This window comes from Lithobates pipiens, unplaced genomic scaffold (assembly GCF_037356315.1).
Source record: "Lithobates pipiens isolate NorthernLeopardFrog02 unplaced genomic scaffold, aLitPip1_a1.2 Scaffold_10, whole genome shotgun sequence".
Taxonomy (NCBI): domain Eukaryota; kingdom Metazoa; phylum Chordata; class Amphibia; order Anura; family Ranidae; genus Lithobates; species Lithobates pipiens.
Genome location: NW_027507686.1, coordinates 107230404 through 107340059, shown reverse-complemented (window position 1 = coordinate 107340059; position 109656 = coordinate 107230404). Strand labels below are relative to the sequence as shown.

General features: G+C 46.4%; 25 pseudogenes; 12 read left to right on the top strand and 13 right to left on the bottom strand.

The window, feature by feature from the left end:
- Nucleotides 1–5451: 5451 nt before the first annotated feature.
- On the bottom strand, nt 5452–5570 carry LOC143943761 (5S ribosomal RNA; annotated as a pseudogene).
- A 1867-nt stretch (nt 5571–7437) lies between these two features.
- On the bottom strand, nt 7438–7556 carry LOC143942549 (5S ribosomal RNA; annotated as a pseudogene).
- Nucleotides 7557–7915: 359 nt separating this feature from the next.
- LOC143955203 (5S ribosomal RNA) lies at nt 7916–8034 on the bottom strand (annotated as a pseudogene).
- A 478-nt stretch (nt 8035–8512) lies between these two features.
- On the bottom strand, nt 8513–8631 carry LOC143955549 (5S ribosomal RNA; annotated as a pseudogene).
- Nucleotides 8632–13709: 5078 nt separating this feature from the next.
- LOC143952610 (5S ribosomal RNA) lies at nt 13710–13829 on the bottom strand (annotated as a pseudogene).
- A 317-nt stretch (nt 13830–14146) lies between these two features.
- On the bottom strand, nt 14147–14265 carry LOC143947801 (5S ribosomal RNA; annotated as a pseudogene).
- Nucleotides 14266–15831: 1566 nt separating this feature from the next.
- Nucleotides 15832–15950, bottom strand: LOC143953880 (5S ribosomal RNA; annotated as a pseudogene).
- A 382-nt stretch (nt 15951–16332) lies between these two features.
- LOC143956970 (5S ribosomal RNA) lies at nt 16333–16451 on the bottom strand (annotated as a pseudogene).
- A 687-nt stretch (nt 16452–17138) lies between these two features.
- Nucleotides 17139–17257, bottom strand: LOC143954056 (5S ribosomal RNA; annotated as a pseudogene).
- A 160-nt stretch (nt 17258–17417) lies between these two features.
- On the bottom strand, nt 17418–17536 carry LOC143946299 (5S ribosomal RNA; annotated as a pseudogene).
- A 100-nt stretch (nt 17537–17636) lies between these two features.
- LOC143946122 (5S ribosomal RNA) lies at nt 17637–17755 on the bottom strand (annotated as a pseudogene).
- Nucleotides 17756–18233: 478 nt separating this feature from the next.
- LOC143955545 (5S ribosomal RNA) lies at nt 18234–18352 on the bottom strand (annotated as a pseudogene).
- Nucleotides 18353–23396: 5044 nt separating this feature from the next.
- On the bottom strand, nt 23397–23515 carry LOC143944985 (5S ribosomal RNA; annotated as a pseudogene).
- A 7663-nt stretch (nt 23516–31178) lies between these two features.
- On the top strand, nt 31179–31297 carry LOC143946000 (5S ribosomal RNA; annotated as a pseudogene).
- A 379-nt stretch (nt 31298–31676) lies between these two features.
- On the top strand, nt 31677–31795 carry LOC143954816 (5S ribosomal RNA; annotated as a pseudogene).
- Nucleotides 31796–32488: 693 nt separating this feature from the next.
- Nucleotides 32489–32607, top strand: LOC143957500 (5S ribosomal RNA; annotated as a pseudogene).
- A 952-nt stretch (nt 32608–33559) lies between these two features.
- Nucleotides 33560–33678, top strand: LOC143945823 (5S ribosomal RNA; annotated as a pseudogene).
- Nucleotides 33679–34218: 540 nt separating this feature from the next.
- LOC143957218 (5S ribosomal RNA) lies at nt 34219–34337 on the top strand (annotated as a pseudogene).
- A 98-nt stretch (nt 34338–34435) lies between these two features.
- LOC143952024 (5S ribosomal RNA) lies at nt 34436–34554 on the top strand (annotated as a pseudogene).
- A 745-nt stretch (nt 34555–35299) lies between these two features.
- On the top strand, nt 35300–35419 carry LOC143952201 (5S ribosomal RNA; annotated as a pseudogene).
- Nucleotides 35420–51127: 15708 nt separating this feature from the next.
- Nucleotides 51128–51246, top strand: LOC143951560 (5S ribosomal RNA; annotated as a pseudogene).
- A 7874-nt stretch (nt 51247–59120) lies between these two features.
- On the top strand, nt 59121–59239 carry LOC143951273 (5S ribosomal RNA; annotated as a pseudogene).
- A 723-nt stretch (nt 59240–59962) lies between these two features.
- On the top strand, nt 59963–60081 carry LOC143943161 (5S ribosomal RNA; annotated as a pseudogene).
- A 103-nt stretch (nt 60082–60184) lies between these two features.
- Nucleotides 60185–60303, top strand: LOC143943159 (5S ribosomal RNA; annotated as a pseudogene).
- Nucleotides 60304–88946: 28643 nt separating this feature from the next.
- Nucleotides 88947–89065, top strand: LOC143947790 (5S ribosomal RNA; annotated as a pseudogene).
- Nucleotides 89066–109656: the final 20591 nt, after the last annotated feature.

Genomic DNA, 109656 nt, shown 5'->3' with positions numbered 1-109656 from the left:
TGCAATAAAACTATCATACATCAAAATAAACCATGTACTCTTTTGCTCTATTTTGCATATTTGTAATTCTCCACATCAACTGTCACATTGATATAACCACTGACGACAAACCATCCTGACTTATTTTGCGTTATTTATTATTAGAAATACTATCTCAAAATCCGGTTATTCACTTCGATTAGGTCTACCGCTAATTGTACGGTAATGCAAAATGATCACAAAAACATCAATTTGCTACCAGACATGCTGCACATACTAAGAACTATGTAAATATCGCTCGCTAACGATGTAAACAATTTTATTGCTTTTCTGACATTAACCGAGTATCTCTGACATTAACTGAGTATCTCTCTGCACTAGGATTGTAATAATAATAATAATAGGATTGTGTAATGCAAAGATCACCTAGTCTAATATAAGTTTTCTTAATGGTACCGGCATATCCTTTAAATTTAGACTAACGCAACTATTTTCGGCCATTCTCAAGCTAAGCTTTCAATCTCTTACCGTTGAACAGCGATACTTCCTCCCTGCAACATTAAGCCATATAAATGTCCTATTGATCGCCTATATTATACAACTCTCTGAAAAGTATCTATGTAGAGAATAAAACTAGTCTTACATCTTAATAAAACAGTTTTATTGCTCAACCAGTATCAGCTGTCATGACACAAACAAATAAACGTTTCCACTGTTTGACTCTATTTTCTCTACTACTTCTTTTTCTCCACCTTAACTGTCACAGTTAAAACACAGTGACAAAACATTTCTTTTTACCGCAGCAAAATGTGAGAAAAGCCGTGTAAGCTTTCTTTCTGCCATATGCTTCAGAAAATTAATGTATAGCTTTTAAATCCATATTAATTCCACATCCTAACGATTTAAACTTTTTTTCAAGCTAAGTCAATTTAATCTTAAATAATTTATACTATGTTCTACTGTACTCTTAAATTATGTACTGTTTTTCTGTATTTTAGCCGTGTTATGTTGCAACCATCTAATCTCATTTGTATTCCGACATTCTGCCTTAATGAGGATATTACTTTGCAACTATCCCTTGATCCCTTTTGTGTATTCACTTTATCTCGACCTATATATACTGCCTTAATATTTTCCTAATTTGTTTTGCTATACTTATTATTATTATTATATTATAGAGATTACTTTCTCGAAATCAGTGTAAACCTAACCATAGTTACAATGTCTACACCTAATTTTAAGCAAAATTCACACAAAACCATCTTTTTAAAATCTTTCACACTGCACATTAATGCAACCATCTCTCGCTACCTTTATGCAATGGGATTCTCTTTCTGACTCCAACTATTTTGTGTATTACTTCTTCTCCACATTAACTGTCATAATGATAACCATTTGTAACACATAACACTGGCAACACATTTTTTAACAGCAGCAAAATGTGAGAAAAGCAGTGGGACGGTTTACTTGATGTAGTAGTGGTTGCAGTAGCAAAGGATAGCAATAAAGTTTGTTTACATTTAATAACACATAATCACTATTAATGTTCAGGTTACTGATACATTATGCCGATAATCAGTAGAAACGGAAAACAGTCAGTGTAAGCCGTCTTCGTGCGTATCAAAATTAATGGAACGATTTACACTTTGGCATTTTCAAGCTACGTCAATTTATTCTTAAATAATGTAGCTGCTTAGCTCACACTTTGCTGTATGTAGCCGCGTTAACTGTATTAATGGTTACATGTAAGTAACCAATGGGGATTGACATTTCATGTCTATCTCACATCTCTAATGCAATTTGACTCTTTGCCATGTCATACATTGCCAGTTATTATACTTAAACGTGTCGTAAGGATCCTGAAAAACAATAGAAACCTAGTCACGTCATTGCTGAAATCTCATGATTACTTTGCAACGCTCTATTGAACAATGTAAAGGTAAGATAGATATTTTGTGTATTTCCACTTAAACTCGACCTGTATCTCAATATTACCCTTTCTAATTTTGCTAAATTAGATTATAGAGTTTGCTATGTCTAAATCCAGGTTACCTACTCACCTTTATTACGTATACTGCTGATTTTAGGATAATACAAAACCATCTTATTGTTTCTTTACACGCTGCACATATTAAGAGTAATACAATGCTACTGATGTGAACAGTTTAATTGCTCTTCTCACATTTAGCTAGTATCTCTCTGCTATAGGAAACTGAATTTGTACTACAACGATCACTCATCTAATACCAGTCCACTCGGTGCTACTGGGATACTGGGATAACTTTTACATTTAGAGTAATGAAATGATTTCTCAGTAATTTTGAAGCTACTGCAACTAACGCTTCCGATCTCTTTTCAACTGCAATACTTAATCTCTGCAATATTAAGTAATATTTAGCTGCTTAGCTCACACTTTGCCGTGTTAACTGTATTAATGGTTACCTGTAAGTAACCAATGGGGAATGACATTTCATCTCTAATTCACATTCACATTTATAATGCAGTTTGTCTTTTTGCCATGTCATCCTCTGCCAGTTATTATCCTTTCTTATCCTTATGCTATATTTGGGGTATATTCACTACATGATTAAAGACACGTAATGAACCCGATTGATAAAAACCTACACACGTCGTTGCTGTTATTTCGCGTATTTCCACGTAAATCCGACCTGTCTCAATAGTAATTTGAGTTATTTTGCTATATTTATTATTAGAATAAACAGATTAATATCTCTAAATCCTGGTAAACCAACTCACACAAAACCATATTATTTCTACCTTACACGCAGCACATATTAAGATATTAACATTTAGCCGGTATCTCTCTGCAATAGTAAGCGAAATGTGCAGATCATTCATCTAATATCAGTCTTCTCAGTGCTACCAGAACAAAATAAAGCATGTACTGCCAAACCAATAACGGCCAATTACTTAAAGTCTATCAATCAATAACTTAACAAAATAAACTCAGCACTCTTTTGCTCTATTTTGTATATTATATATATAATATAATATATAATATTATATATTATATATTTCCGTCTGTATACACTAGCAAGTCTGTGTAACTCAGCCTCTCTCTCTGTATACCCTAGCCTCCATATCTGCATACCCAGGAAGTTTTTCTGTATAATCTAGCCTTACTGTCTACTCTTGGTTGTCTTTTGTATACACTAGCATCTCTTTATACATTATCTCTCTGTATACCCAAGCCTCTGTATACACTAGTCCGCCTGTATCCACTAGCAAGTCTGCATACACTAGCCTCTCTTTGTAACCCAGCCTCTCTCTCTGTATACCCTAGCCTCCATCTCTGCATACCCAGGACGTTCTTCTCTATAATCTAGCCTATTTGTATACACTAGTCTGTTTTTGTACACATTAGCCTCTTCTGTAGCCCTCACCTACACCCTCTCTAGGAACCCCTCACCTAGGTCTCTATTTTGGCACCTTAATGAGAGCCTCCTCCAGATACCGGAAGTTTTAGCAGATGTGACCAGGGAATTGGAGTTTTATTTCCAAGAAAACTAAACCCAGGACTGCGACCCGGGGATAATTTGGGAGGCTCACAAGTCAGTATTCCACAGGGTACTTATCAGACACGGGGCGCGCATCAAACGAACACGGAAGGAACAGCTTGCTAATCTGTTTCGTGAACTTGCCTCTGTGGAAGCGAAACATAAACATGACCCCTCACGGACCTTAGAGATTGAATTGGGGACACTCCGTACCCAGATTTGTGACCTAGTCCATTATAAAGCGAAAGCGACACTCCAGTTTTGTCGTAAACTGAGGTAGGAGTCAGGGGACAAATGCGGAAAAATCTTAGCCAGGTCGGTAAAGGAGTTGAAATCTGCCTCTTACATACCACAGTTGATAGATGATAATGGCCAGAGGGCCTCTACCCCAACCCAAATAGCCGAAGTCTTTGAAAAATTTTACTCTGATCTCTACAACCTGCCTGATTCAGGGTCTGGACAGGACAATATAGACAGATATGTAACCGTTTCTGGTCTACCAACCCTCTCATCGGAATCACAGTAGTACTTGGAGGACCCGATTACAGTGGAAGAAGTCCAGACGGCCGTGGGACCTCCGAAGGTGGGTAAGCCTCCGGGCCCTGACGGATATTCCGCACAATACTATAAGACCTTCCTCCCTATTCTTGGCCTGCGCTTGGTGAATTTATTTAATACTCTGAGCTCGAATGGGGATTTTCCTGAGGATACCCTTAGAGCCCACATCTCGTTGATACCTAAGGAGGGCAAAGACCCGGGCCTATGTGGGAGCTACAGACCCATTTCCCTCATAAATTCGGTCCTAAAACTATTCTCTAAAATCCTCGCCACGTGATTGGCACAGCACTTGCAGTCCCTTATACAGATTGACCAGTTAGGTTTTATTCCCACCAGGGAAGATAGGGACAACACTATTAAGGCGCTTACCCATGTCCATAAAGTAAAGTCATCTGAGACCCCTTGTCTTTTCGTGAGTACTGATGCCGAGAAGGCTTTTGATCGGGTCAGAGGGACATTCATGTTCTCGGTCCTTCACCATATAGGTCTGAGTGAACGGATGCTGGCATGGATAAGTAAGATATACTCACGCCCTTCAGCTCCAGTCAAAGCGAATGGGGTGCTCTCATCTCCCCTTGACATCGGGAATGGGACCAGACAGGGTTGCCCCCTGTCGCCCTTATTATTCGCACTGTCATTGGAACCCCCTCTCTCCACAATTCGAGAAAACTCAGACATAACGGGACTCCAAATGGGTACTCTTGAGTGCAAGATATCTGCCTACGCGGATGACATGCTGACGAATCCCAGAGTTTCCTTGCCAAATCTCCTTCGGGAATTAAAGATATACGGGATACCTCTTGAAATCAGAGGCCAAGGGGGTTGCAGTCCCCCCGCAAATGTTACTAGACTTGCAGTCCAATTTTCATTTTAAATGGACCCATACAGCCCTTAAGTACTTAGGTACTTACATTCCACCGGACATCGCGCGTACGTTTATGTTGAACTTCCCCCCACCACTTGTCAGTAAGATCCGCAGTTTGCTTCACAGGTGGCATTCTGGCCTCCATTCCTGGTTCAGGAGATGCAATCTCATTAAAATGAACATACTCCCTAAATTTACCTATCTTTTCCAAGCTCTCCCGATCCAGATTCCAGTCACATTTTTTAAGCAAGCTCAATCCCTGCTCACTCAATTTAACTGGGCCCACAAAAATCCCAGACATAAAGAGAAGAATACGGCACCTGGTATTCCAACGCCATCTCCTATCCAGGTACTAACTAGGCCCAACCCTTCTTAGCCTCAGAGATGAGAAGAGATAGGGCTCTTTCAGGGTGTTGCTGCTTTAAGCGATCTCTTTGGGCACTCTCAACCCTCTTGACAAATGCCAAGATGGTCACCTTGGGAAACAAGCGAAAAACAAACAAATGAATCAACGCCAACAACATAAAAAGAAGCCTACAATAACTGGTATTCCCAGGTGGTCTCCCATCCAGGTACTAACAAGGCCTGACTCTTCTTAGCCTCCAAGATCAGACGAGATTGGGTGCTTTCAGAGTGATGTGGCCATAGGCAATCTCTTCAGGCACTCTCAACCCTCTTGACAAACACCAAGATGGTCACCTTGGGAAACAAGCGAAATAAAAACAGGTCAACGCCAACAACATAAAAAGAAGCCTATGCCACCTGGTATTCCCAGGCGGTCTCCCATCCAGGTACTAACAAGGCCCGACTCTTCTTAGCCTCCAACATCAAACGAGATCGTGTGCTTTCAGGGTGATGTGCCCGTAGGCAATCTCTTCAGGCACTTTCAACCCTCTTGACAAACGCCAAGATGGTCACCTTGGGAAACAAGCAAAAAAAAATAAGTCAATGCCAACAACTTAAAAAAAAAGCCTATGGCATCGAGAAATCCCACGCGGTCTCCCATCCAGGTACTAACCAGGTCCCAACCCTGCTTAGCCTCTGAGATCAAATGAGATTGGGCTCTTTCAGGGTGATGCGGCCATAGTAGATTTTTTCAGGTACGTTCAACCCTCTTGACAAACGCCAAGATGGTCACCTTGGGAAACAAACAAAAAAAAACAAGTCAACGCCAACAACATAAAAAGAAGCCTACAGCACCTAGTATTCCCAGGTGGTCTCCCATCCAGGTATTAACCTGAGATCAGAGGAGATTGGGTGCTTTCAGGGTGATGTGCCCATAGGCAATCTCTTTGGGCACTCTCATCCCTCTTGAAAAATGCCAAGATAGTCACCCTGGGAAATAAGCGAAAAAAAAACAGGTCAACGCCAACAACATAAAAAGAAGAATACGGCACCTGGTATTCCAAGGCCGTCTCCCATTCAAGTACTAACAAGGCCCAACCCTTCTTAGCCTCCGAGATCAGAAGAGATAGGGTGCTTTCAAGGTGATGCGGCTGTAAGCGATCTCTTTAGGCACTTTCAACCCTCTTGACAAATGCCAAGATGATCACTTTGGGAAAAAAGCGAAAAAAACATGTCAACACCAACAACATAAAAAGAAGCGTGCGGCATCTGGAAAACCCAGACGGTCTCCCATCTAGGTACAAACCAGGCCCAACCCTGCTTAGCCTCTGAGACCAGACGAGATTGGGCGCTTTCAGGGTGTTGTGCCCGTGTAAGCAATTTCTTTGTGCACTCTCAACCCTCTTGACAAATGCCAAGATGGTCACCTTGGTAAACAAACAAAACAAAAACAAGTCAACGCCAACAACATAAAAAGAAGCCTATGGCACCTAGTATTCCCAGGTGGTCTCCAATCCAGGTACTAGCAAGGCCCAACCCTGTTTAGCCTCTGAGATCGGAGGAGATTGGGCGCTTTCACGGTTATGTGCCCATAGGCAATCTCTTTGGGCACTCTCAACCCTCTTGACAAATGCCAAGATAGTCACCTTGAGATACAAGCGAAAAAAAACAGGTCAATGTCAACAACATAAAAAGAAGAATACGGCACCTGGTATTCCAACGCCATCTCCCACTCTCTCTCGCCTTAAGAGTCTCTTAACTTATAACCTTCCTTATCATATATTTGTTGTGCATTTTTAATGTATCTTTTCGTGACCACTCTACTTTACTGTTCGGGTTTTGATGCCCATTGTGTATGCAAAGTATTTGTTACATTATCGCAAAATGATCTGTAATCCTGCACTTCAACAAGTGATCTGCACTGTGTAACTGTTATGATGCATGTTAATAAAATGTGTTACTAGAAAAAGAAGAATACGGCATCTGGTATTCCAACGCCATCTCCCATCCAGGTACTAACTAGGCCCAACCCTTCTTAGCCTCAGAGATGAGAAGAGATAGGGCTGTTTCGGGGTGATGCTGCTGTAAGCGATCTCTTTGGGCACTCTCAACCCTCTTGACAAATGGGAAACAAGGGAAAAAAAACAGGTCAACGCCGACAACATAATGAGAAGCCTACGGCATCTGGTATTCCCAGGCTGTCTCCGATCCAGGTACTAACCAGGCCCATCGCTGCTTAGCCTCCGAGATCAGATGAGATTGGGCTCTTTCAGGGTGATTTGGCCGTAGGCACTCTCTTTGGGCACTCTGAAGCCTCTTGACAAAGGCCAAGATGGTCACCTTGGGAAAGAAGCTAAAAAAAAAGCCAATAACATAAAAAGAAGCCTACGGCATCCGGTATTCCCAATCAAGACACTAACCAGGCCAGATCCTTCTATGTCACCTGGTCTTCCCAGGCAGTCTCCCATCCAGGTACTAACCAGGCCTGACACTGCTTAGCCTCTGAAATCAGACAAGATTGGGTGCTTTCAGGGTGATGTGGCCGTAAGCGTTCTCTTCAAGACACGCCCAACCCTCTTGACAAATGCCAAGATGGTCACCTTGAGAAACAAGCAAAAAAAACCAGGTCAAAGCCAACAACATAAAAAGAAGCCTATGGCACCTGGTATTCCCAGGCGGTCTCCCATCCAGGTACTAACCAGGCCCGACACTGTTTAGCCTCCAAGATCAGACGAGATTGGGCGCTTTCAGGGTGATGGGGCCATAGGTGAACTCTTCGGGCACTCTCAACCCTCTTGACAAACGCCAAGATGGTCACCTTGGGAAACAAGTGAAAAAAAACAGGTCAACGCCAACAACATAGACCCTGGCGGTCTCCCATCTGACTCTGACCCTGCTTAGCCTCTGAGATTGGGCGCTTTCAGGGTGATGTGGCCTTAGGCGAACGCTTCGGGACATACTCAAAACTCTTGACAGATACTAAAATGGTCACCTTGGGAAACAAGCGGAAAAAAAAACAGGTCAAAGCCAACAATATAAAAAGATTACTACGGCACCTGTAATTAGGTACTATCCAGGCAGGACCCTGCTTAGCCTCTGAGATCAGATGAGATTGGGCGCTTTAAGAGTGATGTGGCCGTAGGAGATTTCTTTGGGCTCTCTCAGCCCTCTTGACAAATGCCAAGATGGTCACCCTGGGAAACAAGCGGAAAAAAAACCCCATGTCAACGCCAACAACATAAAAAGAAGCCTACGGCACCTGGTATTCCCAGTCGGTCTCCCATCCAGTTACTAATCAGGCCCGACAATGCTTAGCCTCCGAGATCAGACAAGATCGGGCACTTTCAGGGTGATTTGGCCGTAGGCACTTTCTTTGGGCACTCTCAACCCTCTTGACAAATGCCAAGATGGTCATCTTGGGAAACAAGCGGAAAAAAAAACAGGTCAACGCCAACAACATAAAAAATAGGATTTTTATATACAGCTTACCTGTAAAATCCTTTTCTTGAGAGTACATCACGGGACACAGGAGCTTCATTACATAGTGGGTTATATAGGCACCTCTGGTGATTGGACACTGGTTAACCCCCAATTAAGGAGAATTCCTCCCCTATATAACCCCTCTCATATGGGAGGCACCTCAGTTTTGTAGCAAAGCAATAGGAAACCACGTAAAAAACCCAATAGGGGCGGGGGAACCCTGTGTCCCGTGATGTACTCTCAAGAAAAGGATTTTACAGGTAAGCTGTATATAAAAATCCTATTTTCTTGATCATACATCACGGGACACAGGAGCTTCATTACATAGTGGGATGTCCCAAAGCAATGCTCAGATTGAGGGGAGGGAAACACAGATCATAATATATAGACCGCCAAGGACCAGAGGACCTAAACTGCAGCCTGCAGTACACTGCGCCCAAAGGCGATATCCTCTTGCCCTCTGACATCCACCTGATAGAATCTGGTGAATGTGTGGACTGATGACCAAGTTGCAGCCTTACAGATCTGAACCAGGGAGGCCTGGTGATGCACTGCCCAACAAACACTTACAGCCCTAGTTGAGTGCGCTTTCACTTGAAAAAGAGGGATCTTCCCTTTAACACTATAGGCCTGAGAAATAATCTGTCTAATCCACCTTGAGAGAGTGGATTTTGATGCCGCCTCACCCTTCCTAGGGCCTTCCGGCAAAATAAATAAGCAATGAAGATAGATACTGATTGCCCTTACCACATCCAAAGTGTGCAAAGATTCTTCTTCTGCGGACTGTGGGTCCGGAAAAAAGGATGGTAGGATTACATCTTGATTCAAATGGAATCCTGAAACCACCTTAGGCAGAAAGGACCTGTTGGGACGCATTACCACCCGGTCCTTATGAATAATTAGATATGGCTCTTTGCTGGAGAGAGCTGCTAGTTCTTCTAGCCGTGGATATGGCTACCAAGAAAACCAATTTTTTTAGTCAAAAGAACTAACGAAGCCTGATGCAAAGGTTCAAAAGGTTGCCCCTGCAAAGCTGAGAGAACCAAATTCAGAACCCATGGGCATACCGGAGGTTTGACTGGCGGCCTTATGCACATAGCCCCCTGGATGAAAGCCTGCACCAGGGAATGCGATGCAAGTGGCTTCTGAAAAAACACTGACAAGGCCGAAATCTGCACCTTGATAGTGCTTACGGCCAAATTAATTTCTAGGCCTGACTGGAGGAAGGCCAAGATCCTGCCCTTGACATACTTTCTAGGATGCTATTCGCTGAGTTCACACCAGGAAACATATGCCCTCCAGATTTTGTAGTAAATAAGCCTGGAGGCCGCTTTCTGGCATTGACCAGAGTAGAAAGGACTGGCCCTGAAAGTCCGCGGTCTCTCAGAATGTGGGTCTCAGCAGCCAAACCGTCAAATTCAGACTGTGTAAAGCAGGATGGTAAATTGGACCCTGTGAGAGCAGATCTGGCCGGAGAGGGAGGATCCACGGCCTGCCTACTGCCAACTTCATGAAAATCTGCCTCTTACATACCACAGTTGATAGATGAGAATGGCCAGAGGGCCTCTACCCCAACCCAAATAGCCAGTCGGCCGTGGGACCTCCGAAGGTGGGTAAGCCTCCGGGCCCTGACTGATATACCGCACAATACTATAAGACCTTCCTCCCTATTCTTGGCCCGCGCTTGGTGAATTTATTTAATACTCTGAGCTCGAATGGGGATTTTCCTGAGGATACCCTTAGAGCTCACATCTCGTTGATACCTAAGAAGGGCAAAGACCCGGGTCTATGTGCGAGCTACAGACCCATTTCCCTCCTAAATTCGGTCCTAAAACTATTCTCTAAAATCCTCGCCACGTGATTGGCACAGCACTTGCAGTCCCTTATACAGATTGACCAGTTAGGTTTTATTCCCACCAGGGAAGATAGGGACAACACCATTAAGGCGCTTACCCTGGTCCATAATGTAAAGTCATCTGGGAACCCATGTCTTTTCGTGAGTACTGATGCCGAGAAGGCTTTTGATCGAGTCAAATGGACATTCATGTTCTCAGTCCTTCACCATATAGGTCTGAGTGAACGGATGCTGGCATGGATAAGTAAGATATACTCACGCCCTTCAGCTCAAGTCAAAGCGAATGGGGTGCTCTCATCTCCAGTTGACATCGGTAATGGGACCAGACAGGTTTGCCCCCTGTCACCCCTACTATTCGCACTATCATTGGAACCCTTTCTCTCCACAATTCGACAAAACTCAGACATAACGGGACTCCAAATGGGTACTATTGAGTGCAAGATATCTGCCTACGCGGATGACATGCTGTTCTCGCTGACGAATCCCAGAGTTTCCTTGCCAAATCTCCTTCGGGAATTCCAGATATACGGGATACTTCTTGAAATCAGAGGCCATGGGGGTTGCAGTCCCCCCGCAAACATTACTAGACTTGCAGTCCAATTTTCATTTTAAATGGACCCATACAGCCTTTAAGTACTTATGCTGCGTACACACGACTGGACTTTTCGAGGGACTAGGTCCGACAGACTTTCGACGGAGTTCTGACGGAGTTCTGACAGAGTTCTGACAGACTTTCCGAATGTACGGACTTGGCCACACACAATCACACCAAAGTCCGATGGACTCGAACGTGATGACGTACAACTGGACTAGAATAAGGAAGTTCATAGCCAGTAGCCAATAGCTGCCCTCGCGTCGGTTTTTGGCCATCGGACTAGCATACACACGAGCGGGTTTCTCAGTAGGAACTGGGTCCGGCTGAGTTCTGTCGTAAAAATTTTAAACATGTTCCATTTCTAACGTCTGTCAGACTTTTGCAAATCAAAAGTCCGCTGCAGCCCACACACGATCGAATGGTCTGCTGGAATCATTCCGTCTGACTTTTGATGTTGAAAAGTCCGGTCGTGTGTACACGGCATTAGGTACTTATATTCCACCAGACATCGCGTGTACGTTTATGTTGAACTTCCCCCCACCCCTTGTCAGTAAGAACCGCAGTTTGCTTCACGGGTGGCATTCTGGCCTCCATTCCTGGTTCAGGAGGTGCAATCTCATTAAAATGAACATACTCCCTAAATTTACCTATCTTTTCCAAGCTCTTCCGATACAGATTCCAGTCCCATTTTTTAAGCAAGCTCAATCCCTGTTCACTCAATTTAACTGGGCCCACAAAAATCCCAGACTTAAGCGGTCACAGCTGACATTGTCTAAACAACAGGGAGGGTTGGTTCTCCCTGACTTGCAACGCTACTACCTGGCTTCCCATCTGGGGCGTGTATTGGACTGGCATCGAAACAAACTTTCTAAGCTCTGGGTGCAAATAGAACAATCTCACTCCCGAATTCCGCTAAGAAGCGCCATGTGGTGCTATAAGGATTTACCCACAGAATTGACGTCACATCCCACTATAGGGGCTTCGTTGAAAGTCAGTCACCTGATCGCTACCCAAAACACACTCACGTCTTTGGCTTCCCCCCTATTCCCTATACGTGGCCATCCGAACTTTGAACCGGGGACCCACTTAGAAATTCCAACCTAGACCATGCGTCTAAATTCGTCATTGATGGAAAATGGCCTTCTTTCTCAACCCTAAGAGATCCGACAGGGCTTTTCCAACTGCCTTTTTGGAGAGCGGCGCAACAACATAATTTTCTCAATTCCATCCCCAATCCTCAAACTTTCGCCCGCCCTCAAACGGAGTTTGAGACTCTGTGCAGGAATGAAGGCCCTTTGGCCCACATTCTCTCTCAAACAGCTCACCCACACTTAACCTGTCTGTCCAACTGGGAAAAGGACCTTAATTGCTCGTTTTCCCCAGCACAGAGACAACGCATTATCACTTTGGCTCTTAAAACCTCGCTGTGCACGAAGATACAGGAGACGAATTTTAAACTTCTCACCAGGTGGTATTTGACACCATCAAAGCTGCATAAATGTTTCCCCTCTTCCTCGAACATATGCTGGAGGTGTGGAGAAGAAGAGGGCACGTTGCTCCACATTTTTTGGTCCTGCCCCAGCTTGGTGGAGTTCTGGACAGAGATCCGATGCATAACACAAAAATTCAACGACTTCTCCATCCCGAAAGAGGCTGCATTCTTTCTCTTGCACCATTCACAGATTCCCATTAAGAAGTACAAAAAATCAATTTTACGTCATGTGATAAATGCGGCGAAATCCTGCATCCCTCTTAGGAAAATAGAGGACATTAAAAAAATGGAGGACTTGATCCTCACATCACAAGGTAAACAAGAATTTTTTAAACAAACCTGGGACATCTGGAATACCTTTATATTCTCGCTGGAAGGATGTCGCCTGCTATCTCCTTAGTGCTCTGAGCTTTCCTTGACTGGCCCCTTGGGCAGTGGTTGCCATCGTGTCTTGTCCCCTTTTCTCCTTTCCTGATCTTTCACCCCTTCTCTTTTATGCCTTCCTCCCCTATCTCTCACCCCCTCTTTTGGAAAAAGTGGAAAATTTGGAATGACGGCCCCACACCCCCCTCTGGATGGATTATGCCGGAGGGACCTGGGGTTTGTGTGACCCGGGATCTTGGTACAGTACTTTATCCGTGCCTTGAATCATTATGATTGATGGAAGGCAGACTCACAGTTGCAAATATACCAGTATCAAGTATTGTTCAGCTGCTTTTTGCTCTGTATTTCTCTGTTGCATTATGTACTCGGGGGACCCTCTTCCCCTGTTTGGAGAAAAAATTATATTTGAAAAAAACAAAGAAGCCTACGACACCTGATATTCCCAGGCGGTCTCCCATCCAGTTACTAATCAGGCCCGACAATGCTTAGCCTCCAAGATCAGACAAGATGGAACAGATTCAGGGTGATGTGGCCATAGCCAATATCTTCAGGCACGCTCAACTCTCTTGACAAACGCCAAGAAGGTTACCTTGGGAACAAGCGGAAAAAAATAGGTCAACGGCAACAACATAAAAAGAAGACTACGGCATCTGGAAATCCCAGGCGGTCTCCCATCCAGGTACTAAACTGGTCCCAACCCTGCTTAGCCTCTGAGATCAGATGAGATTGGGCTCTTTCAGGGTGATGTGGCCGTAGGAGATTTCTTCAGGCACTCTCAACCCTCTTGACTAACGCCAAGATGGTCACCTTGGGAAACAAACAAAAAAAACAAGTCAACGCCAACAACATAAGAAGAAGTCTACAGCACGTAGTATTCCCAGGTGGCCTCCCATCCGGGTATTAACAAGGCCCGACCCTGTTTAGTCTCTGAGATCAGACGAGATCTGGTGCTTTCAGGGTTATGTGGCCATAGGTGAGCTCTTCAGGCACTCTCAACCCTCTTGACAAACACCAAGATGGTCAACTTGGTAAACACACAAAACAAAAACAAGTCAACGCCAACAACATAAAAAGAAGCCTACGGCACCTAGTATTCCCAGGTGGTCTCCAATCCAGGTACTAGCAAGGCCCGACCCTGTTTAGCCTCTGAGATCAGAGGAGATCGGGCGCTTTCAGGGTTATGTGCCCATAGGCAATCTCTTTGGGCACTCTCAACCCTCTTGACAAATGCTAAGATAGTCACCTTGAGATACAAGCGAAAAAAAACAGGTCAATGTCAACGACATAAAAAGAAGAATACGGCACATGGTATTCCAACGCCATCTCCTATCCAGGTACTAACTAGGCCCAACCCTTCTTAGCCTCAGAGATGAGAAGAGATAGGGCTCTTTCAGGGTGTTGCTGCTGTAAGCGATCTCTTTGGGCACTCTCAACCCTCTTGACAAATGCCAAGATGGTCACCTTGGGAAACAAGCGAAAAAAAACAAACGAATCAACGTCAACAACATAAAAAGAAGCCTAAAATAACTGGTATTCCCAGGAGATTGGGTGCTTTCAGAGAGATGTGGCCATAGGCAATCTCTTCAGGCACTCACAACCCTCTTGACAAACACCAAGATGGTCACCTTGGGAAATAAGCAAAAAAAAAAACAGGTCAACGCCAACAACATAAAAAGAAGCTTACGACACCTGGTATTCCCAGGCGGTCTCCCATCCAGGTACTAACAAGGCCTGACTCTTCTTAGCCTCCAACATCAAACGAGATCGTGTGCTTTCAGGGTGGTGTGCCCGTAGGCAATCTCTTCAGGCACTTTCAACCCTCTTGACAAACGCCAAGATGGTCACCTTGGGAAACAAGCAAAAAAAAATAAGTCAATGCCAACAACTTGAAAAAAAAAGCCTATGGCATTGAGAAATCCCAGGCAGTCTCCCATCCAGGTACTAACCAGGTCCCAACCCTGCTTAGCCTCTGAGATCAAATGAGATTGGGCTCTTTCAGGGTGATGCGGCCATAGCAGATTTTTTCAGGCACACTCAACCCTCTTGACAAATGCCAAGATGGTCACCTTGGGAAACATACACAAAAAACAAGTCAACGCCAACAACATAAAAAGAAGCCTACAGCACCTAGTATTCCCAGGCGGTCTCCCATCCAGGTATTAACAAGGCGCAACCCTTTCTAGCCTCTGAGATCAGAGGAGATTGGGCGCTATCAGGGTGATGTGCCCATAGGCAATCTCTTTGGGCACTCTCATCCCTCTTGAAAAATGCCAAGATAGTCACACTGGGAAACAAGCGAAAAAAAACAGGTCAACGCCAACAACATAAAAATAAGAATACGGCACCTGGTATTCCAAGGGCGTCCAAGGGCGTCTCCCATTCAAGTACTAACTAGGCCCAACCCTTCTCAGCCTCCGAGATCAGAAGAGATAGGGTGCTTTCAGGGTGATGCGGCTGTAAGCGATCTCTTTAGGCACTCTCAACCCTCTTGACAAATGCCAAGATGATCACTTTGGGAAACAAGCGAAAAAAACAGGTCAACATCAACAACATAAAAAGAAGCCTGCGGCATGTGGAAAACCCAGGCGGTCTCCCATCCAGGTACAAACCAGGCTCAACCCTGCTTAGCCTCTGAGACCAGACGAGATTGGGCGCTTTTAGGGTGTTGTGCCTGTAGGCAATTTCTTTGTGCACTCTCAACCCTGGTCACCTTGGGAAACAAGGGAAAAAAAACAGGTCAACGCCGACAACATAATGAGAAGCCTACGGCACCTGGTATTCCCAGGCTGTCTCCCATCCAGGTACTAACCAGGCCCATCGCTGCTTAGCCTCCGAGATCAGATGAGATTGGGCTCTTTCAGGGTGATTTGGCCGTAGGCACTCTCTTTGGGCACTCTGAAGCCTCTTGACAAAGGCCAAGATGGTCACCTTGGGAAACAAGCTAAAAAAAACAGGTCAAAGCCAACAACATAAAAAGAAGCCTACGGCATTCAGTATTCCCAGGCGATCTCCCAATCAAGACACTAACCAGGCCAGATCCTTCTATGGCACCTGGTCTTCCCAGGCAGTCTCCCATCCAGGTACTAACCATGCCTAATGCTGCTTAGCCTCTGAAATCAGACGAGATCGAGTGCTTTCAGGGTTATGTGGCCGTAAGCATTCTCTTCAAGACACGCTCAACCCTCTTGACAAACGCCAAGATGGTCACCTTGGGAAATAAGTGAAAAAAAACAACAGGTCAAATTCAACAACATAAAAAGAAGCCTATGGCACCTGTTATTCCCAGACGTTCTCCCATCCTGGTACTAACCAGGCCCAACACTGCTTAGCCTCCGAGATCAGACAAGATCGGGTGCTTTCAGGGTGATGGGGCCGTAGGTGATCTCTTTGGGCACTCTCAACCCTCTTGTTAAACACCAAGATGGTCACCTTGGGAAACAAGTGAAAATAAACAGGTCAACGCCAACAACATAAAAAGAAGCCTACGGCACCTGGTATTCAAAGATGGTCTCCCATACAGGTATTAACCAGGCCGTACACTGCTAGGCCTCCGAGATCAGATGAGATTGTGCGCTTTTAGGGTGATGTGGCCATAGGTGTTCTATTCAGACACTCTCAACCCTCTTGACAAATGCCAAGATGGTCATCTTGGGAAACCAGTGAAAAAAAACAGGTCAACGCCAACAACATAGACCCTGGCGGTCTCCCATCTGACCCTGCTGAGCCTCTGAGATCGGGCGCTTTCAGGGTGATGTGGCCTTAGGCAAACGCTTCAGGACATACTCAAAACTCTTGACAGATGCTAAAATGGTCACCTTGGGAAACAAGCGGAAAAAAAACAGGTCTATGTCAACAACATAAAAATAAGACTACGGCACCTGGTATTCCAACACCATCTCCCATCCAGGTACTAACTAGGCCCAACCCTTCTTAGCCTCAGAGATGAGAAGAGATAGGGCTCTTTCAGGGTGATGCTGCTGTAAGCCATCTCTTTGGGCACTCTCAACCCTCTTGACAAATGGGAAACAAGGGAAAAAAAACAGGTCAAAGCCGACAACATAATGAGAAGCCTACGGCACCTGGTATTCCCAGGCTGTCTCCGATCCAGGTACTAACCAGGCCCATCGCTGCTTAGCCTCCGAGATCAGATGAGATTGGGCTCTTTCAGGGTGATTTGGCCGTAGGCACTCTCTTTGGGCACTCTGAAGCCTCTTGACAAAGGCCAAGATGGTCACCTTGGGAAACAAGCTAAAAAAAACAGGTCAAAGCCAACAACATAAAAAGAAGCCTACGGCATCCGGTATTCCCAGGCGATCTCCCAATCAAGACACCAACCGGGCCAGATCCTTCTATGGCACCTGGTCTTCCCAGGCAGTCTCCCATCCAGGTACTAACCAGGCCTGACACTGCTTAGCCTCTGAAATCAGATGAGATCGGGTGCTTTCAGGGTGATGTGGCCGTAAGCGTTCTCTTTAAGACACGCCCAACCCTCTTGACAAATGCCAAGATGGTCACCTTGAGAAACAAGCAAAAAAAAACAGGTCAAAGCCAACAACATAAAAAGAAGCCTATGGCACCTGGTATTCCCAGGCGGTCTCCCATCCAGGTACTAACCAGGCCCGACACTGTTTAGCCTCCAAGATCAGACGAGATTGGGCGCTTTCAGGGTGATGGGGCCGTAGGTGATCTCTTCGGGCACTCTCAACCCTCTTGACAAATGCCAAGATGGTCACCTTGGGAAACAAGTGAAAAAAAACAGGTCAACGCCAACAACATAGACCCTGGCGGTCTCCCATCTGACTCTGACCCTGCTTAGCCTCTGAGATTGGGCGCTTTCAGGGTGATGTGGCCTTAGGCGAACGCTTCGGGACATACTCAAAACTCTTGACAGATACTAAAATGGTCACCTTGGGAAACAAGCGAAAAAAAACCCAGGTCAAAGCCAACAATATAAAAAGATTACTACGGCACCTGTAGTTAGGTACTATCCAGGCAGGACCCTGCTTAGCCTCTGAGATCAGATGAGATTGGGCGCTTTAAGAGTGATGTGGCCGTAGGAGATTTCTTTGGGCTCTCTCAGCCCTCTTGACAAATGCCAAGATGGTCACCCTGGGAAACAAGCGGAAAAAAAACCCCATGTCAACGCCAACAACATAAAAAGAAGCCTACGGCACCTGGTATTCCCAGTCGGTCTCCCATCCAGTTACTAATCAGGCCCGACAATGCTTAGCCTCCGAGATCAGACAAGATCGGGCACTTTCAGGGTGATTTGGCCGTAGGCACTTTCTTTGGGCACTCTCAACCCTCTTGACAAATGCCAAGATGGTCATCTTGGGAAACAAGCGGAAAAAAAAACAGGTCAACGCCAACAACATAAAAAATAGGATTTTTATATACAGCTTACCTGTAAAATCCTTTTCTTGAGAGTACATCACGGGACACAGGAGCTTCATTACATAGTGGGTTATATAGGCACCTCTGGTGATTGGACACTGGTTAACCCCAATTAAGGAGAATTCCTCCCCTATATAACCCCTCCCATATGGGAGGCACCTCAGTTTTGTAGCAAAGCAATAGGAAACCACGTAAAACCCAATAGGGGCGGGAGCCCTGTGTCCCGGGATTTTACAGGTAAGCTGTATATAAAAATCCTATTTTCTTGATCATACATCACGGGACACAGGAGCTTCATTACATAGTGGGATGTCCCAAAGCAATGCTCAGATTGAGGGGAGGGAAACACAGATCATAATATATAGCCCGCCAAGGACCAGAGGACCTAAACTGCAGCCTGCAGTACACTGCGCCCAAAGGCGATATCCTCTTGCCCTCTGACATCCACCTGATAGAATCTGGTGAATGTGTGGACTGATGACCAAGTTGCAGCCTTACAGATCTGAACCAGGGAGGCCTGGTGATGCACTGCCCAAGAAACACTTACAGCCCTAGTTGAGTGCGCTTTCACTTGAAAAGGAGGGATCTTCCCTTTAACACTATAGGCCTGAGAAATAATCTGTCTAATCCACCTTGAGAGAGTGGATTTTGATGCCGCCTCACCCTTCCTAGAGCCTTCCGGCAAAATAAATAAGCAATGAAGATAGATACTGATTGCCCTTACCACATCCAAAGTGTGCAAAGATTCTTCTTCTGCGGACTGTGGGTCCGGAAAAAAGGATGGTAGGATTACATCTTGATTCAAATGGAATCCTGAAACCACCTTAGGCAGAAAGGACCTGTTGGGACGCATTACCACCCGGTCCTTATGAATAATTAGATATGGCTCTTTGCTGGAGAGAGCTGCTAGTTCTTCTAGCCGTGGATATGGCTACCAAGAAAACCAATTTTTTTAGTCAAAAGAACTAACGAAGCCTGATGCAAAGGTTCAAAAGGTTGCCCCTGCAAAGCTGAGAGAACCAAATTCAGAACCCATGGGCATACCGGAGGTTTGACTGGCGGCCTTATCCGCATAGCCCCCTGGATGAAAGCCTGCACCAGGGAATGCGATGCAAGTGGCTTCTGAAAAAACACTGACAAGGCCGAAATCTGCACCTTGATAGTGCTTACGGCCAAATTAATTTCTAGGCCTGACTGGAGGAAGGCCAAGATCCTGCCCTTGACATACTTTCTAGGATGCTATTCCCTGAGTTCACACCAGGAAACATATGCCCTCCAGATTTTGTAGTAAATAAGCCTGGAGGCCGGCTTTCTGACATTGACCAGAGTAGAAAGGACTGGCCCCGAAAGCCCGCGGTCTCTCAGAATGTGGGTCTCAGCAGCCAAACCGTCAAATTCAGACTGTGTAAAGCAGGATGGTAAATTGGACCCTGTGAGAGCAGATCTGGCCGGAGAGGGAGGATCCACGGCCTGCCTACTGCCAACTTCATGATCTCTGCGTACCAAGGGGGCCAAGCCGGGGCTACCAAAAGAACCAACTTTGTCTCCCTCTTGACTCTTCCCAGGAACCGCAACAGAAGCGGGCACTGGGGGAAGGCATAAATCAAATTGTTCTTATCCCAGGGAACTGTCAGAGCATCCGACCCCTGAGCGAGTGTATCTCTTGTCCTTGACACAAATTTGTCCAGTTTTCTGTTGAACCTGGACGCAAACAGATCTACGTCTGGAGTAGCCCACCTGCGACATATGTTCCAAAACACGGTTGGGTGCAGAGCCCATTCTTCTGGGCACAACTGCTGGTGGCTCAGAAAATCCGCCTGCCAGTTTTCCACTCCTGGAATGAAGACTGCAGAAAGGCATGGTACATGCCTTTCTGCCCAGACAAGTATGCGATTCACCTCTTTTTGCGCAACCAGACTCCTGGTACCGCCCTGTTGATTGATATAGGCCACTGCTGTGGCATTGTCGGACTGAAGCTGACATTTTCTGTTGAACCTGGACGCAAACAGATCTACGTCTGGAGTAGCCCACCTGCGACATATGTTCCAAAACACGGTTGGGTGCAGAGCCCATTCTTCTGGGCACAACTGCTGGTGGCTCAGAAAATCCGCCTGCCAGTTTTCCACTCCTGGAATGAAGACTGCAGAAAGGCATGGTACATGCCTTTCTGCCCAGACAAGTATGCGATTCACCTCTTTTTGCGCAACCAGACTCCTGGTACCGCCCTGTTGATTGATATAGGCCACTGCTGTGGCATTGTCGGACTGAAGCTGAACAGGGAGACCCCGTAGTCTGAAAGACCAGTTTATGAGAGCCATATAAACTGCCCGGATCTCCAAGACATTTATGGGCAATAGCTTCTCGATCGCAGACCATTATCCCTGCGAGCACGTCTCCTCCAACACTGCTCCCCAGCCTGTCAGGCTGGCATCTGTCGTAATAATCTTCCATGGAAGAGGAAGAAAAGTTTTGCTTTTCAGCAAATTCTCGGTTTGTAACCACCAGGCGAGACTCTTGCGTGTCCCTGGGGATAGACGCATAGGAAGATCCAAGGACTGGGGCTTCCTGTTCCAAGCCGCAAGGATGCATTTTTGCAGAGGCCTTGAGTGGAACTGGGCGAATGGAACGGCCTCGAAGGAGGCGACCATTTTCCCTAACAGTGTCATGCACAACCGAATGGGGGAAGATCTTCTGCCCAGAATTAGGCGCACCAGATCCCCAATGGCCAAGACTTTTGGCCTTGGTAGAAACACCTTGCCCTGAGCGGTGTCGATAACCATACCCAGGTATTCCAATCTGGTAGCAGGCTGTAGGGACGACTTTTCTAGGTTTATAATCGAACCTAGGCGTTCCAGGTGTTCTAGCGTTCTGGTAACACTGTGGTTCAGGAGCGCTACTGTTTTCTCTATGAGAAGCAAATCATCTAGATAAGCCATGACGGCTATACCCTGAGCTCTTAGGTTTGGCAAGAGAGGGTCCAGAATCTTTGTGAAGACTCAAGGGGCTGTCGCGAGCCCGAAAGGCAAGGCCACAAATTGAAAATGGAACCTTAGATACTTTTGGTGTGCGGGAAAAATTGGCACATGGAGATATGCATCCTTGATGTCTATTGATGCCATAAACTCTCCCTCTTGCAGGGAGGAGACCACAGTGCGAATTGACTGCATTCGGAAGGACCGGATGCGTAAAAACCAGTTCAGATCCTTCAGATCCAGGATAGGTCTAACACTTCCATTTGGCTTTGGAACAGTGAAGAGATGAGAGTAAAACCCTGAACCCTGTTCTTTTGGGTCCACTTCTACTATCACCCCCTTTGATAGTAAGTGATCTAAGGCCAGAAATAGCGGTCTTTGCTTTACTGGGTCCCTGGGGATCCTTGACCTTAGAAAGCGAGAAGGTGGAATCTCCTGAAACTCCAGGACAGGTCAGGTTTCTATTCAAGCAAGAAACAGCCGTATCGACAGATGGGACCCCCCATTTCTTGGTGAAACTTTCCTCCAGAGGATAAAGCATAGAAAACCTTTCAGGAGGAGCAAACTGTTTATGGGGATGTTCCCAATCCTCATACAACAATTTATCCATTAAGGGATGAATTGGAAAGGAAAAGGCAGTCTGTGGGATTTTCCTGACTCCCAGGGAAGAAACAGAGGATGTAGCGATCTCAGCAGCAGGCATTCTGAATGTGGTACGCACCAATTCAGTAAAATTACTGCACCTGTTTTCTGAGCGCCTGGGAGGAGGGGACTCTCTCCTCTTCCTCTGATTCATCCAACTGCTCAAGATCCCTGTCCCAAGATAGGGACCTCTCCTCATTGTCAGAAGTGTCATCTGAAAGAGGAATCTCAGCAGCCCTTTTCCTGCTATCTTTCAGGGAAGCTGAAATAAAATGATTCTCCCTTCAAAACCCTCCAATGTAGCCCTAAGGGAGTCCTTAGTGACGTATATCGGGGCTGAAATATTAGGAGAGGCTGCAAAACCTGACAGGGGCACTGACTCATCCTGTGAGGCTGGCTACAGTCTTGCAGCGGGGGGATGGTAACCTACAGGCATTTTTAGAACCCCCTAGACCTAGGCGGTGACTTACCAGTGCCCTTGTTACCTCCCCCTGAGACCCTCTTATGAGGAGGCATAGTCCTAAGCTACAAAGCAGAGGTACTAGTACAAAGGGTGGGTGGGATTACCTTCATTGTGGCAGAGATTGCAGTGGAGACGTGAGTCATCTGGGAGAACCAGGCTTCACTGAGCGTGTGTATCTGAAAGGCATGTAAGTATGCATCAGGCTGCTCTTACTCCCTCTAGTGGTGGAAAACAGGTAAGACATACAACTACTCAATGAAGAAATCCATAACATAATTTATATAGGATTAACTTCCTTTACCTGTCCTCGCCGCAGGAATTGCTGAAAACAGACAGATTCCAGCCTTCACCCATCACGGCGGGCAGAGTTTTGCCAACCTTCAGGTTTTTTTTGGGGTTCCTTCTCAGAAGAACCTCCTACCTGGACCTTGTAAAAGACTCTGCCAGAAACTCTCGTGCCACTATGTAAATAGTACACCAAGTCTGGTTTTCCCAGAGCCCAGTCTTCCAATAGGAGAGGACTTACAGGCAAAACCTCGTTTCTTAGGATGACAAGGTCCGGGTACCATATCATCTTGGGAGTCAAAATATCGGCCCGAGATATGGATCCGGTTTGTTGTAGCCCTTAGGCCCTCGCAGGGACCTGCACAGAGCTATCTTCATAGCACATGTTTTACGTGACCAATCACCATAGACACTGGTGAAAAAACTGAGGTGCCTCCCATATGGGAGGGGTTATATAGGGGAGGAATTCTCCTTAATTGGGGGTTAACCAATGTCCAATCACCAGAGGTGCCTATATAACCCACTATGTAATGAAGCTCCGGTGTCCCGTGATGTATGATCAAGAAATAAGCATACGGCACCTGGTATTCCCAGTCGGTCTTCCATCCAGTTACTAATCAGGCCCGACAATGCTTAGCCTCCGAGATCAGACAAGATCGGGCACTTTCAATGTGATGGGGCCATAGGCGATCTCTTCGGGCACTCTCAACCATCTTGACAAACGCCAACATGGTCATCTTGGGAAACAAGCGGAAAAAAAACAAGTCATTGCCAACATTGGAGGCTAAGCATGGTTGGGCAATCAGTTTCCTTGCCTGAGATTGGCTTCTCCGAACTGCCATCTGGCTGCTTCCCGGGTTTCCAACTGCTTCAACTAATCCCAAGAGACAATACTTCGCCTCCATCCTGGTGGAGGTTCCAAACACCCTATCAATGGTTCCTGTGACCTCCGTCAAGTAGCGGATCAACTTCGGGCATCTCCAAAACATGTGCATCATGTCTCCCCCCATGTTCCCGCACCGGGGGCAACTTGCGTCCGGCCATTCGGCCAAATTGAAAAAGTTTACGAGGAGCATAAGAAGTTCTATATAATAAGAACAGCTGTGACATCCTCTGAGAGGAGAGCCACAATTGACCACAGGCAGGATTCCTGTGGCCAATTATAGCTCAGGGGGGTTTAGTACACACCCCACACTATATAAGGCCGCTAGCGCGGCGGCCTTGTATAGTGTGTTGCGGCGGTCAGGGAAAGAGGACGATAGGCAGGGACAGTGTCTTTACTGCTTGGGAACCTAGCACTGTTACAGTGGGTGTTATGTGCCTCCTGCATAGTACACACCTGAAGCTACCCTTTATTACTGGTGTTCAATTTCTGCAATACAGGCATCTGCAGTGCAGAAGTTAGAGTGGGTGTTGTGTGCCTCCTGCACAGTATACACCTGAAGATACCCCTTATTGCTGGTGTTCTGTTTCTGTAATACAGGAACCTAGCACTGTTACAGTGGGTGTTGTGTGCCTCCCACGCTTGTCCTTATTTTCGGCAGCTGGACGTGTTGAGCCACATCATGCCGAACACTTGGTCGGATGTGGAAGACCAAGCCCTCCTAATGCTCCTCATCCTCTCTAACCCAGGCTCAGGGTACTAGCCTGTGTTCTGTATACACTAGGCTTTCTTCTGTATACCCTATCCTCTCTTTATACTGTAGCCTGTCGTTTATGTACACTAGACTCTTTGTTTACCTCATAAATGGCAGTGTATATAGAAGGAAGGCTAGTTTAAACAGAGAGGCTAAGGTATACAGAAGGTAGGCTAGTTTATATAGAAAACCGGTTGGGAATACAAAGTATGTATTCTATTTAGATGGCAGGCTATTGTATACAGAGAGGCTAGATAATAAAGAAGACAGGCTAGTGTATACAGGACACATGCTAATGTATACAGAAAACAGGCTTGGTTATAGAGAGAGACTGAGACTTTTATATTCAGAAGAAAAGCTAGTGTATATAGAGAGGCAGGCTGGGGTATACAGAGAGGCTAGTGAATACAGATAGGGTGATGTATACAGAAATGTTAGTGTATACAGAGAGGCTAGAGTATACAGTTATTCTGGGGTATACAGAGAGGCTAGTTTAAAGAGAGGCTAGTGTATACAGAATACAGACTCATGTATGCAGATAGGCTTGAGTATACAGAGATGCTAGAGTAAACAGTGAGGCTGGGGTACACAGAGAGGCTAGTTTAAAGAGAGGCTAGTATATACAAAGATGTTAGTGTATATAGAGAGGTTTGTGTATAGAGAGAGTCGAGTGTATACAGAAAGGACAGTGCATATAGAGAAACTAGTGTATACAGAAGACAGGCTTGGGTATACATCAAAGCTGACAGTGTATACAGAAGACTGGGTAGTGTATACAGAGAGTCTAGTGGATACAAAAGACAGGCTGGTGTATTCTAGCTAGTTTTTACAGTCTAGTGTATACAGAAGACAGGCTGTGGTATACAGAGGGTTTAGTGTACTCAGAGAGTCTAGTGTAAACAGTCGGCAAGTGTATACATAATACTGGCTAGTTCACGCAGTGTTTACAGAGATGCAAGGGTGTACAGAGAAGCTAGTATATATAGAAGACTACAGCATACAGAAGAAAGGCTAGTGAATACAGGATACAGACTCGTGTATGCAAATAGACTTGAGTATACAGAGATGCTCGAGTAAACAGTGAGGCTGGGGTACACAGAGAGGCTAGTTTAAAGAGAGGCTAGTATATACAAAGATGTTAGTGTGTATAGAGAGGTTAGTGTATAGAGAGAGTCGAGTGTATACAGAAAGGACAGTGCATATAGAGAAACTAGTGTATACAGAAGACCGGCTTGGGTATACATCAAAGCTGACAGTGTATACAGAAGACTGGGTACTGTATACAGAGAGTCTAGTGGATACAAAAGACAGGCTGGTGTATTCTAGCTAGTTTTTACAGTCTAGTGTATACAGAAGACAGGCTGTGGTATACAGAGGGTTTAGTGTACTCAGAGAGTCTAGTGTAAACAGTCGGCGAGTGTATACATAAGACTGGCTAGTTTACACAGTGTTTACAGAGATGCATGGGTGTACAGAGAAGCCAGTATATATAGAAGACTACAGCATACAGAAGAAAGGCTTGTGAATACAGAATACAGACTCATGTATGCAGATAGGCTTGAGTATACAGAGATGCTAGAGTAAACAGTGAGGCTGGGGTGCACAGAGAGGCTAGTTTAAAGAGAGGCTAGTATATATAGAGAGAATAGTGTATAGAGAGGGTCGAGTGTATACAGAAAGGACAGTGCATATAGAGAAACTAGTGTATACAGAAAACAGGCTTGGGTATACATCAAAGCTGACAGTGTATACAGAAGACTGGGTAGTGTATACAGAGAGTCTAGTGGGTACAGAAGACAGGCTGGTGTATACAGAGTTGCTAGTTTATACAGAGAGACTAATGTATACAGAAGACAGGCTAGGGCATACAGAAGACAGAAAACGGGCTAGTGTATTCAGAACATAGGCTAGTGTATATCGAAGACAGGCTATTGTATGCAGAAGACCAGCTAGTGTATACAGAGTAAATAGTGTATAACAGTGTATATAGAAGACAGGCTAGGGTATAAAGACAGAGCAATGTATACAGAAAACAGAAAACATGTTAGTGTATATAGAGAGGTTAGTGTATTTAGAGGGTAGGCTAAGTGATAACAGAAGACATTTCATCATTTCATCTAGCTCACATCTCTAATGGAGTTTGTCTCATTGCCATGTTATGCCTTTTCATTCTTATGCTAAATATAGATTATACTCATTACACGATTTTAATCATCCACATCAAGCATGCAATAAAACTATCATACATCAAAATAAACCATGTACTCTTTTGCTCTATTTTGCATATTTGTAATTCTCCACATCAACTGTCACATTGGTATAACCACTGACGACACACCATCCTGACTTATTTTGCTTTATTTATTATTAGAAATACTATCTCAAAATCCGGTTAAATCTATTCACTTCGATGAGGTCTATCGCTAATTGTACGGTAATGCAAAATGTTCACAAAACCATCCATTTGCTACCAGACATGCTGCACATACTAAGAGTAATGTAAATATCACTCGCTAACGATGTAAACAGTTTTATTGCTTTTCTGACATTAACCGAGTATCCCTGACATTACCTGAGTATCTCTCTGCACTAGGATTGTAATAATAATAATAATAATAATAATAGGATTGTGTAATGCAAAGATCAACTAGTCTAATTTAAGCTTTCTCAATGGTACCGGCATATCCTTTAAATTTAGACTAACGCAACTATTTTCGGCCATTCTCAAGCTAAGCTTTCAATCTCTTACCGTTGAACAGCCATACTTCCTCCCTGCAATATTAAGCCATTTAAATGTCCTATTGGTTGTCTATATTTTACAACTCTCTCAAAAGCATATATATCTCTGGGCTACAAGCTGGAGTTTCAGGAGATTCCACCTTCTCGCTTTCTAAGGTCAAGGATCCGCAGGGACCCAGTAAAGCAAAGACCGCTATTTCTGGCCTTAGCTCACTTACTATCAAAGGGGGTGATAGTAGAAGTGGACCCAAAAGAACAGGGTTCAGGGTTTTACTCTCATCTCTTCACTGTTCCAAAGCCAAATGGAACTGTCAGACCTATCCTGGATCTGAAGGATCTGAACTGTTTTTTACGCATCCGGTCCTTCCGAATGCAGTCAATTCGCACTGTGGTCTCCTCCCTGCAAGGGGGAGAGTTTATGGCATCAATAGACATCAAGGATGCATATCTCCATGTGCCAATTTTTCCCGCACACCAAAAGTATCTAAGGTTCGCGGTAGAGCGGCGCCATTTTCAATTTGTGGCCTTGCCTTTCGGGCTCGCGACGGCCCCTCGAGTCTTCACAAAGATTCTGGACCCTCTCTTGGCAAACCTAAGAGCTCAGGGTATAGCCATCATGGGTTATCTAGATGATTTGCTTCTCATTGAGAAAACAGTAGCGCTCCTGAACCACAGTGTTACCAGAACGCTAGAACACCTGAAACGCCTAGGTTGGATTATAAACCTAGAAAAGTCGTCCCTACAGCCTGCTACCAGGTTGGAATACCTGGGTATGGTTATCGACACCGCTCAGGGCAAGGTGTTTCTACCAAGGCCAAAAGCCTTGGCCATTGGAGATCTGGTGCGCCTAATTCTGGGCAGAAGATCTTCCCCCATTTGGATGTGCATGACACTGTTAGGGAAAATGGTCGCCTCCTTCGAGGCCCTTCCATTCGCCCAGTTCCACTCAAGGCCTCTGCAAAGATGCATCCTTGCGGCTTGGAACAGGAAGCCCCAGTCCTTGGATCTTCCTATTCGTCTATCCCCAGGGACACGCAAGAGTCTCGTCTGGTGGTTACAAACCGAGAATTAGCTGAAAAGCAAAACTTTTCTTCCTCTTCCATGGAAGATTATTACGACAGATGCCAGCCTGACAGGCTGGGGAGCAGTGTTGGAGGAGACGTGCTCACAGGGGAAATGGTCTGCGATCGAGAAGCTATTGCCCATAAATGTCTTGGAGATCCGGGCAGTTTATATGGCTCTCATAAACTGGTCTTTCAGACTACAGGGTCTCCCTGTTCGGGTTCAGTCCGACAATGCCACAGCAGTGGCCTATATCAATCACCAGGGCGGTACCGGGAGTCTGGTTGCGCAAAAAGAGGTGAATCGCATACTTGTCTGGGCAGAAAGGCATGTAGCATGCCTTTCTGCAGTCTTCATTCCAGGAGTGGAAAATTGGCAGGCGGATTTTCTGAGCCACCAGCAGTTGTGCCAGAAGAATGGGCTCTGCTTGTTTTGTTGAATTTGTGGGGTACTCCAGACGTAGATCTGTTTGCGTCCAGGTTCAACAGAAAACTGGACAAAGTTGTGTCAAGGACAAGAGATACACTCGCTCAGGGGTCGGATGCTCTGACAGTTCCCTAGGATAAGTACAATTTGATTCATGCCTTCCCCCCGTGCCCGCTTCTGTCGCGGTTCCTGGGAAGAGTCAAGAGGGAGACAAAGTTGGTTCTTTTGGTAGCCCCGGCTTGGCCCAGGCGACCGTGGTATGCAGAGATCATGAAGTTGGCAGTAGGCAGGCCGTGGATCCTCCCTCTCCGGCCAGATCTGCTCTCACAGGGTCCATTTTACCATCCTGCTTTACACAGTCTGAATTTGACGGTTTGGCTGCTGAGACCCACATTCTGAGAGACCGTGGGCTTTCGGGGCCAGTCCTTTCTACTCTGGTCAATGCCAGAAAGCCGGCCTCCAGGCTTATTTACTACAAAATCTGGAAGGCATATGTTTCCTGGTGTGAACTCAGGGAATGGCATCCTAGAAAGTATGTCATTAGCAGGATCTTGGCCTTCCTCCAGTCAGGCCTAGAAATTAATTTGGCCGTAAGCACTATCAAGGTGCAGATTTCGGCCTTGTCAGTGTTTTTTCAGAAGCCACTTGCATCGCATTCCCTGGTGCAGGCTTTCATCCAGGGGGCTATGCGGATAAGGCCGCCAGTCAAACCTCCGGTATGCCCATGGGTTCTGAATTTGGTTCTCTCAGCTTTGCAGGGGCAACCTTTGCAACCTCCGCATCAGGCTTCGTTAGTTCTTTTGACTAAAAAAATTGGTTTTCTTGGTAGCCATATCCACGACTAGAAGAGTGTCAGAACTAGCAGCTCTCTCCAGCAAAGAACCGTATCTAATTATTCATAAGGACCGGGTGGTAATGCGTCCCAACAGGTCCTTTCTGCCTAAGGTGGTTTCAGGATTCCATTTGAATCAAGATGTAATCCTACCATCCTTTTTTCTGAACCCACAGTCCGCAGAAGAAGAATCTTTGCACACTTTGGATGTGGTAAGGGCAATCAGTATCTATCTTCATTGCTTATTTATTTTGCCGGAAGGCCCTAGGAAGGGTGAGGTGGCATCAAAATCCACTCTCTCAAGGTGGATTAGACAGATTATTTCTCAGGCCTATAGTGTTAAAGGGAAGATCCCTCCTTTTCAAGTGAAAGCGCACTCAACTAGGACTGTAAGTGCTTCTTGGGCAGTGCATCACCAGGCCTCCCTGGTTCAGATCTGTAAGGCTGCAACTTGGTCATCAGTCCACACGTTCACCAGATTCTTTCAGGTGGATGTCAGAGGGCAAGAGGATATCGCCTTTGGGTGCAGTGTACTGCAGGCTGCAGTTTAGGTCCTCCGGTCCTTGGCGGTCTATATCTTATGATCTGTGTTTCCCTCCCCTCAATCTGAGCATTGCTTTGAGACATCCCACTATGTAATGAAGCTCCTGTGTCCCGTGATGTATGATCAAGAAAATAGGATTTTTATATACAGCTTACCTGTAAAATCCTTTTCTTGAGAGTACATCACGGAACACAGGGCTCCGCCCCTATTGGGTTTTACGTGGTTTCCTATTGCTTTGCTACAAAACTGAGGTGCCTCCCATATGGGAGGGGTTATATAGGGGTGGATTTCTCCTTAATTGGGGGTTAACCAGTGTCCAATCACCAGAGGTGCCTATATAACCCACTATGTAATGAAGCTCCTGTGTCCCGTGATGTACTCTCAAGAAAAGGATTTTACAGGTAAGCTGTATATATAAAAAAAAAATTTTTATGTTGTTGGCGTTGACCTGTTTTTTTTCTCGCTTGTTTCCCAAGATGACCATCTTGGCGTTTGTCAAGAGGGTTGAGAGTGCCCAAAGAAAGTGCCTACGGCCAAATCACCCTGAAATTGCCCGATCTTGTCTGATCTCAGAGGCTAAGCATTGTCGGGCCTGACTTGTAACTGGATGGGAGACCAACTGGGAATACCAGGTGCCATAGGCTTCTTTTTATGTTGTTGGCGTTGACATGGGTTTTTTTCCGCTTGTTTCCCAATCTTGGCATTTGTCAAGAGGGCTGAGAGAGCCCAAAGAAATCTCCTACGGCCACATCACCCTGAAAGCGCCCGATTTCATCTGATCTCAGAGGCTAAGCAGGGTCCTGCCTGGATAGTACCTAATTACAGGTGCCGTAGTAATCTTTTTATATTGTTGGCTTTGACCTGTTTTTTTTTCGCTTGTTACCCAAGGTGACCATTTTAGTATCTGTCAAGAGTTTTGAGTATGTCCCGAAGCGTTCGCCTAAGGCCACATCACCCTGAAAGTGCCCGATCTCAGAGGCTAAGCAGGGTCAGGGTCAGATGGGAGACCGCCAGGGTCTATGTTGTTGGCGTTGACCTGTTTTTTTTCACTTGTTTCCCAAGGTGACCATCTTGGCGTTTGTCAAGAGGGTTGAGAGTGCCCGAAGAGATCACCTACGGCCCCATCACCCTGAAAGCGCCCAATCTCGTCTGATCTTGGAGGCTAAACAGTGTCGGGCCTGGTTAGTACCTGGATGGGAGACCGCCTGGGAATACCAGGTGCCATAGGCTTCTTTTTATGTTGTTGGCTTTGACCTGTTTTTTTTTGCTTGTTTCTCAAGGTGACCATCTTGGCGTTTGTCAAGAGGGTTGGGCGTGTCTTGAAGAGAACGCTTACGGCCACATCACCCTGAAAGCACCCGATCTCGTCTGATTTCAGAGGCTAAGCAGTGTCAGGCCTGGTTAGTACCTGGATGGGAGACTGCCTGGGAAGACCAGGTTCCATAGAAGGATCTGGCCCGGTTAGTGTCTTGATTGGGAGATCGCCTGGGAATACCGGATGCCGTAGGCTTCTTTTTATGTTGTTTGCTTTGACCTGTTTTTTTTAGCTTGTTTCCCAAGGTGACCATCTTGGCCTTTGTCAAGAGGCTTCAGAGTGCCCAAAGAGAGTGCCTATGGCCAAATCACCCTGAAAGAGCCCAATCTCATCTGATCTCGGAGGCTAAGCAGCGATGGGCCGGGTTAGTACCTGGATCGGAGACAGCCTGGGAATACCAGGTGCCGTAGGCTTCTCATTATGTTGTCGGCGTTGACCTGTTTTTTTTCCCTTGTTTCCCATTTGTTAAGAGGGTTGAGAGTGCCCAAAGAGATCGCTTACAGCAGCATCACCCTGAAAGAGCCCTATCTCTTCTCATCTCTGAGGCTAAGAAGGGTTGGGCCTAGTTAGTACCTGGATGGGATATGGCGTTGGAATACCAGGTGCCGTAGTCTTATTTTTATGTTGTTGACATTGACCTGTTTTTTTTTCGCTTGTTTCCCAAGGTGACCATTTTAGCATCTGTCAAGAGTTTTGAGTATGTCCCGAAGCGTTTGCCTAAGGCCACATCACCCTGAAAGTGCCCGATCTCAGAGGCTCAACAGGGTCAGGGTCAGATGGGAGACCACCAGGGTCTATGTTGTTGGCGTTGACCTGTTTTTTTTCACTTGTTTCCCAAGATGACCATCTTGGCATTTGTCAAGAGGGGTGAGAGTGTCTGAATAGAACACCTATGGCCACATCACCCTGAAAGTGCACAATCTCACCTGTTCTCGGAGGCCTAGCAGTGTACGGCCTGGTTAATACCTGTATGGGAGACCATCTGTGAATACCAGGTGCCGTAGGCTTCTTTTTATGTTGTTGGCGTTGACCTGTTTATTTTCGCTTGTTTCCCAAGGTGACCATCTTGGTGTTTAACAAGAGGGTTGAGAGTGCCCAAAGAGATCACCTACGGCCCCATCACCCTGAAAGCACCCGATCTTGTCTGATCTCGGAGGCTAAGCAGTGTCGGGCCTGGTTAGTACCAGGATGGGAGAACGTCTGGGAATAACAGGTGCCGTAAGCTTCTCATTATGTTGTCGGCGTTGACCTGTTTTTTTCCCTTGTTTCCCAAGGTGACCAGGGTTGAGAGTGCACAAAGAAATTGCCTACGGGCACAACACCATGAAAGCGCCCAATCTCGTCTGGTCTCAGAGGCTAAGCAGTGTTGGGCCTGGTTTGTACCTGGATGGGAGACCGCCTGGGTTTTCCAGATGCCGCAGGCTTCTTTTTATGTTGTTGGTGTTGACCTGTTTTTTTCGCTTGTTTCCCAAAGTGATCATCTTGGCATTTGTCAAGAGGGTTGAGAGTGCCTAAAGAGATCGCTTACAGCCGCATCACCCTGAAAGCACCCTATCTCTTCTGATCTCGGAGGCTGAGAAGGGTTGGGCCTAGTTAGTACTTGAATGGGAGACGGCCTTGGAATACCAGGTGCCGTATTCTTATTTTTATGTTGTTGGCGTTGACCTGTTTTTTTTCGCTTGTTTCCCAGGGTGACTATCTTGGCATTTTTAAAGAGGGATGAGAGTGCCCAAAGAGATTGCCTATGGGCACATCACCCTGAAAGCGCCCAATCTCCTCTGATCTCAGAGGCTAGAAAGGGTCGCACCTTGTTAATACCTGGATGGGAGACCGCCTGGGAATACTAGGTGCTGTAGGCTTCTTTTTATGGTGTTGGCGTTGACTTGTTTTTTGTGTATGTTTCCCAAGGTGACCATCTTGGCGTTTGTCAAGAGGGTTGAGCGTGCCTGAAAAAATGTACTATGGCCGCATCACCCTGAAAGAGCCCAATCTCATTTGATCTCAGAGGCTAAGCAGGGTTGGGACCTGGTTAGTACCTGGATGGAAGACTGCCTGGGATTTCTCGATGCCATAGGCTTTTTTTTTAAGTTATTGGCATTGACTTATTTTTTTTTGCTTGTTTCCCAAGGTGACCATCTTGGCGTTTGTCAAGAGGGTTGAGAGTGCCTGAAGATATTGCCTATGGCCACATCACTCTGAAAGCACTCAATCTCGTCTGATCTTGGAGACTAAGAAGAGTGAGGCCTGGTTAGTACCTGGATGGGAGACCACCTGGGAATACCAGTTATTGTAGGCTTCTTTTTATGTTGTTGGCGTTGATTCGTTTTTTTTTTTTCGCTTGTTTCCCAAGGTGACCATCTTGGCATTTGTCAAGAGGGTTGAGAGTGCCCAAAGAGATCGCTTACAGCAGCAACACCCTGAAAGAGCCCTATCTCTTTTCATCTCTGAGGCTAAGAAGGGTTGGGCCTAGATAGTACCTGGATAGGAGATGGCGTTGGAATACCAGGTGCCGTATTCTTCTTTTTATGTTGTTGACATTGACCTGTTTTTTTTCCGCTTGTATCTCAAGGTGACTATCCTGGCATTTGTCAAGAGGGTTGAGAGTGCCGAAAGAGATTGCCTATGGGCACATAACCCTGAAAGCGCACGATCTCTTCTGATCTCAGAGGCTAAACAGGGTTGGGCCTTGCTAGCACCTGGATTGGAGACAACCTGGGAATACTAGGTGCCGTAGGCTTCTTTTTATGTTGTTGACGTTGACTTGTTTTGTTTTGTTTGTTTACCAAGGTGACCATCTTGGTGTTTGTCAAGAGGGTTGAGAGTGCCTAAAGAGCTCGCCTATGGCCACATAACCCTGAAAGCACCAGATCTCATCTGATCTCAGAGGCTAAACAGGGTCGGGCCTTGTTATTACCCGGATGGGGGACCACCTGGGAATACTAGGTGCTGTAGACTTCTTCTTATGTTGTTGGCGTTGACTTGTTTTTTTTGTTTGTTTCCCAAGGTGACCATCTTGGCGTTTGTCAAGAGGGTTGAAAGTGTCTGAAGAAATTGCCTACGGGCACATCACCCTGAAAGCACTCGATCTCGTTTGATGTTGGAGGCTAAGAAGAGTCGGGCCTTGTTAGTACCTAAATGGGAGACCGCCTGGGAATTCCAGGTGTTGTAGGCTTCTTTTTATGCTGTTGGCGTTGACCTGTTTTTATTTCGCTTGTTTCCCAAGGTGACCATCTTGGTGTTTGTCAAGAGGGTTGTGAGTGCCTGAAGAGATTGCCTATGGCCACATCTCTCTGAAAGCACCCAATCTCGTCTCATCTTGGAGGCTAAGAAGAGTCAGGCCTGGTTAGTACCTGGATGGGAGACCACCTGGAAATACTGTTATTGTAGGCTTCTTTTTATGTTGTTGGCGTTGATTCGTTTGTTTTTTTTCGCTTGTTTCCCAAGGTGACCATCTTGGCATTTGTCAAGAGGCTTGAGAGTGCCCAAAGAGATCGCTTACAGCTGCAACACCCTGAAAGAGCCCTATCTCTTCTCATCTCGGAGGCTAAGAAGGGTTGGGCCTAGTTAGTATCTGGATAGGAGATGGTGTTGGAATACCAGGTGCCGTATTCTTCTCTTTATGTTGTTGACATTTACCTGTTTTTTTTCGCTTGTATCTCAAGGTGACTATCTTGGCATGTGTCAAGAGGGTTGAGAGTGCCCAAAGAGATTGGCTATGGGCACATAACCCCGAAAGCGCCCAATCTCCTCTGATCTCAGAGGCTAAACAGGGTCGGGCCTTCCTAGTACCTGGATTGGAGACCACCTGGGAATACTAGGTGCAGTAGGCTTCTTTTTATGTTGTTGGCGTTGACTTGTTTTTGTTTTGTTTGTTTACCAAGGTGACCATCTTGGTGTTTGTCAAGAGGGTTGGGAGTGCCTATGGCCACATAACCCTGAAAGCACCAGATCTCGTCTGATCTCAGAGGCTAAACAGGGTCTGGGCCTTGTTAATAACCGGATGGGAGGCCACCTGGGAATACTAGGTGCTGTAGACTTCTTCTTATGTTGTTGGCGTTGACTTGTTTTTTTTGTTAGTTTCACAAGGTGACCATCTTGGCGTTAGTCAAGAGGGTTGAGAGTGCCCGAAGAAATGACCTATGGCCACATCACCCTGAAAGAGCCCAATCTCATCTGATCTCAGAGGCTAAGCAGGGTTGGGACCAGTTTAGTACCTGGATGGGAGACCGCCTGGGATTTCCAGATGCCGTAGTCTTCTTTTTATGTTGTTGCCGTTAACCTATTTTTTTCCGCTTGTTCCCAAGGTGACCTTCTTGGCGTTTGTCAAGAGAGTTGAGCATGCCTGAAGATATTGGCTACGGCCACATCACCCTAAATCTGTTCCATCTCATCTTATCTTGGAGGCTAAGCATTGTCGGGCCTGATTTGTAACTGGATGGGAGACCGCCTGGGAATACAAGGTGTCGTAGGCTTCTTTTTTTTTTCAAATATAATTTTTCCTCCAAACAGGGGAAGAGGGTCCCCCGAGTACATAATGCAACAGGGAATTACAGAGCAAAAAGCAGCTGAACAATACTTGATACTGGTATATTTGCAACTGTGAGTCTGCCTTCCATCAATCATAATGATTCGAGGCACGGATAAAGTACTGTACCAAGATCCAGGGTCACACAAACCCCAGGTCCCTCCGGCATAATCCATCCAGAGGGGGGTGTGGGGCCGTCATTGCCAATTTTCCACTTTTTCCAAAAGAGGGGGTGAGAGATAGGGGAGGAAGGCATAAAAGAGAAGGGGTGAAAGATCAGGAAAGGGGAAAATGGGACGAGACACGATGGCAGCCACTGCCCAAGGGGCCAGTCAAGGAAAGCTCAGAGCACTAAGGCGATAGCAGGCGACATCCTTCGAGTGAGAATATAAAGGTATTCCAGATGTCCCAGGTTTGTTTAAAAAATTCTTGTTTACCTTGTGATGTGAGGATCAAGTCCTCCATTTTTTTAATGTCCTCTATTTTCCTAAGCCAGTGAGTAATGAAAGGGGGGACATTTTTTCCAATAGAGAGGGATGCAGGATTTCACCGCATGTATCACATGCTGTAAAATTGATTTTTTGTACTTCTTAATGGGAATCTGTGAATGGTGCAAGAGAAAGAATGCAGCCTCTTCCGGGATGGAGAAGTCTGTGAATTTTTGTGTTATGCATCGGATCTCTGTCCAGAAGTCCACCAAGCTGGGGCAGGACCAAAAAATGTGGAGCAACGTGCCCTCTTCTTCTCCACACCTCCAGCATATGTTCGAGGAAGAGGGGAAACATTTAAGCAGCTTTGATGGTGTCAAATACCACCTGGTGAGAAGTTTAAAATTTGTCTCCTGTATCTTCGTGCACAGCGAGGTTTTGAGAGCCAAAGTGATAATGCGTTGTCTCTGTGCTGGGGAAAACGAGCAATTAAGGTCCTTTTCCCAGTTGGACAGACAGGTTAAGTGTGGGTGATCTGTTTGAGAGAGAATGTGGGCCAAAGGGCCTTCATTCCTGCACAGAGTCTCAAACTCCGTCTGAGGGCGGGCGAAAGTTTGAGGATTGGAGATGGAATGGAGAAAATTATGTCGTTGCGCCGCTCTCCAAAAAGGCAGTTGAAAAAGCCCTGTCGGATCTCTTAGGGTTGAGAAAGAAGGCCATTTTCCATCAATGACGAATTTAGACGCATGGTCTAGGTTGGAATTTCTAAGTGGGTCCCCGGTTCAAAGTTCGGATGGCCACGTATAGGGAATAAGGGGGAAGTCAAAGACGTGAGTGTGTTTTGGGCAGCGATCAGGTGACTGACTTTCAACGAAGCCCCTATAGTGGGATGTGACGTCAATTCTGTGGGTAAATCCTTATAGCACCACATGGTGCTTCTTAGCGGAATTCCGGAGTGAGATTGTTGTAGTTGCACCCAGAGCTTAGAAAGTTTGTTTCGATGCCAGTCCAATACACGCCCCAGATGGGAGGCCAGGTAGTAGCGTCGCAAGTCAGGGAGCACCAACCCTCCCTGTTGTTTAGACAATGTCAGCTGTGACCGCTTAAGTCTGGGATTTTTGTGGGCCCAGTTAAATTGAGTGAGCAGGGATTGAGCTTGCTTAAAAAATGGGACTGGAATCTGGATCGGGAGAGCTTGGAAAAGATAGGTGAACCAGGAATGGAGGCCAGAATGCCACCCGTGAAGCAAACTGCGGATCTTACTGACAAGGGGTGGGAGGAAGTTCAACATAAACGTACGCGCGATGTCCGGTGGAATGTAAGTACCTAAGTACTTAAGGGCTGTATGGGTCCATTTAAAATGAAAATTGGACTGCAAGTCTAGTAACGTTTGCGGGGGGACTGCAACCCCCATGGCCTCTGATTTCAAGAAGTATCCCGTATATCTGGAATTCCCGAAGGAGATTTGGCAAGGAAACTCTGGGATTCGTCAGCAAAAACAGCATGTCATACGCGTAGGCAGATATCTTGCACTCAATAGTACCCGTTATGTCTGAGTTTTGTCGAATTGTGGAGAGAAAGGGTTCCAATGACAGTGCGAATAATAGGGTTGACAGGGGGCAAACCTGTCTGGTCCCATTCCCGATGTCAAGGGGAGATGAGAGCACCCCATTCGCTTTGACTTGAGTTGAAGGGCGTATATCTTACTTATCCATGCCAGCATCCATTCACTCAGACCTATATGGCGAAGGACCGAGAACATGAATGTCCATTTGACCCGATCAAAAGCCTTCTCGGCATCAGTACTCACGAAAAGACAAGGGGTCCCAGATGACTTTACTTTATGGACCAGGGTAAGCACCTTAATGGTGTTGTCCCTATCTTCCCTGGTGGGAATAAAACCTAACTGGTCAATCTGTATAAGGGACTGCAAGTGCTGTGCCAATCACGTGGCGAGGATTTTAGAGAATAGTTTTAGGACCGAATTTAGGAGGGAAATGGGTCTGTAGCTCCCACATAGGCCTGGGTCTTTGCCCACCTTAGGTATCAACGAGATGTGGGCTCTAAGGGTATCCTCAGGAAAATCCCCATTCGAGCTCAGAGTATTAAATAAATTCACCAAGCGTGGGCCGAGAATAGGGAGAAAGGTCTTATAGTATTGTGCGGTATATCCGTCAGGGCCCGGAGGCTTACCCACCTTCGGAGGTCCCACAGCCGTCTGGACTTCTTCCAGTGTAATCGGGTCCTCCAAGTACTCCCGTGATTCCGATGAGAGGGTTGGTAGACCAGAAACGGTTACATATCTGTCTATATTGTCCTGTCCAGACCCTGAATCGAACAGGTTGTAGAGATCAGAGTAAAATTTTTCAAAGACTTCGGCTATTTGGGTTGGGGTAGAGGCCCTCTGGCTATTCTCATCTCTCAACTGTGTTATGTAAGAGGCAGATTTCAACTCCTTTACCGACCTGGCTAAGATTTTTCCGCATTTGTCCCCTGACTCCTACGTCAGTTTACGACAAAACTGGAGTGCCGCTTTCGCTTTATAATGGAGTAGGTCAGTTATCTGGGTACGGAGTGTCCCCAATTCAATCTCTAAGGTCCGTGAGGGGGCATGTTTTGTGTTTCACTTCCACAGAGGCAAGTTCACGAAACAGATTAGCAAGCTGTTCCTTCCGTGTTCGTTTGATGTGCGCCCCATGCCTGATAAGTACCCTGCGGAATACTGACTTATGAGCCTCCCAAATTATCCCCAGGTCGCAGTCCTGCGTTTAGTTTTCTTGGAAATAAAAGTCCAATTCCCTGGTCACATCTGCTAAAACTTCCGGTATCTGGAGGAGGCTCTCATTAAGGTGCCAGAATAGAGACCTAGGTGAGGGGTTCCTAGAGAGGGTGTAGGAAAGGGCTACAGGAGCGTGGTCGGACCAAGTAATATGGTCGATGGAGGAAGAGCTCACCAAGTGCAGTTGGTCATGTGGAATCAAGAAGAAGTCTATCCTTAAGTATGATTTGTGAGGGGAAGAGCAAAAAGAGTAGTCCCTTTCCCTGGAGTGTTGCAGACGCCAGACATCAACTAATTGGACATTCAGTAAACACTTAGTAATCCGCTTTCTAGAGGAAATGAGGAGCGAGGAGCAAGAGGCAGAAGTGTCAACCGATGGCGAAAGGGGACATTAAAGTCCCCACCTAATATCAACTGGCCCTCCCGAAAGTCATATAATCTGTGCAGGGTAGTTCTGAGGAACATGTCTTGGTGATCATTGGGAGCATACACAGTGGCAAATGTAAAAAGGAGCTCTCCAATGTGGCCCCTAAGAAAAAGATATCAACCCCCAGGGTCCACCAGAGAATCCTGGAGAACCCAGGGGAGCCTGCTAGAGATCAGAATGGAGAATCCCTTGGTCTTAGAGGAGTGGTTTAGTAGAGTGGTAGACCTTAGGGAAGGATCTCGACTGTAGAAAGGGAAGGCTAGTATTTTTAAAATGTGTTTCTTGTATAAAGGCCACATCAGTACAGGAAGTCTTCAGTTCTCACAGGAGGATCCACCGTTTTTCAGGGGAGTTCAGTCCCTTAACGTTTAGAGAGGTGACCTTGACTGAGTCTGCCATCGCTCCTCGGGGAGGGGGAGGTGGACGTCAGAGAAAAGCAAAGAAAGTTGAACCAAGGTAGGTATTGGGTAGGTAATGGATGTCGGGAACTAAGGGGTAGAAAGGAAGGGCAAATGAAAGGAAAGGTAAGGGGAAAAAGAGGCCGGGCAGCTCAACCCCAGGAGGAGAGAGAAATTAAGGGTTGTCTGCACTCAACAGTACAGGAAGGGTATACTAAAACAGCACAATTATGCTATAGCGCTTACCAGATGTACACTATGTTTAAAGCGCCATCCTAATTGGGTTGGTGGGTAGACAGGTCGGAGAGGGAGCCCCCGTATCCCAGTCCCCCCAGTCCTTGCAGTGGTAAATGTCACGTCTGATAACGGTATGCAAATAAAAGACAATCAGTAACATCATAGAACCAAAAAACAATAGTATAATCAAAACCGAGGTAGAGCATATAACTATCAGCACTGAGGGGTCTCCTCGGCTCGCCCTAAATGTAGGCATGCATGAGGGAGCCCGTCACAACAGAAAAGGCATCACAGAATGGGATCCACCACCCCCCGTCCCATACCCCAAAAGTACACATGCAGCCCCCGAACAAATGCATTTCTCCCTTTGGCAGATTGTCCTCTCTTTACCCCCTCTCCCCCGTCCACGCCCCAGGGGAAAAGGGGGAGGGAAGGGGGGGAAAAGGGAGGAAGGGGCGAAAGGGGGAGGGAAATGGGGGAGGGAAGGGAAGGGAAGGGGGGAAGGGGGGACAAACATACGGAAATGTCAAGTCCTTTAGCGCACTCACACCAGCAGCCACCCGGACCCCAGAAATTTCAACTCCTCCCCTCCATGGTCACCACATCAAGATGAAAGAGGAGCAGCCCTGGTCGGTGCATGGAAAATCTGGCAGGCAAGGGGTTGGGGCCACCATCCCTCCATCCAATGGGAGACTTCACCCTAGCAGCAGTCCTGGGGCCCGCCAATTAGTGTCTCTCCTGCATCGCCATCGGGGGCTGTGTAGAGCATCCAGAGGGAGGCTGGGACCGCCCAAACAGTAAGGGGTAAATCCTCCAGGGGGGTCCAGAGTCAAACTGGAGGGAAGCAGTGTCTCGTACCAATAGGCTCAATAAATAAGTCATCCAGGGTGTCCCCGAAAGCTGCAGAAGGCAATGTCGGCAAAGAGTAGGTGGGGGCCAGGGGGGGGGACGAGGGGCGCAACCAGGGGGAGGGGAAACATATGCGGTAATGTCAAGCCCTTCCAGTACAGCGCACTAGGTATCACTCAGACCCCCCAAAGTGCAACTCCCCCCTCTAAGGTCAAGATTCCAGAAGGGAAGATGAGCCGCCCTGGTCTGTACATGAAAAAACCTGCTGCCAAGGGGTTGGGGCCATCATCCCTTCCTCCAATGGGAGATGCCACCGGCATGACAGCCCCATGTCCTGTCAAGTGGTGCCCCTCCGACAATGTCGTCGGGGTATATGTGGAGCATCCAGGGGGAGGCAGGGACCACCCAAACAGTGAGGGGTAAAGCCTCCTCCAGGAGGATAGCGCTGTCTTGTACAGTTAGTTAATTAGACAAGTCATCCAGTATGTTACTGTGAGCAGCAGAAGGAAAGGTCGGTAAGGATTATGAATGGGTGGGGGCCAGGGAGTGCATAAAACTGCCACCAGATGACCGGGGCAGAGAGGGAAAGGGGATGAAAGTCAGATCTGGTAGGTGGGGGGTGAGGAGTGTCCCTCATATTACTCACGTCTGCCATCCCTTGAAGCTGAGCGCTCTGCATGCCCAGGACGTTCTTCTGTATAATCTAGCCTATCTGTATACATTAGCCTGTCTTTTGTACACATTAGCCTCTCTGTATCAACTAGTCGGTCCTCTGTATACACTAGTCCGTCTGTATACACTAGACAGGCTTGGTTACACAGATAGTGTATACAGACGTACTAGTGTATACAGAGGACCGGCTAGTATATACAGACAGGTTTGTGTATACAGATAGGCTAGATTATACAGAAGAACATCCTGGGTATGCAGAGATGGAGGCTAGGGTATACAGAGAGAGAGAGGCTAGAGTATGTTAGTGTATACAGACGGACTAGTGTATACAGAAGACTGGCTAGTTTATATAGAGAGGCTAATGTGTGCAAAAGAAAGGCTAGTGTATACAAATAGGCTAGATTATAGAGAAGAACGTCCTGGGTATGCAGAGATGGAGGCTAGGGTATACAGAGAGAGAGGCTGGGTTACACAGAGAGGCTGGTTTATGCAGACTTGCTAGTGTATACAGAGGCTTGGGTATACAGAGAGCTAATGTATAAAGAGAAGCTAGTGTATACAAAAGACATCCAAGGGTATACAGAGAGGCTTGTGAATGCAGAAGACGGGCTAGTTTGTACAGAGAGGCTAAAGTGTACAAAACACAGGCTAGTGTATATAGATAGGCTAGATTAAACAGAAGAACGTCCTGGGTATGCAGAGATGGAGGCTAAGGTATACACAGAGAGAGGCTAGAGTATGCATACTTGCTAGTGTATACAGACGGACTAGTGTATACAGAAGACCTTGCTAGTTTATACAGAGAGGCTAATGTGTACAAAAGACAGGCTAGTGTATACAAATAGGCTAGATTATAGATAAGAACGTCCTGGGTATGCAGAGATGGAGGCTAGGGTATACACAGAGAGAGGCTGGGTTACACAAAGGCTAGTGTATGCAGACTTGCTAGTGTATACAGACGGACTAGTGTAGAGAGATAATGTATAAAGAGATGCTAGTGTATACAAAAGATGCTCGTGCATAAAGAGTGCATACAGAGGAACGGCTACAGAGAGGCTAATTTGTACAAAAGACAGGCTAGTGTATACAGATAGGCTAGATTATACAGAAAAACGTCCTGGGTATGCAGATATGGAGGCTAGAGAGAGGCTGAGTTACACAGACTTGCTAGTGTATACAGACGGAATAGTGTATACAGAAGATCGGCTAGTTTATACAGAGAGGCTAATGTGTACACAAGACAGGAAGATTATATAGAAGAACGTCCTGGGTATGTAGAGATGGAGGCTAGGTTAAACAGAGGTAGAGGCTGTTTTACACAGAGAGGCTAGTGTATGCAGACTTGCTAGAGTATACAGACAGACTAGTGTATACAGAGAGGCTCTTTTATACAAAGAGACTAGGGAAAACAGAGAGGCTAGTGTACAGAGAAAAGCTGGCAGTGAGGCTGGGGTATAAAGAGAAGCTAGGTTATACAGTAGACAGGCTAGTTTATATAAACGACAAAATTGGGTAAACAGAATACAGGCTGGGGTATAATGAGAGGCAAGATTATACAGAGAGGCCTGGGTATACCGAGAGACTAGGTGTATAAAAGACAAGCTAGGGTATACATAAGACCGCCTGGGGTATACAGTGAGGCTATTATAATTGGAATGAGGCTGGGGTAATAAGATTGGCTCGGGTATACGGCGAGGTACACCCCAGAAAAGAAACAGAAAACAGAAAAGTCAAACAAGGTAATACAGATAGGCTAATGTTATTCCCCTGAGCCTAGTGTATGCAGAAGAATGGCTAGTGTATACAGAGAGGCTAGTGTGTACAGATAGGCTAGTGTATACAGAAGACAGTTTGGGGAATTCAGTGAGGCTAGTGTATGCAGAGAGGCTGGGACACCGAGACTATTGTAAAAAGAAGGCAGGCTAGTGTATATAGATTATGGGCACGGAGAGATTAATGTATACAGAAAGGCTAGCGTGTAAAGAAGACATGAATTTAATTTTTGCTACTGCAACTACTTCTGAATCATGTAAAGCGTTACAGTGCTTTTTTCATTCCTTGGTGCGGTTAAAAGTTCAGTGGTTTGTTGTCAGTGGTGATATCAATGTGACAGTTAATGTGGAGAACTACAAATATACAAAATAGAACAAAAGAGTGCTAAGTTTATTTTGTTAAGTCATTGACTGATAGTCGTTAAGTAATTGGCCGTTATTGGTTATTGCAGTTCATTGTTTTTTTTGTTCTGGTAGCACTGAGAAGATATTAGATCAGTGATATACACATCTCGTTTACTATTGCAGAGATACCGGCTAATATCTTAATATGTGCTGCGTGTAAGGTAGAAATAAGATGGTTTTGTGTGAGTAAGTCATCCAGTGTGTTCCTGTGAGCAGCGTAAGGAAAGGTCGGTAAGGATTATGAATGGGTGGGGGCCAGGGAGTCCATAAAACTGCCACCAGATGACCGGGGCAGAGAGGGAAAGGGGATGAAAGACAGATCTGGTAGGTGGGTGGGGGGGTGAGGGGTGTCCCTCATATTACTCACGTCGGCCATCCCTTGAAGCTGAGCGCTCTGCATACCCAGGACGTTCTTCTGTATAATCTAGCCTATCTGTATACATTAGCCTGTCTTTTGTACACATTAGCCTCTCTGTATCAACTAGCCGGCCCTCTGTATACTCTAGTCCGTCTGTATACACTAGAGAGGCTTGGTTACACAGACGGCTAAAAAAGGGTTTAAGAGGCTTGTGAATGCAGAATACGGGCTAGTTTATACAGAGGCTAAAGTGTACAAAACACAGGCTAGTGTATACACTAGCTCTGTATACCTTAGCCTCCATCTCTGCATACCCAGGACGTTCTTCTGTATTAATCTAGCCAGATAAATACAGAAGAACGTCCTGGGTATGCAGAGATGGAGGCTAAGGTATACAGAGAGAGAGAGGCTAGAGTACGCATACTTGCTAGTGTATACAGACGGACTAGTGTATACAGAAGACCTTTCTAGTTTATACAGAGAGGCTAATGTGTACAAAAGACAGGCTAGTGTATACAAACAGGCTAGATGATAGATAAGAACGTGCTGGGTATGCAGAGATGGAGCCTAGGGTATACAGAGAGGCTAGTGTATGCAGACTTGCTAGTGTATACAGACGGACTACTGTATACAGTAGACCAGCTAGTTTATACAGGGAGGCTAATGTTTACAGAAAACCGGCTAGTGTATACAGATAGGATAGATAATAGAGCCTAGTGTATACAGAAGAATGGCTAGTGTATACAGAGAGGCTAATGTGTACAGATAGGCTTGTGTATACAGAAGACAGTCTGGGGAATTCAGTGAGGCTATTGTAGGCTGGGACACCGAGACTATTGTAAAAAGAAGGCGATTATGGGCACGGAGAGATTAATGTATACAGAAAGGCTAGCGTGTAAAGAAGACATGAATTTATTTTTTGCTAATGCAACTACTTCTGAATCATGTAAAGCGTTACAGTGCTTTTTTCATTCCTTGGTGCTGTTAAAAGTTCAGTGGTGTGTTGTCAGTGGTGATATCAATGTGACAGTTAATGTGGAGAACTACAAATATACAAAATAGAGCAAAAGAGTGCTAAGTTTATTTTGTTAAGTCATTGACTGATAGACGTTAAGTAATTGGCCATTATGGCTTTGGCAGTTAATTGTTGTTTTTGTTCTGGTAGCACTGAGAAGATATTAGATGAGTGATATACACATCTCGTTTACTATTGCAGAGATACCGGCTAATATCTTAATATGTGCGGCGTGTAAGGTAGAAATAAGATGGTTTTGTGTGAGTTGGTTTACTAGGATTTAGAGATAGTAATGTGTTTATTCTAATAATAAATATAGCAAAATTACTCAGATTTTACTCAGACCAAGATGATCACTTTGGGAAACAAGCGAAAAAAACAGGTCAACACCAACAACATAAAAATAAGCCTGCGGCATCTGAAAAACCCAGGTGGTCTCCCATCCAGGTACAAACCAGGCCCAACCCTGCTTAGCCTCTGAGACCAAACGAGATTGGGTGCTTTCAGGGTGTTGTGCTCGTAGGCAATTTCTTTGTGCACTCTCCGCCCTCTTGACACATGCCAAGATGGTCACTAGTGTATACAGATAGGCTAGATTATACAGAAGAACGTCCTGGGTATGCAGAGATGGAGGCTAGGGTATACAGAGAGAGAGGCTAGAGTATCCATAGTGTATGCTAGTGTATACAGGCGGACTAGTGTATACAGAAAACCGGTTAGTTTATACAGAGAGGCAAATGTGTACAAAAGACAGGCTAGTGTATACAGATAAGCTAGATTATACAGATAGGCTAGATTATACAGAAGAACGTGCTGGGTATGCAGAGATGGAGGCTAAGGTATACAGAGAGAGAGGCTAGAGTACGCATACTTGCTAGTGTATACAGATGGACTAGTGTATACAGAGGACCGGCTAGTTTATACAGAGAGGCTAATGTGTACAGAAGAACGGCTAGTGTATACACATAGGCTAGATTATAGAGAAGAACGTCCTGGGTATGCAGAGATGGAGGCTAAGGTATACAGAGAGAGAAGTTGGGTTACAAAGAGAGGCTAGTGTATGCAGACTTGCTAGTGTATACCGCTGGACTAGTGTATACAGAGAGGCTTGGGTATACAGAGAGCTAATGTATAAAGAGATGCTAGTGTATACAAAAGACAACCAAGAATAGACAGTGAGGCTCGTGTATACAGAAGACCGGCTACAGAGAAGCTTATTTGTACAAAAGACAGGCTAGTGTATACAGATAGGCTAGATTATACAGAGGAAGGTCCTGGGTATGCAGAGATGGAGGCTAGGGAATCCAGAGAGAGACTGTGTTACACAGAGAGGCTAGAGTATGCAGAAGACAGGCTATTTTTTTTTTACAGATAGGCTTACACTGTACACAGAGAGATTAATGTATACAGAAAAGCTAGCGTGTAAAGAAGACAGGACTTTATTTTTTGCTAATGCAACTGCTTCTGAAACATGTAAAGTGCTTTTTTCATATTTTGGTGCTGTTAAAAAGTGGTGTGTTGTCAGTGGTGATATCAATGTGACAGTTAATGTGGAGAACTACAACTATACAAAATAGAGCAAAAGAGTGCTAAGTTTATTTTGTTAAGTCATTGACTGATAGACGTTAAGTAATTGGCCGTTATTGGTTTGGCAGTACATGGTTTATTTTGATGTAAGATAGTTTTATTCTCTACTTATAGCCGATTTTTAGACGACTTTATTATTAGCATTATTATCATTATTCGCATTATTCATATATATTATGCAGAGTAAGTATTGCAGTGAGACGATATTGCTTTTGAAAGATTTGTATTATTATACATCGCATTGTTAGCAGACCAATAGGACAATTTACATGGCTTAATATTGCAAAGCGTAATTTATCAGGAAAGAGATCCAAAGCGTTAGTTGCAGTAGCTTCATAAAACTGAGAAATCGTTGCATTACTCTAAATTTAAAAGTTGTTCCGGTAGCACTGAAAAGACGATATTAGATGAGTGATCTACACATTTCGTTTACTATTGCAGAGAGATACCGGCTAAATGTTAATATGTTAATATGTGCTGCGTGTAAGGTAGAAATTAGACGGTTTAGTGTGAGCTGGTTTACCAGGATTTAGAGATAGTAATCTGTTTATACTAATAATAAATATAGCAAAATAACTCTAAAATTAATATTGAGACAGCATATACAGGTCGGGTTTAAGTGGAAATACACGAAATAACAGCAACGATAGCGAGGTTTTTATCAAAGAGGTTCATTACGTGTCTTTAATCATGTAGTGTATACCCCACATATACATGAGGATGAGAAAGGATAAAAACTGTCAGAGGATGACATGGCAAAAAGACAAACTGCATTAGAAATGTGAATGTGAATTAGAGATGAAATGTCAATCCCCATTGGTTACTTACAGGTAACCATTAACCCAGTTAACACGGCTACGTACAGCAAAGCGTGAGCTAAGTAGCTAAATATTACTTAATATTAGAGATTAAGTATTGCAGTTGAAAAGAGATCGGAAGCGTTAGTTGCTTCAAAATGACTGAGAAATCATTTCATTACTCTAAATATAAAAGTTATCCCGGTAGCACTGAGTGGACTGATATTAGATGAGTGATTGTTGTAGTATAAATTCCGTTTCCTATAGCAGAGAGAATAGCAATTAAACTGTTCACATCGGTAGCATTGTATTACTCGTAATATGTGCAGCGTGTAAAGAAGTAATAAGATGGTATTGTATTATCCTAAAATTAGCAGAATACGTAATAAAGGTGAGTAGGTAACCTGGATTTACACATAGTAAACACTATAATCGAATTTAGCAAAATTAGAAAGGATAATATTGAGACAGTATATAAAGGGTCGAGTTTAAGTGGAAATATACCAAATATCTAGCTTACCTTTACATTGTTCAATAGAGCGTTGCAAAAGTGATACCAAGGCAGAATGTCGGTATAGCAATTAGATGAGATGATTGCTGTAATCATGAAATATCAGCAACGACGTGACTAGGTTTCTATCGTTTTTCAGGATACTTGCGTGTCTTTAAGGATGAGAAAGTATAATAACTGGAAAAGTATGACATGGCAAAGAGACAAATTGCATTAGAGGTGTGAGATAGACACGAAATGTCAATCCCTATTGTATACTAACATTAATACATTAATACAGTTAACGCGGCTACATACCGCAAAGTGTGAGCTGTCAGCTAAAGGGATTACAGTATTTAAGAGTAAATTGTTGTAGCTTGAAAATTCCAACGTGTAAATCGTTCCATAAATTTTGTTACGCACGAAGACGGCTTACACTGACTGTTTTCCGTTTCTACTGGTTATCGGCATAATGTAACAGTAACCCTGAACATTAATAGTGATAGACATTAGGATGTATGCTTGATGGGAATGTAAAATAGTTGCATGTGTTATTAAATGTAATCAAACTTTATTGCTACCCTTTGCTACTGCAACCACTCAAGTAAACCGTCCCACCTCTTTTCTCACATTTTGCTGCTGTTAAAAAATTTGTTGCCAGCGTTATGTGTTATGTGTTACAAATGGTTATTAGTGTGACAGTTTATGTGGAGAACTAATACACAAAATAGTGACTCTATAGTGACTCTATAGTGAAAGAGAATCCTACTTGCATTACTCTTAATGTGCAGTGTGTAAAAGGTTTTAAAAAGATGGTTTTGTGTGTATTATCCTTTAACCTAAAATTAGCTGTAGTGTATACAGAACTGGGTAGTGTATACAGAGAGTCTAAGTGGGTACAGAAGACAGGCTGGTGTATACAGAGGTGCTAGTTTATACAGAGAGACTATTGCTCTATTTTGCATATTTGTAATTCTCCACATAAACTGTCACATTGATATAACCACTGGCCACACACCATTCTGACTTATTTTGCTTTATTTATTATTAGAAATACTATCTCAAAATCCGGTTAAATCTATTCACTTCGATGAGGTCTAATTGTACGGTAATGCAAAATGTTCACAAAACCATCCATTTGCTACCAGACATGCTGCACATACTAGGAGTAAAGTAAATATCGCTCGCTAAACAGTTTTAGTATCTCTGACATGAACGTAGTATCTCTCTGCACTAGGATTGTAATAATAATAATAGGATTGTGTAATGCAAAGATCAACTAGTCTAGCATAAGGTTTCTCAATGGTACCGACATATCCTTCAAATTTAGACTAACGAAACTATTTTCGGCCATTCTCAAGCTAAGCTTTCAATCTCTTACCGTTGAAACAGCGATACTTCCTCCCTGCAACATTAAGCCATTTAAAGTCCTTTTGGTCGCCTATATTATACAACTCTCTGAAAAGCATATTTATAGAGAATAAAACTAGTCTTACATCTTAATAAAACAGTTTTATTGCTCCACCAGTATCAGCTGTCATGACATAAGCAAATAAACGTATTTATTTCACTGTTTGACTCTCTTTTCTATATTACTTCTTCTTCTCCACCCTAACTGTCACAGTAAAAACGCAGTGACAAAACATTCCTTTTTACCGCAGCAAAATGTGAGAAAGGCAGTGTAAGCCGTCTTTCTGCCATATGCTTCAGAAAATTAGTGTGCCGTTTTTAAATCCATATCAATGCCCCATACTAATGTAAACCATCTTACAATTTTAACATTTACTGATAGCAATTACTGATATTACATTACGATTATACCATCTGATAAATTTACGATTTACTCAACGATTTACTCAACGATTTAAACTTTCTTCTGTATGCTGTAGTCTTCTATATATACCAGCTTCTCTGTACACCCTTGCATCTCTGTAAACACTGTGTAAACTAGCCAGTCTTATGTATACACTGTATACACTAAACTCTCTGAGTACACAGTATAAAGAGAGGATAGGGCATACAGAAGAAAGCCTAGTGTATACAGAACACAGGCTAGTACCCTGAGCCTGGGTGAGAGAGGATGAGGAGCATTAGGAGGGCTTGGTCTTCCACATCCAAGTGTTCGGCATGATGTGGCTCAACACATCCAGCTGCCGAAAATAAGGACAAGCGTGGGAGGCACACAACACCCACTGTAACAGTGCTAGGTTCCTGTATTACAGAAACAGAACACCAGCAATAAGGGGTATCTTCAGGTTTATACTGTGCAGGAGGCACACAACACCCACTCTAACTTCTGCACTGCATATGCCTGTATTTCAGAAATTGAAAACCAGTAATAAACGGTAGCTTCAGGTGTGTACTGTGCAGGAGGCACATAACACCCACTGTAACAGTGCTAGGTTCCCAAGCAGTAAAGACACTGTCCCTGCCTATCGTCCTCTTTCCCTGACCGCCGCAACACACTATACAAGGCCGCCGTGCTAGCGGCCTTATATAGTGTGGGGTGTGTACTAAACCCCCCTGAGCTATAACTGGCCACAGGAATCCTGCCTGTGGTCAATTGTGGCTCTCCTCTCAGAGGATGTCACATCTGTTCTTATTATATAGAACTTATTATGCTCCTCGTACACTTTTTCAATTTGGCCGAACGGCCGGACGCAAGTTGCCCCCGGTGTTCCTACATGGGGGGAGACATGATGCACATGTTTTGGAGATGCCCGAAGTTGATCCGCTACTGGACGGAGATCAGAGGAACCATTGATCGGGTGTTTGGAACCTCCACCAGGATGGAGGTGAAGTATTGTCTCCTGGGATTAGTTGAAGGAGTTGGAAACCCGGGAAGCAGCCAGATGGCAGTTCTGAGATGCCTATTTCAGGCAAGGAAACTGATTGCCCAACCCTGCTTAGCCTCCAATGTTGGCAATGACTTGTTTTTTTTTCGCTTGTTTCCCAAGATGACCATGTTGGCATTTGTCAAGATGGTTGAGAGTGCCCAAAGAGATCGCCTACGGCCCCATCACCTTGAAAGTGCCCGATCTTGTTTGATCTCGGTGGCTAAGCATTGTCGGGCCTGATTAGTAACTGGATGGAAGACCGACTGGGAATACCAGGTGCCGTATGCTTATTTCTTGATCATACATCACGGGACACAGGAGCTTCATTACATAGTGGGTGTCACCTCTGGTGATTGGACATTGGTTAACCCCCAATTAAGGAGAATTCCTCCACTATATAACCCCTCCCATATGGGAGGCACCTCAGTTTTTTCACCAGTGTCTCTGGTGGTGGGTCATGTAAAACATGTGCTATGAAGAGAGCTCTGTGCATGTCCCTGCGGGGGCCTAATGGCTACAACAAACCGGATCCATATCTCGGGCCGATATTTTGACTCCCAAAATGATATGGTACCCGGTCCTCGTCATCCGAAGAAACAAGGTTTTGCCAGTAAGTCCTCTCCTATTGGAAGACTGGGCTCTGGGAAAACCAGACTTGGTGTACTATTTACATAGTGGCACGAAAAAACCCTGAAGGATTCTACAACTCTGCCCGCCGTGATGGGTGAAGGCTGGAATCTGTCTGTTTTCAGCAATTCCTGCGGCGAGGACAGGTAAGGGAAGTTAATCCTATATAAATTATATTATGGATTTCTTCATTGAGTAGTTGTATGTCTTACCTGGTTTCCACCACTAGAGGGAGTAAGAGCAGCCTGATGCATACTTACATGCCTTTCAGATACACACGCTCAGTGAAGCCTGGTTCTCCCAGATGATTCCCGTCTCCACTGCAATCTCGGCCACAATGAAGGTAATACAGGGGTCCCACGTAGTCTGGGGGTTCCACGCAGCTCCGATGCCAATTCCCTTCCCCCCTGGATACTGGCGGTCCTCGTGCATGCGCGCTGAGCGCGCTCCCGTGCTAATAGTGGAGGGGGAGTGTGGTTGCGAGCCGTGCACGTCGGTGTGCACGGTGCTGTACTGCGCAGGCACCAGGTGGCAGTTTTAAAAAGCCCAGAGCATCAGGGGGCTGTAAGTGAAGACACAGGAGCTGTGGGCAGTAAGCATCCCAAGGGATTGGATCCAGGCAAACCTAAGACACCTACTCAGCATCAGGTTGTGCAGTTTAAGCATATATATTTATTGTGAGACTTTAAGCACAACAGTGATTGCACTTTGTACTAGCTCTGCTTTGTAGCTTAGGACTATGTCTCCTCGTAAGAGGGTCTCAGGGGGATGTAACAAGGGCACTGGTAAGTCACCGCCTAGGTCTAGGGGGTCTAAAAATGCCTGTAGTTTACCATCCCCCCCTGCAAGACTGGAGCCAGCCTCACAGGATGAGTCAGTGCCCCTGTCAGGTTTTGCAGCCTCTCCTAATTTTTCAGCCCCGATATACGTCACTGAGCACTCCCTTAGGGCTACATTGGAGGGTTTTGAAGGGAGAATCATGAATTTTATTTCAGCTTCCCTGAAAGATAGCAGGAAAAGGGGTAGATCCCCTCCCTCTGCTGAGATTCCTCTTTCAGATGACACTTCTGACAATGAGGAGAGATCCCTATCTTGGGACAGGGATCTTGAGCAGTCGGATGAATCAGAGGAAGAGGAGAGAGTCCCCTCCTCCCAGGCGCTCAGAAAACAGGTGCAGTATTATACTGAATTGGTGCGTACCACATTCAGAATGCCTGCTGCTGAGATCGCTAAGTCCTCTGTTTCTTCCCTGGGAGTCAGGAAAATCCCACAGACTGCCTTTTCCTTTCCAATTCATCCCTTAATGGATAAATTGTTGTATGAGGATTGGGGACATCCCGATAAACTGTTTGCTCCTCCTAAAAGGTTTTCTATGCTTTATCCTCTGGAGGAAAGTTTCACCAAGAAATGGGGGGGTCCCATCTGTCGATGCGGCTGTTTCTTGCGTGAATAGAAACCTGACCTGTCCTTTGGATAATGCTCAGGTATTTAAAGATCCAACTGATAAGAAGCTGGAAACATTATTAAAAGCCTCCCTTTCCATGACTGGCGCTGTAGTGCAACCTACAGTCGCAGCTGTGGGGTTGTTTCAGTTCCTCAAGGAACAGGTTAAGCAGTTGCTTGGCCTCCTTCCCAGTAAGGAAGTGGAGAATTATGCAGAAATACCTCAAATTCTGTGTTTCATGATTGATGCGATTTTGGATTCTGTCCAACAAGCATCTCGTTTGTCTCTCCTGTTGGTACACATGCGAAGGGCCCTATGGCTAAAGAATTGGGCAGCTGAGCTATCATGCAAGAAGCTTTTGATTGGGTTCCCGTTTAAAGGGGAACGTTTGTTTGGAGAAGAATTAGACAAATTCGTCCAAAAAATGTCAGGGGGTAAATCTACTCTCCTTCCAGTCAAAAGGAGCAATCGTCCATCATTTAGGCGTTCTCTCTCTCCCGGAGGATCAACCCCCCTCTACAGGAAAGGCTCAAGGCCGGGCCCAGGGGCAGAAGAAATCCTGGGGGCGAAAGCCTGCCAAGCAGAGCCCAAAAGCTTCCTTGTGAAGGGGCATCCCCGCTCAGCCGAGTGGGGGGAAGGCTCCTGCAGTTTGCGGAAGCCTGGCGGGAAGAGATCTGCGACAAGTGGGTGGTCTCTTCGGTATCTCTGGGCTACAAGCTGGAGTTTCAGGAGATTTCACCTTCTCGCTTTTTAAGGTCAAGGATCCCCAGGGACCCAGTAAAGCAAAGACCGCTATTTCTGGCCTTAGATCACTTACTATCCCAGGGGGTGATAGTAGAAGTGGACCCAAAAGAACAGGGTTCAGGGTTTTACTCAAATCTCTTCACCGTTCCAAAGCCGAATGGAAGTTTCAGACCTATCCTGGATCTGAAGGATCTGAACCGGTTTTTACGCATCCGGTCCTTCCGAATGCAGTCAATTCGCACTGTGGTCTCCTCCCTGCAAGGGGGAGAGTTTATGGCATCAATAGACATCAAGGATGCATATCTCCATGTGCCAATTTTTCCCGCACACCAAAAGTATCTAAGGTTCGCGGTAGAGCGGCGCCATTTTCAATTTGTGGCCTTGCCGTTCGGGCTCACTACGGCCCCTCAAGTCTTCACAAAGATTCTGGACCCTCTCTTGGCAAACCTAAGAGCTCAGGGTATAGCCGTCATGGCTTATCTAGACGATTTGCTTCTCATAGAGAAAACAGTAGCGTTCCTGAACCACAGTGTTACCAGAACGCTAGAACATCTGGAACACGTAGGTTGGATTATAAACCTAGAAAAGTCGTCCCTACAGCCTGCTACCAGGTTGGAATACCAATATCGATACCGCTCAGGGCAAGGTGTTTCTACCAAGGCCAAAAGCCTTGGTCATTGGGGATCTGGTGCGCCTAATTCTGGGCAGAAGATCTTCCCCCATTCGGTTGTGCATGAGACTGTTAGGGAAAATGGTCGCCTCCTTCGAGGCCATTCCATTCGCCCAGTTCCACTGAAGGCCTCTGCAAAGATGCATCCTTGCGGCTTGGAACAGGAAGCCCCAATCCTTGGATATTCCTATGCGTCTATCCCCAGGGACACGCAAGAGTCTCGCCTGGTGGTTACAAACTGAGAATTTGCTGAAAGGCAAAACTTTTCTTCCTCTTCCATGGAAGATTATTACGACAGATGCCAGCCTGACAGGCTGGGGAGCAGTGTTGGAGGAGACGTGCTCGCAGGGCAAATGGTCTGCGATCGAGAAGCTATTGCCCATAAATGTCTTGGAGATGGTCTTTCAGACTACGGGGTTCAGTCTGACAATGCCACAGCAGTGACCTATATCAATCACCACGGTGGCACCATGAGTCTGGTTGCGCAAAAAGAGGTGAATTGCATACTTGTCTGGGCAGAAAGGCATGTTCCATACCTTTCTGCAGTCTTCATTCCAGGAGTGGAAAATTGGCAGGTGGATTTTCTGAGCCGCCAGCAGTTGTGCCCAGGAGAATGGGCTCTGCACCCCAACGTGTTTTGGAACATATGTCGCAGGTGGGGTACTCCAGACTTAGATCTGTTTGTGTCCAGGTTCAATAGAAAACTAGACAAATTCGTGTCAAGGACAAGAGATACACTCGCTCAGGGGTCGGATGCTCTGACAGTTCCCTGGGATCAGTACAATTTGATTTATGCCTTTCCTCCGTGCCCGCTTCTGACGCGGTTCCTGGGAAGAGTCAAGAGGGAGACAAAGTCGGTTCTTTTGGTAGCCCCGGCTTGGCCCAGGTGACTGTGGTACGCAGAGATCATGAAGTTGGCTGTAGGCAGGCCGTGGATCCTCCCTCTCTGGCCAGATCTGCTCTCACAGGGTCCAATTTACCATCCTGCTTTACACAGTTTGAATTTGACGGTTTGGCTGCTGAGACCCACATTCTGAGAGACTGCAGATTTCGGCCTTGTCAGTGTTTTTTCAGAAGCCACTTGCATCGCATTCCCTGGTGCAGGCTTTCATCCAGGGGGCTATGCGGATAAGGCCGCCAGTCAAACCTCCGGTATGCCCATGGGTTCTGAATTTGGTTCTCTCAGCTTTGCAGGGGCAACCTTTGCAACCTCCGCATCAGGCTTCGTTAGTTCTTTTGACTAAAAAAATTGGTTTTCTTGGTAGCCATATCCACGACTAGAAGAGTGTCAGAACTAGCAGCTCTCTCCAGCAAAGAACCGTATCTAATTATTCATAAGGACCGGGTGGTAATGTGTCCCAACAGGTCCTTTCTGCCTAAGGTGGTTTCAGGATTCCATTTGAATCAAGATGTAATCCTACCATCCATTTTTCCGGACCCACAGTCCGCAGAAGAAGAATCTTTGCACAGTTTGCATGTGGTAAGGGCAATCAGTATCTATCTTCAGGCAACTGCTCAGATAAGGAAAACTGATTGCTTATTTATTTTGCCGGAAGGCCCTAGGAAGGGCCAGGCGGCATCAAAATCCACTCTCTCAAGGTGGATTAGACAGATTCTTTCTCAGGCCTATAGTGTTAAAGGGAAGATCCCTCTTTTTCAAGTGAAAGCGCACTCAACTAGGGCTGTAAGTGCTTCTTGGGCAGTGCATCACCAGGCCTCCCTGGTTAAGATCTGTAAGGCTGCAACTTGGTCATCAGTCCACACGTTCAACAGATTCTATCAGGTGGATGTCAGAGGGCAAGAGGCTATCGCCTTTGGGCGCAGTGTACTGCAGGCTGCAGTTTAGGTCCTCCGGGCCTTGACGGTCTATATATTATGATCTGTGTTTCCCTCCCCTCAATCTGAGCAATGCTTTGGGACATCCCACTGTGTAATGAAGCTCTTGTGTCCCGTGATGTATGATCAAGAAAATAGGATTTTTATATACAGCTTACCTGTAAAATCCTTTTCTTGAGAGTACATCACGGGACACAGGGCTCCCGCCCCTCTTGGGTTTTACGTGGTTTCCTATTGCTTTGCTACAAAACTGAGGTGCCTCCCATATGGGAGGGGTTATATAGGGGAGGAATTCTCCTTAATTGGGGGTTAACCAGTGTCCAATCACCAGAGGTGCCTATATAACCCACTATGTAATGAAGCTCCTGTGTCCCGTGATGTACTCTCAAGAAAATTATTTTACATGTAAGCTGTATATAAAAATCCTGTTTTTTATGTTGTTGGCGTTGACCTGTTTTTTTTCCGCTTGTTTCCCAAGATGACCATCTTGGCGTTTGTCAAGAGGGCTGAGAGAGCCCAAAGAAATCTCCTATGGCCACATCACCCTGAAAGCGCCCGATCTCATCTGATCTCAGAGGCTAAGCAGGGTCCTGCCTGGATAGTACCTAATTACAGGTGCCGTAGGAATCTTTTTATATTGTTGGCTTTGACCTGTTTTTTTTTTTGCTTGTTTCCCAAGGTGACCATTTTAGCATCTGTCAAGAGTTTTGAGTATGTCCCGAAGCGTTCGCCTAAGGCCACATCACCCTAAAAGCGCCCGATCTCAGAGGCTAAGCAGGGTCAGGGTCTGTTTGGAGACCGCCAGGGTCTATGTTGTTGGCGTTGACCTGTTTTTGCATCAGACTTCGTTAGTTCTTTTGACTAAAAAAATTGGTTTTCTTGGTAGCCATATCCACGACTAGAAGAGTGTCAGAACTAGCAGCTCTCTCCAGCAAAGAACCGTATCTAATTATTCATAAGGACCGGGTGGTAATGCGTCCCAACAGGTCCTTTCTGCCTAAGGTGGTTTCAGGATTCCATTTGAATCAAGATGTAATCCTACCATCCTTTTTTCTGAACCCACAGTCCGCAGAAGAAGAATCTTTGCACACTTTGGATGTGGTAAGGGCAATCAGTATCTATCTTCATTGCTTATTTATTTTGCCGGAAGGCCCTAGGAAGGGTGAGGTGGCATCAAAATCCACTCTCTCAAGGTGGATTAGACAGATTATTTCTCAGGACTATAGTGTTAAAGGGAAGATCCCTCCTTTTCAAGTGAAAGCGCACTCAACTAGGGCTGTAAGTACTTCTTGGGCAGTGCATCACCAGGCCTCCCTGGCTCAGATCTGTAAGGCTGCAACTTGGTCATCAGTCCACACATTCACCAGATTCTATCAGGTGGATGTCAGAGGGCAAGAGGATATCGCCTTTGGGCGCAGTGTACTGCAGGCTGCAGTTTAGGTCCTCTGGTCCTTGGCGATCTATATATTATGATCCCCTCAATCTGAGCATTGCTTTGGGACATCCCACTATGTAATGAAGCTCCTGTGTCCCGTGATGTATGATCAAGAACTCTCAACCCTCTTGACAAACGCCAAGATAGTCATCTTGGGAAACAAGCGAGAAAAAACAGGTCAACGCCAACAACATAAAAAATAGGATTTTTATATACAGCTTACCTGTAAAATCCTTTTCTTGAGAGTACATCACGGGACACAGAGCTCCCACCCCTCTTGGATTTTACGTGGTTTCCTATTGCTTTGCTACAAAACTGAGGTGCCTCCCATATGGGAGGGGTTATATAGGGGAGGAATTCTCCTTAATTGGGGGTTAACCAGTGTCCAATCACCAGAGGTGCCTATATAACCCACTATGTAATGAAGCTCCTGTGTCCCGTGATGTACTCTCAAGAAAAGGATTTTACAGGTAAGCTGTATAAAAAAAACTATTTTTTATGTTGTTGGCGTTGACCTGTTTTTTTTCCGCTTGTTTCCCAAGATGACTATCTTGGCGTTTGTCAAGAGGGTTGAGAGTGCCCAAAGAAAGTGCCTACGGCCAAATCACCCGTAAAGTGCCCAATCTTCTCTGATCTCGGAGGCTAAGCATTGTCAGGCCTGATTAGTAACTGGATGGGAGACCGACTGGGAATACCAGGTGTCGTAGGCTTCTTTTTATGTTGTTGGCGTTGACATGGTTTTTTTTTTCCACTTGTTTCCCAAGGTGACCATCTTGGCATTTGTCAAGAGGGCTGAGAGAGCCCAAAGAAATCTCCTACGGCCACTTCACCCTGAAAGCACCCGATCTCATTTGATCTCAGAGGCTAAGCAGGGTCCAGCCTGGATAGTAACTAATTACAGGTGCCATAGGAATCTTTTTATATTGTTGGCGTTGACCTGTTTTTTTTTCGCTTGTTTCCCAAGGTGACCATTTTAGCATCTGTCAAGAGTTTTGAGTATGTCCCGAAGCTGTCGCCTAAGGCCACATCACCCTGAAAGCGCCCGATCTCAGAGTCTAAGCAGGGTTAGGGTCAGATGGGAGACCGCCAGGGTCTATGTTATTGGCTTTGACCTGTTTTTTTTTCACTTGTTTCCCAAGATGACTATCTTGGCTTTTGTCAAGAGGGTTGAGAGTGTCTGAATAGAACACCTATGGCCACATCACCCTGAAAGCGCACAATCTCATCTGATCTCGGAGGCCTAGCAGTGTACGGCCTGGTTAATACCTGTATGGGAGACCATCTGTGAATACCAGGTGCCGTAGGCTTCTTTTTATGTTGTGGGCGTTGACCTGTTTATTTTCGCTTGTTTCCCAAGGTGTCCATCTTGGTGTTTAAAAAGAGGGTTGAGAGTGCCCAAAGAGATCACCTATGGCCCCATCACCCTGAAAGCACCCGATCTCGTCTGATCTCGGAGGCTAAGCAGTGTCGGGCCTGGTTAGTACCAGGATGGGAGAACGTCTGGGAATAACAGGTGCCGTAGGCTTCTTTTTATGTTGTTGGCCTTGACCTGTTTTTTTTTTCACTTGTTTCCCAAGGTGACCATCTTGGCATTTGTGAAGAGGGTTGAGAGTGCCCGAAGAGATCACCTATGGCCCCTCTCAGAGGCTAAACAGTGTCGGGCCTGGTTAGTACCTCAATGGGTGACCACCTGGGAATAACAGGTGCCATAGGCTTCTTTTTATGTTGTTGAATTTGACCTGGTTTTTTTTTTCACTTTTTTCCCAAGGTGACTATCTTGGTGTTTGTCAAGAGGGTTGAGAGTGCCCGAAGAGATCACCTATGGCCACATAACCCTGAAAGCACCCTATCTCTTCTGATCTCGGAGGCTAAGAAGGGTTGGGCCTAGTTAGTATTTGAATGGGAGACGGCCTTGGAATACCAGGTGCCGTATTCTTCATTTTATGTTGTTGTCGTTGACCTGTTTTTTTTCCCTTGTTTCCCAGGGTGACTATCTTGGCATTTTTCAAGAGGGATGAGAGTGCCCAAAGAGATTGCCTTTGGGCACATAACCCTGAAAGCGCCCAATCTCCTCTGATCTCAGAGGCTAGAAAGGGTCGCGCCTTGTTAATACCTGGATGAGAGACTGGGAATACTAGGTGCTGTAGGTTTCTTTTTATGTTGTTGGCGTTGACTTGTTTTTTTTGTTTGTTTCCCAAGGTGACCATCTTGGTGTTTGTCAAGAGGGTTGAGAGTGCCTGAAGAGATTGCCTATGGCCACATCACTCTGAAAGCACCCAATCTCGTCTGATCTTAGAGGCTAAGAAGAGTCAGGCCTGGTTAGTACCTGGATGGGAGACCACCTGGGAATACCAGTTATTGTAGGCTTCTTTTTATGTTGTTGGCGTTGATTCGTTTTTTTCGCTTGTTTCCCAAGGTTGTTTGACCATCTTGGCATTTGTCAAGAGGGTTGAGAGTGCCTGAAGAGATTGCCTATGGCCACATCACTCTGAAAGCACCCAATCTCGTCTGATCTTAGAGGCTAAGAAGAGTCAGGCCTGGTTAGTACCTGGATGGGAGACCACCTGGGAATACCAGTTATTGTAGGCTTCTTTTTATGTTGTTGGCGTTGATTCGTTTTTTTCGCTTGTTTCCCAAGGTTGTTTGACCATCTTGGCATTTGTCAAGAGGGTTGAGAGTGCCCAAAGAGATCGCTTACAGCAGCAACACCCTGAAAGAGCCCTATCTCTTCTCATCTCTGAGGCTATGAAGGGTTGGGCCTAGTTAGTACCTGGATAGGAGATGGTGTTGGAATACCAGGTGCCGTATTCTTCTTTTTATGTTGTTGACATTGACCTGTTTTTTTTCGCTTGTATCTCAAGGTGACAATCTTGGCATTTGTCAAGAGGGTTGAGAGTGCCCAAAGAGATTGCCTATGGGCACATAACCCTGAAAGCGCCCGATCTCCTCTGATCTCAGAGGCTAAACAGGGTTGGGCCTTGCTAGTACCTGGATTGGAGACCACCTGGGAATACTAAGTGCTGTAGACTTCTTCTTATGTTGTTGGCGTTGACTTGTTTTTTTTGTTTGTTTCCCAAGGTGACCATCTTGGCATTTGTCAAGAGGGTTGAAAGTGCCTGAAGAGATTGCCTACGGGCACATCACCCTCAGAGCACCCGATCTCGTTTGATGTTGGAGGCTAAGAAGAGTCGGGCCTTGTTAGTACCTGGATGGAAGACCGCCTGGGAATACCAGGTGTCGTAGACTTCTTTTTATGTTCTTGGCGTTGACCTGTTTTTTTTTCGCTTGTTTCCCAAGGTGACCATCTTGGCGTTAGTCAAGAGGGTTGAGCATGCCTCAAGAAATCTCCTACGGCCACATCACCCTGAAAGAGCCCAATCTCATCTGATCTCAGAGGCTAAGCAGGATTGGGACCAGTTTAGTACCTGGATGAGAGACCGCCTGGGATTTCCAGATGCCGTAGTCTTATTTCTATGTTGTTGCCGTTGACCTATTTTTTTCCACTTTTTCCCAAGGTGACCATCTTGGCATTTGTCAAGAGAGTTGAGCGTGCCTGAAGATATTGGCTATGGCCACATCACCCTGAATCTGTTCCATCTCGTATGATCTTGGAGGCTAAGCAGGGGCGGGCCTGGTTAATGCCTGGATGGGAGACCGCCTGGGAATACCAGGTGTCGTAGGCTTCTTTTTTTTTTTTCAAATATAATTTTTTTTCCAAACAGGGGAAGACGGTCCCCCGAGTACATAATGCAACAGAGAAATACAGAGCAAAAAGCAGCTGAACAATACTTGATACTGGTATATTTGCAACTGTGAGTCTGCCTTCCATCAATCATAATGATTCGAGGCACGGATAAAGTACTGTACCAAGATCCAGGTTCACACAAACCCCAGTTCCCTCTGGCATAATCCATCCAGAGGGGGGTGTGGGGCCGTCATTCCCAATTTTCCACTTTTGCCAAAAGAGGGGGTGAGAGATAGCGGAGGAAGGCAGAAAAGAGAAGGGGTGAAAGATCAGAAAAGGAGAAGAGGGGACGAGACACGATGGCAGCCACTGCCCAAGGGGCCAGTCAAGGAAAGCTCAGAGCACTAAGGCCACATCCTTCCAGTGGGAATATAAAGGTATTCCAGATGTCCCAGGTTTGTTTAAAAAATTCTTGTTTACCTTGTGATGTGAGGATCAAGTCCTCCATTTTTTTAATGTCCTCTATTTTCCTAAGCCAGTGAGTAATGAAAGGGGGGGACATTTTTTCCAATAGAGAGGGATGCAGGATTTCACCGCATGTATCACATGCTGTAAAATTGATTTTTTGTACTTCTTAATGGGAATCTGTGAATGGTGCAAGAGAAAGAATGCAGCCTCTTCCGGGATGGAGAAGTCTGTGAATTTTTGTGTTATGCATCAGATCTCTGTCCAGAAGTCCACCAAGCTGGGGCAGGACCAAAAAATGTGGAGCAACGTGCCCTCTTCTTCTCCACACCTCCAGCATATGTTCGAGGAAGAGTGGAAACATTTATGCAGTTTTGATGGTGTCAAATACCACCCGGTGAGAAGTTTAAAATTTGTCTGCTGTATCTTCGTGCACAGCAAGGTTTTGAGAGCCAAAGTGATAATGCGTTGTCTCTGTGCTGGGGAAAACAAGCAATTAAGGTCCTTTTCCCAGTTGGACAGACAGGTTAAGTGTGGGTGATCTGTTTGAGAGAGAATGTGGGCCTGCATAGAGTCTCAAACTCCATCTGAGGGCGGGCGAAAGTTTGAGGATTGGGGATGGAATGGAGAAAATGATGTCGTTGCGCCGCTCTCAAAAAAGGCAGTTGGAAAAGCCCTGTCGGATCTCTTAGGGTTGAGAAAGAAGGCCATTTTCCATCAATGACGAATTTAGACGCATGGTCTAGGTTGGAATTTCTAAGTGGGTCCCCGGTTCAAAGTTCGGATGGCCACGTATAGGGAATAGGGGGAAGTCAAAGACGTGAGTGTGTTTTGGGTAGCGATCAGGTGACTGACTTTCAACGAAGCCCCTATAGTGGGATGTGACGTCAATTCTGTGGGTAAATCCTTATAGCACCACATGGCGCTTCTTTTTTTTTTTTTTTTTTTTTATCTTTTTTTAATTGAGTTTTCATAGGAATACAAATTGCCCACGCAGGGGCCAAACATTGCCCACGCAGGGGCCATCCTCCAAATGCAGCAACCGGCCACATAGGGACACATTCTCATAACATACAATCTGTTCCCGATGCAGCAACAGGCCGCAGCAGGGGAACTTAAAACAACCACAACCTTAACTAGCTATACCTCAATGTGGGGAGAGGGTATTACAGGAGGTATTCATGCTACATGGTATATAGACAGGACAGAATATCATAGTAACATTTGGGTCAACCTATCGTCCCACTATGACCTTAATGAGGAATTATGGAGTAAACACTACATCAGTTGCCGTAGTGTCATCATCCAACCAGCAGGTCCACACCTTCTCAAATTTTTGCTGGCAACCCCTGTTCGAGTAGGTGGCCTTATAGAGGGGTAAACTAGCATTCACCAGGTTTTTCCAGAATTTGATAGAAGGGGGAGACGATTGCTTCCAGGTCATGGTGATGGCCTTTCGTGCATAATACAATAACAAGGATATAAGTGGTTTCCTAGCTCTGAGGATCGACATCTGCTCCACCAGCCCCAGCAGGCAATATTTAGGGTCATAAGGGATACTAATCTTAGTGGTCTTGCCTATCACCAGGAGAACCTCCTTCCAGTAACCTTCAATCGCTGGACAAGTCCATAAAATGTGAATGAAGTCTCCCGGCTGATAGGAGCATCGCCAGCACGCCGAGGAAAGCGTTGGCGACATTTGATGCAATCTGTGGGGCGTATAATGGGCCCTGTGAACAATTTTGTATTGGACCAATTTGTCCCTGGCTGATACCAAAGGGGAGAATGGGAAGTCCCAAACCTCCCTCCAGTCGTCGTCATCTAACTCCGGTATGTCCCCCACCCATTTCCTGCGGAGGGAGGACAGCTCGGGGATGGCAGCAACCAGCAGGGACCCATAAATCTGAGACATGGGTTTCTCCAGGTCTTTTATCCGAAGGATGGATTCAAGCTCAGAGTATTCTAACACAACCGGCTGACCCAAAAATTGACATCGATATGCATGAGCTATTTGGAGATATCGGAAATGGGCCCACGCTGGCACATTAAATTGAGTGCGTAGTATATGAAAGGGAGTAAGTTCCCCGTTAGTGATGACATGTTCAAGAGTCAGTATTTTATATTTGTCCCAGGCCTGCGGGTCCGGGATGGTATTGAACTGCGGAAGGTTAGGATTCAGCCACAAGGGGGTGTGGGGAGACCAGAAGTTCGGCAGGGATGCCCTCAGCGCCTCCCCCACCTTCCACGCCCTGATAGTGGTGCACATAGAAGGGGTGAGGCAGTGAGGAGTTTTTAGCCCCCTGAATATCAACCCCCTCAGGGCCTCCAGAGACCCCACTATAGCTGCCTCCAGGACCGTTGCTGCATTGGTCAGGTCCGGCCGCAACCACCAGTGGGCGGTTACGAGCTGAGTAGCTAAGAAATATTTGTGGCAATCAGGAAGAGCCAACCCCCCATTACCCACAGGCCTGGTGAGAGTGGTGTATCGGAATCTAGGGGACTTGGGGCCCCAAATGAAGGAGAGGAAAAGTTGCTTGAGGGAGTTAAAGAAGGTTTTAGTCAGCCATTGCGGAGAGTTCCTAAAAATATACGTAAGTTTGGGGAGAATCTTCATTTTAAGTAGGTTAATGCGACCTATAAGGGAGAGGGGAAGATTGCCCCACGCCTTCAATTTGGACTTGATCCCTACCAGTACAGGTTCAAGATTGAGCCGAACAAAGTCCCTGCTCTCTCTTGAGATAATAATACCCAAATAGGTAAACCTATCCACCCACTGAAGCGTGGTAGAGGATGGAGAGGTCCTGGCCCCCTCGTCCACCGGGAAGAGTTGAGACTTATGCCAATTTACCTTCAACCCGGTGAAGACAGAGAAGGCATCCATAATCTCGAGTGCGCCCCGCAAAGAGTCACCAGGATCGTTCAAAAAAAGCACCAGATCATCTGCATAGAGAGCCACTCTCTCCTCCAGCCAGCCCACCCGAAGACCATGGACCTCAGCCGAACTCCTGAGAGCCTCAGTAATAGGTTCCATGGTCAGGGCAAACAAGGCCGGGGAGAGAGGGCATCCCTGCCTGGTGCCCCTCTGCAGGGGGAACGAAGGAGACAGGGAGCCATTCAATTTAATGCATGCCAGGGGGCCGGTGTACAGTGTGCGTATCCAGGCAATAAACCGCAGTGGGAAAACCATTCTTCTAAGCACCTCCCACAGATACACCCATTCCACCGTATCAAATGCCTTTTCCATATCGAGAGTGGCAATAGTCCTAGTGCCTTGATTATCATGTATGTTGGAAAACAGTCTACGGATATTGATATCCATGGACCTACCTGGCATAAAGCCAGTTTGATCAGAATCAATCAGAGATTTGATTACTTTATTAAGTCTAATGGCCAGTATTTTGGTCAATATTTTTAAATCACAATTGAGGAGTGCTATCGACCTGTAAGAGGCACATTGTTTGGGGTCCTTATTAGGCTTTGGAATGAGAACAATATGGGCCTCTCTCATAGAAGGGGGCAGGGAGCCCTGCTGAAGACATGCACAATACACCTGAGCCAACCTGGGGGCAAGCAGTTCTACGTGGGCTCTATAATACTCTATGGGTAGCCCATCCGGCCCCGGGGTCTTCCCTACCGGGAAGGACCCGATGGCCATCGTGACCTCCTCTGGCGTAATCTCCGAAACAAGGAGCTGTCGCTCCGCATCAGAGAGCCACCCCAATGCCAGCGTTTCTAACAGTGAGGTCATTGGTGCAGGGTCAAAGCCCGGAGGGAGTGAGGAGACATACAGAGAGGTATAAAACCTGGTGAATGCAGATAAAATATCCTCCGGAGAGGTAACCAGTGCTCCGTCCTCCGTGAGTATTTCAGGTATAACCGCTACAGGCCTGTCCTGCTGCGCCAGCATAGCCAGCAACTTGCTATTCTTATCTCCATATTCAAAGTACTTCTGTCTGCTGTCTTGTAGACCCAGCCTGGTGGTGTTGGAGACATGGAGATGCAGTTCTCGCCTGAGCGACAGAAGGTGCTCGAAATTGTGGACCGTCGCCGAGGCGGAGTACCGATCCAAAGCCTCCTCAACTCTGTTCTGCAGAGCAGATACCTTATCCCCAAGCTCCGCCCTGACTGCCGCCACGGCAGAGATATACTGTCCCCTACCGCAGGCCTTGGAAGCATCCCATGTCATCTCCAGGGAGGCTGACCCCGCATTTCGCACCCAGTAGTCCTGCAAGGAGGGAGCAACTCTATCGTGAACTGTGACATTATTGATCCAATGGGGCTGTAGCCTCCAAAGGGCTTTACTCCTTGTCTTGGTGGTCCTGATAATCAATTTAAGGGGGTGGTGATCCGATAAACCGGAGGGGAGGTAGCCAGCCTCCTGGACATTAGCCAGGAGGAGGTCATTTGCAAATGCCAGATCAATGCTGGAGGACGTTCGGAACGTGGAGATAAAACAGGAATGTGCTCTATCCTGGGGGTGAAGCCACCTCCACACCTCCTGGAGGTCTGTTGCAAGGGCCCACGTACCCAGATCAGGATTGAAAGTCGCTTGAGGGGAGGGCCTATCTAGGTCACGGGACAATGTGGCATTAAAATCACCCATAACCAGGACACACGCCGGGCAATGCGGAGCCAACCTCTCATATAAAGTATACAGAACCTGCACCTGGCTTGGAGGAGGCAGATACACATTAATAATAACATATTTCTTATTATAGATGCTCAACACCACCATAGCAAATTTCCCCTGGGGATCCAAGTGAACCTCATGGATCATACAGGGCACTCGCTTACTAATCAGTATCGACACTCCTCGAGAGTACGAGGAGTAGGTCGCATGCAGCGCCCTTTGCACCCAGGGTTTTTTCAGAGCCAGAACCTTGCTACCAGTTAGGTGTGTTTCCTGCAGCAGGACTATATGGGGTTTATGTAATTTTAGGTATTGAAATAACAGTGAACGCTTGTATTTGGAGTTGAGTCCCCTGACGTTCCAGGATATTATAGTTAGCGACTCGGTATCAGAGGAGGCCATCACGGGACGTCAGGGGAAAACAAAAACAGGATGATCCCAGACAACCAGTAGGTGTAAGCAAACCCAAATTCAGTACACATACTCTTCAGTATACGAACAGCACAGAATGTAAACTTAGCTTTAAGGCAAAAAACCCTCTCCCCACAGAACATATAAAACCCTACCCCAACATCATAAAAACCAAGGTCTATGACCAAAACATTAGGCCATCTACCCATACAAACCGATTCGGGGTTCCTTCCCATAACTTTAGAACTTTCAGATCACTGAGGCCTCCGGATGGTGGGCCACAGGTGGGTACAGTCCCTCCTAGTAGAGTCTGCACCAATTTCGGAGAGAGAAGTCCAGACTTGGAGGGAAACGGGGAGGGGAAGTAGACAGAGGGTCCGTCTCAAACAAAAAGTGGGCAATTTAGTGACCTCCAGCGGAGCTCCTTATGCAGGAGTAAACACATGCTATCTCGCGATGCAGGACAAAACAATCAAGCTGTAAGGGCAAAGCTGGACTCCGTGGGGAGAAAGGGCTGGGAATAAATGTTGCCAGAATCAGCGGCCATCCAGCCAAGCCGCCGCAGCCTCCGGGGTGTCAAAGAAGCGGGTGTTATCACCATCGGTAATTCGTAACCTGCTGGGATACAGAAGACCAAAACGAATTCCTCTCTCTCTGAGCCGGCGTCTCACATCGATAAAGGACTTGCGTCTTTGCTGCACTTCCTGAGAGAAGTCCGGAAAGAATAGTAGTTTGGTATTCTCATATTTGATTTCAGGCATGGCATGAGCCGCCGCCAGGATGCGGTCCCTGTCGCGGTAATTCAACAGCCGCAGCAGGAAGGGGCGCGGAGGCGCTCCAGGCCTCGGAGGGAGTGGTGGGACCCTGTGGGCTCTCTCCACCACAAAGGTGGGCGGTAACTCCCCCAGGTTGAACAAGGTGGACAGGAGTCCTTCAGCAAACTCAGCGGGCCTAGGGCCCTCAGCCCGTTCAGGAAGTCCAAGTATGCGGATATTATTGCGCCTGAGGCGATTTTCAGTATCTATTGCACGTTCTTGTAGCGCCTTCACCTGAATCTGCAAGGCCTTCACTTCCCTGGAGTCTGAGCGGACCGTATCCTCCACCACGGAGAGTCTATCCTCCACCTCAGCGACACGGGAGCGGAACTTATCCATGTCCTGGCAGATGAGACCAACATCTACACTCAAGAAGTCTATCTTGGCTGTCAGAGTTTCTTTACAGGATGTTATGGCCGCCAAGATCTCCGCTCCCGTGGGAGCCCCCACCCCCCCGGAATCCGCGGCCTCCCGCGCGTCGGACGCCATCACAGCCGCGGAACGCCTTGTAGATGAGGCAGCAGCCGGCAGGGGGGCACGAGGAGTCCTGGAGCCGGATTTAGAGCAGCGGGTCTTAGGGTGGCCCATCCGAGGTGCACCCCGCCGTGAGGGAGGATCTTGGAGGATGCTGTTGGTGAAGAGCCTGTTGCTAGCCAGAAGGAGCTGTAAGGTCCGAGGGTAGGAGTGAGGTGAAGCACCCGCTCAGGGTCCGGGCCCCCAGCAGGACACTAACCCAGCAGGGGGAGACACAGAGGGCAGAACGGTACCTATGCTGCTGGGCACACAGGGGAGGGGGGAGGGCAGTGCAATCACCCCCAGGGCACAGCGGGAGTCTCTGGTAGAGGAACCCTATGGCGGGGTAGCACTACACTGAAGGACCAAGGATAGGGATGAGTCCAAGAGAGCAGGGCGCCAGATGGTGCCTATAAGGGGTCCCCCTCTCCTCTCCCGGCCCCCCCTCCGACCAACCTCAGTCCAGAAACCTCCAGCGGGCGTAGATGGAGCTGATTCCCTGCCTCCCGCAGACAGCGGAGCCCCAGGCCACGGATGATGGGTGCAGAGTAGGCCGCAAGATGGCTGTGAGGGCCGATGGAGCAAACAGTCCCGCCGAGCTCTATCCGCTGAACAGGCTCCACAAATTCAAGCTGAGCTGGGTGGAGGAGACCTCCGATGGTCCCGAGAGACAAGCAGGGGACTCCCCAGGTGTGTGTAGGAGGAGGATGGCGGCCGATTGCGAGGCCGCAAGATGGCGGCGAGCCTCGGACACTCCGGAGCAGCCTCAAGGGATCCACTTAGCGCATCCAGCCCCCACACCGTCCCACATTGTCCCAGGGGTGTCCGCCGTGTAGTCGCTGCGGTGCACTGCCTCTGCACCCGCAGATCGCGGCATCGGAGCCTGGGGGAGCGGAGGCGAGGTAGGCCGCAAGATGGCGGCGGCTCCACAGAGCAGGAGGCCAAACACAGCGCTGTAATCCCTCGATCGGCGGCCGAGCAGGACAATATCCACCGAGGCTGCTGCGGATGATAGCAGGCGTCAGGCAGGGGTGATGCTGAGACTTTTCCTGCGATATAGGGCCCAGGATGGATGCGGATGGAATCAGGATGGCGGAGCTCCTCTGAAACACGTCCTGCTCCTCTTACATCCGGACACGCCCCCCCACATGGCGCTTCTTAGCGGAATTCGGGAGTAAGATTGTTCTAGTTGCACCCAGAGCTTAGAAAGTTTGTTTCGATGCCAGTCCAATACACGCCCAAGATGGGAGGCCAGGTAGTAGTGTCGCAAATCAGGGAGAACCAACCCTCCCCGTTGTTTAGACAATGTCAGCTGTGACCGCTTAAGTCTGGGATTTTTGTGGGCCCAGTTAAATTGAGTGAGCAGGGATTGAGCTTGCTTAAAAAATGGGACTGGAATCTCGATCGGGAGAGCTTGGAAAAGATAGGTAAATTTAGGGAGTATGTTCATTTTAATGAGATTGCATCTCCTGAACCAGGAATGGAAGCCAGAATGCCACCTGTGAAGCAAACTGCGGATCTTACTGACAAGGGGTGGGGGGAAGTTCAACATAAACGTACGCGCGATGTCCGGTGGAATTTAAGTACCTAAGTACTTAAGGGCTGTATGGGTCCATTTAAAATGAAAATTGGACTGCAAGTCTAGTAACGTTTGCGGGGGGACTGCAACCCCCATGGCCTCTGATTTCAAGAAGTATCCCGTATATCTGGAATTCCTGAAGGAGATTTGGCAAGGAAACTCTGGGATTCTCAGCAAGAACAGCATGTCATCCGCGTAGGCAGATATCTTGCACTCAATAGTACCCATTTGGAGTCCCGTTATGTCTGAGTTTTGTCGAATTGTGGAGCGAAAGAGTTCCAATGACTTTACCGACCTGGCTAAGATTTTTCCGCATTTGTCCCCTGACTCCTACGTCAGTTTACGACAAAACTGGAGTGCCGCTTTCGCTTTATAATGGAGTAGGTCAGTTATCTGGGTACGGAGTGTCCCCAATTCAATCTCTAAGGTCCGTGAGGGGGCATGTTTATGTTTCGCTTCCACAGAGGCAAGTTCACGAAACAGATTAGCAAGCAGTTCCTTCCGTGTTCATTTGATGCGCGCCCCGTGCCTGATAAGTACCCTGCGGAATACTGACTTGAGAGCCTCCCAAATTATCCCCGGGTCGCAGTCCTGCGTTTAGTTATCTTGGAAATAAAAGTCCAATTCCCTGGTCACATCTGCTAAAACTTTTGGTATCTGGAGGAGGCTCTCATTAAGGTGCCAGAATAGAGACCTAGGTGAGGGGTTCCTAGAGAGGGTGTAGGTAAGGGCTACAGGAGCATGGTTGGACCAAGTAATATGGCCGATGGAGGAAGAGCTCACCAAGTGCAGTTGGTCATGTGGAATCAAGAAGAAGTCTATCCTCAAGTATGATTTGTGAGGGGAAGAGCAAAAAGAGTAGTCCCTTTCCCCGGAGTGTTGCAGACGCCAGACATCAACTAATTGGTCATTCAGTAAACACTTAGTAATCTGCTTTCTAGAGGAAAAGAGGAGCAAGAGGCAGAAGTGTCAACCGATGACGAAAGGGGACATTAAAGTCCCCACCTAATATCAACTGGCCCTCCCGAAAGTCACATAATCTGTGCAGGGTAGTTCTGAGGAACGTGTCTTGGTAATCATTGGGAGCGTACACAGTGGCAAATGTAAAAAGGAGCTCTCCAATGTGGCCCCTAAGAAAAAGATATCGACCCCCAGGGTCCACCAGAGAATCCTGGAGAACCCAGGGGAGCCTGCTAGAGATCAGAATGGAGACTCCCTTGGTCTTAGAGGAGGGGTTAGTAGAGTGGTAGACCTTAGGGAAGGATCTCGACCGTAGAAAGGGGAGGCTAGTATTTTTAAAATGTGTTTCTTGTATAAAGGCCACATCAGTACAGGAAGTCTTCAGTTCTCATAGGAGGATCCACCGTTTTTCAGGGGAGTTCAGTCCCTTAACGTTTAGGGAGGTGACCTTGACTGAGTCTGCCATCGCTCCTCGGGGAGGGGGACGTCAGAGAAAAGCAAAGAAAGTTGAACCAAGGTAGGTATTGGGTAGGTAATGGATGGCGGGAACTAAGGGGGAGAAAGGAAGGGCAAATAGAAGGAAAGGTAAGGGGGAAAAAGAGGCCTGGCACCTCAACCCCAGGGGGAGAGCGAAATTAAGGGTTGTCCGCACTCAACAGTACAGGAAGGGTATACTAAAAAAGCACAATTATGCTATAGCGCTTACCAGATGTACACTGGGTTTAAAGTGCCGTCCTACTTGGGTTGGTGGGTAGACAGGTCAGAGAGGGAGCCACCGGATCCCAGTCCCCCCAGTCCTGGCAGTGGTAAATGTCACGTCTGATACCGGTATGGAAATAAAAGACAATCAGTAACATTATAGAACCAAAAAACAATAGTATAATCAAAACTGAGGTACAGCATATAACTATCAGCACTGAGGGGTCTCCTCGGCTCGCCCTAAACGTAGGCATGCATGAGGGAGCCCGTCACAACAGAAAAGGCATCACAGAATGGGATCCACCACCCCCCGTCCCATACCCCAAAAGTACATGCAGCCCCCGAACAAATGCATTTCTCCCTTTGGCAGATTGTCCTCTCCTTACCCCCTCTCCCCCGTCCATGCCCCAGGGGGAAAAGGGGGAGGGAAGGGGGGGAAACGGGGGGAAGGGGCAAAAGGGGGGGGGAAAGGGGGGAGGGAAGGGGGACAGGGGGGGAGGGGAGGAGGGAAGGGGGGAGGGGAGGAGAGAAGGAGGGGCAGCTAGGAAGAGGGGACAAACATGCGGACCCCATAAATTTCAACTCCTCCCCTCCATGGTCACCACATCAAGATGAAAGAGGAGCAGCCCTGGTCGTGCATGGAAAATCCAGCAGGCAAGGGGCTGGGGCCACCATCCCTTTATCCAATGGGAGACTTTACCCAAGCAGCAGTCCTGGGGCCCGCCAATTAGTGTCTCTCCTGCATCGCCATCGGGGGCTGTGTAGAGCATCCAGAGGGAGGCTTGGACCGCCCAAACAGTAAGGGGTAAATCCCCCAGGGGGGTCCAGAGTCAAACTGGAGGGAAGCAGTGTCTGGTACCAATAGGCTCAATAAATAAGTCCCCGAAAGCTGCAGAAGGCAATGTCGGCAAAAAGTAGGTGGGGGCCAGAGGGGGTGGGGACGAGGGGCGCAACCGGGGAGAGGGGACACATATGCAGGAATGTCAAGCCCTTCCAGTACAGCGCACTAGGTATCACTCAGAACCCCCAAAGTGCAGCTCCCCACTCTAAGGTCAAGATTCCAGAAGGGAAGATGAGCCGCCCTGGTCTGTACATGAAAGAACCTACTGCCAAGGGGTTGGGGCCATCATCCCTTCCTCCAATGGGAGATGCCACTGGCATGACAGCCCCATGTCCTGTTAAGTGGTGCCCCTCTGAAAATGTCGTCGGGGTATATGTGGAGCATCCAGGAGGAGGCAGGGACCACCCAAACAGTGAGGGGTAAAGCCTCCTCCAGGAGGGTAGCGCTGTCTTGTACAGTTGGTTAATTAAACAAGTCATCCAGTGTGTTCCTGTGAGCAGCGGAAGGAAAAATTGGTAAGGATTATGAATGGGTGGGGGCCAGGGAGTGCATAAAACTGCCACCAGATGACCGGGGCAGAGAGGGCAAAGGGATGAAAGTCAGATCTGGTAGGTGGGGGGGGTGAGGAGTGTCCCTCATATTACTCACATTGGCCATCCCTTGAAGCTGAGCGCTCTGCATACCCAGGACGTTCTTCTGTATAATCTAGCCTATCTGTATACATTAGCCTGTCTTTTGTACACATTAGCCTCTCTGTATCAACTAGTCGGTCCTCTGTATTCACTAGTCCATCTGTATACACTAGACAGGCTTGGTTACACAGACTTGCTTGTGTATACAGATGTACTAGTGTATACAGAGGACCGGCTAGTATATACAGAGAAGCTAATGTGTACAAAAGACAGGCTAGTGTATACAGATAGGCTAGATTATACAGAAGAACGTCCTGGGTATGCAGAGATGGAGGCTAGGGTATACAGAGAGAGAGGCTAGAGTTTGCATACTTGCTAGTGTATACAGACGGACTAGTGTATACAGAAGACCGGCTAGTTTATATAGAGGGGCTAATGTGTGCAAAAGAAAGGCTAGTGTATACAAATAGGCTAGATTATACAGAAGAACGTCCTGGGTATGCAGAGATGGAGGCTAGGGTATACAGAGAGAGAGGCTGGGTTACACAGAGAGGCTGGTTTATGCAGACTTGCTAGTGTATACAGACGGACTAGTGTATACAGAGAGGCTTGGGTATACAGAGATCTAATGTATAAAGAGAAGCTAGTGTATACAAAAGACATCCAAGGGTATACAGAGAGGCTTGTGAATACAGAAGACGGGCTAGTTTATACAGAGAGGCTAAAGTGTACAAAACACAGGCTAGTGTATATAGATAGGCTATATTATACAGAAGAATGTCCTGGGTATGCAGAGATGGAGGCTAAGGTATACAGAGAGAGAGGCTAGAGTACGCATACTTGCTAGTGTATACAGGCGGACTAGTGTATACAGAAGACCTTTCTAGTTTATACATAGAGGCTAATGTGTACAAAAGACAGGCTAGTGTATACAAATAGGCTAGATTATAGATAAGAACGTCCTGGGTATGCAGAGATGGAGGCTAGGGTATACAGAGAGAGAGGCTGGGTTACAAAGAGAGGCTAATGTATGCAGACTTGCTAGTGTATACAAAAGGAAACCAAGAGTAGAAAGTGAGGCTCGTGCATACAGAGGAACGGCTACAGAGAGGCTAATTTGTACAAAAGACAGGCTAGTGTATACAGATAGGCTAGATTATACAGAGGAAGGTCCTGGGTATGCAGAGATGGAGGCTAGGGTATACAGAGAGAGAGGCTGGGTTACAAAGAGAGGCTAATGTATGCAGACTTGCTAGTGTATACAAAAGGCAACCAAGAGTAGAAAGTGAGGCTCGTGCATACAGAGGAACGGCTACAGAGAGGCTAATGTGTGCAAAAGAAAGGCTAGTGTATACAAATAGGCTAGATTATAGAGAAGAACGTCCTGGGTATGCAGAGATGGAGGCTAGGGTATACAGAGAGAGAGGCTAGATTACACAGAGAGGCTGGTTAATGAAGACTTGCTAGTGTATACAGACGGACTAGTGTATACAGAGAGGCTTGGGTATACAGAGAGCTAATGTATAAAGAGAAGCTAGTGTATACAAAAGACATCCAAGGGTATACAGAGAGGCTCGTGTATGCAGAAGACGGGCTAGTTTATACAAAGAGGCCAATGAGTACAAATAGCCGGCTAGTGTATACAGATATACAGATATACAGAGGTATACAGAGAGAGAGGCTGAGTTACACAGACTTGCTAGTGTATACAGACGGAATAGTGTATACAGAAGACCGGCTAGTTTATACAGAGAGGCTAATGTGTACAAAAGACAGGCTAGATTATATAGAAGAACGTCCTGGGTATGCAGAGATGGAGGCTAGGTTAAACAGAGGTAGAGGCTGTTTTACACAGAGAGGCTAGTGTATGCAGCAGTCTTGCTAGAGTATACAGACAGACTAGTGTATGCTATTTTATACAGAGAGACTAGGGAAAACAGAGAGGCTAGTGTACAGAGACAAGCTGACAGTGAGGCTGGGGTATAAAGAGAAGCTAGTTTATGTAAAAGACAAAATTGTGTAAACAGAATACAGGCTGGGGTATAATGAGAGGCAAGATTATACAGAGAGGCTAGGGTACACAGAGAGGCTAGTGTATAAAGATGTATACATAAAGGACATGGTATACCGAGAGACTAGGTGTATAAAAGACAAGCTAGACATAAGACTGCCTGGGGTATACAGTGAGGCTATTATAATTGGAATGAGGCTGGGGTAATAAGATTGGCTCGGGTATACGGCGAGGTACACCCTAGAAAAGAAACAGAAAACAGAAAAGTCAAACAAGGTAATACAGATAGGCTAATGTTTTTCCCCTGAGCCTAGTGTATACAGAAGAATGGCTAGTGTGTACAGATAGGCTTGTGTATACAGAAGACAGTCTGGGGAATTCAGTGAGGCTAGTGTATGCAGACACCGAGACTATTGTAAAAAGAAGGCAGGCTAGTGTATATAGATTATGGGCACGTGTATACAGAAGACAGAGAGGCTAGTCTATATAGAGAGGCTGGTGTACACAGAGGGATTAATGTATACAGAAAGGCTAGCGTGTAAAGAAGACAGGACTTTATATATTTGCTAATGCAACTACATCGGAATCATGTAAAGCGTTACAGTGCTTTTTTCATTCTTTGATGCTGTTAAAAGGTCAGTGGTGTTTTGTCAGTGGTGATATCAATGTGACAGTCAATGTGGAGAACTACAGATATACAAAATAGAGCAAAGGAGTGCTAAGTTTATTTTGTTAAGTCATTGACTGATAGACGTTATTGGTTTGGCAGTACATGGTTTATTTTGTTCTGGTAGCACTGAGCAGACTGATATTAGATCTGGTAGGTAGTTTCGCTTACCATTGCAGAGACATACCGGCTTAATGTTAATATCTTAATATGTGCTGCGTGTAAGGTAGAAATAAGATGGTTTTGTGTGAGTTGGTTTACCAGGATTTAGAGATAGTAATCTGTTTATTCTAATAATAAATATAGCAAAATAACTCAGATTAATATTGAGAAAGTATATACAGGTCGGGTTTAAGTGGAAATACACGAAATAACAGCAACGACGTGTGTAGGTTTTTATCAATCGGGTTCATTACGTGTCTTTAATCATGTAGTGAATATACACCAAATGTAGCAAGAAGATGAGAAAGGATAATAACTGTCAGAGGATGACATGGCAAAAAGACAAACTGCATTAGAAATGTGAATATGAATTAGAGATGAAATGTCAATCCCCATTGGTTACTTACAGGTAACCATTAATACAGCTAACACGGTAAAGTATGAGCAAAGCAGCTAAATATTACTTAATATTGCAGAGATTAAGTATTGCAGTTGAAAAGAGATCGGATGCGTTATTTGTGGTAGCTTCAAAATGACTGAGAAATCATTTCATTACTCTAAATGTAAAAGTTATCCCGGTAGCACTGAGTGGACTGGTATTAGATGAGTGATCGTTGTAGTACAAATTCCGTTTCCTATAGCAGAGAAATACAAGATAAATGTGAGAAGAGCAATTTAACTGTTCACATTGGTAGCATTGTATTACTCTTAATATGTGCAGCGTGTAAAGAAGCAATAAGATGGTTTTGTATTATCCTAAAATTAGTAGAATACGTAATAAAGGTGAGTAGGTAACCTGGATTTAGACATAGCAAACTCTATAATATAATTTAACAAAATTAGAAAGGGTAATATTGAGATACAGGTCGAGTTTAAGTGGAAATACACAAAATATCTAGCATATCTTTACATTGTTCAATAGAGCGTTGCAAAGTAATACCAAGGCAGAATGTCGGAATAGCAATTAGTTGAGATGATTGCTGTAATCATGAAATATAAGCAACGACGTGACTAGGTTTCTATCGTTTTTCAGGATCCTTACGACACGTTTAAGGATGAGAAAGTATAATAACTGGCAATGTATGACATGGCAAAGAGTCAAATTGCATTAGAGATGTGAGATAGACATGAAATGTCAATCCCCATTGGTTACTTACATGTAACCATTAATACAGTTAACGCGGCTACATACAGCAAAGTGTGAGCTAAGCAGTTTACATTATTTAAGAGTAAATTGAGGTAGCTTGAAAATTCCAACGTGTAAATCGTTCCATTAATATTGTTACGCACGAAGACGGCTTACACTGACTGTTTTCCGTTTCTACTGATTATCGGCATAATGTATCAGTAACCCTGAACATTAATAGTGATAGACATTAGGATGTATGCTTGATGTGAATGTAAAATAGTTGCCTTATGTGTTTATAAATGTAATCAAACTTTATTGCTATCCTTATCTACTGCAACCACTACTACATCAAGTAAAGCGTCCCATTGCTTTTCTCACATTTTGCTGCTGTTAAAAAATGTGTTGCCAGTGTTAAGTGTTACAAATGGTTATCAGTGTGACAGTTTATGTGGAGAAGAAGTAATACACAAAATAGAGTCAGAAAGAGAATCCGATTGACATAGAGGTAGCGAGACATGGTTGCATTACTCTTAATGCGCAGTGTGTAAAAGGTTTTAAAAAGATGGTTTTGTGTGGATTTTGCTTTAACGTAAAATTAGCTGTAGCCATTCTAACTATGGTTAGGTTTACAATGATTTAGAGATAGTAATCTCTATATTATAATAATAATAAGTATAGCAAAACAAATTAGGAAAATATTGAGACAGTATATATAGGTCGAGATAAAGTGAATACACAAAAGGGAACAAGGGATAGTTGCAAAGTAATATCCTCATTAAGGCAGAATGTCGGAATAGCAATGAGATTAGATGGTTGCAACATAACACGAAATATGAGCACGGCTAAAATACAGAAAAACAGTACATAATTTAAGAGAACAGTAGAATATAGTATAAATTATTTAAGATTAAATTGACTGAAAAAATCTAAGTTTAAATCGTTGAGTAAATCGTTGAGTAAATCGTCAATTTATCAGATAAGTTAACTCTGAGATTATGATTAATTTGACAGTTCCATTACGCGGTCCTTTTCCACTGGTATAATCATAATGTAATATCAGTAATTGCTATCACTAAATGCTAAAATTGTAAGACGGTTTATATTAGGATGTGGAATTGATGTGGATTTAAAAGCGGTACATTAATTTTCTGAAGCATATGGCAGAAAGACGGCTTACACTGCTTTTCTCACATTTTGCTGCGGTAAAAAGAAATGTTTTGTCACTGTGTTTTCACTGTGACAGTTAAGGTGGAGAAAAATAAGTAATACAGAAAATAGAGTCAAACAGTGGAAACGTTTATTTCCTTGTCATGACGACAGCTGGAACTGGTTGAGCAATAAAACTGTTTTATTAAGATGTAAGACTAGTTTTATTCTCTACATATATGCTTTTAAGAGAGTTGTATAATATAGGCGACCAATAGGACATTTAAATGGCTTAATGGTGCAGGGAGGAAGTATCGCTGTTTAACGGTAAGAGATTGAAAGCTTAGCTTGAAAATGGGCGAAAATAGTTGCGTTAGTCTAAATTTAAAGGATATGCCGGTACCATTGAGAAAGCTTATATTAGACTAGGTGATCTTTACATTACACAATCCTATTATTATTATTATTATTACAATCCTATTGCAGAGAGATACTCAGTTAATGTCAGAGATACTCGGTTAATGTCAGAAAAGCAATAAAACTGTTTACATCGTTAGCGAGCGATATTTACATTACTCTTAGTATGTGCAGCATGTCTGGTAGCAAATGGATGGTTTTGTGAACATTTTGCATTACCGTACAATTAGCGGTAGACCTCATCGAAGTGAATAGATTTAACAGGATTTTGAGATAGTATTTCTAATAATAAATAAAGCAAAATAAGTCAGGATGGTGTGTCGTCAGTGGGTATATCAATGTGACAGTTGATGTGGAGAATTACAAATATGCAAAATAGAGCATTAGAACATTAGTCTATCTGTATAAAACTAGCATCTCTGTATACACCAGCCTGTCTTCTGTACCCACTAGACTCTCTGTATACACTACCCAGTCTTCTGTATACACTTTCAGCTTTGATGTATACCCAAGCCTGTCTTCTGTATACACTGGTTTCTCTATATGCACTGTCCTTTCTGTATACACTCGACCCTCTCTATACACTAACCTCTCTATATACACTTACATTTTTGTATATACTAGCCTCTTTTTAAACTAGCCTCTCTGTGTACCCCAGCCTCACTGTTTACTCTAGCATCTCTGTATACTCAAGCCTATCTGCATACACGAGTCTGTATTCTGTATTCACTAGCCTTTCTTCTGTATGCTGTAGTCTTCTATGTATACCAGCTTCTCTGTACACCCTTGCATCTCTGTAAACACTGTGTGAACTAGCCAGTCTTATGTATACGCTCGCCGACTGTATACACTAGACTCTCTGAATACACTAGACCCTCTGTATACCACAGCCTGTCTTCTGTATACACCAGACTGTAAAAACTAGCTAGAATACACCAGCCTGTCTTCTGTACCCACTAGACTCTCTGTATACACTGCCCAGTCTTCTGTATACACTGTCAGCTTTGATGTATACCCAAGCCTGTCTTCTGTATACACTAGTTTCTCTATATGCACTGTCCTTTCTGTATACACTCGACCCTCTCTATACACTAACCTCTCTATATACACTAACCTCTCTATATACACTAACCTCTCTATATACACTAACATCTTTGTATATACTAGCCTCTCTGTGTACCCCAGCCTCACTGTTTACTCTAGCATCTCTGTATACTCAAGCCTATCTGCATACACGAGTCTGTATTCTGTATTCACTAGCCTTTCTTCTGTATGCTGTAGTCTTCTATATATACTAGCTTCTCTGTACACCCTTGCATCTCTGTAAACACTGTGTGAACTAGCCAGTATTATGTATACACTCGCCGACTGTATACACTAGACTCTCTGAATACACTAAACCCTCTGTATACCACAGCCTGTCTTCTGTATACACTACACTGTAAAAACTAGCTAGAATACACCAGCCTGTCTTCTGTACCCACTAGACTCTCTGTATACACTACCCAGTCTTCTGTATACACTGTCAGCTTTGATGTATACCGAAGCCTGTCTTCTGTATACACTAGTTTCTCTATATGCACTGTCCTTTCTGTATACACTCGACCCTCTCTATACACTAACCTCTCTATATACACTAACATCTTTGTATATACTAGCCTCTCTTTAAACTAGCCTCTCTGTGTACCCCAGCCTCACTGTTTACTCTAGCATCTCTGTATACTCAAGCCTATCTGCATGCACGAGTCTGTATTCTGTATTCACTAGCCTTTCTTCTGTAAGCTGTAGTCTTCTATATATACCAGCTTCTCTGTACACCCTTGCATCTCTGTAAACACTGTGTAAACTAGCCAGTCTTATGTATACACTCGCCGACTGTATACACTAGACTCTCTGAATACACTAAACCCTCTGTATACCACAGCCTGTCTTCTGTATACACTAGACTGTATAAAGTAGCTAGAATACACCAGCCTGTCTTCTGTACCCACTAGACTCTCTGTATACACTACCCAGTCTTCTGTATACACTCTCAGCTTTGATGTATACCCAAGCCTGTCTTCTGTAACGGCCGGACGCAAGTTGCCCCCGGTGCTGGAACATGGGGGGAGACAAGATGCACATGTTTTGGAGATGCGTGAAGTTGATCCGCTACTGGACAGAGGTGACAGGAACCATAGATCGGGTGTTTGGAACCTCCACCAGGATGGAGGCGAAGTATTGTCTCCTGGGATTAGTTAAAGGAGTTGGAAACCCGGGATGGAGCCAGATGGCAGTTGTGAGATGCCTATTTCAGGCAAGGAAACTGATTGCCCAACCCTGCTTAGCCTCCAATGCTGGCAATGACTTGTTTTTTTTCGCTAGTTTCCCAAGATGACCATGTTGGCATTTGTCAAGATGTTTGAGAGTGCCTGAAGAGATTGCCTATGGCCCCATCACCTTGAAAGTGCCTGATCTTGTCTGATCTCGGAGGCTAAGCATTGTCGGGCCTGATTAGTAACTGGATGGAAGACCGACTGGGAATACCAGCTGCCGTATGCTTATTTCTTGATTATACATCACAGGACACAGGAACTTCATTACATAGTGGGTTATATAGGCACCTCTGGTGATTGGACACTGGTTAACCCCCAATTAAGGAGAATTCCTCCCCTATATAACCCCTCCCATATGGGAGGCACCTCAGTTTTTTTGCCAGTCCCTATGGTGGTTGGTCACGTAAAATATGTGCTATGAAGAAAGCTCTGTGCAGGTCCCTGCTGGGGCCTAAGGGCTACAACAAACCAGATCCATATCTCGGGCCGATATTTTGACTCCCAAGATGATATGGTACCCGGGCCTCATCATCTGAAGAAACAAGGTTTTGCCTGTAAGTCCTCTCCTATTGGAAGACTGGGCTCTGGGAAAACCAGACTTGGTGTACTATTTACATAGTGGCACGAGAGTTTCTGGCAGTGTTTTACAAGGTCCAGGTAGGAGGTTCTTCTAAGTAGGAACCCCAATAAAAACCTGAAGGTTGGCAAAACTCTGCCCGCCGTGAAGGGTAAAGGCTGGAATCTGTCTGTTTTCAGCAATTCCTGCGGCGAGGACAGGTAAGGGAAGTTAATCCTATATAAATTATACTATGGATATCTTCATTGAGTAGTTGTATGTTTTACCTGGTTTCCACCACTAGAGAGTAAGAGCAGCCTGATGCATACTTTCATGCCTTTCAGATACACACGCTCAGTGAAGCATGGTTCTCCCAGATGACTCACGTCTCCACTGCAATCTCTGCCACAATGAAGGTAATACAGGGGTCCCACGCAGTCTGGGGGTCCCACGTAGCTCCGATGGTGATTCCCTTCCCCCTGGATACAGACGGTCCTCATGCACGCGTGCACGCGCGCCGAGCACGCTCCCGTGCTAATGGAGGAGGGGGGAGTGTGGTCGCAAGCCATGCACGTCGGTGTGCACGACGCTGTACTGCGTAGGCACCAGGCAGCAGTTTTTACACACAGGAGCTGTGGGCAGTAAGCATCCCAAGGGATTGGACCCAGGCAAACCTAAGACACCTACTCAGCATCAGGTTGTGCAGTTTAAGCATATATATTTATTGTGAGACTTTAAGCACAACAGTACCAGTACTAGTACCTCTGCTTTGTAGCTTAGGACTATGTCTGCTCGTAAGAGGGTCTCAGGGGGAGGTAACAAGGGCAGTGGTAAGTCACCGCCTAGGTCTAGGGGGTTCTAAAAATGCCTGTACGTTACCACCCCACCTGCAAGACTGGAGCCAGCCTCACAGGATGAGTCAGTGCCCCTGTCAGTGTTTGCAGCCTCTCCTAATATTTCAGCCCCGATATACGTCACTGAGGACTCCCTTAGGGCTACATTGGAGGGTTTTGAAGGGAGAATCATTTTATTTCAGCTTCCCTGAAAGATAGCAGGAAAAGGGGTAGATCCCCTCCCTCTGCTGAGATTCCTCTTTCAGATGACACTTCTGACAATGGGACTTGGGACAGGGATCTTGAGCAGTTTGCATGAATCAGAGGAAGAGGAGAGAGTCCCCTCCTCCAAGGTGCTCAGAAAACAGGTGCAGTATTATACTGAATTGGTGCGTACCACATTCAGAATGCCTGCTGCTGAGATCGCTACGTCCTCTGTTTCTTCCCTGGGAGTCAGGAAAATCCCACAGACTGCCTTTTCCTTTCCAATTCATCCCTTAATGGATAAATTGTTGTATGAGGATTGGGAACATCCCGATAAACTGTTTGCTCCTCCTAAAAGGTTTTCTATGCTTTATCCTCTGGAGGAAAGTTTCACTAAGAAATGGGAGGTCCCATCTGTCGATACGGCTGTTTCTTGCGTGAATAGAAACCTGACCTGTCCTTTGGATAATGCTCAGGTATTTAAAGATCCAACTGATAAGAAGCTGGAAACATTATTAAAAGCCTAAAATGTTCATCCCCTGATGAAGTCACGTGACCGTGACGAACACGCGTCGGGACGCTACCGGAAGTGAAGCAATCGAGCTTGAGGCACGTTTATACCCTACACATGAGACTTATATGTTTGTGAGTATTTTATCCATTTATCTGAATAAACTTCAATATTGTTCAAAATTACTACGCTATGGGGCTCCCTTCCTCCTTATCTGTTTAACCCCTTACATAATACCCAACCGCCTAGGTACCCCCCCATGCTGAGTACTGCTGAGCGACTATTTAAAGAGACCAACACGGCGCAATAGGCAGGAGACGTCAGGATTTGGGGACACAGGAACCGGACCTCGAGGGATAAAGATTACCAGGAATCCTGAGGATACATATGTTATATGCTGTTACCTTACCGCTGTAAGGTAAGGGGACACCCATATCTCGAGTACACAGGACCACGTGGGATATATTCACCATCACCACTACCACCACCAATTATATTGCTACTCTATAGTGCACATATATCCAAACACCAGCACCGTATGCGATCTCCTTTTTATATGCGATTTTTTGATATAATCGCCACCGGTTGTCGCACAAGTTTGAATGGACACATTTTGATATATGTCATTGTGCAATCTATATAATTTTTTCTGCTTGTTTGCATAGTTTTCAAGTATTGTGCACAACCTTTTTGGATTATTTCTAGAGAGATTTTTTCCCTTTCTTTAACACTAATATTGTTTATGCGTTTTTTATTTTTTATTTTCTGCCATTTTTTGCACAATTGTATTTGCTTCACCATACTGATATTATTTATTATATGGTAGAAAGACACGCACACGTATTTATTTTATAACCTTTTCCTGGCACTGGCACTTTATGCGATTTTTGTCAGTCACAACCAACCACTCTCTGCACAAAATTGATTCATTGAGTTAGTGACTGTTTTATGTATATTGTTTTTATTTTATGGTGTGGTAGATATTTCCACAGACCTATTTACTGTCTAGCACTGGCACTTTTATGCGATTTCGTTAACCTTAACAAATCACATTAATAACCACTATATATTTTGTTGATTGCTTTATGTATATTATTCAATTCACTTTATGATGTAGTAGACATTCACACGGACCTACTCATTGTCCAGCACTGTTACTTTATACGATTCTGCCAATTCTAAAAAATCGCATTGGGAATCACTCGTTTTAATTATTAGATTTTTCTCGTTTATGCCTTTATATTCACTTGCTGCTTATTCCAAACACTATTATGTTATAGTAGTGAGGGTTTCTTACCATTCCCTCACAAAACACGCACATCGGTTTCTTATACACCATCCTTCCAGTCTGGGCGGCAGTATACTTATTACTCAATAACCTTGGTGCTTATAAAATCTATTAGCCTTTCAGGCTAAATTTCCCATTTTAGTACTGCGCATCACTACTCCTTGCCTTCATTATTAAAAGCCTCCTTTTCCATGACTGGCGCTGTAGTGCAACCTACAGTCGCAGCTGTGGGGTTGTGTCAGTTCCTCAAGGAACAGGTTAAGCTGATGCTTGACCTCCTTCCCAGTGAGGAAGTGGAGAATTATGCAGAAATACCTCAAATTCTGTGTTTCGTGATTGATGCGATTTTGGATTCTGTCCAACAAGCATCTCGATTGGTCTCTCCTGTTGGTACACATGCGAAGGGCCCTATGGCTAAAGAATTGGGCAGCTGAGCTATCATGCAAGAAGCATTTGATTGGGTTCCTGTTTATAGGGGAACGTTTGTTTGGAGAAGAATTAGACAAATTCGTCCAAAAAATGTCAGGGGGTAAATCTACTCTCCTTCCAGTCAAAACGTCAATCATTTAGGCGTTCTCTCTCTCCCGGAGCATCAAGCTCAAAGCAGTGGCAACAGCCTTCTCAACCCCCCTACAGGAAAGGCTCAAGGCCGGGCCCAGGGGCAGAAGAAATCCTGGGTGCGAAAGCCTGCCAAGCAGAGCCCAAAAGCTTCCTTGTGAGGGGGCGCCCCCGTTCGGCCGAGTGGGAGGAAGGCTCCTGCAGTTTGCGGAAGCCTGGCGGGAAGAGATCCGGGACAAGTGGGTGGTCTCATCGGTATCTCTGGGCTACAAGCTGGAGTTTCAGGAGATTCCACCTTCTCGCTTTCTAAGGTCAAGGATCCTCAGGGACCCAGTAAAGCAAAGACCGCTATTTCTGGCCTTACATCACTTACTATCCCAGGGGGTGATAGTAGAAGTGGACCCAAAAGAACAGGGTTCAGGGTTTTACTTGCATCTCCTCACTGTTCCAAAGCCAAATGGAAGTGTCAGACCTATCCTGGATCTGAAGGATCTGAACTGGTTTTTACGCATCCAGTCCTTCCGAATGCAGTCAATTCACACTCTGATCTCCTCCCTGCAAGGGGGAGAGTTTATGGCATCAATAGACATCAAGGATGCATATCTCCATGTGCCAATTTTTCCCGCACACCAAAAGTATCTAAGGTTCGCGGTAGAGCAGCGCCATTTTCAATTTGTGGCCTTGCTGTTTGGGCTCACGACGGCCCCTCGAGTCTTCCCAAAGATTCTGGACCCTCTCTTGGCAAACCTAAGAGCTCAGGGTATAGCCGTTATGGCTTATCTAGATGATTTGCTTCTCATAGAGAAAACAGTAGCGCTCCTGAACCACAGTGTTACCAGAACGCTAGAACACCTGGAACGCCTAGGTTGGATTATAAACTTAGAAAAGTCATCCCTACAGCCTGCTACCAGGTTGGAATACCTGGGTATGGTTATCGACACCGTCCTTGCGGCTTGGAACAGGAAGCCCCAGTCCTTGGATATTCCTATGCGTCTATCCCCAGGGACACGCAAGAGTCTCGTCTGGTGGTTACAAACTGAGAATTTGCTGAAAGGCAAAACTTTTCTTCCTCTTCCATGGAAGATTATTACGACAGATGCCAGCCTGACAGGCTGGGGAGCAGTGTTGGAGGAGACGTGCTCGCAGGGCAAATGGTCTGCGATCGAGAAGCTATTGCCCATAAATGTCTTGGAGATCCGGGCAGTTTATATGGCTCTCATAAACTGGTCTTTCAGACTACGGGGTCTCCCTGTTCGGGCTCAGGCCAACAATGCCACAGCTGTGGCCTATATCAATCACCAGGGCGGTACCAGGAGTCTGGTTGCGCAAAAATAGGTGAATCGCATACTTGTCTGGGCAGAAAGGCATGTTCCATGCCTTTCTGCAGTCTTCATTCCAGGAGTGCAAAATTGGCAGGCGGATTTTCTGAGCCACCAGCAGTTGTGCCCAGAAGAATGGGCTCTGCACCCCGCCGTGTTTTGGAACATATGTCGCAGGTGGGGTACTCCAGACGTAGATCTGTTTGCGTCCAGGTTCAACAGAAAACTGGACAAATTCGTGTCAAGGACAAGAGATACACTCGCTCAGGGGTCGGATGCTCTGACAGTTCCCTGGGATAAGTACAATTTGATTTATGCCTTCCCCCCGTGCCCGCTTCTGTCGCGGTTCCTGGGAAGAGTCAAGAGGGAGACAAAGTTGGTTCTTTTGGTAGCCCCGGCTTGGCCCAGGCAACCGTGGTACGCAGAGATCATGAAGTTGGCAGTAGGCAGGCCGTGGATCCTCCCTCTCCGGCCAGATCTGCTCTCACAGGGTCCAATTTACCATCCTGCTTTACACAGTCTGAATTTGACGGTTTGGCTGCTGAGACCCACATTCTGAGAGACCGTGGGCTTTCGGGGCCAGTCCTTTCTACTCTGGTCAAGGCCAGAAAGCCGGCCTCCAGGCTGATTTACTACAAAATCTGGAGGGCATATGTTTCCTGGTGTGAACTCAGGGAATGGCATCCTAGAAAGTATGTAATTAGCAGGATCTTGGCCTTCCTCCAGTCAGGCCTAGAAATGAATTTGGCCGTAAGCACTATCAAGGTGCAGATTTCGTCAGTGTTTTTTCAGAAGCCACTTGCATCGCATTCCCTGGAGCAGGCTTTCATCCAGGGGGCTATGCGGATAAGGCCGCCAGCCAAACCTTCGGTATGCCCATGGGATCTGAATTTGGTTCTCTCAGCTTTGCAGGGGCAACCTTTTGAACCTTTGCATCAGGCTTTGTTAGTTCTTTTGACTAAAAAATTGGTTTTCTTGGTAGCCATATCCACGGCTAGAAGAGTGTCAGAACTAGCAGCTCTTTCCAGCAAAGAGCCGTATCTAATTATTCATAAGGACCAGGTGGTAATGTGTCCCAACAGGTCCTTTCTGCCTAAGGTGGTTTCAGGATTCCATTTGAATCAAGATGTAATCCTACCATCCTTTTTTCCGGACCCACAGTCCGCAGAAGAAGAATCTTTGCACACTTTGCATGTGGTAAGGGCAATCAGTATCTATCTTCAGGCAACTGCTCAGATAAGGAAAACTGTTTGCTTATGTATTTTGCCAGAAGGCCCTAGGAAGGGCCAGGCGGCATCAAAATCCAGTCTCTCAAGGTGGATTAGACAGATTATTTCTCAGGCCTATAGTGTTAAAGGGAAGATCCCTCCTTTTCAAGTGAAAGCGCACTCAACTAGGGCTGTAAGTGCTTCTTGGGCAGTGCATCACCAGGCCTCCCTGGCTCAGATCTGTAAGGCTGCAACTTGGTCATCAGTCCACACATTAACCAGATTCTATCAGGTGGATGTGAGAGGGCAAGAGGATATCGCCTTTGGGCGCAGTGTACTGCAGGCTGCAGTTTAGGTCCTCCGGTCCTTGACGGTCTATATATTATGATCTGTGTCTCCCTCCCCCCAATCTGAGCATTGCTTTGGGACATCCCACTATGTAATGAAGCTCCTGTGTCCCGTGATGTATGATCAAGAAAATAGGATTTTTATATACAGCTTACCTGTAAAATCCTTTTCTTAAGAGTACATCATGGGACACAGAGTTCCCACCCCTCTTGGGTTTTACGTGGTTTCCTATTGCTTTTCTACAAAACTGAGGTGCCTCCCATATGGGAGGGGTTATATAGGGGAGGAATTCTCCTTAATTGGGGGTTAACCAGTGTCCAATCACCAGAGGTGCCTATATAACCCACTATGTAATGAAGCTCCTGTGTCCCGTGATGTACTCTCAAGAAAAGGATTTTACAGGTAAGCTGTATATAAAAATCCTATTTTTTATGTTGTTGGCGTTGACCTGTTTTTTTTCGCTTGTTTCCCAAGATAACCATCTTGGCGTTTGTCAAGAGGGTTGAGAGTGCCCAAAGAAAGTGCCTACTGCCAAATCACCCTAAAAAAGCCCGATCTTGTCTGATCTCGGAGGCTAAGCATTGTCAGGCCTGATTAGTAACTGGATGGGAGACCGACTGGGAATACCAGGTGCCGTAGGCTTCTTTTTATGATGTTGGCGTTGACATGTTTTTTTTTCCACTTGTTTCCCAAGGTGACCATCTTGGCATTTGTCAAGAGGGCTGAGAGAGCCCAAAGAAATCTCCTGCGGCCACATCACCCTGAAAGCGCCAAATCTCATCTGATCTCAGAGGCTAAGCAGGGTCCGGCCTGGATAGAACCTAATTACAGGTGCCATAGTTTTTTTTTATATTGTTGGCTTTGACCTGTTTTTTTTTTCGCTTGTTTCCCAAGGTGATCATTTTAGCATCTGTCAAGAGTTTTGAGTATGTCCCGAAGCGGTCGCCTAAGGCCACATCACCCTGAAAGCGCCCGATCTCAGAGGCTAAGCAAGGTTAGGGTCAGATGGGAGACCGCCAGGGTCTATGTTGTTGGCTTTGACCTGTTTTTTTTCACTTGTTTCCCAAGATGACCATAATTTGTCAAGAGGGTTGAGAGTGTCTGAATAGAACACCTATGGCCACATCACCCTGAAAGCGCACAATCTCATCTGATCTCGGAGGCCTAGCAGTGTACGGCCTGGTTAATACCTGTATGGGAGACCATCTGTGAATACCAGGTGCCGTAGGCTTCTTTTTATGTTGTTGGTGTTGACCTGTTTATTTTCGCTTGTTTCCCAAGGTGACCATCTTGGTGTTTAACAAGAGGGTTGACAGTGCCCAAAGAGATCACCTACGGCCCCATCACCCTGAAAGCACCCGATCTTGTCTGATCTCAGAGGCTAAGCAGTGTCGGGCCTGGTTAGTACCAGGATGGGAGAATGTCTGGGAATAACAGGTGTCGTAGGCTTCTTTTTATGTTGTTGAATTTGACCTGTTTTTTTTTTTCACTAGTTTCCCAAGGTGAAGATCTTGGCATTTGTCAAGAGGGTTGAGAGTGCCCGAAGAGATCACCTACGGCCCCATCACCCTGAAAGCGCCCAATCTTGTCTGATCTTGGAGGCTAAACAGTGTCGGGCCTGGTTAGTACCTGGATGGGAGACCGCCTGGGAATACCAAGTTGTTGGCTTTGACCTGTTTTTTCGCTTGTTTCTCAAGGCAACCATCTTGGCGTTTGTCAAGAGGGTTGGGAGTGTCTTGAAGAGAACGCTTATGGCCACATAACCCTGAAAGCACCTGATGTCGTCTGATTTCAGAGGCTAAGCAGCATCAGGCCTGGTTAGTACCTGGATGGGAAACTGCCTGGGAAGACCAGGTGCCATAGAAGGATCTGGCCTGGTTAGTGTCTTGATTGGGAGATCTCCTGGGAATACCGGATGGGTTTAGTGTATTCAGAGAGTCTAGTGTATACAGTCGGCGAGTGTATACATAAGACTGGCTAGTTTACACAGTGTTTACAGAGATGCAAGGGTGTACAGAAAAGCTGGTATACATAGAAGACTACAGCATACAGAAGAAAGGCTAGTGAATACAGAATACAGACTCGTGTATGCAGATAGGCTTCAGTATACAGAGATGTTAGAGTAAACAGTGAGGCTGGGGTACACAGAGAGGCTAGTTTAAAGAGAGGCTAGTATATACAAAGATGTTAGTGTATATAAAGAGGTTAGTGTATTGAGAGAGTCGAGTGTATAGAGAAAGGTCAGTGCATATAGAGAGACCAGTGTATACAGAAGACAGGCTTGGGTATACATCAAAGCTGACAGTGTATACAGAAGACTGGGCAGTGTATACAGAGAATCTAGTGGGTACAGAAGACAGACTGGTGTATTCTAGCTAGTTTTTACAGTCTAGTGTATACAGAAGACAGGCTGTGGTATACAGAGGGTCTAGTGTATTCAGAGAGTCTAGAGTATACAGTCGGCGAGTGTATACATAAGACTGGCTAGTTTACACAGTGTTTACAGAGATGCAAGGGTGTACAGAGAAGCTAGTATATATAGAAGACTACAGCATACAGAAGAAAGGCTAGTGAATACAGAATACAGACTCGTGTATGCAGATAGGTTTGAGTATACAGAGATGTTAGAGTAAACAGTGAGGCTGGGGTACACAGAGAGGCTAGTTTAAAGAGAGGCTAGTATATACAAAGATGTTAGTGTATATAGAGAGGTTAGTGTATATAGAGAGGTTAGTGTATAGAGAGGGTCGAGTGTATACAGAAAGGACAGTGCATATAGAGAAACTAGTGTATACAGAAGACAGGCTTGGGTATACATCAAAGCTGACAGTGTATATAGAAGACTGGGTAGTGTATACAGAGAGTCTAGTGGGTACAGAAGACAAGCTGGTGTATTCTATCTAGTTTTTTTTCAAATAACAATTTATTAAGTTTTCGTGGTCGCATAACAAAAGTAGTAGTGCAGGCATACAGCAATAGTAACATGGCTTTCAAGACACAGGAGGCCCAACGTAAGTGGGCAGTGCAGAAAAGTACAGTACCGGGAAATACAGCGGGATCAGACCAGCCGACCCAGGATGCACAGCAGGACAGAAGACACCAAAAGTCAGTTATCCGTGCTGGAATCCGAAAGGCCACCCGGGGTCTGCTGCGTAACTTACATGCCAAACTTAAAACAAAATAAGGACCATCAGTAGTACGAACGAGAAGAGTGGAGGAGAAAAGAGGAGAGAGAAGGGAAGAAAGAGGGAAAGACAGAGAAAAAGAAATAGAGTGCCAACGGTCCACTTCACCATGTCCACACCGGTACACCATCAATCCTCCAGCAGCCGCCACCTCCCCCAGACCAGGTCATGCTCTTCAAGCCTGTCCCTCACCCTGGCAGTCATCTTCTCCATGAGCTTGAGGTCCTTGATCCTGGAGTAAAGGGCCTGCCTAGCCGGGGGCAGTGGATTCTTCCAGTTAAGGGCTATCAGGCAGCGGGCCACTGTCAGGATGTGCCGAAGGAGCTTCCGGCCCGGCCTAGTCAGAGCGGGTTGGGACAGGCCCATCAAGAAAAATTTGGGGGAGTGGGGTACAGGAACGTCGAATAGATGCTGGAGCAGCTCACGGGTCGTAAGCCAGTATGGGGCAATCAGGGGACAGGCCCAGTAGATATGGAACAGGGAGCCCCGCTCCCTCAGACATCGCCAGCAGCGATCCGAGGTAGAGGGGTATATCCTGTGGAGAATATCCGGGGTCTGGTACCAGAAGAAAAGAATTTTGTAGAAATTCTCCTTGTACAGTGTACACAGAGAGGATTTGGCTGCCTGGCGCCACACCGCCTGCCAGGTCTCAAGGGGGAGCTCCTCACCCAATTCCCCCTCCCAGCGTTTCATGTAGGAGTGCTTCCCCTTCGTTTGAAAGTGGTATGCGTTGAGGACGCGGTATATGTCTGAGATCAACCCTCTGCGATCCCGTCCTGCCAGGATTATCTGTTCAAAGGGAGAGGGCGGGGAGAACCGTAAGTGAGGGGCCCTAGATTGTGCAAAGTGCCTAATTTGTAGGTAGCTGTAGAACGTCTGATGGGGGAGGTCGTGCTTAGCCTGGAGCTCCGAAAAGGACAACAGCCGTCGTGTTCTGGGGTCCACTAGGTGCCCTAAGTGGAACAGGTCACGCGAGGCCCAAGGCCAGGACATCTGGTGGGTCAAGCTGGTCGGTATAGTCGGGTTATAGAGGAAGGAGGTCAGTAGGGAGAACTCCGAGTGGAGGCTGTGGTCGCGGGAGAGCTTCCGCCAGAGGAGACGAAGCTGGGCCATCGGCCCCAGTAGTCGACCCGAATCTATATCAGTCCTCGCTCCCCATAAGAAGCTGTTCGGATGTATAGGAGCTAGCCAGATCTTTTCAATCTCCGACCACCTATTATAAGACTTCTGCGGAAACCAGGAAGCTATGGCCCGCAGCTGAGAGGCCTGGTAGTAGCGGACTAGGTCAGGGAATGCCAAACCGCCGTCAGAGCGCGAGGCCGTCAGGACAGAGCTCGGGACCCGGTGTTTTCTGTAGTTCCATACGAATTTCAACAGGTCCTTCTGGAGCGCGCGTAACTGTGCGTACGGGACTGGGATCGGCAATGTCTGGAACAGATACAGGAGCTTGGGGAGGATCACCATTTTAATAGACGTGATCCGTCCTATGAGCGATATGTGATGGGCCTTCCATTTACGTAGTAAATCCCTAATCGCCCGAAAAAGGGGGGGGGGAAATTAGCCTGATACAGGGAGTGGAATGATGGTGTAAGGAGGACCCCCAGATATTTAAGGGAAGAGCTTTCCCATTTGTACGGGAAAGCGGAGCGTAGGCGGGTCGTCTCAGACGCCCCCATGTTTAGGGGGAGGGCCACCGATTTGGACGGGTTAATTTTGTAGCCGGAGAGTTCCCCATAGCGGTCCAACTCGGAGTGGAGGTTGGGGAGTGAGATCCCGGGCTGAGCCAAGGTAAGGATAACGTCATCTGCGAAGAGCGAAATCTTGAATTCCTTGCCTCTGACCGGGACCCCCCGAATATCGGGGTTACTTCGAACGGCAGCCGCCAGAGGCTCCACACATAGAGCAAAAAGGAGAGGAGAGAGCGGACAGCCCTGGCGGGTGCCATTAGTGATAGTAAAAGTAGAGGACGTGGCGAAGGGGGTTTTAACCTGCGAGGAGGGGGTGGTGTAAAGGTGCCGCACCGCTCGCAGATACGGGCCCCGGAAGCCCATGCGGTGTAGCGTGGCCTCCATAAAAGGCCAGCTGAGGCGGTCAAACGCCTTCTCGGCGTCCAAACTGAGAACCAAAGATCCTAGGTTATCCCTATTCGCCACGTCAATAAGATCAATGATCTTTCTAGTGTTATCCCCTGCCTGTCTCAAGGGGACAAATCCCACTTGGTCCTTGTGTATTAGGGAAGGGAGGATTGTGTTAAGGCGATTCGCTAGAAGCTTCATAAAGATTTTCAAATCAGCGTTCAGCAGGGCTATAGGTCGATAACTAGCGCAAACCGTCGGGTCTTTGTCTGGCTTGGGAATAAGGGAGATAAACGAGCCTAGCATGTCGGTCGGGACCGGGGTCTGCTGGAGAAAGGAGTTAAATAGCTTGGTCATGTATGGGCTTAAGAGGGGTATAAACGCCTTGTAGTATTCATAGGGGAGCCCGTCCGGTCCCGAGGACTTGTGGGCAGGGAGGGTCTTCACAGTCTCCAAGAGCTCCTCTTCAGTAACAGAGGCATTCAGTTCTCGGAGGTCTGCGGCTTGCAGTCGGGGTAGGACTATATTGTCCAAGTACTGGGTAATGCGGGCGGACTGGTCCGAGGTCGGGGGATTGTGGGGGATGTCCGGTCTGTTGTACAAGTCAGTATAATAGTCCGCGAACGCATCCACTATCGCCTGGGGGTGAGTCAAAAGGTCCCCCCCCTTGTTTTTAATTTGGGCCGGGGCAGAGGTCACCGTACGGTCCGCCAGTTTCCGGGCCAGTAGCGACTGTGCCTTGTTCCCCTTGTCATAGTACAGTTGTCGTAAGCGGACCAGAGCTTTCTCAACCGATCCCAACGCCAGGTCCCGAAGTGTCTGCCTAGTCTGGACGATTCGCTTAAGGGTGGGGACGGAGGGGGAGACCAAGAGACGGGCCTCAAGGGTCTTAAGTCGCTTTTCCGCCAGCGTCCCGCTTCAAGGCTGAGGACAGGGCTATACAGCGCCCCCGGATGACAGCCTTATGGGCGGCCCAAAGGGTAGTAAGGGAAACGTCTGGGGTGTCGTTCTCGACAAAGTAGTGCCGGAGCGAAGACTCCAGCTCTGCCTTTGCCGGAGCATGCTGTAGGAGAAAGTTATTCAGCCTCCAGGTGCAGGGCTTATAAAGGGGGGAGTCCAGCGCTAGAGTCAGAGTTATGGGGGCGTGATCTGACCAGGAGATGGGGAGTATATTTGCAGATTGGACCGCCCGCAGTGTCGTGTTATTAACAAAAAAGTGATCAATGCGCGAGTGCGTGCCGTGGGGAGCGGAGAAGAAGGTGTACTGGCGGTCTTGCGGGTGCAAAGCTCGCCAGGCGTCAAAAAGACCCCGCCGTCTGGTAATTTGGCGGAAGAGCCTGGAGTCTCTCAAGGTCCTAGCCTGAGGCGTCCGGAGGCCCACCACCAGGCGATCACGGAGTGCGGACTGAGTAAGGTTAAAATCCCCCCCTATCACCAGGAGCCCGGGGGGCGTCTTAAACAAACGGGAAAACACCTTAGATAAGAAATTATGTTGATGGACATTGGGGGCGTAGAGAACGCATAAGGTCAGTGCCTGCGTGCGCCACAGACCACGGAGTATAATGTAGTGGCCCCGTGGATCTAGGTGCACAGAGGTACAAGTAAAGGGGACTCCCTGCCGGAAAAGAATGGCTACTCCTGCTCTCTTCCGCGGGTTGAAAGCCTGGTACACCTGAGGGAAATGCCTGGAGGCAAACGCAAAGGAGTCTCCCCGGTTGAAATGCGTCTCCTGGACCATTACTATGTCCGCTCCCGCCTGTCGAAACTCCCTAAGTGCCAGGTGCCACTTTTTGTTGGAGTTGAGGCCATGAACGTTAAGGGACAGGATCTTAGCCATGGTCAAGTAGGGGTAGAGCACAGGGCATACTTAGCTCGGTCCGTTGGAGGCCCAGGTGCCTCGGGAGGAGCGGCGACCACCGGAGAAGAGACGGCGACCGAGAGGACCACTGGCATGGCACTCCTGAGGAAACAAGAAGAGGAAAGAGCCTAGAGAGAGAGGAAAAAAGAGCGACAGAAACACAGTACAAGATAAAAGAAAACATTGTCAAGTAACAGGTCCGGAGGTCCTATAGGGACACCGGATCCGCTCGGTTCCTTATCGACTCCCCAACCCAAAAATAAAATAAAAGTCGGGTTAGGGAGGCACCAACAGTCCACTCCACCAAAGGAACCAACAAGTGGAAAACCACAGGGGGGGGCAGTAACCCGGGAGTCAATCCGGTTCGAGACTCAACCTAGGCCAGCCCGAGAAAAAAAAACTGGGAAATCATGTAGCTCCGGCAATCGGGGGGAAAAAAGTAGCAAAACCCCAAAAACAGGGGAAAAGAAAAAAACGTAGAGGGGAGACGTCCGTTGGACAGGACCAGTACTTCAGTCACGCTTGGGTGACCCGCGGTGGGGATCCGGGCCTTTGCGCCGTTTGGCTGAAGGGACTTTCTGCCAGATCACCGGCATCGGAGGGGGAGAGGCGACCAGATCCCAATCAGGCAGATGGGGGACGGGGATGTCAAAAGTGTCACAAAAGGGGACAAGATCTTCCGGGTAGCGGAGAGTTGCCGATTTTCCTTGGTGTCTTGCGGTCAGGCTGAAGGGGAAGCCCCATCTGTATAAAACGTGCTTATCTTGCAGGGCTCCGAGAAGAGGCTGCAACAGCCTCCGTTTTTGGAGTGTGATCCAGGAGAGGTCCGGATAAAGCTGAATCGGTGAGTTATCGAAGGCCAGATTTCGGATGGTGCGGGACTTGCGCATAATGTCTTCCTTGAGCGGGAAGGAGTGAATTCTGCAGATAACGTCCCTGGGTTTGGAGGCCGGGCCTTTGGGTCTCAGGGCCCGATGGGCTCTATCCATTTCAATGTGCTTATCCGGGTCTTCCCCCAACATCTCGTTGAATAGCGTTTGCAGTGAAGACTGAAGGTCCTCGGCGCCCTCCGACTCAGGCAGGCCGCGAATGCGGATGTTGTTTCTGCGGCCTCTATTGTCGAGGTCTTCTACGTGGCGTTGCATATCCCGAAGCAGGAGGCGGTGGTCCGAGGTCTCCACCTGAGCACGGTGGACTGCCAGCTTGGTCTCCTGGACCTCCTCTTCCACCATCTCCACACGGTCAGATAGATGTTTGAGGCCAGTGTGTAGGGACTGAATCTCAGCGCGGCAAGTGGCCTGTACCTCCGTAATAAGCTGTTTAAAGTCCTCTTTCGTTGGCATAGATTGCAGGTATAGCTGCCAGTCAGGGCGGACTGCCTCATGGCATCGGGATGAGGACAAGGAGGGCTGAGAGTGGAGGGGCGGCTCACCCCGCTGCAGTTCCCGGGTGGGAGAGGGGGGCCACGATGGCAGAGGTCCCCTGGGATCAGCCCAGGAGGTAGCATGGGGGGGCAGGGTGAGGGGTCCAGTTGGGCAGTTCCTCGGAGGTGGCCAGGGGCCCGGGCCACCTGGGCATAGGAGGGGGTGACATCTGAGCGGACCCTGACTTCGCTAGAGTCCCGAGAACGGGGGGGCCTCTGCGCCTTAGGAGAGGCAGGCCGCGGCCATGTCCCCGGGGCCCCCCCCACAGCCGCCAGGGGTGTTCCAGCATCCCCACCAGGGAGACAGTCCGAGCACTCCCGAGAGTCCTCCAAAGTGCCCAGGGATGGGGGGGACAGGGATGAGCTGAGGGCCGTGCTCGGGAGAGGAGCTGAGCGTAGAAGGCGGGGGAAGGCCTCTGAACATTGGGTATCCAGCAGGGAGGGTGGTGGATCCACGGCCCGCTCCCCCCAGAGCACAGAGGGGGGAGTGGGGGATGGGGAGCCCTGGGTGGCCTCTCCTGAACAATGCCTGCCCTGCAAAACGTCCTGGGAGAAGGCAGGCTGGGACAGGGGCTGTGCGGTTGCAGGCAGGGGAGAGGGCTGGCGTACCTGGGAGGACGTCGGGCGCCCGATCCGCGCCATCTTGTCACTGTGGCCTAGCGCGAGGAGTGGATCCCTGGCCGGCCCCTCCGGGGCCTCCCGGCAGTCCAGAGCAGGGTCCGAGGGGTGACAGAAGACTTCCCGCTCCCCCGCGGGCTCCGGGGGGAGCGGGGGCTGATGTGCGGCATCCGTCCGGAGTGCAGAGGGGGCCGGAGGAGCCCGTCCATGAGGCTCCGCGCCGTCCGGCGCCATCTTGCTTCCGCCGCCCGGCAAGGCCTCGGGCGGCTGGAAGTAGTTTTTAAAGGCCGCGGAGGGTCCCGGTGGAGGCTGAGGCGTTCCCCGGAGTGAGGAGGAACGAGTGGCCCGCGATCTCCCCATAAGGCGCAGGTGAGTCCCCGATGTAGTGCCTTGTAGCGGCGGGCTGGAGGAGAGCACTCAGAATGTGCGTCCTTCCAGGTCGGCTGCCGGACACGCCCCCCTCTATCTAGTTTTTACAGTCTAGTGTATACAGAAGACAGGCTGTGGTATACAGAGGGTCTAGTGTATTCAGAGAGTCTAGTGTATACAGTCGGCGAGCGTATACATAATACTGGCTAGTTCACACAGTGTTTACAGAGATGCAAGGGTGTACAGAGAAGCTAGTATATATAGAAGACTACAGCATACAGAAGAAAGGCTAGTGAATACAGAATAAAGACTCGTGTATGCAGATAGGCTTGAGTATACAGAGATGCTAGAGTAAACAGTGAGGCTGGGGTACACAGAGAGGCTAGTTTAAAGAGAGGCTAGTATATACAAAGATGTTAGTGTATATCAGGGCTCAACAAAACCTGGGCGTCAGGTCGCATTTGCGACTAGAAATAGCGACCTGGCGCTTGGGGCAGCACAGCTGGGTGTATCCTGTCTCCGTGGACCCCCCCAGGGTGATCGCGTCGGTCCGTTCCGCCGCCGGCCGGTAATTGAGGCCACGGCTTTGAGGCCTTCTGGGGTCCTATGATTCCTTCTGGAATCTGGCGCCCTCTTGTGGTGGCCGTTGGTATGACAACCAGCAATGCTAATGGAGCTTGCTCTGCCTGTTTTTTTATTACCTGCCTATCTACTTCCCTTTATTTAGAACCCCCTAAACATTATATATATATTTTTTATTCTAACACCCTAGAGAATAAAATGGTGGTTGTTGCAATACTGTCTGTCACACCGTATTTGCGCAGCGGACTTACAAGCGCACTTTTTTGGGGAAAAATAATTTAGTTAATAAAAAAGTAAGACAACAAAGTTAGCCCAATTTTTTTTTATATTGTGAAAGATAATGTTACGCCGAGTAAATTAATACCCAACATGTCACGCTTCAAAATTGCACCCACTCATGGAATGGCAACAAACTTTTACCCCTTAAAATCTCCATAGGCTACGTTTAAATAAATTCTACAGGTTGCATGTTTTGAGTTACAGAGGAGGTCTAGGGCTAGAATTATTGCTCTCGCTCTACAGATCACGGCGATACCTCCTATGTGTGGTTTGAACACCGCTTTCATATGCGGGCGGGACAGGGCGCGTTTAAAAAAAATATATATATATTTTTTTCCTTATTTTAACTTTTTTATTTTAATTTTTTTCACTGTTCTTTTAAAAAAAATTTGTGTCACTTTTATTCCTATTATAAGGAATGTAAAAATCCCTTGTAATAGAAAAAGCGTGACAAGTCCTCTTAAATATGAGATCGGGGGTCAGAGAGACCTCAGATCTCATATTTACACTAAAATGCAATTAAAAAAATAAATTTGTCATTTGAAAAAAATAAATAAATAAAATGTCCCTCTAAGAACTATGGGCAATGACTTGGAGACGGGGGGGACGGAGGCGCTATCTTCCCCTCACTCGTCTCCATGTCAGGCCAGGGACAGGTCCGGATCGCCGTTACCAACTTGGCTCCTAACTTTTTAAGCTGGCTCCTAGATTCCAAGCAAATTTGTCAAGCCCTGGTGTATATAGAGAGGTTAATGTATAGAGAGGGTCGAGTGTATACAGAAAGGACAGTGCATGTAGAGAAACTAGTGTATACAGAAGACAGGCTTGGGTATACATCAAAGCTGACAGTGTATACAGAAGACTGGGTAGTGTATACAGAGAGTCTAGTGGGTACAGAAGACAAGCTGTTTTTTTCTAGCTAGTTTTTACAGTCTAGTGTATAAAGAAGACAGGCTGTGGTATACAGAGGGTCTAGTGTATTCAGAGAGTCTAGTGTATACAGTCGGCGAGTGTATACATAATACTGGCTAGTTCACACAGTGTTTACAGAGATGCAAGGGTGTACAGAGAAGCTAGTATATATAGAAGACTACAGCATACAGAAGAAAGGCTAGTGAATACAGAATACAGACTCGTGTATGCAGATAGGCTTGAGTATACAGAGATGCTAGAGTAAACAGTGAGGCTGGGGTACACAGAGAGGCTAGTTTAACCACTTGAGATCCGTGCTATAGCCAAATGACGGCTACAGCGCGGATCTCCTTTTCCAGGACGACGTCAATAGACGTAGTCCCGTTTACGAGCGGCCTGCGCGCCCCCTGAGGGGCGCGCGCGGCGCGCTCTGTGATCGGCGAGTCCATGAGACTCGCCTGATCACCGATCCGTGCAAGGGGTCGATCCCGACCCCTTATCACGTGATCAGCCAATGAGCCAATGACAGCTGATTATGTGATATAACGGAGCCGGTAATCGGCTAGTATTCCTCCTCGCGCTGACAGCGCGAGGAGAAAAACAAAAAGCCGATCAAACAACAAAAAGTCCCGATCACGGCCAGCAATGCAAGTGCCCACCTGCCCCCTGCCAGTGCCCACCTGCCCCCTGCAGTGCCACCCTAATTAAAAGTAAGTGCCCCCCGTCAGTGCCCCCCAGCAGTGCCCATATTGCCACCCAGCAGTGCCCACAGTGCCACCCAGCAGTGCCCACAGTGCCACCCAGCAGTGCCACCCACAGTGCCACCCACAGTGCCCACAATCTGCCTCAAAGGTGCTGCACCCCAGTGCCGCCCATCAGTGCCCAGCAGTGCCGCCCATCAGTGCCCAGCAATGCCGCCCATCAGTGCCCAGCAGTGCCACCTATCAGAGCCACCTATCAGTACCACCTATCAGTGCCCATCAGTCCCATCTATCAGTGGTACCTATCAGTGCCCATCCATGCCACCCATCCGTGCCACCCATCCGTGCCACCTTATCTGTGCCCATCTTTGCCCATCAGTGCCGCCTTATCTGTGCCCATCGGTGCCGCCTTATCTGTGCCTATTAGTGCCGCCTTAACTATGCCTATCAGTGCCCACCAGTGCAGCCTATCAGTGCCCACCAATGCAGCCCATCAGTGCCCACCAATGCAGCCTATCAGTGCCGCCTAATCAGCGCACTTCAATGAAGGAGAAAAATGACCCGTTTTCAACATTTTATAACAAACTATTAAAACATGATTTTTTTTTTTTTGCATCTTTTTTTGTTTGTTTAGCAAAAAATAAAACTCCGAGCTGTAACTAAATACCACCAAAAGAAAGCTCTATTTGTGGGAAAAAAATGATAAAAATTTCATTTGGGTACAGTGTTGTATGCCCGCGCAATTGCCATTCAAAGTGCATCAGCGCTGAAAGCTGAAAATTGGTCTGGGACTGAGGGGGGTTTAAGTGCCCAGTAAGCAAGTGGTTAAAGAGAGGCTAGCATATACAAAGATGTTAGTGTATATCAGGGCTCGACAAAACCGGGCGACAGGTCGCATTTGCGACTAGAAATAGCGACCTGGCGCTTGGGGCAGCACAGCTGGGGGTATCCTGTCTCCGTGGACCCCCCAGCGTGATCGCGTCGGTCCGTTCCGCCGACGGCCGGTAATTGAGGCCGCGGCTTTGAGGCCTTCTGGGGTCCTATGATTCCTTCTGGAACCTGGCGCCCTCTTGTGGTGGCCGTTGGTATGACAACCAGCAATGCTAATGGAGCTTGCTCTGCCTGTTTTTTTATTACCTGCCTATCTACTTCTCTTTATTTAGAACCCCCTAAACATTATATATATTTTTTATTCTAACACCCTAGAGAATAAAATGGTGGTTGTTGCAATACTGTCTGTCACATCGTATTTGCGCAGCGGACTTACAAGCGCACTTTTTTTGGGAAAAATAATTTAGTTAATAAAAAAGTAAGACAACAAAGTTAGCCCAATTTTTTTTTTATATTGTGAAAGATAATGTTACGCCGAGTAAATTAATACCCAACATGTCACGCTTCAAAATTGCACCCACTCATGGAATGGCGACAAACTTTTACCCTTTAAAATCTCCATAGGCGACGTTTAAATAAATTCTACAGGTTGTATGTTTTGAGTTACAGAGGAGGTCTAGGGCTAGAATTATTGCTCTCGCTCTACAGATCACGGCGATACCTCCTATGTGTGGTTTGAACACCGCTTTCATATGCGGGCGGGACAGGGCGCGTTTAAAAATATATATATATATTTTTCCTTATTTTAACTTTTTTATTTTTATTTTTTTCACTGTTCTTTTAAAAAAAAATTTGTGTCACTTTTATTCTTATTACAAGGAATGTAAAAATCCCTTGTAATAGAAAAAGCATGACAAGTGCTCTTAAATATGAGATCGGGGGTCAGAGAGACCTCAGATCTCATATTTACACTAAAATGCAATTAAAAAAATTAATTTGTCATTCGAAAAAATAAAATAAATAAAATGTCCCTCTAAGAACTATGGGCAATGACTTTGAGACGGGGGGACGGAGGCGCTATCTTCCCCTCACTCGTCTCCATGTCAGGCCAGGGACAGGTCCGGATCGCCGTTACCGACCTGGCTCCTAACTTTTTAAGCTGGCTCCTAGATTCCAAGCAAATTTGTCAAGCCCTGGTGTATATAGAGAGGTTAGTGTATAGAGAGGGTCGAGTGTATACAGAAAGGACAGTGCATATAGAGAAACTAGTGTATACAGAAGACAGGCTTGGGTATACATCAAAGCTGACAGTGTATACAGAAGACTGGGTAGTGTATACAGAGAGTCTAGTGGGTACAGAAGACAAGCTGTTTTTTTCTAGCTAGTTTTTACAGTCTAGTGTATACAGAAGACAGGCTGCGGTATACAGAGGGTCTAGTGTATTCAGAGAGTCTAGTGTATACAGTCGGCGAGTGTATACATAATACTGGCTAGTTCACACAGTGTTTACAGAGATGCAAGGGTGTACAGAGAAGCTAGTATATATAGAAGACTACAGCATACAGAAGAAAGGATAGTGAATACAGAATACAGACTCGTGTATGCAGATAGGCTTGAGTATACAGAGATGCTTGAGTAAACAGTGAGGCTGGGGTACACAGAGAGGCTAGTTTAACCACTTCGGTACCGCGCTATTGCCAAATGACGGCATTAGCGCGGACCTACATTTCCGGGACTACGTCTATTGACGTCGTCCCGTGTACGAGCGGCCTGCGCGCCCCCTGAGGGGGGCGCGCGGCGCGCTCTGTGATCGGCGAGTCCATGAGACTCGCCTGATCACCGATCCGTGCAAGGGGTCGATCCCGACCCCTTATCACGTGATCAGCTGTCAGCCAATGACAGCTGATCATGTGATAGAACGGAGCCGGTAATCGGCTATTATTCCTCCTCGCGCTGATAGCGCGAGGAGAAAAAAAAAAAGCCGATCACCGGCGGCCGTGATCGGGACATCAATCCCGATCACGGCCAGTAATGTAAGCGCTCACCTGCCCCCTGCCAGTGCCCACCTGCCCCCTGCAGTGCCAATTTAATAAAAGTTAGAGCCCCCCATCAGTGCCACCCAGCAGTGCCCACAGTGCCACCCGGCAGTGCCCACAGTGCCACCCAGCAGTGCCACCCGCAGTGCCACCCAGCAGTGCCACCCAGCAGTGCCACCCACAGTGCCCACAATCTGCCTCAGTGCCGCCCATCAGTGCCCAGCAGTGCCGCCCATCAGTGCCCAGCAGTGCCGCCCATCAGTGCCCAGCAGTGCCACCTATCAGAGCCACCTATCAGTGCCACCTATCAGTGCCCATCAGTCCCATCTATCAGTGGTACCCATCCGTGCCACCCATCCGTGCCACCCATCCGTGCCACCCATCCGTGCCATCTTATCTGTGCCCATCTTATCTGTGCTGCCTTATCTGTGCCCATCGGTGCCGCCTTATCTGTGCCTATTAGTGCCGCCTTAACTATGCCTATCAGTGCCCACCAGTGCAGCCTATCAGTGCCCACCAGTGCAGCCTATCAGTGCCCACCAATGCAGCCTATCAGTGCCCACCAATGCAGCCCATCAGTGCCCACCAATGCAGCCTATCAGTGCCGCCTAATCAGCGCACTTCAATGAAGGAGAAAAATGACCCGTTTGCAAAATTTTAGAACAAACTATTAAAACATGATTTTATTTTTTTATTTTTTTGCATCTTTTTTTGTTTGTTTAGCAAAAAATAAAACTCCGAGCTGTAACTAAATACCACCAAAAGAAAGCTCTATTTGTGGGAAAAAAATGATAAAAATTTCATTTGGGTACAGTGTTGTATGCCCGCGCAATTGTCATTCAAAGTGCATCAGCGCTGAAAGCTGAAAATTGGTCTGGGACTGAGGGGGGTTTAAGTGCCCAGTAAGCAAGTGGTTAAAGAGAGGCTAGTATATACAAAGATGTTAGTGTATATAGAGAGGTTAGTGTATAGAGAGGGTCGAGTGTATACAGAAAGGACAGTGCATATAGAGAAACTAGTGTATACAGAAGACAGGCTTGGGTATACATCAAAGCTGGCAGTGTATACAGAAGACTGGGTAGTGTATACAGAGAGTCTAGTGGGTACAGAAGACAAGCTGTTTTTTTCTAGCTAGTTTTTACAGTCTAGTGTATACAGAAGACAGGCTGTGGTATACAGAGGGTCTAGTGTATTCAGAGAGTCTAGTGTATACAGTCGGCGAGTGTATACATAATACTGGCTAGTTCACACAGTGTTTACAGAGATGCAAGGGTGTACAGAGAAGCTAGTATATATAGAAGACTACAGCATACAGAAGAAAGGCTAGTGAACACAGAATACAGACTCGTGTATGCAGATAGGCTTGAGTATACAGAGATGCAGTGGCAGAATTATAGGGGTCGCCAAGATCGCCATGGCGACCGGGCCACTTGCTGCAGGGGGCCCGAGGGCCCCCTGTACTTCTGCGATAGGAGGGAAGGCTGAGAGGAGCTCACAATCATCAGCCGAACTGAAATCGGCACTGTGCGGCAGCTCCTCACATTAGGCTTAGTGAAAGCAGTGTGTGCTCTTTGTCTCCCCCTAGAGTGCAGTACCCGCCAGGAAGAGGTAAATGTCTGCTGTTTTTTTTTTAAATAAGCCTATCTACTGTATTTGTGATTGTATGTGTGTGTGTGAGCATGCTTGTATGAGTGAACATGCTTGTATGTGTGTGTGTGAGCATGCTTGTATGAGTGAACATGCTTGTATGTGTGTGTGTGTGTGAGCATGCTTGTATGAGTGAACATGCTTGTGTGTGTGTAAGCATGCTTGTATGAGTGAACATGCTTTTATGTGTGTGTGTGTGTGTGAGCATGCTTGTATGAGTGAACATGCTTGTGTGTGTGTAAGCATGCTTGTATGAGTGAACATGCTTTTATGTGTGTGTGAGCATGCTTGTATGAGTGAACATGCTTGTGTGTGTGTGTGTGAACATGCTTTTATGTATGTGTGTGTGAGCATGCTCGTATGTGCGTGTGTGTGAGCATGCTTGTATGTATGTGTGTGAGCATGCTTGTATGTGTGTGTGAGCATGCTTGTATGTGTGTGTGAGCATGCTTGTATGTGCATGTGTGTGAGCATGCTTGTGTGTGCGTGAGCATGCTTGTGTGTGAGCATGCTTGTATGTGTGTGTGTGTGTGTGAGCATGCTTGTATGTGTGTGTGAGCATGTATGTGTGTGTGTGAGCATGCATGTGTGTAAGCATGCATGTATGTGTGTGAGCATGCATGTATGTGTGTGTGTGTGAGCATGCATGTATGTGTGTGTGCGAGCATGCTTGTATCTGTGTGCGTGCATGCTTATATCTGTGTGCGTGAGCATGCTTGTATGTATGTGTGTGTGTGTGTGAGCATGTATGTGTGTGTGTGAGCATTAATGTATGTGTGTGTGTGTGTGTGTGTGTGAGCATGCTTGTGTGTGTGCGTGTGAGCATGCTTGTATGTGTGTGAGTGTGTGTGAGCATGCTTATATGTGTGTGTGTGTGAACATGCATGTATGTATGTGTGTGTGTGTTCATATATGTATGTGTATGTATGCATGTGTGTGTGCTTGTGTTTATCAGTGGCGGTGCATCCAAAAGGGTGCACAGGTTCCACCCCCTCTATGACCAATGGATAGATTCATGCATAGCATAGCATGAATCTATCCATGGCCACCGCTGCCATCCCCATATTTAGGTGTCTGGTTCCTTTTGGGGTGCCGGGTGCCTGAATTACAGCGACGGGGGGTATTTTTGTAGCGCCTGATTAGAGCCATGGGCTATAATAGGCTTCAAAATAGGTGAACTGCGAGCGCCATGCTTGACGCTCACAGTCTACCCAGCCAGGTGTGTTAGAAAAGTGAATTAATATTCACTTTCCTAACACTGAACCGCCTCTCAACCAATCAGGTGTGCGGGTCTTTTACCCATCACTTGATTGGCTGAAACGATAGACACAGCTCTTGGACGCCCATCAGGAGGAGAGGACGGGAGATGAGGATGGCAGTAGCTGCATGGAGGATCCCGCTCATGGCCGTTACCCGCTGCCCCACCAAGACAGGGTAAGTGGCAGGCAGACAGTGAACGGGCAGTGGGGATTCACAGTGGCAGCATTTGATGGGCACAGTAGCAGCATTTGATGGGCACAGTGGTAGCATTTGATGGGCACAGTGGCGGCATTTGATGGGCACAGCGGTGGCATTTGATGTTCACAGCAGTGGCATTTGGGCACAGCGGCAGAGTTTGATGGGCACAGTAGTAGGGATGCACCGAATGGGTTTTTTGGTGCCGAAACCGATACCGAAAATGAAAAATACACTAGGCCGAAAACCGAAACCGATACCGAAACAGCACCGAAACCGAAAATGGCTTTTTATATATATATATATATATATATATATATAAAAAAAAAGATATATAAAATCGCCTTATATAGTATTATTCATTATAGTATTCATATTCAACTGAATCATTAATTTTATGAATAAAAGAATAGTCCAGTAATGGAAAATAACAGTACTTTAATAAAGCAACCCAAATAAATTGGACAGTGGACACAGAAGATAAAATCATAAAATCAAATAAAATACAAAATTAAATGATAAATTACTACCGCATATCCTACAGTGTAGACTGCAGTCAGTGCACATTGAACCATAACAAAATAAATAAAAAAAATGAAATAAAATAATATAAAAATAAAACGACTAAGACTAAGTCTAAGAAGACTTAATGTCTTAGACTTTATTAATTTTCAACTTAAACCAGAAGAACTAGTAGTAATTCAGTTATCTCTCCCTAAGGTGTCAGCGGCTGCATGTGCGATAAAAGTGTATGTATGTAGCTGCGGGTTACACACACAGTCATACAGTAGACCACACTGTTTTCCGGCCCCCGGGTATGAGCAGAGACATCCTGGAACACAGTCTACAGTCTGGTCTACAGCAGCGGTGTTCGGGCAATCACAGCAAGCAATGTAGACTAGTCTGTTTCTGGAAGTCTCTGCCCATATCTGGAACACAGTGTGGTATAGTGTATAGTACTGGAATATGTAGACAGCCACAGATACAGGACATACAGTTTTGCACATGCAGCGGGCTGAAAGCTTAGGGAGAGACAATCAATGACTGACAGTTTTGTCCCAACAACAAACTATAAAGAATAACAATGGCAGAAGGCTGTTATTCTGTTTCACAGTAATATATAAGTATGCTAAATGCAATAAATATTTTCCAACCTGAGAGAACTGTAGTAATTTATTTTTTCCCCCCTAAGTTCTCTCCCTAAGGTGTCAGTGGCTGCATGTGCGATAAAAGTGTATATATGTAGCTGCGGGTTACATACACAGTCATACAGTAGACCACACTGTTTTCCGGCCCCCGGGTATGAGCAGAGACATCCTGGAACACAGTCTACAGTCTGGTCTACAGCAGCGGTGCTCGGGCAATCACAGCAAGCAATGTAGACTAGTCTGTTTCTGGAAGTCTCTGCCCATATCTGGAATACAGTGTGGTATAGTGTATAGTACTGGAATATGTGGACAGCCACAAATACAGGACATACAGTTTTGCTGCCATGCAGCGGGCTGAAAGCTTAGGGAGAGAGAGATATAGTTTGGCCCAACAGCAACAAACTATGTATGATGTGTGTGACTGTGTACAGTACTAAAACTGGAGATCTCTTAAATTGAAGAAGTGCAAAAACTGTAGAACTACTACAATGAACAAACAACTAATGGCAGTATGGCACAACTAGACAACTGGAACATACTGGTAGTCAGTCATACTATGTTGTATGTTCCAATTGTCCAAATAGCACAGTCCAATGCCAATTCATTTACTATGTTCAACAACATGGTAAAGGAATTGGTCTATGCTACGGATTTATAAATCTATTTCAGTATAAGTGGCAGATTTAGCTTTAAGAACAAAAGTTGCTCCGCTTTCTCACAGGAGAGACGGTTTCTCTTCTCGTCAAGAATATGAGATGCTAGACTGAATAGTCTCTCACTCTCTGTACTGGTGCTTGGGGCAGATAAATATCTGCGTGCAATCTGTGCAAGCAAAGGAAAACGTTGTTTGTTGATGCGCCAGTACACAAGGGGATTGTCACTTCTGGCGATAGGCTGTTCAGCTAAATAAATGTCCAGCTGTTGGGTAGCTGCACTTGTTGTTGCAATGCTATGGACCGGAGTGCATTCATGTAAAATTTCTTCAAACATATCAGATATGGAGGGAGCGTGTTCCTCTTCACTTGTATGCAACCGTTTCTTCTCACGTTCCTCTGTGCTACACCTCAAAACTCCTTCACCGGATGCTTCCACCACCTCCATTTGTGCCTGTATCATTTCCCGTGCACGCTGCTTTTTCTCAACATTAAAATAATGCTCTTTAAATCGAGGATCTAGAACTGTTGCAATGCAGTACAGAGGGTTGGACTCGGTGTCTTGAAACCGGTTGGTAACAGCCTCCAGTAGAGTGGTTTTAGCCGTTTTTACGCCATGGTCTGTTTCTATCTCTTTTCCTAGCAGACGCTTCAGTGCGGCAATCAAGGGAATAACTTCAGAAATGGAAGCATTAGTTGAGCTTATTTCTTTTGTTAACTGTTCAAATGGAGATAGAAGAGACAAACTATTTTCAACTAACATCCACTGATGTGCACTCAGTGTTGCCGGCAGCTCGTAATCTGCAATGTATGCAGCTAAAACACGCTTTTGTTCAAAAAGACTTTGCAGCATATAGTAGGTGCTGTTCCAACGAGTGGCTACATCTTGCTGCAGTCGTTTCGGTGGCATTCCAAACTGTATCTGCAAAGCTTGTAATCTGGAATAAGCAAGTGGAGAATGCTTAAAGTGACCCACAATTTTTCTTCCTTTTGATACAATATCAGATATGGTGCGCTGACTCAGCAATCCTTCATTCACAGCCAATTGCAGCGTGTGTGCCATACACGGTATGCTTTTAAGTTCACTGTCCTCCATTGCCTTTGCCATGTTCCGCGCATTATCTCGTACAATCAAATGCACTTTAGACTTCTCAATGTGCCAAGTGTCAAGCATGGATTTTAAAGTGTCAGCTATTGCTGCTGCAGTATGTGATCCAACAAACTCACGTGCGTTAAGTAGGATGTTTTGCAATTGAAATTTGTCATCTATCCACTGCGCTGTCAGGCTAAGCATGCTCGTTGGACTGACGTCTGAACTCCAAATGTCGGTAGTAAAACTGATTGCTATGATGTCGGTAGTCATGAGCTCTTGAATGTGTTTTCTAACACTGCAAAACAATTCAGGTAGACAGGTATCTGCAAAGTAGCGTCTGCTTGGTAGTGAGTAACGCGGCTCAATATGTTGCATAAGCCTACGGAATCCAATGTCCTCCACAACAGAGAATGGCTGGTCGTCTAATGCAATAAATTCCATAATTTTATCTGTTATGGCACGAGCTTTGGGACTGTCACTTGCAAATTTTTTAACCTTTTCAAAGACCGTGGCCACAGATGGTGTTGAGCCTGAGTCACTTTTTGGAAGTGGCACTGTTTTCTTGTAATCTGAATGCTGAACTGGATGTCGTGTTTTCAGATGGTGTATCAAACCTGTTGTTGAAAAATGCCTTGGCACTGTACCCCCTCTTGAAATTTCTGCTGAGCAAAGACTACAGATTGCAAATTTGGGGTCTTTATCAGAAACTTTAAAATATTTCCACACTGCAGACATGGTCCACCTTTGCTGGTAGCGCAGAATAATAGCATAGAATGATCTATAGTGGGAGTGAAATCTGAGGGGGAAAAGAAAAAAAAGGACGAAATTAATTTTAAAGCTAAACCCCAGGAGGCAGCTTTAAAAAATAATAACAAACTATCACTTTTTTTTTTAAACGCTGCAGCTCTTGCCATGCAAGGTAGTTAATATGTCTGCACTGCAGTATATATCCTGACTTGTACCAAAAGATAATATAATTGCACTGATTAAATTTCATTGCAAATGGAATGGATTGCTTGCATGCAAATTGCAATTGCAATTTCATGCTATATTAAATTTTTTGGGCGCTATTCTGCAGTATAATATAATACTATAACTTCATGTGCTTGTTGTACAATAAAATATATAATATATATATAGTTGTTAAATATAATATATTATATTGCGTACTGTCT